At 40.9% G+C, this 144,179-nt stretch overlaps 2 protein-coding genes across 5 annotated transcripts; both read left to right on the top strand.

Annotated features, from left to right (window-relative positions):
* Window positions 1-28,289: 28,289 nt before the first annotated feature.
* Window positions 28,290-123,433, top strand: sema4c (sema domain, immunoglobulin domain (Ig), transmembrane domain (TM) and short cytoplasmic domain, (semaphorin) 4C). Of its 4 annotated transcripts, none has more exons than XM_068310847.1 (17): window positions 28,290-28,895; window positions 54,942-55,051; window positions 71,984-72,196; window positions 90,294-90,448; window positions 98,462-98,524; window positions 100,591-100,689; window positions 100,970-101,066; window positions 101,605-101,724; window positions 103,255-103,406; window positions 105,975-106,150; window positions 108,864-109,008; window positions 109,462-109,675; window positions 115,742-115,857; window positions 117,277-117,434; window positions 117,853-117,938; window positions 118,330-120,832; window positions 121,641-123,433. In XM_068310847.1, exons 3-16 carry the CDS (start codon window positions 72,073-72,075, stop codon window positions 119,223-119,225), a joined length of 2,601 nt encoding a protein of 866 aa, XP_068166948.1. In that variant the 5' UTR covers window positions 28,290-28,895; window positions 54,942-55,051; window positions 71,984-72,072; the 3' UTR covers window positions 119,226-120,832; window positions 121,641-123,433. The 4 variants fall into 4 exon arrangements, with proteins under 4 accessions (XP_068166948.1, XP_068166946.1, XP_068166949.1 ...); XM_068310845.1 differs by having other exon boundaries at window positions 71,981-72,196; XM_068310848.1 differs by having other exon boundaries at window positions 54,942-55,076; window positions 71,981-72,196.
* Window positions 123,434-125,318: 1,885 nt separating this feature from the next.
* Window positions 125,319-141,399, top strand: cdca2 (cell division cycle associated 2). The gene is made up of 15 exons (XM_068311218.1): window positions 125,319-125,543; window positions 126,085-126,268; window positions 127,095-127,231; window positions 128,842-129,007; window positions 129,329-129,483; window positions 129,890-130,036; window positions 131,586-131,718; window positions 132,598-132,929; window positions 133,764-133,815; window positions 133,925-133,999; window positions 134,297-134,451; window positions 137,586-137,648; window positions 137,851-137,922; window positions 139,209-139,374; window positions 139,564-141,399. Exons 2-15 carry the CDS (start codon window positions 126,085-126,087, stop codon window positions 140,460-140,462), a joined length of 2,736 nt encoding a protein of 911 aa, XP_068167319.1. The 5' UTR covers window positions 125,319-125,543; the 3' UTR covers window positions 140,463-141,399.
* The last annotated feature ends 2,780 nt before the right edge of the window (window positions 141,400-144,179 follow it).

The raw sequence follows: 144,179 nt of genomic DNA, 5'->3' as shown, positions 1-144,179 counted from the left end.
GGGCAGGGGCCGGCAATGTGATACAAGAAAAGAAACTGCTAGCTCAGGCCAGGAACCCCAGCGGCTAAAAAGAAAATTCAGGACACTCACATCACTTCAGCAATATCAGTTTACCAAAGAACAGAAACACAAGGATAACGAGAGAGGGGAAAGAAGGAGTGGGAGAGAAAATATTGCCACTAATGCTGGTGGAAACCAAAGTACAGAAACGTCTTTTCCAAATGGCTCCCTGCTGAAACAAAATGAGGGGAAAAAGTCAGCAGGGCCCGTATGGATGTAGCAGAGGTCTGGAGGGATCCAGAATGACACAACCAGGCTTATCCTGAGGGGAAAAAATGACGAGAGTTGTTCTCAAAATCAGCTGTGCAGACATCACGTCTCACCAATGCTGACCAGCAGTGTTCAATTTAAAAAAGAGAAAATGGAATCAGAGGAGAAACTGACTCAGCATGTCTCTTGATACTGCTGAGAGATGATCATTTTTCAAATACTTCTTCATTAATTCTTTAAAGCCAAGGATCGTGGAAGGAAAACGTGTCGAAATGGCAACACATAAGCAAGATGGAAGAAATGTACACATGACAACACTCTACACCCCAACTGCCATGACATGAATTCTACTTTCTCAATCTATTTGGTCGTAGTTTCCATCTGAGCAACGGGTGAAATGTGATTCTTGGATCATCAGTTCACTTTGTAGCTGCAATTAACATTATGGCTTCTTTCAGTTCATCGTTTTGCTTTTACATCATTTGGTTTCACCTTCATCACTCTTGTGAGAGTCAGCAGTCTCTAATAAAACCACTCTTGGTGACCCGTCAGACACCAGACACATATTTCCCTCAGGAGTTGGTGGAGGAAGTTATATTCTCATGTTTGAGGTTTATTGTTACATCCCGCTTCAGAGCGGTGACGTATTGGGATTGTAACTGTTCGTGTGTTTGTCCGTTCATTCGTCCGTTCGTCCGTTAGTATATCCACCAAATATCTTTGCAACCACTGAAGATAGAAAGATGAAACAAAAAAGAGATTACTAAGGGCGGCCAAGGGGGTGAAAATGAGATGATGACCTTGACCTTGGAAAAGTCGAGGTCAAATTTCAACTTTTGTACACTTGGAAACCAGATAAGATAGAAAGACAAGGGAAAAGTCAAGTGTGAGTGAGACCATAGATCAAACCTAGTGCTATGATCTACCTATGCACTAGATTTGATCTATGGTCAAAGCTAGTGCATAGCTTTGACCTACCCTGAAAGGTCAACACTATGCACTAGTCAGGTACTACTTTCAGGGTACCCTGACCTACCCTGGAAGTTGGTCAGGGTAGGTCGCGGGATGTTGCAGTCTCTGACTGCCTTAGTTCTATTTTCATTTTTAAGTTGGAAGATATTTTATACCCATATTTAACTAGGCCTGTTTATTTTTTATTTCTATATCTATTTATGATTTTCTATTTGTACATTCTTGATGGGTTATTTATTAATCTTTCTATTTGGTGTAGTACTACTTTCTATGTGGTGGTGCTTTCTGTGTACTTTTTCTGTGTTTTGTGCACTTAACTGCGCCGTGTGCGACGCAGAAATTAATTTCCTTGATGGAACCTCCTTAAGGGATAAATGAAGTTATACTCTACTCTCTACTCTATTTAGTTTAATATAAGGTTAAGAGGACTAAACTATTGCTCACACTTTTTGAACAAACCAACTATCAAGTGAAAACGGCTAGGCATAGACGTGAAACATACCATAAACACATACCAACACAGCAAAACAGCTTATCCAATGATATTGTTTTCTGGTTTGTCACACTATGGTCAAGACATCAAATTTAGCCAAGTAAAATTAGAATCATAGTTTAAAGACACCTACAGATGGCCCCTGAATGAATTCATTGATTATCAGTCAAGCACACAATTGCATTAACTTTCCCTCCCAAGAGATTCTACAGAAGTAAAATAACAGACTGCTTGTGGTTTTGAGAATAAACAGTCGGTGCATGGTGAAGAGAGGCCTCTGTCAAGTATGACTACGGCTCACTTATAAATTCATTGTTTAAATTCTTAAGTTCACTTGCATTCTTTGGAAAAATTTAAATCTCACTATATTTGAAGTGGTTGTGGCAAATGTTAAGAAACATAGCTCTTACTTTTATTTATCAAACAACAGTGTTTATAGTCATCTGACAAATATTAGAAATGTCAAAAGTTCAGTATTCACTCTGCATTTCAGCCTCCACAACTCCTGAGGGAAATATCTTGCGACATCTGGCATTTGGTCTCTGTAACCATGTGCTGCTTGTTAAATGCAGTGTACAGTAGATTGTCTCCTTTATTTAGTCAATGAAAGTAGACAAAGAATCAACTCAAACAAAGTTTATAGGAAGCAAAACCAACTGCAAGATATAAAACAAGTCGTTGAGCTGAGAAAACTGTACATCCAGGCGGGGTTCACCTTGAGCTGTTAGAAACATCCTCGACATTCAACATATTCAATGAAGATCTGATACAAAAAAATTAGGGATGAGCGAGTACATCACTATCTGTATCTGTATCTGTTCAACAATCTAAATGATCTGTATCCGTATCTGTACTGGTGGTGTACTGAATAGGTGGGGCTTAAACCAGGAGTGGGTGTGGTTTGACTGGGGGTTAAATCGGTGCATTATTTTAAGTCTGAAATTGATATGGATTGATCAGATGTTGCTATATTGTTTATTTTAAAAGTGTCTACAGAAAAGCCTCAAAATTGAGATTCAAATCAATGTTTTTAATCACAATAGTAAAGGAACTATTTACAGAATAGTTTTTTTATGAAATCAGAACATGAAGTGCATTAATGAATACAACGCATGCAATAGGAAATTATGAACTCCAAAGTATGCATGAACAAGAATTGTCATACTCAACACAACATTCTGATGTTTTTCTTCTTTTTGTTTTTCATTTATTTAAATTTTTAGAGCAAGAGAGAGAGAAAGAGAGAGATAGAGAGACTGTGTGTGTGTGTGTGTGTGTGTGTGTGTGTGTGTGTGTGTGTGTGTGTGTGTGTGTGTGTGTGTGTGTGTGTGTGTGTGTGTGCGTGCGTGCGTGCGTGCATGCGTGCGTATGTGTGGTACCATGCGACCCAGAACGTTTGACTTTCTTTTTTTATTGATTACCAATGTAAAGATGTTTTATTTTGAAAAGTGACATCTGTGCGGAATGATGCACAGACAAATGCATTCATCTGTGCATCTTGACAGGTCTCAGTCACATGACAGGTTATCAACCGTTACCCCTAAATTAAGCGCCCACAATGGCGCCAGTGTTCTGGATTACAGTCAAGGCAGATTATCCTGAGATCGCCCAAAAAGTATCAAAAACCCTGCTTCTATTTCCAACCTCCTGTCTTTGTAAAGCAGGATTTTCTGCAGTGACTTTAAAGAAAACCAAACAGCGGAGTAGACCGGACGTCCGGAACACACTTCAGGTGTCATTGTCTCCCTTTACCCCTAGATCAGCGGTCCCCAACCACTAATTCTCATTATTGTAATAATTTTTATTTGATTGACTTGTTCACCCTTTCATTGGAAATGATCAGTATTTCTCCTACGTTGAATGCACTGATTGTAAGACGCTATATTTCAAAATAAACTTGAATCGAGTTTTTAATATAATTATTTCTCACAATTATTTCGTTTATGGAGATGTTGATTATCAATTTATGAAAAAAACCAAACGTTCTTTATTGTCTGTTGATGCCTGCATTTTACATAAAACCACTGCAGATGGTTTATTATTAGACTGCAGCTGTCCTGGCGTCATTAATGGTTATCAAGCAAATGAAGGCTGGTCTATGAAAATATTGTCTTGGATGAAACCGGTCTGTGGCACAACAATGGTTGGGGACCGCTGGTTATGAGGATTCTTCAGCACGAGTATTGACGAGTTTTACTCTTATCATGCTCATACTCGGCAAAAATGCTTTATCCGTACTGGATACTCGTTTGAAACGAGTACCCGGCTCAAAAAAATTGTTGATAATACAGTCAAATATTAGCAGCTTATTTCTGATTTCTGATTAGTTCTGATGGCAGATCTGACACAGGGACTGTTCCACAGCTTTACTCAATTTACTCTTCACAGCTCTTCCTGCAGTTTTATTGCACTCTTTATTGCACCGTTATTCTGTGCCCTGCAAACAAAATAAATCCAGAGAGAGAAAGAGCAATTTTCCAGAGTTAGTCTTGTCTTTCCTTTTCTCTTTCTCTCTGCCTGTAGCCTAATGCCGTACGACGGTCAGGTCGTCATTTCTGCCTCAAGTCTGAAGAATGGCGGTGATAGCTCGTGGAGGACATTAAATATTTACAGCTACATCTTCTTTTCCTCTACGGTCGTCTGGCCTCCTATAGTCTGGACAAACAACCCGCTGGTGGACGCACTGTCACACACACTGTCACATACACACATACAGACACACACACACCAACAACACACATCCACACCCACATACATACACACACACACACACACTCACACAGGGTAAAAGTTAACTTGTAAAGTAGCTTGTACAGTAAACTCGTGCCCACCTGTAAAGCAACCCTTACATAGACAAATGAAAACACACACAACTCATTATTTTAATTTCCAAGCAGAAGATTAGTTCATTTTGTTGATTAAAAACAATCAAAATTCATAACAAGGGTGTTTCGTTTTTGTTGTTTAATTAAATGAGGCTTACATTAAGCCCTCAACATCACTTACAAATCACTTATATTGTATATTACGTTCCTCTTTTGAAACAGGAATCACAAAAATAATGTGAAAGGAAACAACATCTGAAATCTCTTGTTTTTAAATGTTCTCTGTCTTGCTGCTGGTTAGATAAGAATGATACTTCTCCAAAATGTTGAGCACAAATACCCAAAACCAGGTAGAAACTAGCGAAGCAAGATGTCTCCATCCTGCTGATCTGTGACAAAAATTTGACCTAAATATAACATTTCCTGTCCTGTAAATTAAATTAATAATGGTTGGTTGCATTTTGAATGACTAGACATATATATTTATAATTTACCTTATGACAGCATCAGTCCTTACAGTGTGTGACTGTTTCATTCTGAGTCTTTGTATTATTTCGCAAGGCTTGCAAAAAGAAAAATAAATCCAAGTCAGTTACAATAATTTAGCTCTAAAAATGTTTGGCTCATCCAATTTAATTTGACAGCTCATGTAACGAGGAACTATATGAAGAGGAAATAAGTGGAAAGTGTCTCCTGACATCTTTAATGAAGGAACTGACTCGACATCTATTAGGCAGCTGAGAATTTAATCTGTCACAGAAATTCCTGATGAGATTTTCAGTTTCATTTCCCAAAACTCCCCTTCCCAACAGCCAGATGCACGTGTAGGCTGACTGTTTCCAGCACATGTGCTAAGGTAAGCTCACCATTGTCCAGCATACAGGCCTTTCCACCTGAGTTTCATAATGTAACATCCTCTACTCTCAAAATATACAAGTATTTGTTGATAAGTAAACTCTGGATGTCTTTGCCAAAAGACCAAAAAGACACCCAAACATTTAAGCTTTGCGACGGCAGGATGTGCTGCATCTATTAAAATACCCTAACATGCACACAAAGACAACATAAAGAGATCAAAAGTTCGATGGTAGACATCATTCCCTCCCACACAGACACACACACAGACACACACACACACACACACACACACACACACGCACACGCACTCCTGGGCCCACAGCTCCAGTGTCCACATGGTGGCATTGTGCACGGTCACTCAAGCAGGTAATTCAGTGAAAATGAATGAAATGAGATGTAATTATATTCAAGCAGTTACTTGTTGAGCGTGGCTGAATGGGCTGGGAAACATATGCTGCTCCCGGACTCCATTATTGCCGTGCCACTGTGCATTTTACAGTAGCCAGACAGAGGTTAACACTTCACAATTGAATTGTACAACGGCATGTGAGTCAATGTGTCTTTTTCGATTGGCTGGGAGAGGGTGGGTGGCAGAGGAGTGGTTCCACGGGAGTGTGGTGGAGTTAGAGGGGCGGGGTGATTTGAGGGTGGTGAAAAATAAGCCTCTGGCTATCATCACAGGAAATGGCCTTAGACATCCACTTCTCCGTCTCGCTGCCACCCACCCTCATCTCGCTGTCTATCTCTCACACTCCTTCTATCTTTTCTTGTTCATTCAGCCCTACTCTGCCTCTTGAGCTTTCCGTTCCTATCTATCTCCTCCTCCACCCTTCTTTGCCTTTTCCAAGATTCTCATTCATTTTCCATCATCTTTCTGTCTCCACATCTCTCTGCACCCATGATCTTCTTTCGCCTCTCATTTCCCTGTGACTCATGTTCTTCCTCTTCATCTCAAACTTTAGACTTCCATTTTTTCCTTTCCCTGCTCCCTCCACATCTATCTGTTTTAACCTCCCTTTCCTCTTATGTGTTCCCCAGTCTCTTTATCCCCATATGCTCTCCTTCTGTGACTCTATATCTCATGCTCTCCTTCTATCACGCTCTTTTCCCTCTGGTGTACCAGAACAGGTGGAGGAAAGACAGATAAGTCTCAGTATGACACTTTCCCACCACCAACCATCGTTTGCTCTCAGAACCAATGTTACTTGAAACACACATTTGCTTTTATCTTTATGTACACATGGATCACACCATATCTATGTATATATGTGGCGGCTTTACAGTCAAGGGAGATATATCCACCTTCTTTGAACAGTTCTCATAGAGAACGCTCTGTCTAGTCCACTGCAGCAAAGAGGCAAATTCTGGCTGATTTCATCTCACCCTGTCTTGGTAATTTGCATCTCTTTTCTCGGCACCTCTCTTTCTTCCCCTCTTTTCCTCTGGCTTTGCTTCGTGCCATTCATCTCAAGGATAAGGTCGAGCAGAACCGGAGTCAAATCGTTTCGCATATTACCAGCTCCCCGGGGTTCTTGTTTATGCCAGCTCACTCAAGAGCAGATGAGTGAGATTCCAGTAGCTCCTCTGCATTAAACACATCTATGCAGCTCCAGAAGACCCCTGCAAACTTCTACATGCAACAAATGATTATTGTGTACAAAGAATCTTGGAGACATTCACACTTTCAGGCTGTGGTATACATGCAGACTCATGCACACATGCATATTCACACCACGTGCAGAGCAAAGAGACCCAAGCTCACATAACATTTTGAAGTAATACAGCATTTTGCAGATTAATTCTCGGCAAAATACATTTAAATGTATTTACATAAATGAAAGAGATGGAGTTTGACATATGAATTAACAAGTTCATGTCTACATCCACGGCAGCAGAGCATGAAACTATAATTGGAATCGCTGGATGAAAATGCAAAGAAAAATTGTCTATTTTTAGTTTCTTACCACTAATAGGGCAAATGTGAAGCTTAGCCAGAGGGTGATATCACAGACAAAGACCATATTCATTACTAAATGAAAAGCTTTTATTATTTTAGGATATTTCAGGCTCAGTTTATCAGACTCAGCTCAGGGGTGTCAGCTTTGGCTCATCTGTCATCAGTCTAAGCTGTACTTTCTCAGCCCCAGGTGTTGTCAGCTTAAGGTGTACTTCATCAGCTGTAAATGTATCCCAAATCCTAAAACTCAAACTGAATGCCCTCTCTGGCCTCGCATATATTAATACTTATTTCTTCTTGGATAAAGAAGTTATTTTGCTTTCATTTGCCCTATCCAATCACAAAGCATTGACAAATCCATCCTGTCATCATAATGCAGAGAAACAACATTTGTCTCTATGAGGAGCAAATGTGTCAGTTTGTGTGTTCGAATCTTAAAATTGATTTAAACCAGACTGATAAACTGCATCACTCTCAGCCAACACTGCTGTCAGTTTTCATGTAGTTATCTGTGATTGACAACAACATGCTTGTTCTTCATCCCGTCTACAAATCATAGTTGAAGTGTGTGGAAAATGATGCAGCGAACAGTGGCTTCAACGCGCTTGATATCAATGATTTAAGCTACTCTGTATAAAGAAATAATTTGTTAAGAAATACTCTTTCACATATTTGTTCACAGCGGTCTATTAACGTTCCTTTATGAAAAAAATATATTTCAGTTTTTGAGTTTGAAATGCTTTATTGGAATTTGATCAAAAATAACATGTTCTCTGTCTTGCCATAGAAAATAAAACAAAAGATATTTGAAGGAGGCAAAAGGGACAGTGGCACAACACATCAAACACAGATTTGTACACTGTGCAGACAGAGTTGTTAATTCATGTTAGTGTCCTCTCAGTCCAACCAGGGACTTTCCAAGGATAAATAAAACCACACCTCTGGGCTTGCTGTGGTTAATGACAGTGAACTGCTTGAAGCATCCTTCTAACCCATGAGAAGCAAAACTATGAAAAACACATGAAACCACTGTAGAAAATGAAACGTATTGGGAACTGATGAGGAAAAGATTGTGACTGAACAGATTTACATCAGTGATAACAATAGTTACAGTGAAAGACAAACGACACGTTCTGTAAGTTCCTGGTGCATGTATGCTTTTGCATAGAGCTAAGGTATGAATTTGTGCAAACACAACATCACTTCAATCCATCAGGGCAGACTGACCTTGTTACAGTTACGAGTCACATTGCTCACCACACTCCAGTCAGCATTGTGTTCACATGCTCCTCTGTACAACAAGGCCTCAGTGTTGTGGTTCCGTTGGGAGAAGGAGCTCAGAACGTATCCAAAGGGCTGAGACAACAAGGGCTGGTGTTCTCCTGTTGCTGCTCTGCTCCTGGCCCTGTGGTGGGGAGCCATTGATGGAGAGGAGGTTCAAGTTTCAAAAGGGTTTCTTTTTTTCTATCTGACTGGATACAAACATAACGTGCTACGCAGTGTGCACAGTGCGTTTATCATAATATTTCCAACCGGCTCTGAATGTTTCACACAACGACTCATTTGTGTTTCGTGTTAAATCCAGATTGTCAGTGGAGAGCTGCATGTCAGGCATCACTGTCTGATCCTGTGTGTCTGAACTCGTGTATACAAAGTATGAAAATGTGTGTATGAGTTGGGAAAAAGTCACACAGAAGGGTTATGTCATGCAGTCAAAGAACCAGTTCATCTCATTTGTGCTGTGTTACCCAAGTCCCCACTCACAGAACTACAATAGCTGCATGCTTTTTCAAACACCACCACAATGTGCATCCATCACGTGGTGAAACCGGGCCCGGCCAGGGGTGCCAACCATGGGACTTGGAGAGAACCCACGCAGACATGGGGAGAACATACAAACTCCACACAGAGCGGGACTGGAACCCTAAATCGCTTTGCTGTGCAGCGACTGCACTACCCACTGTGCCACCGTGCCGCCCATATAGAAATATTGTTTGGTTGAATTGATTTTGGAACAGATGATTAGAAAGCATTCAACAGATTTGAAAAATGTAAAGAAGGATTAGGAAGGTAAAGAGCAGGGCTAGAAAGAAAAAAAACATCACGGCAATAGCTAACAGTAAAAGTAACTATTTGACCACTATAGAGAAAGATGGGTAAGCTAGTTTTTAGTCAACATTTTGCTGAATTTAGCTCGGCTATTTTTGTAATTATTGTGAAGGAGGAACAAAATGTGCCTTTCAAGGGGCTTGGAGGAGGATTGTTCCCAGCATCGATTACAACAGCTCAACATTAAATTACTATGTCTTGCAGTCTGTTTTTGTCTATCTTGAGTCTGTGTCTGTGTTAAATCTGTAACCTTAATAGTTTTCTACTGCACATGCAATAACAGGTTTATCATAACACATCCAAACAACAACACAGAAGAACAAAACACCCGGATAACCACAATGTTGTTTTATATGTTGTAATTAATAGAAAAATGAAAATGGGATGGTGGATGACACATTTTCATTTAAATGGTTTTAATTTAAATTTAACTTTATTTATATTTTCAACAATCAAAGCTAAAAAAAAGACTACAATTGAAATCATTTTTAAATACTATTTGATTTCTAGGAAACATCTCCCCAACCTCACCAACATTAGGGTCAAACAAGGGGTCATGATCCTAACATTTTGGAAACCCTGTTCTACAGTATGTCCATAATGTAGGTCTGACCTTACATGCTCCTGTTCTTCATGTGACATTGTAGAAATTTGTTAAATACTGTAGAACCATGTATTGAGATCGTGGGCGCAGACATGCTTCTGTAACTATTGATGCTAAGATACAGAAGTTAACTAAGAGTTAACTGAGAGTTTCATAATTTAGCCTAGCAGAAGATGATCCTTATTCAAAGTAACCTTTGGAATTTGTAAATAATATTCAAAACAATTGTCCAATCGCTCAATGTGATGTTTAATGTGAAACTACTTTGGTTCCTTTCATGGAAAAATCATATGGTTATACACGGAAAACACTACAAACGTGTTTGTTTTAACACTAGACTCAAACTGTGGTTTAGAGGGTGAAAACATTGTGTAAGTCATGTTAAAGCTCTGCATGGACTCATCAAAGGTGTGCCAAACCCAGCGTGATGAGTTGCGAATCAAACTGGGCTCCTCGTCGTGCACTTGCTTACATTCTGCTTGCAGCAGATCTGATTTAGGGTCTACTGGTGCAAAGTCCTTTCAAGTATTTGTATTAGACACATACTACCATTGCTAAGAGTATATATTTTTGTGCATCTGTGTTTGTGTGTCTCTAGATAGATAGATAGATAGATAGATAGATAGATAGATAGATAGATAGATAGATAGATAGATAGATAGATAGATAGATAGATAGATAGATAGATAGATAGATAGATAGATAGATAGATAGATAGATAGATAGATAGATAGATAGATAGATAGATAGATAGATAGATAGATAAGCATTGTTGACTGATGGCATCCGACCGCTTACACCTTATTGTTCAGTCAAGCTCTTACTGGATTTGACCCTGGTGTAAACCACTCTGTCCAGCAACTGGGAAGCATTCCGGCTCCTTCTCTGAAGGTTCCTGATGGCATTCTTCTGTGCTCATCAGGGTTTTTCCTTGTGCTCTTCATCCTTGGCGGATCTTGTAAGCCTGCCCGGCTTCCACGTCTGCCTAGTACACCTCTTCATGTCCAAGACTCAACACATCCTCACAGCCATCTGACACCCCAGCACCACCAGCCTTCACCACCAGTAACCCAGAAAATGTTCATCTAGTTAGACCTTTGCCTGTGTCTTATTTTTGTCTCCAGTCTTTGGGCCAGACAGGTCTGGCTTTAAACAATCTGTTATTTCTAGTCATGGATATGACTTACAGTAACTGCAATTAAGTTAAAAAAAAAACACTAAATACTCAAGCAAAGGAGCGTTAAAACACCACACAGGTGTCTTCACTGCATATTTGTACTGATGGATCCTAAATACAATTGATGATATACAATAAAAGAAAAGAAAATGAGAACTGAAATAAAAACTAGGAACATATGCCACTAAGAAAGATTAACAGATGAAATATTTTTGTCGTCTTTGCCAGCAGGTGTTGGCTCGGCTTTCCTGTTTTATTATCCACAGGTCACATATCTGCAGTTTGACCACCAACTTAATGTTGTTCATATGTGCTTTGCTTGGAATTATAATATTTCCACTAGTTCTTGAAGGCAGCATAATTACCGAAATGGTGCTGCCTGGCCCCCCATCCCCCATCAGGCCCTCTCAGGATCTCACTGGGAGGGTTGTTAGAGTGCTGGTTGTGTTTTCTTTGTGTGGCTAGGCTTTGCTATCACATTACTGCTCACATGCTGATGCAGCAGCTCCTGCAGCTCTCCCCACCCCAACCCCACCCCTGCCTTTTTTTCACCGGGCCGCCCTACAGTGGAGTTAAACAAATTAGTATTTCAATTCAGTAATGCCGCATTACAATTTCCAACAGAAAGCAGTCAGTACTTTTGTTACCACCACGTCTAAATATAAGATTAAAGTTGAATTATCCAGGAAACTTGATCCCCCCCATCCCAAACCCCCACCCTTCCAGTTGCCCTGATTAATTTTCACAGAATTAGTCATTGTCGTCTTGCACATCGCACTGAGCGCAGATGAGGAACGGCAGAAAAGTTGGCTTTGCCTGCGGGAAATATTCACTCAAGTTTGATGTTATCAAAGACGAAAATTAAATTGAGTCCCAATTTCAGAGGGTCAGTAGATGCAAACTAACAATTTTATAGCAAGAAAGTGTTGTAAAAGAACTTTTCCGAGGGAGTAATAAGCAAATTAATAGAGTGCACTTTGAAAGGAGTCCAAAAAATGACATTACCTGATATATTAATCATATTCCTCTTTGGCAGGTAAACCTCACTCTCGCAGTTAAAGCAACTCCAACTGTCTCTCTGGTCAAGGTTATATACTCTAACATAATATAAATTATATATATTATACTGTATATATATATTATATTATTATTATATTATGTGTATATATTATAATATATACGCACAATATATTCTCTCGTTAACGTTTGGGAATGTAGGAGATCAGCACTGATGTTAAGATGTCAGAATGTGTTATCAGAGCTCTTCACTACACAATGTGTGGTTGTGAACAGCATTTACATTCAACATTATGATGTCCTCCAGCAGAGACCATATGGGCTGGTATCTCCACAGAAACAGATTATCACATCTCTATGACTCCATTTCCCTACTGGTAGTGGGCTCTGTGAACTGCTATAAGTAACTCTGCCTTTTAGTAGTGCTGAGCGAGTAGTCAGTTCAAGCATGTTTTCATTACAGATAACATACTTGTCAGAAGTACAAATATCATCCCAGTACAATCAGTGTTAACCTCTGTAGTTGTGATGAAGAAGAATCCTCATTAGCTTGCTGACTGAAGTTTATTCTTTCAAACTTATAGAAAACTTACACGTACTTTATTATCCAACATCATGATATAAAATACAACAACTTTAATGCCCAATTCTCAGTCTGATCTGTAAAAAGCTTTGGTAAATCGAGAAACAAAAAACAACTTCCAATAAGTGTTTGGGGTTTTTTTAAATGGGAACCATCTGTGTATCTTGGAAAAAAAACGCAGTCATGTTTCATCTAACATGTGCATTACCAAATGTGCATGTGTAACCGGGCCTTTTTCTGGTTTTCTTTTGTTTTTGTTTTTAGTTTTTTGGGGGTTTTTTGTTTTGCAATATGATATTTTGATATTTCTTGATTAATTTCGGAAAAGAATAATTCAATGATAAAACGAAAAATAATGACTAGACCCTCAAAAATCCTGAGAACATATAGAATATATATTTATTTATTAATTAATTTATATATATATATATATATATATATATATATATATATATATATATATATATATATATATATATATATATATATATATATATATATATATATATATCGAGGGTAATGGGTTCCAGGAACCACACACGATTAACGTATTCCGAGATAGAACAACAAACTATTTATCTTATTATTTATGGTAATTTTAATATTTATGAACTCTCCCCATACTGATATAAAACCACCTTCTATCTGTATCTTTTGTGTCTCACGTGTGTCCGAGACTCACGGAACATAGCACACTTCGGGATGCCATCAGCCAATAGCATGCATGTACTGTATCACGTGACTGCCTAACAAAATCCGCGATGAGGTGAAGTTGCGAATGCACCAGGGCGCATACATATATACTGTGTATATATATACAGTGCGCCCTGTATATGGGACACCTTGTATATCTACATATACAGGGTGTCCCAAAAAATATGTACCCTCTTAAGCAGCTGATAACTAAATTCTTTGTGGGTTTCTTAGCAGATTAAATGCATTGAAGTCAATGATGGCAGCCAGACTACGCTTCAAAGAAAGGAAATTCATTCTAAAATGCTACTGGAAGTATGAAAGTGCAGTTAAAGCTCAAAGACAATACAGGAGGGAGTCCCTTTCTCATGACAAGCACAGACTTTCTTGAACTTCTCTGACATATTCCCAGAATTCTTTCTTCTTTTCTGGTGGTCTTCAGGAACGGTCTTCTTGTGGATGCTGTGAACAGTTCAATCAGCTTCAAACTCATCTCTAATTCTAGTGTTGGTAACTCATGTTGGTGGTTCTTTTTGAAACTCCCTCATAAATTTTATTTGGACTTCAACTGCCTTTTCATACTTCTAGTAGCATTTTAGAATGAATTTCCTTTCTTTGAAATTTATTCTGGCTGCCATCTTTGTTTAATCTAAGAAAAACCCCGGCCATGAACAATTTAGTTATCAGCTTCTAAAAGGTGCATATATTTTTTGGGACACCCTGGATATGTTTTGGTCTATCCCTTAAATGTTCTGATATCCTCCCAAATACAAAGTCAATAATAATCAACCCTTTAATAATCAACCCTTTAAAAAGCACTCACGGAAATACTTCATACTTCATTGCTTCGAAAATTCAATCTTACTTGTGTTTTTGGAGGACCTAATAAACTTTATTTCTATTGCAACTGTTTTCAAAAGCTTTCAGTGTCATGCAGAAAATCAAATTACCAAAAAAAGTAATTTGCTCAATAAAGAGATAAAGCTGTTTCTTTGTACTTCTACTGTAGTGACATAATCAACTGATATTATGTTGGATTTGAGACAAGGACATTTCTTTCTTCATACGCAGACAGAGAAAAACCTTGTTTTATTCTGTATTTTATTAATAACTTGTACAAACACATCCTTTTCACACGATGAAGATAATAGTGGACAGGACATGAAAACCCCCCAGGTGCGGTTCTGAAGCAGAGCCTTACAGAGCCTCAGTCTGAATCTGAAGAACGAATCAGCCCAAGTATTTATTTTTCCTCCCAGCAGAAAAGGCCTTCATTGATGGTTTTGGATATGCTGCCCTTTTGGAGACTTGAAGCGCTTTATCCTGGTCTTTCTTTCATTTTTCCTCTCCTTCCTCCCCTCTCTCTCACCCTAGAGCCATTGGGGGGCTTGTAAAGTCAGCAGCCATACACTGTGCTATAAAAATAATCCAGGTTTCATTGGGATTGCCATGGGAGAGTGACATGGAGGGGGTTAGGGTTAAGTGGCTGTACATCACACTTCACTTCTCTTGCTAGAAAGAACTGCACTATAATACACTGTACTGACATACACACACACACACACACACACACACACACACACACACACACACACACACTGGGACACATAAGACACATATTGGTGATTTCTTGGATATAGACGTGTATGTACTTTTCCGTGAATATGTGTATATGTGAATTAGCATTAGTGAATTAGTGTGGCTATTAACAACATGCTGGTATTTAAACTGCTCCTCTAACAATGGGTCTTTAAGTCTGTAGCCATTGCCCACAGCCCGTCTGCTAATGATCCCACTCCACTCACTTACCCAGCAGGATGGAGACAGTCCACTGGCTCCACGGAGTGCCAGGAAATGCTACATATCCTTAAATCATCCTGTGGAGAACTTTATAAATGCCACATCTTGGTGGAAGCAATCATTTTTGCCTCATATAGGAGCGTCTGATAGAGTTTTCCGGGAACTTGACGAGCTCTGTTTGCAACAGGAGTTATGTCGGGTTGAACCCTTAGAATATCTCAGTCAAGTTGGTTTTGGCTAAAGGTCATCTCATAAATGTGTCTGAGCAAGTTCAAACACAATCCAAGGCCTTTGCAGACCGATACAATCTTGACTGCATGCTGCCAGACCCACATGCAGCACTCAGCTTGAAGGACAAAGGGCTGTGGAAGAAATTGATAGATTAGAAAAGGGCACGGTTAGTAATTTGTCTTGTGTTTTCCCTATCAGAGGCCTTTAGTTGTGCTGTATTGTATTGGACAACATTATAAAGCATGAAAGATTGCCTAGCTTATAGGCATTTATGGCAAGTGTGAGTATTTCGACTGTTTTTCACGTCTGAGTGAGTTGCCCTTTAGGACAGAAAAGATGCCTCAGAAAGACATTCATACATCCAGGCTCCAGAGAATGGACGATGTGGTGTAAGGCAGGGGGCTTTGGCAGAGAGAAAGGGGTTCACTGTCTGTCTGTCATTGTCCAGACGTCTGAGAGGCCACCCGAAGTCGCAGCAGTGGAAAATGCCCTCAGCGGGATGGCCAAGGGTGTGGGAAGTTGAAGCAGCTGACTGCGGAATTCAAACGCCGTCAACTCTTCATATGTGTCTCGTCTCTAATGAGATGAAACTGTAAAATTAGCCCGCTGAAATGGGCGGTAGTTACGGTGGCAGAGGGAGCGCCATGACAGGAGTATTCATCAAGAATTGGATTAAAGCAGATGGCTCTCGGAAGCCTCAAACCAGTGTGATTAGATTGTGTCACTTCTATTCTGATTGAGGGATTATTGCATTAGTAGAAACCGAGGCAGAAGAATACCGACTGAAAACAAGCTCCTTTTGAAAAATAAAGGCACAACCGTAATCCTCTGTTTACTCACTGATGCCTCTACAACACCACTATGCTCAGTGATAAAGAGTACAATTCAATACTGTCTGAGTGATCTGCACATATTGCTTTTATTTAATCCGTAGGTTAGGTACTTTCAGTCCTCTAGGAGTGCCAGCAATGACCTGCTGGTCTGTTTTGGGGTTACCAAGAGCAATACCATCCATCCATTTTGTATACCAGCATCCTCCGCCGTAGCGGATCACAGGGTGCTGCAGCGTATCCCAGCCGACTGGAAGCGTGAGGTGGGGTACACTCTGTGCATGTCGCCAGTGCACCGCGGCAAGAGCAATATAATGCTGTTCATTTCATAGTGATTTTAATCCTCAAATTATACATTTAATTAACATTTGATGGTTGTGATCTATTTTTATTGCTTTTAATCCAGACAGGACAATAACTTGATAAAATTACTTTCAGTAAAAGATTACATTTATATAGCACTTTTCTAGACACTGAAAGTTGCATTTTACAGTGGAACCAATATTCAGTCACCCCTCATTCATTCTTGGTGATGGTTAAGTACATACTGTATGTAGCCACAGCTGTTCTGGGGCAGACTGACGGAAGCATTGCAGCCAATCCGCGCCAATGGCCCCTCCGACCACCATCACAAAAATCACACACACACACACCAGCATTCATTTGCTGGAGGCAAGTAGAGTAATGTGTCTCACCCAAGGACACAACTGTGAATAACTAGGTGGGAGCGGGAATCCAACCGCCAATCCTGTGACCATTAGACGACCAGCTCTACCAACTGAGCCGCTGCCGCCCTCAATTCTACAGATTCCTCAAAAGTGCCAACATTCTCATCACCACCAAAATGTTTCCATAGCGCCAGATCCTATTTCCATGCTCAGCCATTCACTCCTTCTCGACAAAGGAACAATTGGCAACAATTTTGGGTTGTGTCTTGCTCGAGGACACTTCCACATGCAGTGAGAGCGCGGAATAAATCTACAAACCTCCTGATTAGTGAACAACCAACTCCGGCACCTAATAATTGAAAAAGTTGTGCCAGTTCCAACGTAATCTACTAAGGGGCATTCAAGATGAAACCTCTTCTCCTGTAATGTAAGATTCTGGCCTTTAAATGGAAAACACACTACCTTCATTACTTCCATTGCTGGGGCCATAACTCACACCTGCCTAAGCACCTGTATGTCTTTGGAAACTGGATGGTAGAGGTCAATGATGCTTTCTTATTTTTTTGTTAAGCCTGTCTTTATATATATTTGAATGGATCACTTGTGTTGCTAGTTATTTTGTGTTTTTTCAGTGCAAAAATACTTAATCTTATTGATGTTTTTTGGTCAGGTAAAAAACACTTTGCAGTGATTTATTTCTTTTCTGCTTCATTTTCCTTCATAACAAGTTTGATACAAACATCTGTGAATGTGTGGGTTTTCCTGTCATGTGACATGGATATATCAAATAAGTCAGAGGTATTTTGAAGCAAACATCAGCATGCTGAATATCTTTGAAATAGATGGAAGCTGACACATGAAAAAAGAACTCAATGGTTTTTATCAATATATTTTAAAAAACTCAACCGTTGAAAAGCAACTTCAGTCGCAAACCTGTCATCAACAGCACATCAGTAAACCAGAGGATTTATTTTAGATACTGTCTGGAGGAAACACATACATTTTTCCCAGTGTCACACTACTGGTTAGATTTAATGTGTAATGTGAATTTGAGACACGGTGCGGTCTTGTTAAAATCTGATCATGCATTCAATGTTGAATCTTCCCATGGATAAAAAATGCACAGTCACAGAAAAAGATTAGCAACGGTGGAGCTGGCAGAGCTCACTGTATTCAACATTTGCTGTAGCTTTCTCTAAGCATACAAGCACGTGAATGATGTGCATTCATAGCAAAACAACAACAACCCTGAGGCAGAAAATGGCCTTGTAACAAAATGCTTCCATCCAAACAAGGGTTGCTTTAACAGAATCAAGGCATAACCAGCTCCTGATCCTTTGTATCCACCTCAGAGAGCTGTACAGACAAGCTGCCAGTGGGTAATGTCTCTTATATTTGCAATTGTGTTTTTATATGAACAACATTCATCAGACACTGGCAGAAAGGGATGCAGCTGAGGGAAGCTAGACATGCACTGCTGATTATTGTAGTAATTCAGGGACCAGGGCACCTCAGAAGATGGAGAGGGCCACAGAAATACAGGGGTCCCGAGAGCCCCAACCCCCCCTATCAGCAGTTTTTCTGACAAGCTGCTCAGAAATTGTTGAAAACCCACTTTTACAATATCTTGTGGAATTTGATAACCTTATTTAAGACGTAAAATGTGCATGTCGTTATCTCATCGACAAAGAGGTAGATACCACTAGAACAAAAAGCATTAAAAATGAAGGATTATAATACAAGAATAAGAGCCCAAGCAAGCTCCTGGAGAGTCTCTATCACTTCTCGGTTTCTGGTGTCTTTCAACAAATACTTTAATTTTCTTGTCTAGTTGTATGAGCAAAAAAACAACAACAACAACATTCTGATTTTGTAAAGATGAGGAGGTTGGCACTTCTTATTTATAAGGCCGGGCTGATATGAGGACTTTAAACACCCTAACCATGTTCGGAATTGGGGTTCATTACATGCAAAACAAGAATCTCCACTGACTTATTTCCCTTAACCTGAAATGCACACATCCAATATAAAAAGAAATTGTAATAAGTCAGAATAACACTCCACACAATTTCATTAAGATCTGTGCCCCAGAGTGTAATAAATGTATCAACTCTTGTTATTTCTGGAAAAGCAGCAATGTAAACAAAATGACTGACGATGTTGCCGTAGTGATTGGCCTATTACAGCGAGAAGACAACAGAAGAAGAAAAAAGCGTGCATTTACAAAATAGCTGGGAAAATGCCACCAACACTGTGGGTTTGAAATACTGTCAGCTGCCCAAGATGTCCATCTCATTGTTCCTTATTGTTGACAAGGTGATCAGGGTGAAGTCAGACTGATTGTCATGTAATGTGAGCCTGGCTTAAGGTATGCATACTTACACCTGTGTCTTAAAGCTACCTTTTGTTGTTAGTCAGTTATTTAGGTGCCTTTGTTTACAAATGTCTCAATACATGAATAGCTGTGCTCTAGAAAAACATGTCACAATAATAATTTTAGAAAACTATATTATATTATTTGGAGTTATCCACGGAAAATGACACATTGTACACATCAACTTTATTGATTTCTACACTGAAAATCACAAATCCAGTCATAAAGTTGTGAATAATACAGTATATTAAAACCCCAATATTATATCCTCTGTGACAGGATTGGTTTTGCATAATATCAGGCTGGTCGTGTCAGTATAGCAGATCGGTGAAAGTGATATAGTTACTTATTTGCATTTCCTGTGCTATTCACAAAAAAAGCTTTGGACTTAAATAGCTTTTTTTTATCGTAAAAAGAATAATAATGAGATGAAATTGTTTCACTGTTCTACCTTGAGAAAAGCATCAGTTGAATGACATACTTTCCTCAAGCACCGGCTGCCACAGTTACTGAACACAACAAATAATGAACCAATGCCAACAAATTAAACCGTACAAATGTATCAACATTAGTAATGTGAAATCTTGAGGAACATACAGTAGCTTGTTCAGCGCTGTTGTATATTTTCACTATTTTGCCTGAAACATTGGCCCTGTATCAATAAATATGTCGATATTAGCATTGACTTGCGGATCTTGGTTGTCCTGAAACTGTCCGGTTCACTGCTATCCAAACCAGGCCTCCTACAGTCTCCTTCAGGACTGGTGTTTACAACGGTAACTAAAAAATCAGTGTCCATACTGAAATTAATTGCAGCATAAATACAACATTTTTTGGCATGTGTGGTCAATTTGAGTAATGGAGCATCATTTAATGTTTGCTCCAAGGGCAGTTTCCATATCCTCTGGCAAAACTAATTCAGCTGCACCTTCAACCTCTCACTGACACAATTCTCTGGCAGGAATACATGCCCTGCCTCAATATCTGTGTCAGCCAAGAGACATTAAAGCATTAGATGTTAAAGTTGTCATGTCCATAACATCCTCTTCGCTCATACTGAAGAACGCCATTTCTCCCGTCGAACATGCAGCTAATTTGCGAGAGATGTTCTTCTTTGAATGACTAATGCAGACTAAGGCCACACTCTCAGGTTACGCAGCGGTAGACAGCTCACCTCAGTGAAATCCCACACCGCTGTCTCAGAATCTATGACTTCACTGGTTACGAGAAGCTCAACAGACGTATGTGTCTGTGTGTGTGTGTGCAAGCGTGCGTGCAAGCAGCTGCAAGATAGCACTACAGAGGAATTTCATTGAATTGTTCATTCTCAAGTACAAGGGATGAATTTGACAGCAGCCCACTGACACCACACCGTGAAGGAACAATCGAGTGGATGAGATGATACATCTCAACATGATAGAAGACAGGCAGCGAAGTGGGTGGGACTCATTCCATCACATAATATAATGCATGATGTGACACCAATGGCAGGTCTCCAGATTCTGCGTGGATCCATTGATTTATAGACTTTGCGACTTTGTGAAATGAAGTGGAAGAAAGGTTGAAGTGATGGTTCATCTACTAGCTGACCTTTCACCTTGACTTAAGAAATGAAGTGACTTTCCTATTATCTCTTTTATTTATAGAATGCCACATCTTGCCAAAACTTATTATGCTTTTTAGACAGAACAAGTTCAAACCTACTTTACAGAGACCTGGCATCATCCCATAAGAGAGAGAAAGAGAGAGAGAGAGTAAGAAAGAGAGAGAGAGAATAGGAACAACAGAATTTTGTCTTCATCATCATCACCTGCTCCTATCCCCCCATATCAATCTTTGATAAAAGTTTCATATTAATCTACCAATACCTTTTTGAGTAAAATTTATCAGAGTTCACATGAAGTTAAAGAAAATGAAAGGAAAGTCTAAGCATAGCCAGCTCTTCAATCACGTGTCACCAAAGTATGTTGCATACATCATTTATATGTAACATATAGAAATCTTTAAGAAAAAATGGATCCACTAATCAATCTGATCTGATGAAAGACAAGAAAAGTAATTGTAGAGATGGAGATGGAAAATGGAATATATTTCCTCATGAGAGGAATTCCAATTCTGCTTTTGGACACTCCAGGAACCAGTGGAAAAGAAAACCTTTTTCTGACTAATAAGGGGATGATGTTTATGAAGCAGGAAGAGAATTTTTGAAAATGCTCTGATGAAAACTTCTCACTTCCTGTCGCTCTTGAACGAACATACGAGTTGAATGAAACGATTTTCTCTTGAGCAGTAATTTCCGTCCTCCCATCACAGGAAAGAGGGGGCTACTTATGATGTGAGGCACACTTTAATACACTCATCTCAATAGATACTAACCACCAGAGGCAATGAAACATTTGGACCATTTATTTCAGATGAAGACAGGAGATTTCTCCTCTTCGTTCCACAAATGTTTACCCATGAAATTGCAATGAGATGAAATGTGACAGATCAGCACTGGCTGAAAGCGGTTTTCTGTCAAAAAGCTAACGTTGCGTAAAGACCTTCAGATTGATTATGACAACTTCAGTTCTCTGCTGTTTCAGAATCAAACTGTCACTGCTGGGTATTAAAACCATTCATTAATTTGTGTTCCAAACTCTTTACAATCCGGCTGATGATCTAGTATCCTAATTCTGTTATAAGGTCAATCATGCCACTTTAATTGGTCTGATTTCAGTCAAGCAGAAAATATTAAACATCTGTTAGAGAAAGTAATATTTTTTTGGTTGTACTGATCTTAAAAGGAGGCTTTACATTTTGCTCTACAGACTCTCCTGCAAATGAAAACAGATGTGACTACATTAGTACATTTGGATATCCACCCCTGATGGTGGATAAAAAGGTGAATTTCTACATGCTATTAAATCCTCCAGCAGAATCAAAGGTAACACAAGGTAAACCGTTGTGAATAAATGTTTTCTGGCTTTCACCATTCACCAGCATGAATCACAGCCAGTGAACCCAGAGTCTCACAGTGATAGAAGGATCCAAACAGCAAACCAATAAGAGCGATGTACAGAGAGAGAGGCTCGCGGGATGTGACCTGTGCTCTGCTTCGTAATGAGATTTTACTACGCTCTCTCACCACCTGGCCTGCTTTCTACCTTTGTCAGACATGCAGTTTTCCTCTTGTTGTTGTTTATACAGCTTGATGGCTTTGCATTTGAAATTTTTTTGTTTTTTGTCTTTGTCCTGCCTTAAAGCTGCAGCTCTTCAGGGTTTAGTTCCCATCAATACCGGCCAAATCTCTTTCTCTGTTGTAGTCAGGGAAGATTGACCTGAATTGCGAATCACTGGAGTTAATCCCTCCTACATTTACCATATGAAGAGCTGGACTTTCCAAGCCAGCCTCGTTCAGATTGTTCTGGAAGCTAAAAGCCAGGATTAAGCTGCATCCTGCTCGAAGTTGATATCTGCCTGAGAACTGTAGACATTCTATGTGTTAATTTTGAATCACTTAATCAAACTGTGACAGTAAAAACAACACAGAATGAATGGGTGTTAAATTTGAGTGGTTTAAGATACAAGTGTTTCACACGCAGAATCAAAAGAAGAACGGATGAAGTGTCAGAAAGACAAAATGCAAAAAGGTTACACACTAATTCCATCTGTGATGATCTTCCTATATTCCGTGTTGACATGATCGTTCACCATCTTTTTAGTGACTTCTTGACCAATCAGAATTAGTGTCTCTCATTGTCATTTGACCTGAGCTCCTGTGATTTTTTGACTAATTGTGATTATTAGTGTTTTTCACTTTGTGAAGCCTTATGGTACTTTTCGTTTTTATTTCTTGGCTACAAAGTTGTGTAAACTGTAATCAATATCTATATACTTTGAAATTGTCTCTATGCTTTCTTCAAAACAGCTGAAGAATAGAACAGAGAAGATGTATCAGTCACGTGAAGGAGCTGCCCACAACATTCAGGCTAAACGCTGACTAAATCCATCTGTCAATCATCAGCTGCCAACAAGGTCATCCTCCAGATATATAGCCTTAATTCTTACCTTATGATCATGTTAATACTGCACATCAGTGTGTTACCATAGGCATTTATGGACATAATAAAGTGAAAATGAGAATAACAAGTGTATTTATTTAGTTTATTTTTTAGTTTATCTTTCACGCATTTCAGCAGTGCACAGTAAAGGGAAACAAAGAGAGGATTTTGACTTTCAGCCTCCAGTGTTCAGCCTCTTATTTATTAAGAACACATCTGAGATTAAATGAATGATCAGAAAATGTCAACCACAACTGCCCTGTCCACAATAATCATATCCACTCTCAGAGTTCATTTTACCTGAAGAAAGTAGTGCATCCCTGGGATGCACTTGTGTTGCAGGGATGCATGTTATCTGATGCTTGTGTGTCCCTGTCGAAAGAATAAGGACGCACGCTAACAAGAACACTGCGCCCTGTAAGCCTAACTGCTCTTGGTGAGGTCGACAGTAAGTCACCTATATGGAAGACGAAGTGCACCCACTAAAGTAAACTAGGATCTATTGAAGGAACTCATCATCTTAAAATCATCTATTCAGGCTTGTCGTCTTTAAAACACAAATTTGCATCTTTTCACTCTCCCGCATTAATGTCTGCATAAACGCATGCTGCAGGAATATCGTAATTACTCCTGTATCCTTGTCATTGTTTATCGGATGCTGCGAGTGGAAGCTCCGAGCCGCTGACTGTCTGTCAGGAGCTTTCTTTCTCCATCAGCCATTAGTCTATAATTTATGCTTTCACACTCTCAAGGCCTTATGCTCAAAGCAATGGCGCTGCTGCATGCCGAAAAGTTTTCGCTTCCAGTCTGTTGACGACTGTACATCCACTGATAAACAGAAACGCTGACAAATTGACTTCTCCTTCACGCCCACTGCAGGTGTTCAAACAAAAATTTAAAAAAGCAAATTTAAAAAAAGGTGCCAGTTGAGGGATGGTGTGAATTAAACTCCAGTTCTGTTTGGCATGAGATGTGATTTTTAAAGCAGCCAGTGTGTAAATGCCCTCCTGATGGACAATTCAAACACATATTTATGACCAAATAAAGCCCAAAGCACAAGAGTAAAAATAATGGTGGTGCTGTGTCTTGGACAACTTTGATGAAAATTCAGGCATAGCAGAAATAAAGCAATGTCATTCAATCAGCAGCTTGGATTTCAGTGACTTTCACAGGCCTGAATGGACACTTACTTGACAAAGCATTGTGTGAGAGGATAAAACACCATATAAAGATGTTTGGTGTACTAAAACATCTTTTTATTCCAAAGTGGCTACTGAAGCTCACCAGATCAATAACAGATTGAACCTTAGGTCAGGTGTGGAGCACAAGACTGCTTCATCACTTAATACATCAGTTTCATTCAGCTTCATGCCATAATCCTCGCAAAGTATTCTTCATCAAAATCTTTCATTCCAAATTGTTATTGACTGGATTAGACGCTGGAGACAGAAAAGAAAAGGTCAAGGTCTGCTTCATTCTAGTTTAGCAATGCTTTGTTTTAATTTTACATTCCGAGAAGACCTTAATTCACTATATTAAGTCCAGCTCTCTAAAATGAAACCCATATCCTCTGGGTGGTGTCTCTTGGTATGGCCCTGGGCCTTTTCATCACTGAGCTGTTTTTAACCCTGCAGAATGAGAGCCCAGCTCCAAATTGGAGTCCTAAATCCAAACTCATTGAGTCTCAAACTAAATCCAATCTGTGCCAGAGGGACTGCAACCTGATGTGTGCACAGAGATTATGGGTGTTATAATTCAGCTTTGTTTGTTGGGTAATCTGTCTGTGAGGATTTGGGTGACAGTCTTTGCAGTGTTTTCAACAGACAGCATGTAAATTCAGGAGGTGCAGAGAGTTGAGCATCAAGCAGGGGGTGAGAGGTGCCAGACACGTGCTCACAGATGGCAGCGAACCGTTGCTCAAGTGCTTCATGTGATTCAGCCGTAAAAGAAACGACGACAGATCTTCGACAGAGGAAGATAAGAAGGAGACAGCCAGTGTCAGTCCTGGTTTATTGATTTGTGCTCAGGATAACAGGCCCCCTGGCGTCTTAACGCCACATCAATACAACACAGAGACAAAAATAATTTGCGGTTTTTTGTGCTAATCCATGAAGATTATCAGTGTAATATTATCCTTCTGTCTGAACTCCTAATCTCTGGATCATGACCTCATGAGCTGTTTATTTTTTCACGGTTTTGTCCTGTACTGCTTATATCTTGTTTTTCAACTCAAATTTTTCTAAAAATCTTAGTCAAACGAGTTTCTTTGTATCGCTTCACAATCCAGCATCGAGGTCAGCTGGAAAACCTGTCAGCATGCACCGGGTCAGGGTGACACTTGACACTCAGTGTTTCCATTGTTTCCACAGTGATTATGATGTTATGCAGTTATTAAAGGTGAATTCTGCTGATTCTACACATTAAATAGAAAAAAAACAACTTGTAATACCTTTTGAAGTCTGGTGTTTTCAATTCCATTTTAGAGAGTCAGTGTGTGTCTCTGCTGCTTTGATTTACACGTTTTTATCCATTGCTGAACAGTTCTCAAACTGTATGATTGTGTGATACAATTAATGGGGTGTCCTGCAAAGATGGCGATGCACAACTGTGCACAACGTGAGCAATATTCAGCAACTGCACATACAGTCAGTTAAATTTGTAAGTCATATTTAAATTCATACTTGTCACATTTACTTGTCAATTTTAATTTCATTCTGAGACTGCGACAAAGATCACCTACAGGTTATTTTCACATCATCTACTAGACAGTTTCGCTTTACATCAGTGTGTGCTACACATTTTTTCTGACCTGCAAAAAGGTTGGATACCAATTCTGAACATTATTAATGTTAATTCAAAATGCGAGTACTTGCTAATACATGTTAACACTCTGAACTCTGTATATTGTTTGCTTTCAACATAACCCTAAAGTCACACACATGAAGTCACAGTCTATGGAAACCAGGTCTGTTGTGGTCCTAAGAGGTGCTGCTTCATGTAACACAGTAGAAAATCCTAAACATCTGTGCTTGTTTCTAAAACAATGGGGGCACTTCACTTATGGAGAGTTTTTTAAGCCTACGTTTACAAGACAGTATTGGTTTAATCTAAAATAATGTTGAATGTGACCTGAAGTTTACCCAGTTGTCACAAACAAAACTAAAATTTCTGTCACTTTGAATATTTGTGATACTACAGCTGAAATCTTCTTTTCTTTTTTTTTACCTCAGTCTTGTCCGTGCACCTTATTTGCAGTCGTAGAAAAAAGCATCGTATGTTAAGGGAGGAAATCGTATGCTATGAAACTAATCACACTTGGCTCCTCTAACAATTTGTGCATGAAAGGATTCAGCAATTACTATATCTCACTATAATTTGTCTCATTGATGTTTGCTGAGCCGTAGCTCTCACTATTCATTCCATAAAGCTTTTCAGATCCCACATTCTCAGTGATTATCGGATCTCTTAGCTCAGCATTAACAATCCCAATTAACACTGACTGCCCACAAACAACATGTGGCCCCTGGTGCATCTTATTGCAGACAACATTCTGATTACTTTCAGGTCAATGCCATTGCAGAAGATATCGAATGAGACCACAGAGACAGGTAAAACACGCCACAGAAATTCCCATAATGCATTTCTGTTTGATAAACCTAACATAAATGCAGCCTAAATGTCCATTAAGAAACACCAGGAATTCACGGTGATCTTAAACCACTCAGTGCCTGTTGCTCATAGGAGGAAAATTCTATGTTTCCTACAAGCAGGATATAAACTGAGGTTTAATGCAATTACATAGTAATTAGGAATGAGCGAGTACACCACTATCTGTATGTGTATCTGTTCAACCATCTAAATTATCTGTATCCCTATCTGTACTCAGAATGGGCGGGACTTGAACCGGAAGTGGGTGTGGTTTGACTGAAAATGGGTGGGGCTTAAATCAGTACATTATTTTAAGTCTGAAATTGATATGGATTGATCAGAAGTTGTTATATTTATTGTTTATTTCAAAACTATTTACAGAACAGCCTCAAAATTGAGATTCAATTCAATGTTTTTGATCACAAAAGTAAGAGAATTATTTACAAAACAACACTTGAGTAGATGGGAATTGACATGGGGACCTTTATTTGACTCCTTCTTTTGCGGATGATAATTTAAAATATCTGAATTCTTGTATACAGATCCCTGTTATGAGAGGAAATTATCCATCTCTGAAATTTCAGTAGACAAAACACAAAATCAATCAAAACCGGGTAATAAAAAAAATCTGTTACAATTGACCGATGACCTCATCTGAAAAGAGATTAAACTCTACAGAATATCAGGTTAGGGTTTCGTCAGCTCAGTCCAATAATAGGGAAGACAATAATAACATCGGTGCATAAATGTTTTATTGGTCTCCTATGAAACATCTCAGCTTGTTCTCTGCCATAGATCAAACCCGAGGCTACAGATGCGGAGCAGGCGCCTCCTTAAGTGGCTCCTCTGTGAAGAAGAATCAGGCTTTTTTTATATAACATCCACCACCCTCTTATGAAGGCTCATGTGAGTGCCTAGGGGTCAAGACCCCAGGTTGGGCAACACTTTGCCAAAACAGCTCTCCACTTTCCTCACAATGAAACCGTCTTAATAAAGTGGTGTAATGACTGCTGGGGGTGGGGTGGGGGGTGGGGGGGCCAACGCCTGTGTCGGAGCCCTTGTTCGGAGAGGGTAATGGGCGGAGACCTGTTAACGTGCCTTTTTCTTTTTTTTTTAAATCCTCCTTGGTCCCCGTTGTGATGCGTACTGCAGAAGTAGGCTAGGGGCGCACACACGCCGCAGCGCCGCGCACCACACGCACACACACATCGCTGTGGCGCCCGGCGCAGAGACGCAGCGCCACGACCACTCCGGTCAGTCTGTTTGGAGAAACTTCAGCGCAGAGAGGTGGACAGATCTCTCCAGCTCGACCCAGATAGCGGATTAAATGCACGCTTTCTTTTCTCTCTCTCTCTCTCTCTCTCTCTCTCTCTCCATTTTCTCCCCCGTTTTTCCTCCTCCTCCTCCCCTGGTTTCGTGTTACAAAGCCCTGAGAGGCAGTTGCGCTGAGAAACCAGTTCCTCTGTGTAGAAACTGAATGACAGGATCATATGGCTTGATTTTGCTTTATCGTCCCAACATTTAAAAAAAAAAAAAAAAAAAAAGATAGAGACGGAAAGAACCCGAGTGATTTTTTTTTTTTTTAATTGATGACGACGTGGAATGATTTTTGTAAGAATTCAAAAACAAACCCGAGATAACGGACCGAGAGGAGAGGGGGAAACGGATACAGGATCTGTCGGCAAAGAAAGACGGAGAGGAAAACCCAGGACGCGTCGAGTCAGCGCCATCCTTACAAAGAAGGTAAGTTTGTATCCCTTATTTGTCGTAATGGTTAAAACAGAGGTGTGAGGCGGCTGGTGGAAAAGTAGAAGGAGAGAAAAACATCCTTAACCAGAGTCTGTCGCTCTCCAACTGTTGCCTCTAACCCCTTCATTTTTTATTTTTTGGTAAATAGTACGCCTTCATGCGGCGTTCCTTGAACGCATCACCGAGGAGGTTCAGGTTGGATGTTTAATTCTCAATGATGCAACTTTATCTGGCTTTCGCGCAGCGTAAACACAGCGCACTGCGGTCAGGAGTAAGCGATCAACTCCAGGGAAGTCTCCAGCGTATCTCCAGCCTGAAATCTCCACGGTCACCGCCGATCGTGGAAGCTCCAGCCCGTCATTTCAAGTGTTGGAGACTTCTAAACAGTTTGTGCAGGACTGACGTCTGTGCGCCACTTCTGAGGACGGATCTGTTCGTGTGATGTCATCTGCTTGTGATATACCAGCCTGAGGCGCCCTATAATGAACTTTCAGGACCTTTCTGCCCCATAGGGTTTTGTATTTTGTATGACATCATCTGCGTAATATCCCCCCAGGATATTCCTGATTTACTTTCTGGCTTCTTCCTGCTGGCTGCCTGTACACAGAATAGTTCTTTGAGATCTGGTGAAGTAAAAACAAAAGTATGAATGGTTTCAGAGTTCTGCAACCTCCTGCTGAAAACCTATGGAGATTTTAATACTTCATCTCCACAAAGTAATTATAGGTGTAATATGTGACAGCGCTCACACACTTCCAAAAGCAATGAGTCCTTTGAATAACTGCCTCTAATTCCCACTTGCTCCACGGACACTCAAAAATTAAGCTCTCATATTGACAATAATCCACAGACTTGAAATATTACTTTGGAGTGCTTTTCCCCTTATCCCCCCACTGGTTTCCCTCCTTAATGAATTAAGTATTAGCTTCAGTTGAGTGATTGTTGTAATTACTGAGGGGGGAGGGAGGGCCGATGTCCATACTGGACACTGTGCAGAGATTTGTTTTAAAAGGTAGCAGTGGTTTAGGAGGAGGAAGACTGTTAGGAGAGGGGTCTTTTCCTTTTTTTTTTCTTTTACAAGCTGGTTGGTGCCACTGCCAGTTAACCAACAGACAGTCAAGGGGGAGTATGGCCTTTAAAAATAAACGTAAAGCTTTGTGGGGGAGTAGCTGAATGTTTGATTGGAGGAGGTGATGAGGATGACTTGATGTGAGCGTTATCTTCAAACTTTTGTTTTAATATCTGTGTAATTTTCAAACAGGTATTTCCAATTTGTTAGTTGTTGCAGCAAAGATTAATAAAAGTACGTGATTCATCTGCGCTGAGCTGAAGGATGGCATTTGCTGTGTGGAGAGAAGAGGAAAAAGATGAGAAGAGTATGGTACTACCAATATTTACTTTAGTCTCATTTTAATTTGTGAAACCGGCTTCATAGACCTGTGAGAAATGAAACAATCCTTGATATGAAAACACAAAGTAGATTAAACCAGACTGAAGCAGGGAGATGAAAACCGGGTGGGAGTAGAAGCTGTCCTCCTCACATCTGCATCGCTCCATGGAAAAAAAAAAAAGCTTTGGAAATCCAGGTTTTATCCAGGGCAGTTACAACAAAGGCCTACACACACACACGCACGCACGCACACACACACACACACACACACAGTGTAGCGTTCAGCCCCAGATGTTAATGCTTCTATTGAGAGAACCACAGGACTCCTGCCGACTCGATCTCTTCATTGTCTGACAGACAATGGTCTCCACATCCTGATCGTCGACCTCCTTCCCATCTTCCGTCACACACACACCCCCCACACACACACACACACAGACACACACCACAGTCTTACAGACAAAAGACCCCATGCATCATAACCAAACCGCATACTTCAGGATTCATGTGTCCACATTCACATTTCCCATCTAATATTTCAGTGTGGCGTCTGAGGACAAGCAGGACAGATGTGAACTTTTCTTGAAACTTTATTCTCTCACTCGTCGCATGTGTGCATTAATGCAAAATTCTCACTTGCCCTTTGGGTGTTGGGTTATGCAGGCATCCCCTCCGCATTCAGAGTTAGTATCCTGCAGCTAATAATTGCATCCATCTAAATTGAATCTGCCTGTAATTTTTCTCATTGATTGGTTGGACAGCAGGCTCAGAAAATAAAAAAAAGACCATTAAAGCTGCCAAGAATGAAATCTTCTAAGGTTTTACTTTGTCTCTCTTGTGACTGAAAAACCAAAGGTGCTGAACCTATCAGCAAATAAAGAAAGGCTGTACATTTGGAGAGAAAGCTATTTGCTTTGTTTGAATCATTATAAAATAGACTTTGATGAATTTTCTGATTAGTTGTTCAATCAGCTGAACTCCACTGGCTGTTCCAGACACTTTGTGTGTCCGTCTTTATGTATTGCGTGCTCATATGCGACATAAGCACAGTGTGTTTCGACACCACTGGCACAACATTGCATCACGACTGTTACGTTGCCGCTGCACCAGATGTCTCCTGTCCACTTGTTTGTGTGTGGGTGTGTTTAATTGTCATCTCAGTGTCACATGCGTCACATCGGTGAAACAGACACCGTGGACCACATGGAGAGCAGCTGGATGAACGCTAACCTCCCGTGATAACAGGATGATTGTCGAATATGGAACTTAAAAAGCTTTGCATGCACACACACACAAACACACACACACACAAACACACACACACTCACACACACACACACACACAGTTTATTCAGCCTCTGTTCTTGCTATTTAAGCTATGTTTCTGTTAGAGCGTGTGGGTCTGGATTCACTGACAATAACGTATTTTCAATGGTGATCAAGGCTTTTATTGCATCCTCTGCCGAGCATCAGAGATGTGCCAGCTCCCTGCAGGGGGCTCACCCCCCCCCCCCCTCCAAAACTTCCTTTTCATGAAACTAACGATTTAATTTCTACTCTCTCTGCCTTTCTCTTCTGCCTAAACTCTCTTTCACAGCCAGATTTGCTTTTGTTTTGGACGTTGCAAACTGGTCTGCGCTTCATGTTCAGCTGAAAGGAGTCCACGTCTCTGGCTGTGCCCCCTGTGTTCTGATGCTGTGTGAACAGAATCACCCAGCCTGTGTGTCTGTGTGTGTGTGTGTGTGTGTGTGTGTGTGTGTGTGTGTGTGTGTGTGTGTGTGTGTGTGTGTGTGTGAGTGTGTGTGTGTGTGTGTGTGTGTGTGTGTAGATGCGTGTGTGTGTGTGTGTTAAATCTGTGTTTGTGTTGAACAGAGATATGGTTCATGGCAGGCCAGATGCGAGGTCTGGAGAGTAGAAGCAGATGGGTTTTGTGTGTGTGTGTGTGTGTGTGTGTGTGTGTGTGTGTGTGTGTGTGTGTGTGTGTGTGTGTGTGTGTGTGTGTTTGTATGAACCATGGGGGGCGGGACTAGGCAGGACAAGCTAATGTTTAGAGTAGAGGAAGAAGGAAAGGGGCTTGTTTACAAGACCATCACGGTAAATGGGCTTTGGCAGGGTGGAGGGTCAAAGTGATAGAAACCTTCTGCTTTCGTGCCTTCACGTTGTACCAGAATGGCAAAAAATGAAGTATTTATACACATTAGCATGTAATCGTCGTCATCATAGGTGATGATGCATTTCCGTTTTTAGCTTTTGTCGAAGTCAATCTCAGAACCGTGAACTTTGTTCCTTCCTGCCGTGAGGATGTTTCCTCGTGTCCTTTCAAACTTCCTGTGATGTGGTCTTATTTCTTTTTGTCCTTCCTGTAGAGGATGTGTGTCACGGTGCTGTTCCTTTTTTATTTGTTTGTTTTTCTTTTTTGTTGGGGTATGTTTTGTGGGGTTCTTTTTGTTTCACTGACCTTTCTCCCACTCCACCATCTGCTGCTGAAAAGAGAAACCTTCTGTACTAGGAGAACAAACATTGATGATCTCTCAAACTATATTTCTTTTTCCCATTAATTACTCCTGAAGGCCAAAAATAGCTCACCACCCCAACGTATAATAAAACATAAGTGAATGGAGAGGCTCTTTCAGGTCATTAAGAAAAGAGGAGCTAATTAAATAAAAGCATGGGGAAATACTGGAGGTCACTCAATATAACATGATGTACAAAAAAAACTTTATTACCTGACAAGATTCCATGGCCAAATTGTCTGAAGTGGACCACATAAGGATGGTGTAGAGTAAACCCTTTGAGCAATCGCGCTTCAAGATGCCCAGCTTCGTCTCATCGCGGATATTTAGTTGGTAGTCATGTGATATCGTACGCCCATTCTATTGGCTGATAGCATCGGAAGTGCGCTGCGTTCTGAAACTCACAGAACGCAGCGCACTTCTGTGTATTAAAGAAACACTTTAAACTGATTTAAACAATCTGTAAGAGTGTGGGAAAAGGTGATACAGATAGACGGTGGTTTAATATCAGTATGGGGAGGGTATATAAACCATTAAATTACCTTTAAATAATAATATAATAGTTTGGCGCAATATATTGTACTCTATGTATTTCTAGACATTAAGCATTCCGAAATGAACATCTATCTTTCATCTTGCATCCAAAACAGTTTTGTGTGCAAATAGATTATGTGCAACAATATACGCAAAGACTGAGCTGTGTTGCTATCTGCTGCGGTTCTTTTTTAATGTTTTGTGGCATAGAGCTTTGCTGGACAGTATTTGTTTTTTTGTATACTTTCATTTGCTGTGTGTTTCTTTGAACACAACATAAAGCTGCTTCTGCATTGGATTGTGGCTTCTCTTTTTGCTCCGCAAACTGCCACCTTTATGACCTCGTTTCTAATTTTGCTTCATGTGCAGCCCGTTCAATACATCACATGTTCTCTCAGCATGCCGCTGTCGATGTGGATGATGTTCATGGTGTCTCTTCATCGCTCATGCATTTATTTACAGTTTGTTGCGCTCTTTCACTTCTTCCCGGCTTGTTTTTTTACCATAAACATTATGGCAGCTGTAATGCATTGATGTTAAAACGCTACATATGCACTGTAGCAGAAAGTGCATGAGCCGAAGCAGACACACATACGCGCCTTCACACATACGCACATACACAAGATCCAGCCTCATCTCAGTGGTTTTAAGGCCTATTGAGAAGTTTCCATCAGGCAGTGAAGATGGATCCAGCGAGTTTTGGCTTCGGCTGTGATTGCAGTTGTTCCGAGACGAGAGGCTTTCTCTTTTGTAACTTAGTCCTTCCCTTTAAGCTCTCTCTCTCTCTCTTTCTCATCCTCTTTCTCTCACCACTTATGCACAGTATTTTTTCTCTTCCTCCCTCCCAACTTGTTTTGGTCTCTCTCGGAAGTGCGTAATGAGGATATTTTTGCGTTGCCAAAAGTTTTGCACGTAGCACTTATGTAGCTTGACTTAAATTGAATGTACAAGAGCACATTCATCTTATTGTGAATGAAAACCATGTTCATTTAGACTGCTGACTGACTGCTGCCATTGTGAAGGTTCTCTTTCCCTCAAATCAATTGACTAAGTTTGGGTTAGTTTAAATGAAGTGCTATTGGTGTTATTATCGAATATTAACATCCCCCCCTAAATATAGAACAAAAGGAAGTAATAAGTATTCTGTGAATGCCCCCTTCCCCCGCAGGACCAATCAATAAATTAATAAACCCCGAGAAGGGAACAGCTTTTCCAGGAAAGTCAAACTGGTGGAAAATCCAATAGTATGCATGCCAATGTTCCTGGAGGCTAATCTGCAGAGCAAGCATGGCTCAATACACCAGATCTTTTTGCTCTCACAGTGATGAAGTTTCATGTATCATAACTTCTCATTCTGACCCCTAACATTCTCCCTGTCAGGCTGATCGATGCAATTTTTAAAATGTGGACATGGTGACTAGAAGCATCCCCCAAAGCTAATCAGTGTTGTCTGAAACAAATGAAGGAACAGATGGGGGGAATCCGTAGCTCTCTCCAGCATGGTAGGAGCAGTCATGCATTTCTTCAGCATAACCAGCAATTTATCTGTCTTCATGTGACTCACATACTGGGGGATGTCAGAGGAAGCTTGGTGGAGCTGCTTTTGGTGGCTCTGGTAGTCTGCATTATTTATCAGCGGTACAATAAAAGCGGAGGAGAGTCCTGACCTGCTTGTTACCAGATGACCACTGTTGGCCATCTGCTGCCCTCAAGCCACTCTTTATTTTTGTCTGTCAGTTCTCCAATGTGCTGTGCTCTCTTGTGTGCAACTCACTAAATGTAATAAACTGATGATGAACACTTCAGACTCAACAGATTTCCACAGTTACTATCCAAAACTGCATTCAAAATCCACAGTGAAACATAACCCTGTTCGCACATAATAAATTAACAATGCAAACATTAATTAAAGAGGACTGGTAGCTAGTTATATGTGATTTTGGACACCGTCAGGCTGGGTGTATTCACATATTCATGTTAGTTAAATTAGCCGGCAAACACAAAGAATGAATGTCCTCATTTGACTCTCAACTTGCTTCAATGAATTGTCACTGCAGTAGTTTCTTCTTACTGAATCTTATTAGTGTGCAGCTGTGTGCATCTATTTATGGTGTCTCTGCCCATTTCATCACTTTTTTTTTTTAATTGGACATCAGACAGAAATCTTCATCATATTTGATGCCAGTTTCCACTCCTGGTAACTGCTGGGCCAATCTTTCCTCTGGGCTACTTCTTGCACGCCCTCTTCCTCTGTTGTGATTGAAATTTTAAAGCAGGATCAGGAAGATTTAGTCATCTGCTCGGACAAAACCCTTGTCAGCAAGCCTGCTGTGTTTCAGGGGCATTTTTTAAGGTATGAAGTGTTTTCTGAGGCCCCCAATGCGACTGTATGTCGATGTTTGGTCCGACTCAGCAGATGCTTTCTGGCTCAGTCATCCTCGCTTTGTTTCTTTCAACGGAGGGCCACTGGAATTGTCCTATTTATTGTTATTCTAGTTTTGGGGACACGTCAAAGCTGTTTGGACCCAGTGTGAAAGCAGAGATTCCTACGGTTTGCTGTCAGCTGTAACATTTCTATGTTGAGCTCAAAGCCATTGCATATCCAGCTCTTGACTCCTGGTGTTTTCATCCATTGTTTCCTTGATAGTTTCCGGAAATGCATATGAGCCACAAGCAAATGATAACACTCAGAAGAACTGGTTCATAAAGTGGATGTCTGAGACTGTGGGTGTGTTAATAATGATGCAGATCCAGTGGGCAGTAAAGCGGGGGGAGTAGAGGAAAGTAAGCACATACCCTCCTCTTCCCTTTGCTAACCAGAGCATGGTAGTTTGTTTTATGACAGCCGTTTTTTTTTTTTTTTTTTTTGGCATTGTTCTGGTCCAGTAGAGCTCACCCTCCCTACCGTGGGACTGGCCGTTAGTGGGCAGGAAGTGCCGAGAGCATGCAGCATGAACACACACACACACATACACACACAAACACACACACACACACACACACACACACACACACACACACACACACACACACACACACACACACACACACACACACACACACACACACACACACACACACACTTATACAGTATTGCAGACTGCGGCACACACATCCCTTCCCAATCTATCGCCTCACACTCACACAAAAAGTTTTGAAAGTATAATAAAAAGTTCCCCCGCGGCTCACAGGCTGGTAAGCTGCAGCTTATCCGGGAAGGCGGTGCAGCTAGGCTAATGGCCTCTCTCCAGGGTAAGAACTACACAGGGGCCCATGCAGGCTTATCAGCAGGAGGAGGGCCCCTACATGGTTGCTGTTTGAGAGCTCAGTGGCGCAAGCATGTTAGAGTAGCTTACCTGTCATAGTGGTAGGTATTGCTCAATTCTGCCTCAAGTGTTAGTCGAAGATGTTTACCCAGAGTAGCTCCTCTAATTGAAAATTCAAAGTTAACTTACTCTTCTTAATGGAAACTCCGCCTGATCAGATCTGACTGGGCAGTCAGTGCCTTTTATCATCCAAAGATCAATGATATACCAGTCACTTTTTCGTACAAAGCGAGTCCTTCTTCCTAATTCCATGGAACGCTTTTGGCAAATGCTTGATGATGAAGTGACCGACTAATCAGATGACAACTCCAGCATGACTGAACCAATGAGTCACTGCTTCTGTTCTTCATCTAAAGTGATGCAGGAAGTGATACAGAAGCTTCTAACTCTGCTGCAGTCAGGCAGCTCTGTCACTGTGAGTGCATGAAAGATTTGCACCCCTTATCTGTCTTCAATTAAAAGTAAATACAGGCTGCGCAGTGTTTTGCGTGAGTATTCTGAACCTGTTATTTGTTTCTGGTGATGATGTCATCTCCTCACCTGCTCCTCTGCTTAGCACAGACAGATCATGCAGACAACAACAATAACACATGGGGTAAATAATAACCATAGAGGGGGAGATGTCCTAGATACGGACAGATTCTTCATACCAGATGGACACTGATATCAGGCATTATAGCCTATCTAGAATGGGAGCAGTCCAGTACAACTAGTCTCCTACTGGTGATCACTGACCAGATACAATGGTGCAGTCGAGGATTACCCTTTAACAAGTTTAAAGCATGACGCCATCGCATTTTGAATTCAAATGTATTTTTCTGAACAAATACATTTGTTCAGAAATGTATTTTCTGGAATAGTATGTCTGAAAAAGTATTTTCTGAAATACTTCACCTTTTCAAAGGCGTTTCTCTGAACATAGACCTCCTCGTTCGCCAACCACCTGGAGGCCATGAGCAGGTCCAGCATCACCCATGGCCTTCAGCATATTTTTGTCCCCGAGCACCTAGCGAATAGAGGTTTCTGAAATCCCTCCTGTCTGATCAAAAGAAACAGCGCTTGGCTGTTTTTGTGAACTTTGGCACTCCTTTGAACGAAGGAGAGTACAATCCTCAGTGATGTAGTATGCAGATAAGCAGATGATTAAGCTAACACTGCTAATCCAACTATCATGAAGCTGCTTTGTATAATGTAGCTGATGCATTTCCGTCACAGCTGTACAACATAAGAAGAGCACATACACTGTGTGTGTTCTGTGTCTGTGAGTGGGAATGAATGAGATCTCATATTTAGGTACTATATGATTAGAAGATGATAAAATCCCAAGTTGGTCAGTTGTTTCCTTCTGCATTAGCAGACCCCTCATAGTCATTACTCTACTGATTCTTCACACTGTTTGTGTTGTTGGAACTATTTTTCTCATATCCTCTCAACAGTTTATCGAAGCATGTAGCAGTTTACTGCTAACATTGGGATTAACACCTAGTACTAGTATTAGCTGAGGTGTTAACATGGGTACTCATCAGATTAATCCATTCATAACATTTAGCATCTATATATATATATATATATATATATATATATATATATATATATATATATATATATATATATATATATATATGTATATGTACACACACACACACACACACACACAGCATATATATATGTGTGTGTGTGTGTGCGTGTGTGTATACAGTATCTATATATTTAAATATTTACTCAAGTGTGCTTTGTACCTGACTGTTTTAGCAACAGACAAGCGATAAAATAAACATTAACTCGCTGTCCCACTTGTCTGTATTATCACTTTGTTAAAACCCTTCATAGTGGTAATTGTAGACTTTATGTGAAACATGTGGGTTTTAAATAGGTCGAGGCTACCCAGTAACATTGATCTGGATTTCTAGTCTTACCATCTTGAGTCAGCTGGCTGGCTTTCACATGTAGCACAGTAATTACCAATGAAGATACCATTGTTGGACAAGGCGAAACATAAATGAAGTGAATTTAACCTGGGCTCTATAAGGCACATGAAGCCCAATACAGCTCCATCATAAAGGGCATTAAGGGATCTAAACGCGGATATTATTGCGGCATGTTCCACTAAATCATGGTACAGCCTGATAATGTGCTATGCATTGTCCAGGTGTCATGGGAGATTTCGACGGGTGAAAACCGATGCTAAACTATAAATATCAGTGCTATATGAGGTGGGATTTCTCTTAATCCCTCACGTCAAGTATAAATCCAGCTTTATTGTTTCCTTTCCCTGCGTCTGCTCCCACACACTTAATGAAACATCACTGCTAGCCTAGCAGTGCTTGGTAATTAGTGCTAGCTCTGGTTATCACCTCCTTTGCATCACCTCAGTTCCAGCACTCGGATCTCCTTTGAGCCCAGCTGTTGTAGCTGCAGCTGCAGATATAATAGTGCTGTTGTTGAGGTGTTGGTGTGGCTTATGAGAAGGGAGTGCGTGAAAGAGTAAAAGAGAAAGACTGTTTGCCCCCTCACCCGCCCCCACTCTGCTGCAGACTCACCTCTGACCCCTGGCTGGCAGCACTCACCCCCTCTTTCTGCTGCTCTTTTCCAGTCCACCGCTCTCTGGTCTCTGTCTGAAGGGAGAGATGGAAGGAAAAGAAAATGAAAGAAATATGCTCATTTGGATGAGGGAACAATATTATGACAGAAAAGAGATAAAAGTAGAGTGACACAGATATTGGGACGAAAACAAGAGCAAGAGGGAGTAAAAAAAAATTAGAGAAAAGGTTGCCAGGTTTGGTCAGAGGGAGATTTGCCAAAAAAAAAAAAAAGAAGCCAAATAGCCCTGAGAAACCAAGATAAGAACCAACCAGCGGTCAACAATTACACCATCATTTTCCTCGCTTGCTTTCTCTTCCTTCTCTCAGTCCTTCAATCATTCATTTTTTTACATCTTAGTTCTCTCTCATTTTCTTTTCTATTTTCCAATCCCTATTGCTCCCTGTATATTTTTGTAATAGAGCTGTCCACATTCAGCCTGTTCCACAGAGACACACACTGACACACAAAATGCATTATACTCTCTGCCACGTTACACATTCCCACATTTATTCTGAGTATCACTAAAACAACAGTGTTACAGTTTAACACAGATCAACACTGCATTTAACAGTGCTCTATTTCAACACGTTGATATCTTAGTTGATAAAATCTGCATCTGAAGTTGATGCAGTGAAAGGATTTGCAAAAAAATGTCAAAGATTTGGAAAAAATTCCAGGGTTTTGTAAAAAAAGTTCTCTCCAGTTCAGCTGAGGTTAGTATGAGTCTTTTCTCTCTGAGGCTTGACACTCTTGTCCATGCAAAAGTTTTCCTTTGTGCTTTAGTTGCTGCACTGATGTGCAGGGATACATTATAGTATTATTTTTTGCACAACTCCACTACAAAGACCATTCCCTACCATTCAGTTTGTTTGGTGTGAGCAAACCAGGCCTGACATTTAACACAACAGTGTCCACCATTCGTGTAACATATTGCATATCTGACATGCAATGGTTTGTAAAAAACATTAGATTAATTTAACTTCCTTGTCACTTGGTGATTGTTCCTGTCCTCTGAGGTTAAGGAGATTCCAGACCTTAGAATTGCTCTTGTGTGTAAACTGCTAACAGCTACTAGCTGCTATCACATCAGACCTCCATCCCTCCATACTGCCCCACAGTTATACAAATCTCCATTTTGCTGCTCCCCCAGAGGTGGAACCAAACAGAATTACAGCACTACATTTACCTGCAACATCTGGGCAGAATAAAGCCTCTTAAAGGTTTTCCACCAAACTAACATGCAACAACCACAAAAAAAAACCCCAAACAGCCTGTTGATGACTGCTTGCTGAAACCTTAAATTGTCTCCAGCTTAAGCTTTCAGGAACACTCTTTGAGAACTTGAAAATATGAAATAATAATTATAGTTCCTAAATGTATAAAAACATGTGTCATTTTTTCTAACTGTTTGACAAAAATAAGTAAGATACGGCATAGAGCCCAAAGAGTCCACCGGGATTCTTCTTCTAATACTGTCGTATACACAAAAGGCCAGACAGAAGGGCTATGTGTGTTTTCACACATACATTCTCACCTGAGCTAACACTTTCACACATGTATCCATTAGCCTGCTACACACACACACACACACACACACACACACACACACACACACACACACACACACACACACACACACACACACACACACACACACACAAACATGCAACAACACAGCATATGGAACAGTTTACCTCACGGTCTGTTTTATACCTATTAGGTCTTTTTAAGAACACCAGGGAGGAGAGACAGGAAAACTGATTTTTTTTTTTTTTTTGCCTGAGGTTAAGCCATACACACACACACACACACACACACACACACACACACACACACACACACACACACACACACACGCACACACGCACATACACACATACAAACTCTTGAGTTCTGCTTCCATGCATAACAACAAGTAACATGTCTCCATGAGATGTGAAACCGGAGAAGTGTTCAGGTAAGGAAGGACAAGGGAAAAGCAGGAAAAGCTTGCTCTCCCTTTTTAAAATTCATTGTCTCCCCCTCCCCTCCCCCCCATCCCTTCATGTATCCATCCCATCCTCTCATATCTTTGCAGCTGAAAACCTCTGATTTTGCGTAGCAGGATTAAATTCCTCAAATTTCTCTTTCTGTTCCTGTGGGAGAGGCCTGTGCTTTTTAATTAATTGCATCCCGCTTTAACGCAGTGATGTATTGTAATTGTCAGTGTTCGTCTGTTAGTTCGTCTGTCCGTTAGTTCGTCCGTCCGTTTGTTCGTCCGTCCGTTTGTTTGTCCGTCCGTTAGTTCGTCCGTCCATTAGTTCGTCCATCCGTTAGTATGTCCATCAAATATCTTCGCAACCGTTGCAGATAGAAAGATGAAACAAAAAGCACATTACAAATGATGATCTTGACCTTGAGAAAAGTAGGTCAAGGTCAAATTTCAACTTTCGTACGCTCAGGAACCGGATAAGATAGAAAGACGAGGGAGAAGGCCAGTGTGAGTATGACCATAGATCAAAGCTAGTGCTTTAATCTATGAAAGTAGGTCAGAGCACTAGCTTTGATCTTTGACCTACGCAAGTAGGTTAGGTTAAAATTTTGATTTCAGAGGTGTCGCGGGATGTTGCAGTCTGTGACTGCCTTGTGGATTTTGAAGTTAAGTTAGCTGCAGTGTGCATGTGGCAGTGTGTCTCTCTTCCCCAAACAATGAATTGTGTTGGAGGATGTGTGCTTTCTTTATTATTCTTTATCTTTATGTAGTTATCTATAGTCAGAGAAAATGAATAATCAATGTTAAATGTGTAATACGTAATGTGTGATGGACTGTCAATCAGTGAGTCACCACTGTAAAAAATATAGTTTGTGGTGTTATGAAGTGTTGTGTGTTATCTTTAAACTATATATGATATGGTATAATCTTGTGAGAGGTGCCATATATATACTCTCTCTATAAGCATCCTTGCATCTTTGTTGCACATTTTTTTGACATTCTATTTGTTATTCTATTGGCTGACGGCATACGTGCAGCACACTTCCATGAGACACAAAAGTGCTATAAATAGTCGATAAGAGTGTGGGAAAAGGTAATACAGATAGAAGGTGGTTTAATATCAGTATGGGGAGGGTTCATAAACGTTTAAATTACCGTAAATAATAAGATAAATAGATTGCGATCTCGATCGTGGATTCCTCAATCGCGTGTTGGTCCTGGAACACATCAAACGCAAAGATCGAGGGTGCACTGTTTATGAATAAAGTAACGAGCAAATTGTTTTAGTTTACAAAGTGTTGAAGAAAAGCCTACAAGTTGTAACACAACTCATCTAATTAGAGCTGAGGAAGACCATATCATTCCCGTGTGCATTACGAGCCTCTCTTAGCCCCAGGTGTGCATTGAGCTGTAGGTTATGATTTCACAGTATTGATTTAAATCACGGCTCCTTTCTCATTGTGACAGACGCACACGGATGTTGAACTTAGTGCTGTAGCGTTACAGTTGGAATAGATGCAGGCAAACAGAGCCGAGCCGCTGTGATAAATGGTAATCAGGACCTACATGAAGCTTCTCTCAACATAATTACATGCTTCTACACCCCTTCACTTAACCACTTCACCTGTGCTGTGCTGTTTCCTGGATCTAAAAGCTCTCTGCTGCACAAAGAATCTACTGCCTTTGCAGCCGCAGCGCTGAGTGTTTTCATCTGATGCAGACCTATCACAGTTCACAGAATGCTCTAGACAACAACAACAACAACATCAAACTATGTCTGATGATCACTTTTGTTTATTAATGTTCCTGTTAAGATTTACAGCAGCACAAAGTTGTATTCAGGATGATATCAACCTTAAATAATTTGGCATCATATTCACTAGGGGTCCTTCGTGGGAAGCTTGTTGGTGAACCTTTTCCTCTGTGAGTATCAGCCAGTCATAAAAAAATCACAGACAGGAAGTTGTTGCCACTTTAATTTCAGGCTGGTGACAGGTATATGTGTGTGTGTGGGAGCGTGTGTGGGAGCGTGTGTGTGTGTGTGTGTGTGCGTGTGTGTGTGTGTATGTCTTCTCAATACTTCATAATTACAAGTGGCGTCTCTCTACGTGGGTGTGAGCACACTGCTGAGCAGTTCATGTTGGTAATTTCTCTCTTTTTCAGCTGCATGGACACACACGCTTTGTTCCACAGAGCTGCTGTGTTGTTGAACGTCGCCTGTTTTATTTAGCACACAAAACCATCCTCTCCAGGGCCTCGAGTACAAGGACTGTGTCGCTCATCAGCGGGCCATGAGCTGGTGCTGATGGTGGATCTGCTGCATGCTGTCAGTCTCATACCGTCTGTTGCAGTGTGTGTGTGTGTGTGTGTGTGTGTGTGTTTTCTGTTTTTCTTTGTGCTGTTGTCTTTGTTTCTCTGAATAGTCCGTGTGAGTGTTTCTTTGAGTCTGCATCGACAGCAGTTGTTAATGTGCGTCTGTGCCTGTCTGAATCCAAGTTTGTGTTTGTGCCTGCTTCTGTGTGTGTGTGTGTGTGTGTGTGTGTGTGTGTGTATGTGTGTGTGTGTGTGTGTGTGTGTGTGTGTGTGTGTGTGTGAGTGTGTGTGTGTGTGTGTGTGAGTGTGAGTGTGTGGGGGGGGTTGCTTTTGTCTGAGCGCTTTGTGTCTACATCTACTGTAGTCTCATTAATTATATATATACACACCATAATATGTGTGCGTGTGTGTGCGTGTATGTGCATTGTCACAGCTGTATGAGTTTAGTTACAACTTTTATTAGAAACTTTGCTTAACTGATTAAACACACACACACACACACACACACACACACACACACACACACACACACACACACTCACACACACAAACTGACTCACAACGGCAGAGAGGTTTGGGGTAGAGATGTCAGGATGTGTGTGTTTTTGTGTAAAGGGGTACGCTTTATTAAATCATCAACACAGACAAATAGCATCCTGGCACACACTTTCTCACATATACTTGAATGAATATCATGTCTCACACACAAACACACACACACACACACACACACACACACACACACACAGACACGTGCACACACCTCCCCCCATCACCACTACCCACCCACATGGGAGGAAGGCTAGATAGCACCTCTAAACATTTAAGAGACCATTATTTGTTTAAAGTTGTAAAGTAACAAAAATACTCTATTGATTATAAAGAAGTCTGAATCTGTTTCCAGAAACCTCATCTAGCAATGCCTGTTATATTTTAAGATGATACTTATTTGTTCATTGGCTATTTTCTTCTGTCTCTAACAGACAGATGAGCTTATCAGACAAGAGAATCAAATAAAACTGCTTCTTCTGCCATGTAATTATTCTTTTTTTTTTTGTCATAAATTGATATCTTGAGCTTTCCTCACCGGAACCCAGTCTGACCAGCTGTTTCTGCTTGTCTTTATGCTAAGCTATGCAAGTCATAGCTATACAATCAGTGCACAGACTTCAAACAGGTATTAATGTCCTCGTGTATGTTCTCAGAGAAAAGTTAGACAGTTAGTTTGACAAAGAGTTTCAATTCCTTCAAAGAACATCGAGAACATGGAGACGTAGATGTGGAGGCTGAAACAAATAAAGGAACAGAACGTGGAACGAATGAGAGCAGAAGAAGTGTCTGAAATAATAAAAGAGAATCAGAAACAAATGAGATCGTAAACAGGAATAGGTAAGAAGCAAAATACTCCAGATGTGAGAGACGGGACACGGGGCGTGCAACTCTGACTCGTGCTCTGTGACCACAGGCCTCTGCACCTCATTTATTGTTCATCTTAATTTTTATGTCTTTGTACTGCTGTAGTTCTGCACTCCCTGTTTGCCACCCAGACACCCTGCCACGTTTGTATTTCCACTGCAGAAACAAATTGCTCCAGTTTTTTTGGGGTTTTTTGCCTCTTAAAGCACCAGGAAAAAGTCAGTCTGTATTTGACGGGCTTACATGGAATCCTTTAATTGTACCTTACATTAATCGACCAAGTGATGTGGTGGATTTCACTTTTTCCTTTGAAGTAGGTGGACACTAGGACATTCTTTTTTCTTTCAGTGACTAATACTTCATACATTGTGTTAGAAAAAGCAAATAATATGTCTTGAATAATCATGGAACATCCCTTTGTACTCCTGCCCTGGTGTATTTGCATTCTGCTGGTCTGTCCAAACAGTTGGCCCCACCAATGTTTTTTCGTTCCATGCTGATGCAGCTCCAGTAAACCAGAGTGAAGATATTTTCCATCTTAGACTGACTGCTGAGTATTTGATTCAAAGGCTGACAGCATGTGTCTGCCGCCAGCGAGAATGCCATTTATTTGAAAAGCAGGTTTGTTTATGTTGATATTATTCAGTTAATGATGGCCAATGGAGATTTGAAAAAGCCTCTCGGTGACACATCTGCATGTGATGGCTGGTTGGAATAACAAATTATATGTTCTGAGAGCTGATCTTTATCCTTTTGGTCAATGTCGATTTCTTATTTCTGATTATGATGTTGCTGTAATGACTTTTCTCTGGAGCTTTAAGGCTGTCAGCTCTTAAAACCCTACAGTGAAATGTGCTCTGTGCATCAACTAACACACTAAATAATGTATTTATAATGCTTTTATTGAGCGTCACATGATGGTGTAAAAGCGATTAAAGGTTTTCCATCCCAAAGAACTTTGTGCTATTTTCACAAACAACTATGTGGACAATCTGCATCTTCACTCTAAAGATAGCATTTAAAACTCTCTTGTCTCCCATCGATATCCTCGCCGACTCTGACCAACAGGCAAATTCATCCTTACAACATTACAAGGCACTGAATGGCCAACGACTGCATTTGCCAGGTAGCATTACACTTTAACTCTGTTTCTCGCTGTCCATTACTGCACCATTGATTCTTGTTAGGCTCACATTGGAAACGGATAAAATGTAAGTGAGGCGCGGGTTTGAGTGGAGAGTGCGGTCTCATCTCCAGTACGCCTGACAGTTTAAAGCACATGACTCCAGGCTCGCTGTGATCCCATGATGAGGTGATATAACCCTTGTTGGTCATGGTCTCTTGGCTGCCGGTTGTTTACCGTTTAGTGAGCTGCGGAGCAGGAAGAGAAATGCAGATGTCTAGGGGGTTTTTTTTTTCACTTATATTTATGCACATACATCACTCATGCAAGATTAAGTCAGTGAGGGGTTCTCAGTGTTGGTTTTAATACATTTCAGTATAAGTTTCCAGCCCCCTAAGAAAACATGTAACGTAAGATGCACTTAATTCAGCATGGATGACTTAATAAATGCAAACACAGAACCAGCAAATACAACTGAACCAGAGCAGCTCTGACCTAAAGGAAAATGGTTTGTCCGTCTGTTCCAGCGTAGATGACACCAAACTAAAGGAAACAAATTTAGTCTCCATCATTTTCTTTTTTTTTTCCTTTCCTATATGCTATAACTCACATCAGCAACAAAGCAGGCGCCAGGAGTGGCATTGTTCATCTTTACACAGTTAGCATTTATCGTATCTCCACACCAAAAAAAAAAAAAAAATCCCAGAATAAGTCTTTCTTCTCTGAGTTGGAAAACAAAATCACATTTCAACCAGATGCTAATTGTATTCTCACCAGAGTGACATGTGATTTCTCCCTGCTGCTCTGCATTTTTTGAGTAAGATCATGTGCTGCAACTAAAATGTGTTCCTGAACATGAAGTGATTTTTCTTGTCACAGAATGTAGTTTGTCACATCACATAGTTTAATGCATGACTTTGGTAGAATATATTAAAAAGCGTCTCTGTTGCTACAAATTGATACTGATGATCAGACATGCTCTCTTCATGACGTTCTCATTTCTTTGTTTAGCCATACCTCTGCAGTGTTAAACACTTCACGTTACGTAATTCTTTTCCACAAAGAACCTTCTGCAACGAGTAGCATCATGGGAAGAAGTGCATCTTTTACTTGGCAGTAGCAGCAGCAGCAGTTCATTAGAGATAACTCAAAGAAGATGTTGAGCTTGATAATGAAAGAACCACAGGACACTGAAGCAAATAAATATCATGTTAGACAAGTATGATACTGCCATCATACTTCCTCAGGAAGTCGTTGCATTGATTTAAATGAGATCGCTGGCACAGCGGAGGGAGCAGAGGACCCGACAAAAAAAAAATGGCTGTAAAGCTAAAGAGGGAACTTAACTTGAAGGTGATAGTTTCCGTTTCCAGACTGTACTCTGGAGTTACATACTCAAAGCACATGCTTTTTATTCAAGTCACTCATTTAATATAATTTGGACTCTTAAGCCCATTGGGAGGTGCTAAGTATACTTTAAAAAAAATATTTTTTTTTGAGTTTTAGGTGGAACCATCACATCTTTAGATTTGAAGGATGCAGTTAAGGAATTTTGGCATCTGATTATACACCGTAGGGGTTATTTTTCTCATATGTTCCGAGAATATCTATCAAAGAAATAGAGGACGTTTCCAAGGAAATGGTTTACCTTGTTTTATCTGATACCTGGATAAGCAGCGGGAAACAGGATGGATGAATAGAAACAATGCAGTAACTTCCAGGAGTGCTCCTTGTGAAGAAACCCTTGTGCAGTGTTTTGAGGTTTGATCAAACCTTCCTTGATCATATTTTATTCTTTCACCACCTGTAGCAGCACACAAAAAACAGTTGTTAACACAAAGTGATGTTTTCAGTCTGAAAGCTTGCTGCAAACACATAAATATCCTCCAGGCCTGATGCCGTGTCTAGCTCAAGGGCACATCAGCATGTCAAATTGATGGCATGCTGCTGGCCCCAGGTCAGGCCCTAATGTTCCTCCATAAACTCTGCAGAGAACAGCTCCAGTCACACAAATGGAGAGGACAATATATACAGGCAGAGAAATATTGAGGTAGAGAAACACTTGTAGAAATACTAACATGTAGTTATGGGATTCAAATTTTAAACTTTCTTTGCTCATCTCGCCTCCCCCCTCTTTTTAAAAAAAAATCTCTCTCTCTCTCTCTGTGTCTCTCTCTCTCAGACACACACACACACACACACACACACACACACACACACACACACACACACACACACACACATTTATCCTCCACCCTAGATGTATCTTGAGGAGAGTCATCCCTCTCCTCTCCTCTCCTGTCAATGTGAATAAATGAGCCGGGGCATGTTTCTCGGTCTGTGCCTGTATCGGTGTGCGGGGCAAATGTCCGTCATCACTGTCCAGCCTTCCCAAAAAGTACACACACACACACACGCACGCACGCACGCACGCACGCACGCACGCACACACACACACACACACACACCTGTTCTGTGCTGTTACCCTCTGACAGATCACTGACATGCTGTCTCTAGGCCATCCCTCTCTCTCTCTTTTTCTGTGTGTATGTGTGTGTGCGTTTGTGTGTGTGCGTTTGTGTGTGTGTGTGATTACAGACAACTCCCCTACTGTGTCTGTCTGGCAACTGCCATTTCTCAAGGAGCTAAGTTGAAGGGGCTGTGCACTGTAGCTGGAGGGAGTGTGCAGAGAGGATGGAGGGGGGATATAAAGAGGATGGAGAGAGGGTGTGGACAGGAGGGAGGAGGTGAAAATAAGACGGAGGGAGGTGTAGAGAGGATGGATGGAAGTATATAGAGGATAGGGAGGTATAGATGATAGAAGGAGGTGTAGTAAGGATGGAGGGAGTGTAGAGAGGATGGGGAGGTACAGACAGGATGGAAAGAGGTGTGGAGAGGATGGAGGGAGTGTTTGTTTTCTGAGGGTTTATTAATAAAGATGACCTCAGCGCTGCTCAGAGGGCACGTCTGTTCTTTCCTTCCATCCTTCTCTGTGCCTCTGACTCTGATCAAACCATCATTATTTTGTGAAGAAGAATTCCATTTTTATGTATTCATACATAAATTTCACCGCCTTCTCTCATCTTCTCTCTTTCCACCTTGTTGTTTCGTGGCAAGTTTGTCGCACCGTGTTTGTGTGGACTCGTACTGCATGTGTGCGGCGTATTCAGACTAATCCGTATGTGGGTGGAACAAGGATAATCCTACTTGATATAAGTCCTTTGTGTCTCGGCGTCCGCGGATGTGATTATGTGCTTCATTACGTCGGACCGAGCAGGTCGAGTCCACTTCCTGCGTCTGTGCAGACGTCAAGTGTGTGTGTCAGGAACCACAGATGTCCTCACAAAGATGACCACTTCACTTCAAAGTCAAGACATTTCCTCCTTCGACAAAGATGACTTGGTTCACGGTTAAAGGGTGGACTCCACATGTTTCCATTTTCTGTCCATGTGGCCATCTTGATCTGTTTGATCTGTGTTTTCCTGCAAAAATATAAAAAAAACTGGCATTATGCATCATTGATCAGGTTGCTCAGGTTGTTTGTTGTTTTTGTTTTTTTCTTTCCATCTCTCTTACATCATGTGCTTCCTGCGTCGACCTCTTGTAGCTGGATAGTTTGAACAGAACGGATCCAAAGTAGAAGCATTTATCTTCATGTCCCGGCGTTGTCCTACATAGATCATGTGGGAACGAACAGTACGTGTTTGTAATTGGGGTGAGGTGAACCTTTAAAGACACTATTAGGATTAACAAAGTAAGACAAGGTCCATAAACAGGAGTCAGGTGACAATAAAGTGGGGGGAGTGGGAAGTGATGTCATTTGTTTAGCAGTCGCTCTCCCCTCTGTAAACCAGTCCCCCCCAGGGCTGATGCTGCAGCCTGAGTGGACAGCCAGCCAGGTGATGGGCCACCAGGGGTTCAGCTGTTACCATGGAGGGGGAGGGATTCTCAGTTTGCCCCGTGCGCCTCTTTGTGATGAGCACAGAGGCCTTTGGGGAGAGGGTCGTCCTGCTGCTCCAGAGCCACATAATGAGATGATCCATGGCCTTCCTGCTGCTTCTATCACCTACACACACACAAACACACACACACACACACACACACACACACACACACACACACACACACACACACACACACATACAGATGCACATGCAGGGGCAGGTGCAAGTATGCACAAATTAAGTTTGACAAACATATAAAACCCAGTGGATATGGGCCTATGGTGCACGCACACACACACAAACACACACACACACACACACACTCACACACACACACACACACACACACACACACACACACACACACACACACACACACACACACACACACACACACACACACACACACAGTACTGTACTTACTTAATGTGAGGTAGATCTCTCTGCATTGTCCTGCACCCATGAACAATTCCTTGACTCTGCTATCTTATCTGCAGCTGACCCTCATACAGTTCTATTTGCTGTCCAGATAGCATAAGGGAGAGGACATGATACCCCTGATACTGGTGGAACCCAAAGACAAGAAGAATCATACTGTTGTTGACCCCAGTCTATAAAATGATAGGCAGAATATGACTTTGCTTTCATTCTGAGGTTGACTGCTCCCCTTCCCAGTTAAATGGTATCAAATTATAAATATATATTTTTTAAATAGCAAAGTTCATAGAATACTATTAATGGATGCTATTTCTATTTCATCAGCATCCAAAGAGAAGGTATGTATGGTATTCATGGATATTCGTGATGAACTTCATTACTTTTGCAGACATTGCATTAACAAAAGATGGAAGCTTAAGTGAGAGCAAGAAAGAAATGGATCAGAGACGTTTTTGTGTGTTTATCCACCCACGACAAGTTAATCAAAATATCAAAGCACCAACGTTTTTTTCATTATGCGTGAAGCTGTCTGGCCTTCATCAGGTCATGTAGGTGTTGCAGAGGTTTTATTATAAGGAAGGAACTTTTTTGGCTTTCTCTTTAATGAGAGAAAACTGAGACTTGGGCCAACTCAGTGCCACCTCCTCATAGACATATGGACATGTATCGACAACATGCACACAAATACCTCTTGATGCATGAGCTGACATGTGGATATAAGACAAATATGAATTTCCTGTACTTCTTTCTCGGTTTAGTTCACACAACAGAGGTTGTTCAATAGACTCCTGTGTCAGGATAATAATCACAGCCTCTTCGGCTCAACCGATATCTGTTCCATAATTTCCATAGGACCCAAGAAATCAGAGGATGGAAGTGGTAAACTCCCACTTCACTGAAAACATCACAAAAACAATCGTTCCGTATCAAGAGCTACAAATGCAGAGTTTTTGTCACAGCACAGACAGAATAATACGTCAGACACACTTGTTCACATCACTAAAGGGGTTTTCTGAGAGTGGGCTCGGTGGTAATTCTGGATTTCACTGTTTTATCTCAGCTAACTTACAACCGAAATATGAGATTCGCAACCGGGGTAAACAAAGTGTGATTTCCCAACTGAAGCCAAAATGTTCTCAGAGTCCTCCGGGTACCGTGTAGAGGGGTACACAAAAGTCCAGTTTTCGTCCGTGGAGGTAAAGATGGTTGAGCATTCAGATGGACAGCAGCACTGGAGGCTTTGGTCGCAGTCAAATTAGGCTACCTCTATGACAGTTCATGACATGCAAGTCATGCTTTATTGATTATAGTTAGGTTATGCTTTATAGATAATATTATTACTAAAGCTCTATCGATAACATGTTGACCTCTTCTGAGGTTGTCAGTTTTTTAATGGAAAGAAAGCTCACCATCAGTGCAGCAGAACCAGAATTACTTCTTCTTATACCACTTATATTGCAGACAGGACTGCACAGATTGTTTGAGGTCACTTCTTTGTATCAAATGCCAACCAACAGCACTCAAGCTTAAAATAAGTGTTCAGAAATATCTCTGTGTTGAATTATTGACAAGTCCATGCTGCGTATGTCTCAAACCGTATAATAAAAGGTATAGAAACACAGAGTGGACGATATTTCACACACAGGCCGAAGCATGAAGAAGACAAATGGAAACGTGTCCTCTGTATATCAGTCATTTCTATGGCACACTGGGTAATCGATGCCTCAGTTGAAAATGGATTGACGACCCTCATGAGATATATCAGTGGGAATTGACTTTGTCCTGCCTCTGTGCCGATAATGGTCTCGGCAAATGGCGTCCATCTCTAATTTTAGCTTGTAAATCACAGCCCACGAATAATGGACTGCACTTAAAGGGGTCAGAGTTCATTACTAAATCACTCAGGAGGACAAAGATGGCAAAGTTAAGCTTTGCAGCTCATTCTTTTCCCTAAAACTCTGAGGGGTGGCAGCGGCGGGTGATGTTGGAAGTGTGGGCGGATTCATGAAGGGGTTTGGACGTCTGACCTTGGCCAGATGTCCACCAAGATGGAGGGTGTGTAAATGTGTGTGTGTGTCATCAGCCAGGAGAGTGCTCGGCTCTAATAGTGACTGGCAGTCATTTTGTCGGTCTTTATTGCCTCATGCCTCTTCCAGTTCTGCCGCTGATTAGAGCTGCCATACACACACAAACACACACACATGCACACACTTCTTGGAGACAAACCCGCATGTTTTTGGCACACGCTCAAAGCTCTGGCCTTGCATGTGATTATCGTCCTATTGCATTGTCTAGCGCAGCGATCAAAGAGAACAAAATTGTGCTCTTGTCAAGACAGATTGGAGGAAACAACGGATATATCATCACTACGGTTTTTCCTGCTCATCAGGGTGCTGTCGCTTTACACAATGTCAAATTAAGAACAACGCAATTAAAAGCCTTGGTCATCACAATAAGGCCTGATAGGGAAGGCAATACATGGCACCTGAATTCAAATTCCAAATGGACATATTCATTCTGCTGTGCTGACACAGGGGAATAAAATACACCCAGCCACGTGTGCACACACATACACACACGCACACTCGTGCATTTAGAACGAGGAAGAAGGCGATTAGCTTCGAAAGCACAGGTTTAACGTGTTAGTCAGAGCTGATTCACAAGCACCTGGCTGGTTTCCACCACAGCTTCACACTCACACACACAGTCAGCGCCCCGGAGGAATGTCAGAGTGCCTGTTGGTGCGTTCGCACGTGCGCGGAACCTTGCAAAGTTTTTAGCTGCTGTATTCTCTGGATAAAGCGGATGGAAAGCTGAGGTTTGGATGACTTACTCATTCAGGAAAAATCCACCAGAGATGGCTAGTATTCTGCTGGGCTGTCACACAATCGTGTGTGTGTGTGTGTGTGTGTGTGTGTGTTCGTTTACAAGGTCATCCAGCTCTAAAGGTGACCTCACCAGTGGCCCCAGTAGCAGCGGCATACAGCTTTTCATTTTGCAGACACACCAGTCCCAGGAGGACACTCACTAAGGGGTTAAATACTCTACCAGAAGTAGTTAACACAATCCACACACACTCGCTTCAATACGTTGGACACATCCTCAAGGTTTTTCATTAAGTGTAAACTTGCTTCTCAGCACAGTTAATTAAATTAACTCAATTTCAGAATGTTTTGCCAAATAGAATTTCAGATTTTTATGCAACCTGTTTTGTTTTTGTTTTTGTTTTTATTTTCCTGAAACTACAAGAAGCTGGTTTATCATAGGGTGATCACTTCCTGTGGAGACATATTTCCACATCCAAGTGAAAATCAAGAGGGATTTTTAATTTGACTTATTTAGTATTAACAGGATGCATTTCTTTGTTTGATGCATGTGTCTCCATTACACACGTGCACAAAGCTCAGACTTAATGCTGAAAAGCAGTGTCCGATTCACAGAAACGTGGCAAGACTTGGCAAGATTTCTGAGTTCCTTTTTTTGGAAAAGGGTTTTGTGATCAGTCAATAAAACCTGATGAAGATCACAGCTACTCCGGTCGATAGTGAGCACAGAATCTGCATGGTGAGTAGCTTCACTTCCAGAGTCTGGTTTAGTGACAGCAGTGAATGATGGGGAGGTTCCCACGTTAGCTTTGTATGCTCACTTTGTGCAACAAACCGTGTAACACACAGCCTGTAACTGATGTCCACACACTCGAGTAGTTTGTCATGTGATCTGTAAAGTGAACTCCAGGGTGTGATGAATGTGAGGCCTGAGGGTTCAGGTGTGGGAATATCTGTGGGTTTTGGTGTAATGTGTATCTTATCAGAACAGCAGTTAAACTTCCAAAATTAAAATAAATCTGTGCACTTATTACCCTCATGTTCATTGGAATAAACTTTGCTGCATGAATTTATACCATTGACTAAGAACAAGCTTCCTCTATAATGGAGATGCAACGTTTAATCAATGTTTAATCATCAACTATTCAATGACCTTTCTCTATCTATTCTGTTACGCAATATTATTCTGGATATTACAAACGGGTCATAATACAGTTTGTAATATTCAGTTGTGATTTTCAGGTGAGACTGGATATTACAAACTGTATTTTGAACAGGGTGGGGGTATTGCAGTGAAGTTTTAAATTGCAATTTGTATTGCAATGCTGTAAAATTCTTGAATTAACATTATATGGATAGGAAAATGTGGAAAAATAAAGCAGTATGACTCCAGGTAGTGAACAGAAGTTCATGGCTACTTGACATGTTAGAGTTGAATCACATTGTGGTGTGATGAGCCCTGTTATATTTTTATATGTGTGCATGATTGTGTACAGACACATACGTGAATGTGTCTGTATACGAAAATGTGAGACAGTTTTGCTCGTCTATCAAAGCAGCATGGTTAATCCCACTTGAATTTAAGTGTGTAGACACACTTAAACACAAACCATTGTCATCACCATCACTTATTACCCCTGACTCCTTCTCCTTTCTCATTTAGGTCAATGTGACCTTCATCTGAGTCGAGTGTCTCCATTCAGCACAACCAGAGAAACTAAAGGAGATTGAGAAGAAAGAACACAGACGCGTGAGGGAGGAGAACAAGGCCAAGTAAGAGAGTGAAAACACAACAAAGGTGGAGCAAAAAAACACAGCAGCATCTTTTCTGGCTCCTCTCAACCATCCCTTTGCCAACAGTATGGGTGCGAAGTAAATGGGAGGGAATGACAGGATAGAATGGAGGAGGAATTGAAGGGGGCATTTAAATTTCCCTGAGAATCAAAAGAAATATAGTGCAAATGAAGAAGGAAAGAAGAAATATGTGAGGAGGAGGAGGAGGAGGAGGGTTCCCTTTGTGAAAATAGGATGTGAAAATTACAGGCATTTTCAGGTACCGCTAAAAAGAAATTATTCTGAAGTGAGAGAAGGAGGAGAGTGATGAAAGAGCTGGAAGATAAGAACAAGCAAACAGAATGAAAAAGGAGAATAAAGGGTGTTAAATTAGGCCAGAGAAAAGAAGAGAGGAGACATGTATGGATTGCAGCTCTGCAAATATTAAAGTGAAGGCGAAAGTGCTGGCTTTTCAGTTCAGCTTCACCCTAAAGGAATTTTGTGATGTGTTTTTAGCTTGATCTTTATTGTCATTTTTGTCATCATAATTAAACCTTTTGGATGGAAAATACAAGAAAGCCAGAAAAGAGCAATTGATGAAAATGTTCTTTTTTTTTTACCTCATGTGAAGGTGGAGAGTAGTCATCCACTAATCAGAGCATCAGCGGTTCAACCCAGGCCCCCCCTTTAGTCTAATGATGAAGTGTCCTCTAGCACTTGTTGCCTCCTTGAATCAGTGTCTGAATATTTATGATTCCTGATGAGCAGGTGGCGTCTTACATGTAGCTTCTGCCACCAAACTATGACTGTGTGAATGGATGAATGATGGCTCATACAGTTCTTCATGTAAAACTCCGTATTAAGATAAATACAGCCTGTTTAACATTTAAGTAGCTGCCCCGCCCCTGGTTTTGTATCTCATGTTACAAACATTTTTTCCCTCAACCTCCTGATTGGCTGGTTGGTGGGTTTGCTTTCAGCCCGACTGGAAGATTTGTAGATTATTCTTAAAATAAATGGGAAAAAAAACAAAAAACAACCTGATTGCAAATATAAACCAAAGCAGAGCCTCGCTTTAAATCACACATCCTTCTCTAACATTCGCTAACATTTTTTAGATAACACGTTTAAGTCACTTAATTTAAAAAACCGCAGCATCATTAGTGATGACCCGTAGTGTCCTCTGTTGGCCTGGCAACCTCAGTTTAATTACCCAACTCACAAGACTGTTAATTCAATTCAACATTTTTCGCCCTAGTTTCAAACTGAACATCTATCTTTTCTCGAGGGATTCTGTGGCTCAGGAGGTAGTCGACCACTTATCAGAAAATTATTCGATCTCTTCATGCCCAAGAGTCCTTGAGCAAGGTAGTGAATTCAAATTGCTCCCAGTCGCTGTTTCATCTACAGTATGTTTTGAGTGTTTTTATCACTCCTGATGAACAGATGACAACTTGCATGGTAGCCTCTGCCACCACCGGGTGAATGTATGAGTGATCAGACAGACCAGACTATGTAAAGACATTAAACATAAATTTTTCTGCAATGGATATTCCCAAATCAACTTTCTGGCAAGAAAAGCTTCAAAATTCCACTCATACACAAATACTAAATGGCTTTTTAGAATTTATAATATTAATTTTTTAACTAGTTATATAGCAGTTCTAGGGTTTCTCTTGTTTGTTATACATTCCCCAGTCATCTATATTCAACACTGATCAGACAGCAGTGTCAGTCAAAAAGCTAAATAGGGTTATTGTAAAAATATGAATAATATAGTATCATCATTTATTGGGTCTTGAGAAAAGTTAAACTATCACAACTCATTATATTTATTGAATTACCATCTTTTGAAACCTTAAAAAAAAATTAATTAGTATTTAATAAAAACACTTTAGCCAATTCCATTTGTAAGGGTTTTAGGAGTACATGTTCGATAAACACAAACAGATGATGGACATACATCAAACAGTCACAAGAACATCTCCAATGACAACAGTGACCGAGCCTCACACACATATAGACACACAAATATCTGTGGCGTTAAAAAAAAAAAAAAAACCCTCAAGAAACATTCATCCACGATACAACTTCTTCTTGCAAGTCTACATCACTCTTGTTCTTTCTGTCACAATACACTTATCCCTCTTTCTTGTTAATAATTCCAGATACGTCCCCCTCTCTACGTCTCCCTCTGCCTGGGCCTCTCTCAGTGTATGTTTATCTCTGGGAGAATATTAGTTGCCGATCATATATAGCTTCCTCTGACAGGGAGCCATTGTAGGGAAAGGGGAAGTGATGGAGATGTGACAGTGATAGAAAAGAGGTAGAGAAAGTGATAGAGGGAGGAAGAGGAGAGGGAAAGGAAAGTGAGATGAAGGTGGAGGTGATATGCATCAAAACATCTTGACAGGTGTCAGGTATGTATTTATAAATGTACTCCACTTTTATGTGTGGCCCCAACCATACCATATAACTATGCAAAGTGTGTGTGTGTGTGTGTGTGTGTGTGTGTGTGTGTGTGTGTGTGCGTGCTTGCGTGTGTGTGTGTGTGTGTGTGTGTGTGTGTGTGTGTGTGTGTGTGTGTGTGTGTGTGTGTGTGTGTGTGTGTGTGTGTGTGTGTGCCAGAGAGCAGCAGGCCTTTTGTTAGGACACACCTTTGTTCCTCATCACTTTACTTGTTGTAAATATATTTTGTTTAGTCTAGCAACCCAACTTTTGTTCTTCTAGTGTTTTAAATAGTACTTAATGATAACATTTCTGCCATGTTTCTGTGGTTTCCTGATAAATAGAATATAATACAACAGAATGTTTTCATGAACCACATTTTCATAGCCATTCCCCTGTTAATTTGATCACTTTCAAGCTGTCAGGAAACACTTCCTGCAATGCACGACTTCCTTCTTGACAGTACCTCAGAAGACAAACCGTAAGGCTCCTTCTTAAACGACCCCCCAACACACACACACACACACACACACACACACACACACACACACACACACACACACACACACTGCCTCCCCACCCACATCTATTGCATTTGCATGTCCTCACGGAGGGTCCGCCACATTAAGTGTCATCCCAAACCAATTACCCTGCAGTGGAAGAGGGCTATAAAACCCTCCCACAGTAATTCTCCACCGATGCTGATTTACCGTCCATGTTTTGTGTTTCACATGGAGTACGCTGCAAACAAATCTTTGTTCTGTACAGCCGTTCGGCTGAGATATACAATTAATGTCATCTCAGATATTAACAAGCCTTAAATCTACATTGTGTTCAACAAGACATCTCAAGTAGTATCGAAAATGTTAAATGGTATGTGTTTAGTGACTGATTTAAAAAGAGAAGAGGCTGTCTGAGAGCATGTTTCCTGCTCTTCACCTTAATGGTGCCTCATTGAACTGTGTGTGGCTACAGTTCTCTGCATGACGCTGTGGTGAGGGTCCGCTTGAAGTCTCTTCTCGTACGCTTTGAAGGTTGTGTAACACGTGTTGTCACCATGCCCAACCCAAAAACATTTCAGCCTTCAACCCATCCGAATTAAACATTAAATAAAATTATAAATTGAAATTATAAGATTAATGAATGGTTTGTAAAGCATCTCTTTGCCCATAAGTCCGCTGGGATAGGCTCCAGCAACCTCTGTGACCCACGAAAGCAGAAGAAGCATCAAGGCAACTGAATGACTGAATTAATGAATGGTGCTATTTATCCTGCTCATAATTTATTTTTGATGATTAATATTTATTATTCATTCATAATTAATTACAATTCTATAATTTTACAGATAAGTCACTAAATTATTCCAGTTCTGTCAAAATCCTGTTCATCATATACAACTCTGCAGCATGGTTGCGCACTAAGGAGCCATTTGTAATGGTTTATCCTTAAATGGCAAATGTTTGTTGCATTTTGGGCATGTTTCCATGACAACAACATTTCTGGGCATTGAAAACCAAACATATTTGGTTTCATGGTGTAAATAGAGTTTTAAACCACTGTGCAAATATCTGTGTGCGAGGATCATTTTCTGAAAGTTGTTGTATGAACACAACAGTTCTTTAAAAGCCAATGAAAAACAGCTTCGCTTTTGTGTTAACAGAATGCAAACATCTTTATCATCCAAAATATTTGTAATCCTGGTCTTTCCTGCAAGAATTAAATGTGAACCAACTGTTGCAAATATTATTGACTTTCAGTATGTCAAACAGTAAAAAAAAAAAAAAAAAAGATTGGAATAAATATAAAGAAAGAAAATTGGACTGATGAGCATTACACATTGTAATGATGGTATTAGTGCTGTGGTAATTTTGCATTATGTTGAAAAGCTTTTAGGAACATTAATCACATTAGTCCTTAATTGAGTAGGAAAGACTTGTCTTCCAAAATTACAATATATTATCTCTGTCGCAGTAAATGTGAAAAAGGCCTCAGCTGTCAACAAGGATACAGACCCACACACAGTGTATGTACACACAAGCAGATGTACACACATAAACACACACACACACACAGGTTCCCCTCCATCTGATTTGATGAGGTGAACGACTGTGAACCTGTCACGTCTCGCATGCCTCCATCCTCTCTCTCCACCCGGTGTCTCGATCGATCCCAGCTCGTCTTCCTGTAAACCTGGACCCTTTTTTTCTCCACCACTCAACCCCCCTACCTCCTATCTTCCTCTTCCCTCATCATTGTTATTGATCGGCCTGTGTGTTCGACAAAGTAGAGAGCACGCAGCTGTTAATGTAAAGTCAGGCTGAAGAGCACTGCTCAGGGTTTGAGTATCACCTTTCTCTTCTAATGGGCCCAATCAGGCCCTAATAGAGCCTCGGTCAGACCATCGAGACGCGTTCTCCTCGCTCCGCTCAGTTTTCGCTCGTGCTCCCTTCTCTTTAAACAATGTCTCCACAGTCTGTCGGCCAGGTGCACTTTCATCTGATGACCGTTTCGTTAACTGATCCGATCGCTGTCGTTGGCAGATTTTTTTTTATATATACTTGTAGTCATCTAGGGAAGGATTTTGCTTCTGCTGACTCTGCACACTCTTCTTTAGAAATGTCCTACTGTGCATTTTTCACAGTAATGTACATTCATTCCTGGGAGCTGCCCAGTATAACCACAGTCTGCTAGTTTTGGCCACTGGGAAATGCCTGCCGAGTACCAGAATCTGAAGTCTTTCATTGACTTTTCTGAGCCACTGAGCACATTTAATCTATCTGGGTTAAGTGCCTTGCTCAAGGGCATTTTTATTGTTTCTAGTTGTTCGCTCAGTGGAAAGCGTTTCTCCCTGTTTTGCTTTACAGCAGCTGCATGCCTTCCAGGCATTTAAAATGACCGGTCGTCACGTACTTATAAAAAGGTCAAAGAAAGCTAATGTTAACCCTCCAATATTTTAATGTGACATGAAAGCACTCTGTATAGTCACTCCACCTTCATGTGGTTTTTCATGTCAACCATCAACAGGGAGCACAAAGGCTGCATGCACAGCTTGGAGACATATGCTGCTTTTGGCCAGTGTGTATCCTCCCCATGAACCACGCGCAGCTGATTGCTCACAGGTTTTACAACAAATCTAAAAAGGTACACCAAAATGACAGCTGGGGCTGATGCTCACACCAGCAATTTCATCGACAAGGATTTCCAGGGTTTCTTCTTCCTTCTCTGCTTTCAGAAACAGCAGAACAGATTTCAGTGAAAAGTCAAATTTAATTGCATGACATTATACGCAAACATATACACAACAAGGTTTAAAAATGACAGTAGTTATGAGAAACGTCCATCTTAAAAAGAGATTCCCTGTAAGTCTGATTTGATTTTTTTTATATATATATTCAACTACTATTTAGTATCTTTTGCTGAATTCGGCTAAAATAAACAGTTTCTCATCATTTCCAAATTTAGTTTGATATCTGGAATCATCTCATGACCCCACCATCGGTGTCACAACCTCTGGAGTTACACAGGAAATCGGTCTGAGAACAGAAAATATGCAAATACTCACTTAGTAACCCCTTTTCCGTTGATTTTTATTCCAAATACGCTCTGATAACTTCTATTTCTATTAAAATCTGATTGACAGGTTTATAGCCTTAAAGCAGTAATGAACAAAATACAGCTTACTAACAATGTGTATTATCATAGCATAACAATAACTCATTCCGTGTTTATTGGATGCTTATTTTTTTTGTTAGACGCTCTGGAAAAATTTGAACCAGTATGACACGGAGTGACCCTGAGCTTAGGAATCCGACAACAGAGCCTCAGATACGCAACATGGGATGAACATGAGCACACACTGAGAGAAATGTTTGACATTCAGCTAAATCTAAATGCTAATACAGGAGGCGAGTGAAAGAAGGGGGCTTAATATGCTGGAAGCAAGTGATGTAGCAGCAAAAATGCAAAGCTTTATATGGGGCATGCAGGATGGGTGCCAATGGCCCACCATAATGTTAGAGATAGGTTGTGGTAGGTTTGGATAACATTTAACAATTAAATGCCTTCCAAGTACCACAATGCTACTTGGGAAGGTGTAAAAATAAATGTCTGGAAAGTACATGTCTCAATGATAAACTTCAGCCCACAGAGTCGCTCTAATCCTTAACACTTAGAACTCTTAGAACGGTCTATAGTTACTTTTGTCTCTCCCTTCAGCTCAGGTTTTCCTGTATCGGCTGTCATAGATCGTGTAACTCTCTCCCTTTCCCATCCCCCCCAACACTGAGGTTTAGAGGCTGTTTCTAGTCCAGCTAGGTGTAACCTTTCTGCCCCGTGGCACCTCACTGGGATCCAGGGCCAGAAGGCTCAACGTGAACTCCTGAACTCTCCCCGAATGAAACGTTCAAAGACGAGGACTGTGGAGAGGGTGAAGGACAGGAGGAGTGGGAGGGAGAGCGAAAGAGCGCCATCGGACAATTAGCCTCCCTGGGAGCATAGTGGGCGGCCTCCCCTAGAATTCACTGTTTCTGAGACTGGAGAGAAACCACAGCGAGAGAGGGAGATGCGTGCACGTGGGTGTGAGTGTGTGTCATGGTGTTTTAATTCTCGCGGCCAGCGGTTGTTGTTGTTCAGAAATGAGACGGTGCAACGGGCGCCTGCAGGCGTCAATATGACCATTTCTCTTATTCAGAGCTGATTACGGCGCTAAATCGTACAGCAGTGACTACTTTTTAATGAGCTTTGAAATACAGCAGAGAAAGTTTGTCAGCTTTTCTGTTTGTTTGAATTTGGCTGGCGGGGGAAAAGAGCATATTTGCCTGAGTGATTTTATTAGTGCGCTGGTGTGCGAGGAGCAGATTGTGTGCATCTGTAGCTGAGCTTATGATGTGAGAAATCATTTCTCCTGTGTTTTGTCTGCAGTGTATGTGTTGTCTGCTCTGTCCATACTTGTGTGTGGACATACTGTTGTGTATGTGTGTGTGTGTGTGTTGGCGTGAGGGGCGTACATGTTTGTTCATTACCTCTGCCAAGGAGATTTAGGAAGTTTCTTTTTGGTTTGTTTGACTGATAGCAAGATTACACAAAAACTACTTGACATATTATCTTGGAACTTGGTAGGGTTGAGAAAATGACTCGGTTCTCGAAATGTGTTCAGTTTCTCAAGGTTGCAAATGTTTTTGGATCAGTTATGCCTGAAATGCTTAACATATTAATGCTCAGTTATAATCCATTTATAAAAACCAAAACATTTCGAGCTCTATGTCCGTCGATGCTCACGTACTTCCGTGTGATTTTTTACATTGATGTCAATACATCCACATGAGGGCAGAGATGAGTGAAGCATTACGACAACAACAAACTGTAATGGTAGGAGGAGGTTGTGACAATGTACCGAGTAAATACAAAACAGGAAAAGCTGTGGTCATGATGTATTTTGCTGTGATCCATAAGGTCATTGAATTATTTTCTTTTTCGTTGTGTCTGCTTCACTCTCTTTAACCATTTGTGGTGTTTCAGATCAGTTTGTCTCTACAGAGCAAAAGTCTCTGTAGAGAAGAAGAAGAAGCTGTGGAGAACATATGTAGCCTCCAAGTGGTCTCCTATTAAATAATACATTTCCACAAAAACAGGCTGCTCTTCAGCGATCCATTGCCTTGAGCAAGGCTGATTGACCCGTGACCTACATGGTGCTCATGGACTTGGTCAGACCACTATCCCCCAGCATCCCCCTGGTCTTCATGCTGGCAGTCAGGTTGACACGTACCATTTCTCTGCACTTGTGCGTGCTCATCCAAAACGAAGTACAGCTATTTATTAATTCTGAAATTTAGTGCCAAACAGTCAATCTCATCCAAAACCTGTCTCGGTTTCTAGTTCCTCAGGAGGATAGCAGCCATTTCTTTCCACTTAGACACAGTTATATTACCCGGTGGTTGCATTTTCCGAGATACATGTCACAATGTTAAGTTGAGCAGTTTAAAACTACGTTTTACATTATTTCATATATTTTATCCAGATGCAAACTTTCTGTATGAATAGCAAATTAATTTGTATGTTCATTTTCTCCTTTTATTGATTTTTATTTATGCTTGAATTTCAATGCTGTAGTGAGAGGTTAGAATTATAACCATGGACATCCTCGGAACTAGGCTGACAAGCATTCATTAGAATAATCTATTAAGTTCAAACTTTTTTTTTTAATCAAAACTCAAAACTTTCAGATTTATATGGAGTTGGTTTTCAGCTCTTTTCAGACTTTCGTGGTTGCAAAGGGATTTCATAGCTTCAGTCAGACACCCCTTGAAATATTGATGATATAGCTATCGTGATGGTAAACAGTAGTCTAATTACACAACCAGCAGATGCAATGGAACATTAGCATTTGTTTGGAGCTGTATTTTCCTCCGACTGCCTCCACCTTATTAATGCAAGTATGGTATTCTCATTTGGTATTGTCCTTTAAAGCTCTTCCGCTGTGTTTACCAGGAAGTGATCATAAACAATCTTCAATATGTGGCGTAAAATCTGGCTCCATCAGGGCCGTGTTGGTGAGATGCTGTCCGATAAGAAGGAGCTTGGTCTGTCCCACGTCGCCTCACCTGGACATCCTTTTCTATCACTTCCTCTGTTCTGAGCAGGTGTTTGGCCGGGAGTCGGAGTCCTAATCATATCCATTTCTTCTGTAATCAGCTGTAGCCCCTGGCACTGATGGAATAGATCAAAGCATGATCAAAGTGTTATAGAGGGCCACGCCTGACCAGCAATGACACGGACAAGTTGGCGAAGGGGGGTAGAGGTTGTGGGCAGGCAAGCAAGAGTTATAGCAGGGATGAAAGGGAAGATGGAGATGGGGGTCTGCAGAATCTCTCTGGGGGAGACACATGAAAGAGCAGCGTGCTGAGGGGGGGCAGCCGGGAGGTGGAGATGTTACACTACAAGCCCTCATGGGAGTTTTATTTTTTTTCTGGCATTCAAGCGAGTGGAAATTAAATGCTGGTCCTCAGTTCCACTTCAATTTAAGGTAATTAGGCTGGGAAATGAATTCCAATCCCAATGTGAGAAGAATGACAACGGCGTTAAATTAATGCAGTTAGATTGCTGTCCTGCTGCAGGTGAGTAAATAATTAATTGTGAGAATCGCTTCCTCAGGTGCATGAGCAGAGAAGGGTGGCTCACATTATAATGGGCACAGTTTCAAAGACATTTTATGCTTACATGATGTTAGATGTTCCAGAAGGCCGCCACGGCAACAACGTTCACAAATGGCTCACATTCATTCCCCCCACGTTAACACACATTCAGACAATATATGCAGTTGATCAAACCCTCTTTGATTATCAGTCTTTCATCTGTTCCAACTCAACATGAACACAGCACAGTCTGCCAGCCCACCACCACCGACACACAGTCATGCTCATACATCCCTTAATGCTAACAGGGTTTATATATGACATTCCACCTAATGCTATCACACAGATGCAGACTCGCTCATGCAGGATATTGCTGGTATGTGTGTGCGCATGCGTGTGTGTGTGTTTGTGTGTGTGTGCGTGCGCCAATCACTTTGCATTCTAAAAGCAGTGCATCATGTTTGGTGAAATTCTTGTGTCTCATTGCTGCACGGGGAAAATCTTCTCAGTTCAATGAAGAGCTGTGTTTTTCAGGCCCTTTGCGCATATGGCTCTGCAGCACAGTATGAATAAGTGAAAAGAAATAGCCAAAAAAAATTTAATTTAATCCTTGTTGGCTAAGCTCAGATTCCACTACTCTTCAGTTTTTCAGGGAGGTTTGGGACTACTTTTTCAAATCTTAACTGATTTTTGTGCAGGACTAGAACCCAGAGTCCAGACATCTCTTCTTTGATGCATCGCCACGATGGTAGCGACCACATATTTTAGTCACACTTGGATTTGAATTACCGTGACAGCTTTGTAAGAATTTTTACGAAGGCTGATTTCTGATCAAAACGTGTCAGCTGTGGAAAAAAAATAAGAAAAAAAAATCACTGGAATTATCATGATATATTTTCTCTCGGTGATCCCTAGTGTTTTCATGGTCTCCTCAGCAACATTTTTTTTATCCTTCTGTATATGTTTGCATACTAAAAGGAAACTGAACTCGGGTCAAAAACTTGGCAATGCAAAAAAAAATGTGTGGGAAATAAATCTGATTCAAATAAGATTCAAAAGCTGAACCAGGTCTCCACTGACTCGCTGTTTTCTCACTGGTATCACCGCCTTTATGATGGAGGTTCTCTCCACGGTCAAGTGAAAAAATTTACCAGTCCAGTGACATAATCCAAATCTATTTTATATTTTCTACAAAGGTTGTTTTCATTTTTCTGCAGTTTGCTGTTTCACAATATATACTGAGGCTCATTTTCATAACATCCTTCTCGGAAATTGATTTGCATCAGAATTATTCTTGCATGTCTACAGATATTCTCACTCATTTTAAAAGCATGCCATGTTATTTTAGCTCTGTGAGGCTGCACTGCACAGCTGTGCTCTGAGCTAAATGCTCATATCAGCATGCTAAAACGCTCACAACGGCATGCTTATGTGCAGTTTAGCAGGTATAATGTTAACCATGATTACGTTCTTAGTTTAGCATGTTAATTACAGTTTTAATATATGCTAATTAGCATCAAAAAACAAATTTTAGTTTTGGCTTATGGGAATGATAATATTTTTTCAAAGCAAAAATATTGGTGGACTTAAAAGCTGCTGAAAGAAATGTGACATTTTGTCAGATGTCCATTTTAGATTTTTATTTGTTATTTAAGCTTTAGTTGAGATGTATTTCCTTTTACATCAACAGTCTTTTTTGGGCAATAAACCAGTGTTGACAAGCAGTAGTCCCAATGTCAATGCTCTATGCCCTAGCAGTGCTCCATCTTTGCACCATTATGATTTCAAAGCTGAGAGGACATAAATGTCTCATCTCTCCGCGCACAACGTGTGAAATTGTTCGATCCAACTTGTTCTATTTATTCAAAGCAGCGTTTGTGTGTGTGAGAGACAATTTGCATTTGTTCCTATTTGTGTGTGTGTGTGTGTGTGTGTGTGTGTTTTTAAAGTCCCCCCCTACCACTAAAAGGTGAAGGGAAAGGGGAGGGGTTACAGGAAGGAAGGAAGGAAGGAAGAGAGCTTACGGTAGCCGCTGTGTTTGGTTTGCAGAGAGGCGAGCGGGTTGATGAAGGGTGGGAGCTGCCCTTTAGTTCAGAAGTTTGTGTGTGTGTGTGTGTGTGTGTGTGTGTGTGTGTGTGTGCGTGTGTGTGTGGGGGGGGGGGGGCAGTTACGGGTTACTGGACGTTAGGTCTGTCCCAGTGAGATAGTCAGAGTGGAGGGCAGTGGGTGCAGAACCTGACTGTGTCACCTACAGCATGGTCAGAGTTCGGGGTTAAAAGTCAAACAATGCCTGGAAGGACCAGCAATCAGAAGGGGCCGCACCACCGGTCAGGGTGTGTCAGGAAAGGAGAGGTGGAGTGAATGAAGAGCAGGAAGAAAACAATGGAAAACATGGATGTAGTGTAGGCTGAATGGGATCCGAAACACTTCTCTTTCCCGTTTTCATTGACGTTGGTGCTCCTCCATGAAATGACCCTGCTTTTCGTCTCCCCACAGGGGCTCATCTTGCCTCTGACAAGAACACACACACACACACACACACACACACACACACACACACACACACACACACACACACACACACACACACACACACACACATTCAGGCTTAAAATCCACACATAACGCAAATCGACAAGCAGTCAAAACATACACAGGAGCTCAGCAATCTAATCAGAACATGTGGCCTATTTCTCCATGTTTTAATGAGCTCTCCATTGTGGAGTGCTGACTGATATTATTAGGCTGCCGTGTCTCAGCTCATTAGCTGAAGCAGCCTCAACAACAACACCAGCTACTAATAGATGAATTAATAACGCCTGCAGAGTTATGTGACACCGCAGGACCTTAAAGAGGCTGCGGTGAGAGACGGAGCAAGTGATTTAATTTGGTCACCAGGGTAGGGTGAGGCTGAATCTCACTCCTTATGGCACAGCGAGGGATCATAAGAGTGGGTTTGACAGAAAGAAAAAGAAAAATTCATCAAAGACTGACTGCAGCCACCTCCCCTGACATTCATGAAGTTCCCAGCAGACGTGACTTTGACATTCTCAATGCTATTTTAGCACCAGAGCGGTGTGAGGCAAGGTAGACAAGAAAACAATACCGCAGCTCACTTATATGTTCCAGTCGGATTGATTGCCTTATAGTTAAAGCTTTAATTTTCGAGCTGCTATAGTGCACTACCAATGTAATTACATCAAATTTAACTAAACAGGCCTATTTATACTAAGTATTAAAAATGTATATAGAGCCTCCCGTGTGTCCTATTTCATACAGATTTGTACACATTTTCATGGAGTTTGGAGACAAATGGAACAATATGTTGCCACGGAAATGGTTCAGGGCTGTGCAGCTACATTTCAAGCAAGGCAAGTACCGGTAATGAAGGTTGCTAAATTTTCAACCTCCTTGTGCACTCCTCACTACTTGTGGATGAAACGAGGCCAAAGAAAGAAAGGAAAATACACATGGACGCACATGGGAATTGTCAGATGCACCATTTACAAACCTTGTATCTATTTTCATACTTACATTCAAACCTCGGTTTTCGAACGCTTCTGTTCTCAACCAAAAACGACCAGAAAATCCGAGAATTTTACGTCTCTTGAGCAAACTGAAAGAAGCCGAGCGTACCTGAACGCGACTCACTCGGGAGACGAGCGAACTGGAATGTCCAGGATGCTTCCTCCGTAGCGCATTCGTGTTCAAAGTTCGATAGGATATCTTTTATTAAAATAAAACACCGTGTCTATTTCTACCCCTTTTTATTTATGGTAAACACTATACAGTGCAGTTTATGGTGTAAAATAGTAAAAAAACAACTTAGAAAAATTTTTTTTAGACTTGGAACGGATTAAAATTATTTACATTGATTATAATGGGAAAAATACTTTCGGATTTCGAACAACTCACTTTTCGAACAGCCTTCTGGAACGGATTATGTTGGAAAACCGAGGGTTGACTGTACTGTTATTTAAATCATTCATACAGCTTTCTGAACATTTGCTATGGTCTGGCTAGTTAGGTAGTATATCAAGGTGTTAAACTTTTAAAATGTGGGTTGTTGTCAAAGAGAAATTTGCTTGAACGCTTATAATTTAAGTAAAAAATTCTGAGTATTTTCACATTATAAAGAAAAAATACACAGATAGAATGATGTGATTATAGTCATATGGAAACAGGAATGTAAAAAAAAAAGATCCTTGCATTACATCCTGATTTCATGCAGTGTATTCATCAGGTCTTGCCTCGGTGCTATCAGCAGTGGATGTAAGACGGGTCCACACCCTACAGTGATCACACACAATGGCTCTGCTGTTGAGCCATAAATCTTGTTTTCTACAAGAAAAACTAACAAGGATACAGAAAACACGCCTGTTTTCAACACCCTGAAAGCCTCACCTTTGCCTCAACCAGTTTTTGTTCGAGCTGTTATCAAAGTCTGTCCCATAATGCACTGGGGTTAAAAGGGAATGTCCTCTAGTTTGCAGTGGAAGTTATGTACTGATTTTGAACACTTGGGCTGATCTTTTGTAATGGCTTTGAAATATTATTGACAAATTGAAGAAGTAAAGAAGGAAAAAGGTCACAAACATTAAAAGGATGTGAGTGAAGTGTACAATTAGACCTCCTCATCGTCATCCTCCTGGAGTGTTTGCTCTCTGCCTCTCCACTTACTCTAACCTTCACGATAACTTTGCATGTTACCTCTTAGCACACAGATGAAAACTGTCGAAGGAGGACAAAATGAAAAATTTCAACTCTAATCTAATATCTCAAGAGGTTTTTTTTTTTTTTTTCAACCCTTCATCCCGCTATCCATCTTAATCTGAATGTCGGCTCACTCATGCGTTGGCTGGAGAGGCCTCCAGCATCGATCCAATAAAGCTGGTAGTTGGCAAGTTCGAAGAGCTTTCACCCAAACCGGGTGTTTAAGCACGCTCATTTAACAGCACATCGCTATGATCTGCTCTGGAGTGGAGGATGGCATGAGAGTGGGGGGATGGGGGGGCGTTCGATTTCTTTTTTTCCACCCGCCCTCAGCCTCTCCTTATTTTCCTCTCAAAACGTAATCAATAACGGTCACATTGGTTGGACTGTGGGTACACAAACACACACACACACAACTCGAAATCTCAATTACCTCCCCCCTGCCACTCCACAAAGACCAAAATCTTTATTCAACATCCACATGTGGGACCGGATGAGGGAGAGACAGAAAGAGATATAACACGGTACATCGTCTATTTGTGTTTGGTTAGAGCGTTTCATCAATCGGCAATTCCCTTCTCCAATGAGTACGCATCATGAAAGCCTCATTTCACTGCCAGATATGCAGCATTTGGTGCCGAGGGTTTGTTTTGATAATTAGACTTGGTTTAGTGAGCTGACATGCAGTAGATGTAATATAGGGTCTGTAAACCTTAAAAGCATCTTTATCACCATTCCCAGTGATAATTAGCAAGGCAGACATGGTGGATTTGATGATCTTCCTACATTCAGACATCTCTCAAATTCTAGTTGACAGTCAAACCTTGTTGCCAGAATTACTTTCAATATCTGGAAAAACAAGCTGTGATGCTTTTTCGTTCGATTCCTTTTTGTATAAAGTATCAGGGATGTGGCAAGAAAGGGTCAATAATGACAAACGTGCTGAAGCGTCATAGACTGTAGACTCTCTAAGGCCGCACTGAGCGAAAAAAATGGTTTTTAGCATTTTGGAGATTGGAAGATTAAAGTCAAAATGTAAAAATAAAGTTAAAATATTACCATAATAAGTATGTAAGAAAAATATCTTAAGATCATAAAGTCAAACTGCCACCAGTTTCCACAATTTTCGTCAGATCTGTCTGCTTCTTTCTTTGGAACATGCTCAGCTTCTTTGAAATCTTTCAAAGTCCTGATATTTGAAATAGTGGGGCCTTGATGTACTGAAAATGTTATCATTTTTAACCTTAACTTATAAAATATGTGCTTAAATGCTGCCTTGAAAGATGCTCCACATTCCTCACTTTGATGCCACCAACAGTCCTCTGATGCTTCAACTTTAATGTGTAGCAGAGAAGTTCAATAATATTAATGTGACATTTTTTCTTGTAAAATTATGACTTAGGAGATGGTGGCACAGCGGGTAGCGCTGTTGCCTCATGGCAAGAAGGCTCCAGGCTCCATTCTTTTCTGTGTATTTTCTCCCTTTGTCTGGGTTCCCTCTGGAAAATATGTAACTTGGTCACAGTAAAAATTATCCATAGGTGTGAGTGTGAACGTGAATGCTTGTCTGTCTTTTGAATGGCCTTGTAATGCGCTGGTGACACGTCCAGGGTGTATCCCACCTCTCACATGTAGTCAGCAGGGATAGACTCCAGCAACACCCACAACCAATTATGATGGTCTCCTCTTCAAAATGATGAAATAATTAAAGAATTACAACTTTGTAATATTTCAATCTTTATATTTCTCCATCATACTATTCAGAATGTTTTTTTATTTTATTTTATATGTCTTTCTTTGACCCGCTCGACACCATTGAACATAATGGATTGTCGGCACCAGTCCACTGATGATACTGGACAAAAAGAACAAGATCAGTCCTAACAGAAAAAAGAGGATTTCATTTGAAAGTTACTTAGAGCGTTTATGCTCATTACAAATTACAGTGCGTCATAAGGTTTAAGGTCTTCATGAGCATACAAAAACACATTTAAAAAATTTTTTTTTGTATTTCTTATTATTTGTGTATGTAAGATGTTCTTCTCTCTGAGGGGCACCGGTTTCACCTGCACCCGTCGTTTCGTGCAGTTATCAACCTGCGATGTCAGTCTGTGATGGATATTTGACATGTTCATTACGTATAAGCCAATCCGTTTACAGCACAGTGCTATTGGATTGTCCTTGCCTCGACATTCATTTCCCAACACATTGGCATTTGAATGCTTTGCCAGCGCCAATTAGCTTTGATAACTCAGCACCAGTTTAATATACTTCTGCTGAATTGTCTTGACGCGAGTGCGGTGATAAGCTGTTTTTTGCTTGGAGATAACTGGATTACCGCTCAGAGTGAGCGGGGGAACAGGGAGGGACTATCCTGCATCAACCCTCCCGGCCAAAAGTCATTAAAACGTTTGATTTGTTTTTGTTGGCAGACACACATGTTCAAACACACACACTGATGACATCATGTCTTTTTTGACTTTAATGATTTGTATAACTCATTTCTGTTTTACATTATCGTGCATTTTGATGACTGTGTTCAGTTGTAAATCCTGCTGTGACAAAACAGTTTCTGATAAATAATCAGACCAATAAAGTGAACTGCTGCTTCAAGCTGATGTGTTTGTCTTTATCTCAGCAGGCTGCCAGAGTCCAGGCTGCTCTCTCTCTCCTGTTGCTCTGATCAACCGATTCGTCTTTCGATCCATCACTCAACGCCAGTTCCGGCGAATGGGAGCTGACATGGGAGGCGTGGTAGGGGTGAAGGTGTTGCTCCTGGTGTTTTTGGTGAGATGGGACAAGTCTCTGGGTCTCAACTGGAACCCAGTACCACGCAAGACAGTCCGGTACCAAGGTGAGTGCGCAGGGCTGATACTGCGAAGTAAAAAAAAAAGCGTCTAGCTAATCCCACCATGCAGGTGACCAACATTTTATCATTTAGCTGAGGGTTTTTTTATGTGGATCTAGTTGGTAAAAACAATTAACTCGAAGAATTAAAGTTTACGGCATGAGTCATCACAAATATTTTAACATCTTTAGAGACAGATTTGTGTAGTTTGTATACAGTAAACAACTGCCACAAGGACACCTCATTGGAAATTCTATTTTTTCTTTATGTCTATAAAGAACTGTTCCCTGTGACATCTAATTCCATGAACTTGCTGACTGAGTGATTACTCAGCAAACTATAGCTGTGGCAGCCACTAACGTGCCAGCCAGCTGGGAATGCGGCGGGTCTCATCCCTCTTTGACCTTTGTTTTCACCTTTCTGGACCAGGATCCCCAAAAAGCTTGTTAGCTCGGGATAACCGACTCATACAGTTTATTTACACATGTATTACACTGTATAAAGTGTATTATGTTTACATTAGATACTGCATTTTCAAATTTAGTACAGACTTGCTATGAGGGTGGATTTTAAAATTGATTTTATAGGCTTAGAACTGAAAGGCCCTGGATTATTTTATTATTTTATCTGGTCAGAAATCTCATACAAAACCAATAATACAAAAAAAAATATTCTAGTGCAGTAATCAGGTAGGATTTTCCATTATATCACAGGTGGATGATTTCTGATTCTAGTCTAAACGGTGACATCGACACTCAAAAAAACAATACATCAGTATAATCCCAGCGCTCAACTGTATTTGCTCTCTTTATCTCAGCCTTCCTCCGCAGCCAGGCACAGTTTTCTTCACTGAACAATACCAATTGTTGCAAACTGAGACATAGTCTTTTAATCCCTCAAAGGAGAAGTGCTACATTCTCTCTCCTGGGGATTAGGGTGAATACTATAAAGAGAGGGGAAAATATGGGAAAGAAAGCTATATTCTCTCACCTCTCTATAGCACCTATTCCACCTTTCATCCCATATCTTTCTCTCCTTTCCCCTTTCCTCCTTTTTTTTTTATCCCTCCCTCCCCTGCTTTGCTTTTGTACGCCGCAGATCAACGCATGAACCCAAAATAATCTTATGGCTTTTTCACAAAGAGCTCCGATTTCAGCCTCTCTTGAGGAGAATGGTGCTCGCGGTGGCAGCAGCGGTGGTGGAGTGTGAGGATATTTCAAAAAGCCCCTTTCTACAACCCCTATCTCAAACACCACCGGCTCGCCACCCATCCCCTATCCCCCACTCTCCTCATCCTTCCTCTCATGCCTCTGTGCTATATCCGTCACGGGTGTCGTAGCAGGATGTGAGGACAGGATGGGGGGGAGAAACAATCGATTGTGCATCAATACTTTCTGCTGAATTTCAGTCATGCGACCAAGTCAGTGTTGGTGGAAAACAGCTCTGATCTCTTTTACACTTTGACCAGAACATGTTTGTGGTAAAGACATACCAGACAGGCAAACAGGGACAGCGAACGCAAGGTTGTACATGACACAAGTTGTGCAGTACACTTCCATAGGATAAGAAGCATTTACAGATATTAAAGACAATGTTCTTCCCTCCTAATAGACCCTCACATAGTTTGATATGGCCTCTAAAATAGAAACTTCCTCATGAATCAAGAAAAGAGTCCAATCACGCCAAAATTATACCTGAGTGGAGTGCAGCAATAGAGTGCAGAAAGATTCTTGATGGAAATTTTGCATCAGGAACAAGTTGTTTTATCCGTTTACAAATTGTTCTACTTGTGCAGAAGAAAAATAAGATTTTCAGCCTCGATCCCAGGTTAAATGACTTATATGGATGAGTTCTTGATGCAGTCCTGGGGAGGAGATTGGAGGAACGAAATGGAAAAACAAAGCTGCAGAAGGGGAGGGGGGAAGGAGGGGGAGACATGGGAAGAGAGAGTATACTCTGAAGAGTATATAGAGTGGAAAAAGCATGAGAGAGGGGGGGGGAGGGAGGGAGAGAGACGGGTGAGAGTCACAGAGAAATACTGACAGAAAAGAGAAAAAGAAACCAGTAACTGCCTTAAAAGGACAGGATTTAGCTTCAAATAACAACAGGAAGAAAACACACACACACACACACACACACACACACACACACACACACACGTACACACACAGATACTGCTGGACATTCACCCTGTGTTTGCATGATGGCATCTGCATTAGACACAAAGCTTCTAAACTAACATGTACATGTGTGTGTAACTGTGTGTCTGCCTATCTAATCCCTCTCTGTTTATTTGTGTGTGTGTGTGTGTGTGTGTGTGTGTGTGTGTGTGTGTGTGTGTGTGTGTGTGTGTGTGTGTGTGTGTGTGTGTGTGTGTGTGAGTGTGTATGTGAGTGCGCACACTGCTTAGGACGGCAGTCTGAGGGATTTGCACTTCTGCAAATCAGAAGTGCAGGAAGGAAGTGTGCGCGCGAGTGAGTGTGTGCGTGTGTGCGTGTGTGTGTGCACGTGTGTGTCTGTGTGTGCGAGAGAGAGAGAGCGAGAGAGAGAGAGGGGGAGAGAGAGAGAGAGAGAGAGAGAGAGAGAGAGGAAAAGGAAAAGGGAGAGGGAGAGGGTGGTGGTGGGTTATGTCGGGGCAGAGATGGTCTAAGAGATATATTTACCCCACCCTCCACCCTCACCAGGCAATTACATGAAGTTTGCAGAGGAAGAAACACAAACATCCTCTGTGTTTGTGTTTGAGTGTCTGTGTGTGTGTGTGTGTGTGTGTGTGTGTGTGTGTGTGTGTGTGTGTGTGTGTGTGTGTGTGTGTGTGTGTGTGTGTGTGTGTGTGTGTGTGTGTGTGTGCTTTCGTACGTGCATGAGTATGTGTGTGTGTATCTTCTTCTTGTACGTTCTTAATATAAGGTGTGTGTGTGTGTGTGTGTGTGTGTGTGTGTGTGTGTGTGTGTGTGTGTGTCTTCTTGTATGTTCTTTACGTGAGGTTCTGGTGTGTGTGTGGTTGTTCACATTCACAGTGTTGTCTCCTGATGACACGTTTATGTTGGTATGAGTGGCTTTAATAGAGCTGATGATGATGACTGCTCAAAAATCTATTTTTAATTATTAACCACTGAAACAGTGCACACATTTTGATTTCTTTCACTCTTTGTTTAGTTTATTATATTTTTTTACTTTAATATTGTACAAATTTGCAATTCCCCTCCTCTTATGTGGGCAAAAGTTAATAATATTATAATAATACCCTCCAAAAAAGCTGTTCTGTTCTTTATTTTCTGTATCTTCTGAGCGAGTTTGCCAAACTTCATGGGTCCATAAGTCCTAATAAGTCTCTCTCATGGGGAATAAACTGTGTTGTGGACATTTTTTATTCAGAAATCTGTGGATTTCCCCATCCAGGTTGAGGGAGTCACTGCCTCAAAGAGGACGTTTAAGCATCTTGGATTGATGAATGGATGGAGGGATGAATGGATGGATATTTTTTCTTTTCTGGGTACTTTCTTCACATAAAGTTAGACACAGTGAGCTTTTCCTTTAAAGAGGAACGGATTTTACCTCTTCTGCCATTGTGTCTGACCTCAAGACTTTTTTTCCCCCATTCTTACCGGATTGGTCACATTTTACTTTGAATGTCTATTATGTTGCTTTAAACTCGCCTCATCCCCCCCTAACCTCTGTGAACCACTGAAAACACATCAGCTGATAACGCTGCTGCTTTCTGCTGCTCCTTGCTGTCTTTGTTATGTCCCTTTTTTCTGTTTTCCCTATAGTGTTCCTACATCCACACACATTTGTGCACACACAGTCGCACATTCAGTCCATAATGTTGAAGGCCAGTAAGCCAAGACCACAACAAACCACAGCAGCTGTGGTTAAAGAAAGCCACCAAGTAAGAAAGAAAGAACAGAAGGAGGGGAACTGAAGAGAACAAGAGAAAAAAGAGGCCTCAGAAACTTGATATTTGGCTTGAAACTGTTTTGCTTTGATGCAGCAAATGAGCCCTGCATTTTTATTTTTTTTAAAAAGCCAAAGCAAATATGTGCCTCTTGACTTAAAAAAAGAAAGCTAGAATGAGAGATGGTGGCAGAAAGAAGCACATAGCAGAGGACGAGTAGAAAAGGGCCAGCCTTCTGACCTCTAGAAACCTCAAGCCCTCTCTCAGGCTTTCTCTTTTTTCCCCTCGTTCTTTCTCCTTTCCTGCCGTATCTCCCCAAAGCCTCCAATTACAGTAATGAGTAGTTGAGAGCGAGGCAGGAGAGGAGGCAGATCGAGGTTGTGCGTGACTGGGAGGATAGATGAGTGAAGAAGTAGGATGGGATGGAAGAAAGATTCATCACTGCTTTTTTATCTGCTGAGTGTCACTCATCCTCTGACCCTGTGCTGATTTGTCAGAGAAGATTAACAGCAGGACCAGATGTCAGGACCCGGAGGGCTCTCTGTTGTCCTACACACTGTGTGAGAGCTGAAGTGGGCATATGGATTCAAATGAAAATGACACTCAAGGGCTGTTCTTGTTCAAAGCATCTTCTTGTTTTCGGAGTACCGCGTTTAAATAGATTTACCACTATTGACATCTTCTTCTTTTCCTTTCGGCTTTTCCCTTCAGGGGTCGCCACAGTGAATCAATTTCCTCCATCTAGCCCTGTCCTTTGAATCCTCTTCTCTCACACCAGCTACCTTCATGTCCTCTTTCACTACATCCATAAACCTCCTCTTTGGTCTTCCTCTAGGCCTCCTGCCTGGCAGTTCAAAACTCAGCATCCTTCTACCAATATATTCACTATCTCTCCTCTGGACATGTCCAAACCATCTCAGTCTGGCCTCTCTGACTTTATCTCTAAAACCTCTAACATGTGCTGTCCCTCTGATGTACTCATTCCTGATCCTATCCTTCCTGGTCACTCCCAAAGAGAACCTCAGAATCTTCATCTCTGCTACCTCCAGCTCTGTCTCCTGTCTTTTCCTCAGTGACACTGTCTCTAGACCAAACAACATTGCTGGTCTCACCACAGTTTTGTACACCTTTCCTTTCATTTTAGCTGAAACTCTTCTATCACACATCACACCTGACACTTTCCTCCACCCGTTCCATCCTGCCTGGAAACGCTTCTTCACCTCTTTTCCACACTCTCCATTGCTCTGGACTGTTGACCCTAAGTACTTAGAATCCTCCACCTTCTTGATCTCTTCTCCCTGTAACCTCACTCTTCCACTTGGGTCCCTCTCATTCACACACATGTACTCTGTCTTACTGCGGCTAACCTTCATTCCTATCCTTTTCAGGACAAACCTCCACCTCTCTAGCTTCTCCTCCACCTGTTCCCTGCTCTCACTACAGATCACAATGTCATCTGCAAACATCATAGTCCATGGAGATTCCTGTCTAACCTCGTCTGTCAGCCTGTCCATCACCATAGCAACAAGAAGGGGCTCAGAGCTGATCCCTGATGCAGTCCCACCTCCACCTTGAACTCCTCTGTCACACCTACAGCACACCTCACCACAGTCTTACAGTCCTCATACATGTCCTGCACCGCTCTAACATACTTCTCTGCCACTCCAGACTTCCTCATACAATTCCACAGTTCCTCTCTGGATACCCTGTCATAAGCTTTCTCCAGACCTACAAAAACACAATGCAGCTCCCTCTGGCCTTCTCTGTACTTCTCTATCAACATCCTCAAAGCAAATACAGCATCTGTAGTACACTTTTTTGGCATGAAACCATACTGCTGCTCACAAATGCCCTTAGTCTAGCTTCCACTACTCTCTCCCATAACTTCATTGTATGGCTCATCAGCTTTATTCCTCTGTAGTTGCCACAACTCTGCACATCTCCCTTGTTCTTAAAAATGGGCACCAGCACACTTCTCCTCCATTCCTCAGGCATCTTCTCACTATCTAAGATCTTGTTGAACAACCCAGTCAGAAACTCTACTGCCTCCTCTCCTAGACACTTCCAAACCTCTACAGGTATATCATCAGGACCAACTGCCTTTCCACTCTTCATCCTCTTCAGTGCCCTCCTCACTTCATCCTGACTAATCTTTGCTACATCCTGGTCCACAACAGTCACCTCTTCTAGTCTTTGTTCTCTCTCATTTTCCACGTTCATCAACTCTTCAAAGTACTCTTTCCATCTTCCCATCACACTACTGGCACCTGTCAATACACTTCCATCCCTATCCTTAATCACCCTAACCTGCTGCACGTCCTTCCCATCTCTATCTATCTGTCTTGCCAACCAGTGTAGATCAGTCTCTCCCTCCTTACTGTCCAACCTGGCATACAAGTCATCATAAGCTTCTTGTTTGGCCTTTGCTACCTCTACCTTCACCTTACGCTGCATCTCCCTGTACTCCTGTCTACTCTCCTCAGTCCTCTCAGTGTCCCACTTCCTCTTGGCTAACCTCTGTCTCTGTATACACTCCTCATTCCACCACCAAGTCTCCTTATCTACTTTCCTTCCAGATGACACACCAAGTACTCTCCTACCTGTCTCCCTGATCACATTAGCTGTAGTTGTCCAGTCATCTGGAAGCACCTCCTGACCACCCAGAGCCTGTCTTAACTCCTTCCTAAAAGTCATGCAACACTCTTCCTTTTTCAGCTTCCACCATTTCGTCTTCTGCTCTGCCTTTGCCGTCTTGATCTTCCTCACCACCAGAGTCATCCTACACACCACCATCCTATGCTGTTTGGCTACACTCTCACCTACCACTACTTTGCAGTCACTGATCTCCTTCAGGTTACACCGTCTACACAAGATGTAGTCTACCTGTGTGCTCCTACCGCCACTCTTATAGGTCACTCTATGTTCCTGCCTCTTCTGGAAGAAAGTATTCACTACAGCCATTTCCATCCTTTTTGCAAAGTCAACTACCATCTGTCCTTCTGCGTTCCTCTCCTGGATACCAAACCTGCCCATCACATCCTCATCACCTCTGTTTCCTGCACCAACATGTCCATTGAAGTCTGCTCCAATGACAACTCTCTCACTTCTAGGCATGCTCTGCATCACTCATCAAAGTCCGACCAGAATTTCTCCTTCTCCTCCAGCTCACATCCTACCTGTGGAGCATACCCACTAACAACATTGAACATCACACCTTCTATTTCTAGCTTCAGACTCATCACTCTATCCGACACTCTTTTAATCTCCAGGACATTCCTAACAAACTCCTTCTTCAAGATAACTCCTACTCCATTTCTCTTCCTATCTACACCATGATAGAACAACTTGAACCCTGCTCCTAAACTTCTAGCCTTGCTACCTTTCCACCTGGTCTCCTGTACACACAGTATGTCTACCTTCCTTCTCTGCATCATGTCAACCAACTCTCTACCTTTTCCTGCCATAGTTCCAACATTCAACGTCCCTACTCTTAGTCCTATACTCTTGGTGTTCCTCTTCTCTTTCTTCGAGCGAACGCACTTTCCTCCTCTTCTTCTTCGACCAACAGTAATCCAATTTCCACCGGCGCCCTGTAGGTCAACAGCGCCGATGGCGGTCGTTGTTAACCCGGGCCTCGACCGATCCGGTATGGAAGTCATAGGTTTGATTCGCATCTTTGTTTTGGCAAAAGTTTTACGCCGGATGCCCTTCCTGACGCAACCCTCTGTATTTATCCGGGCTTGGGACCGGCACAATAAGACACTGGCTTGTGTCCTCTTGCGGCTACATTATTTACCACTATTGACATCATTGACACAAAAAGGGAACATTTCACATTGAAGCCCAAGAGGCTTCTCATGCCTCACGTTGTAAATTGAAATGAAAACACTTCCTTCTGACACCTGGCATCATAAATATAAATGGTTTAGCACAATTTTAGGTGTGATCAATTCACATGCAGGTTAATTGGCTTTAAGCCCCGCCCCCATACACCCCAAAAAAATAATAATATAGAAATAATGATTTCTGCATCCTTTATTTTCACTAGTAAAATAGAAATCATTTATTTAACATTATTTCCTAACAGCATGAAGGTTCGGGGTTTGATTCCTGTGTGGTCAATCAATGTGCTGGCGTCTTGTCTGGGGTATACCCTGCCTTTCACCTGTAATCAACTGAGCTAGGCTCCAGCAGGACATGAGACTCACAAGGTGAATTGCCATCGTCTTGTCTACTAGAAGATGAGTGGTTGTTATTTCCTGAGTGATGCATTTTGCTTGATATTTGCTATAAAACTTATTTGACGCTACAGAGAACAGAATGTAGACAGAAATGACAATCAACAACAGTTGCAGAAGTCAAATAATTGTCTTAACATTAAATATTTGCTGCTTCATGCATCATAAATTTCCAAATACAAAAATACGAATTCAAAATATGTGGGTCTGAAAAAAGCAAGCAATTTGATGATGTTATTACTTGGTTGAGCTTCAAATTAGACCTTATTTAATAATTATTTGATCATTTAATTGAGCTCTTTGCATTTCATTTCTGACATCAACAGGAGGGTAAAATATTTAAATGTGTGAAGTAACATTAAATAAGCAGGTAGTTGATGATGAAGTTCATTCATCTTCAAAAACCTGCTTCATCCGCCGTCGTGGGGAGCTGGAGCCTATCCCAGCTGACTGGGGGCCTGAGGCAGGGTACACTCTGGGCGCGATGCCAGTGCACTAATATATCACACGTAAACAGACAACCACGCTGCACACACTCACACCTTTGGGATATTTGGCATCATCGATTAACCTGAAGCGCATGTTTTTGGAGGTGGGAGGAAGCCGGAAAACCCGAAGGGAACCCACGCAGACACGGGGAGAACATGCAAAGTCTGCACAGATTGGGACGCGGGACCCGGAACCGCCTTGCTGCGCGGTGACAATGCTACCATCGTACCCCCCACAAAAGAGATGTGTTTTTGGCAAGGATCTGATTTACATCTCACTGTTTTTAATGCGATCCATTTAAACACGGTTCTACACGGTTCTAGTTTTCATGTCAGGCTAGTAGCTAGTAATGCAATCTGTAAATAACAACACCAAAGAATAGAGAGGGTAGAACTTCATTCTACTCTCTCTATTCTTATAAAGTATCAGTAGTGATTCTACATTGGAGAACTGACAAAGAACACATCCAGACAATCTAATTATGGTTTTTCATTGTTATTGCAACCAAAATAGTGTGCATAGAACCTCGAGAACCTTAATAGGTATATTCAAAGCATATACCTATTAAGGGTACATGCTTCTATCTTCACTGTATCACTATGTTGCCCTTTCCATAGCCAATCAGAAGTGTGTATTTTCCCGCCCTGAAAACAATATTGTCATGCGTGTCCAAAATGCAACACACTTTTTAACATTTTATGGTGCAGCGGGTTGTTGTGTTACTGACCCCTCAGCCAGATTTCCTGGCTGAGGAAATCAAATTGGTTTATCCAAACCCGCATTAGCAAACTAAAATTTAAGGATATTGTTCTGACTTACAAGTTTTTACTCGAGCAACATTTTTCTTTTGTGATTTTCTCTGCATTTTCTGGCATATAAATCATTCAGTTAGTTCAATTCCAATTTTTTTTTAGTAATGCTATACTGTACCCATTCAGCTCCACAGGCTCCCTTTCCTCCCTTTGTGTGTCTGTGTGTGTCATTACCGCAACATCGCAGTGAAAGGCCTGGCTTCCCAGCTGGTGCTTACTGCTGTACCAGTCATACCATGAAGGTGGTACTTCAGGAATCAACAAGCTCTTGATTTGTTCTGCTTGTTGCAGATTGCAAGGGACGACCCCCCCCCCCTCCGCCATCATCATCTGCCTTTACGCGAAACCACTGGGCTCACTTTTTTTTCCATTGCTGTGATAATCCGCTTTACTGTGTTCTCTCTTCCTGCTTTCCCATTCCTCCATCTCTTCGTCCAAAACTCTGTCGACTCACTTGCTCTTTTTCAATCACTGCTTGTTGAAAATAAGAAAGCTGTGTAGAAAACACAAATGAAGACAAAGGTTCACATTAACACATGCAGAAACTAGTAGATTAAATAATGCATTATTCTTCATTTTGTATTGATTTATTGACAGTGAGAAATGAAGCATGAATTTCCTTTGTTGCATTCTGAATAGTCTTGCACTGATTTATGTAAATAATAAATATTACGTCAGCAATTGGCAAAATGTGTTTTTGCAGATCGAGTTAGTAAAAGCGTATTTATCTTTCCTTTCTTGTCTCTCTGTTTCTGCTCTCATTCTGTCTCACACCTGATTCTCCAGTGAACTTGTCGTCTTTTCCTGCAGACGAGGCTTCAGCGTACACGTGGGAATCGGCGCAGCGCTGTGTTGTTTTTCTTTCAAAGAGGGTACCTGCTCAGACAGAGGTTTTTGATGATGCTCCATGCTCATGCTCAGTTATCTGCCTGTCTGTGTGGGCGCTGCACAACGTCTCCTGCTCCTCTGTCTGTCTGCGTCTGCCTCTCTCAGTCGGTGTCTGTCGCTACTTCAAAGCTCTCCCCAAAATAGGCCTTTAATTATAGTTTGGTGTGTGAGTGGCTCCGTGGTTAGAAGCTATAAGGAGAGGCTGAATGTATTTATAACAGACAGGGAGAGGGAGGCTGGAGCTCAGCTGGATGGCTGATGGAAGCAGATTACAGAGGAAAGGCCTGGATGGAGAACTTTCCAGCTGGACTTGAAGCAACAGGCGCTCCCTCCCTCCACAAGTATGATGACCAACGCTGACAGAACTGAAAAACGACATGTACTCAGATATTGTACTTTGCACACGTCCAATTTTAGGGTACTTCATTGCATACTGTAAGCTTGAGCATCACTGGATTACATATTGCTTTAACTTGGTACGGTTGTCGTCACAAATCATAAATGTTTGAGATTATATAGATTCATTCATCCACAAGAGGGCAGTGAAGAGTCATAAGTTTCAACAGCACTAAAAATAATGAGGTTGAGCAGATTGTGGAGACGTTCCTAGCAAATTAAAAAGAGTTTGTCAGTGGGGGTATTAATGCATCAGTACCTGTGCACAGAGACATTTTTTTCACTTTTTCTCCTTTATAGTCTTCCGACACATTTGCAGTACCTTACTGACATCGAGTCAACTCTACCTCCAGAGTTCTGCGGTGGCATTATTCATAAGCACAAATACCGCTGTAGATTACAGGTGGAAGGCTGTGTCTGTCAAGATGTGCACTTTTAACACTGGGCATAAAGGGGCTTTTAGAATCAGCTATACATATGTACATGAATTTTGCCTTAATGTTTATTTTGGTGCCAATAATTCTTTGCTTTTATGGAAGCAAACTTGTAAAGGACTTTTAAGATTTTGTTTTGATACAATGCATGTCTGAAGCTGCTGCGAGGTTACCAATATTATTAATATGGGTTTTTTTTATACAGTTTTATTAAGTTGAAACAAATTTAAAATGTTACAGTAATCTTGCTGCTGTCGGTCATAGCCTGCTTCTTGTCTTTGTGTTGAGATACCAAGGCTGCACATGGTGTATTTGAATATTTCTTTAAGTCAAACAACCTTTTAGACCCTTATTAAATGGCTTCCTGCAAGTAGGAATAAAATGAATTAAATATAACAACCTTCATAACTTTTAGTGACTTAGATGAATTGTGCAGCTCTAATATTGCTTGTGACAGATACTTTGAGGTGTCCCTTATATTTACCATATTCCACAACTACACATTTAATTAGACAGGTGGTAACCTCATCTTGTTTTCTTTCAGTCTTCCAGCCAGTCTCCAACTTCTCTTAATGCTGATAATAACAGCGCAGCATCATCCACTCACACATTCAGATGCAGATGCCTGTCATGCTTTCTTTTTTTCTATTTCTTACTTTATCGCCGTTTCACATGTGTCAGAAGACAAAAGGACACTCAGCATATGACAAGTTGTTTCAGGGATTCCTGATCATTCTGGCGGTACTGACCTGAGTCACACTCTGAGTTGTTTGTCTTTTGTACTCTCCCTTTCAACACTGGATTTCTATTTTTGCCCTTTTGTTTGTATTTCTACCATCATCTGTTCATCTCATTATGCCTGCCCTCATCTCTGCCCTCAGTTTTTATTTGTACTCATTTATTTATATTCTCTCTTTTTTTTCCTGCTCTCCACAAGCCGTTGTCTCCAAGCATCAAAGACCTTATAATTTACCCCAAACCGCCTTTAAATACACACACACACACACACACACACACACACACACACACACACACACACACACACACACACACACACACACACACACACACACACACACACCAGAGCCTTTAAATGATGGAATGGTCCCAGTTCTAGTTTTAAAATGTCTGACAGAGGATAAATAAAGAGCTGATTCTTGTGCACATGGTGTTAAGACAAGACTCGCTCTGCTGTGTAACTGTGAGCACAGCATAAAGTTAGCTCCTTTTTGGCACTTGAACTTTGTATCCAACTTTCCACAGCTACAATAACATCCAAGACTTTTCTTGTACCTACAGATGATGTTGATTTAAGTTTGAGCTCAACCACAGAAAGCACACACACACACACACTGCTTCTCATGCTCATAAATAGTGACAGACCTCAGGTGTGGATAACCCTGCAGCAGGTAACCTCAGGACTGCCACGGTGTGGTCACCATGGTAACTGCATCCACCCGCATCACCTTTTAATGACAGGAACGCTGATAACTTCAAACAGGCAAAACGAGTCACTGAGCAGGTACCCGACCCAGTGTGTGTGTGTGTGTGTGTGTGTGTGTGTGTGTGTGTGTGTGTGTGTGTGTGTGTGTGTGTGTGTGTGTGTGTGTGTGTGTGTGTGTGTGTGTGTGTGTGTGTGTGTGAGTGTGTGTGTGTGTCAGCAGCTCTGGACTTTTTTTGGCCAGCTGTGTGGAACACAGCAGATGTGCTCAGTTCTCCCTTGAGGATGCCGCCACACTCCCTTTCTCTCCTTCTCTCTCTTTTTCTGCCTCTCCCATTCCCTTTCTCTCCCTTCACTCACTCCCATCGAGCTCTCATCCATACAGAACCTCCAATATTTTTCATGTGCTGCTCTTCAAATAATAAGCCAAATTCAGCTCTAATCCTCTCCTTTACTTTGGATATGTATTCCTTCCTTCTGTCTTCCCTCTGTCTCTCTGTGCTCCGACAGGACGTCGCCTTTCTGGCTTTCCTTATGTCCCACTGCTAGCTACATCCATGGCCAGAGGCTTTTTTTATGCTTTTGAGCTGTCTGTCCATTTTCCTGGACACATTATTTTGAGGAAAATTTAATTTCAACTCGCAAAGACACATCCACTTGGAATCAACAAAAGAACTGATTGGATTTTTGTCACTGTGACCTCACAGAACATACTTTTGGCAGTAAAGCAAACTTTTATGATTTGAATTAAGACAATATCTCAAAAACATTGAATTCTCAAAGTAAAGTCTTCTAAAGGCTGGCGGGCGAGGTGTTCTTGGGGTGAGAGTGAGTTTACACAACCAAACAAACTGAATCATGCCGTTCCTTCCCAGAGAATGTGGTCTGCAGCGTGAGGCTGTAAAATCTGCCAGTTTACACCAATACAACTGGGCGAGATTGTTGCATCATTTCTAAAGCAATGAGCCAATGCTGTTCTGCAGTATTTCTGTGTGATACAGCCTGCTTTCGTTGGAACAAGACATCAGAGAAACCTTCTATAAAAGTTTTACCAACGTAGCATTTACTCTGCGAACGCAGTATTTCCTTCCTCAGTATTCCCTTTTGAAAGCACTAATTCTGATGATAGCTGTTTCACCACAGTGGTTACAAATTTTACAAAAGGGATATTCCATTATCAGCCTTCAGGTAAAAGCAGATAAGCTACCATCCAGACACTCAAAAAACCAGACTCCCGCAAAATTACAAGCTGAGTCACGACAGCATCAGCTTGACTGTGTGGGTGGCGAGTGGGAATTTACTCTTTGGTTACTTCCTGCACCCATGCCTGGGGCAGCAAACGCTCCCAGGGTAACCTCTGGGAGAAGGTCAAACTTTTTTTTTCAATCTGCAGTGGAGTAACAATTTATCCCCACGCACAGGGCTCACTCTGAGTTAAAAGCTTTATTATTTAAAAAGCAATTTAGATGAATTATTATACCATAGGTCTATCCTGTGGGATAACCTCAGCAGTAGTAAGCGTTTTGGCAGTTTCAGTGTTAGGACCAAAAGAAAGAAAAACAGGGCCCAAATATACAACTCTGGAAACAACCGTTGTCTGCCAAAATCATAGTGTTTACTGAAATCGGTTTGTACACAGAGGAACCAACAAAAAAAAACAGCAGCCCGAAATTCACAGACGAAAAGCAATGTTCAGGACAGGTGAGATCACAAGAAGTAACAACACAAAGCAGAACATGAGGGGAGAAAAGACTAGATTAAATATAATAAGAACCCCAAATGCAAAGGCAATCTCAGTGGTGTGCAATGAAAAAGGAAAAACCTAAAATTCAAGAAAAATAGACAGAATTTGAGGAAAAAATAGTTTAATAATAGTGATATTATCTGTCCACGCAGAGAGACAATTTAACTTGTCAAGAAATTCAAGCAAAAAGTTGGTTCAGGGCAGAAATAATAAGTAGTCGATAAAAATAAAAAAAATTAAATGACTTTAAAAACAAGGTACCGTAATTACTCTCATTTTTGCAGGTACATACAGGACAGATAGCAGTGTGATCACATGTAGAGCCAAGAGTCTGGAAGAGGAGAGGTTAGCGATGAGGCGACTGCAAATAGAAGCAACTCAGAATAAAAACACAACGTTCCTGCTGTCTCCTTGCTAGGAGCTTTTGTTTTCCACTGCAACAACCAGTAAGAATATATCCAAAATTACCTAATTAAAGTCTGAATGCGAAACTATTGCGTCCATAAATAGCTTTTCAATTCACACCGCTCTGCTGTTCCCCTGTAAAGTGAGATACAACAACATTTGAGCTAGTTTTTTGTTGATTTTAACGTCACCTTTGGATTAAAATGCATGGTTTTGGCTCGCATTCAGTTGAAAGGAATGTTGTTTTTTCTGTGAAAATAAGAAGCACTTTATGTGCGGCGTTGCATAGAAAGGGATCACCTTGCGTTTGATGTAATAAAAACAAAATCTCCCAAGAACTAAAAAAACTAAAACTGACTTTCATGCCTGCGAAAAACACTTCAATGACATCAAAAAAGTCTTAACACTCAACACCTGGAGCTTTCAGTAACAAGCCTCGCTCTTTTGTACCTGGGCTTTTCTTTTTGATTGGTTGTTGGGTTTTTGTAGTTTTTTTTTGTTTTTTTTTCTTTTTGCACACAAACACACACATTCATCCAGCACAGCTTTTTCCATGTGTATAAGTCTATTTAGTCCCAACTAGGCCACAGTGTCTCATGAGCAGTTAGTCACACCATAAATCATACCAGTTCCTGCTGTTTCCCTCGCCGGATCTCGGCTGTTATTTTCAGTCAGGAAAACGGCAAAAGAAGTGAAAATATTCATGCTGTCAAAACCAAAAAAAAAAGACGAAGTATTCTTATTCAATTTATGTGATCGCATTATGTGCGATGTAGGCTGCCGTTGCCTCGCGTTTTGCACACATTCTATCAGCCGAGATAAAGTAGGCAAGGAGGAGAGAGGGAGAACAAGGTGACACTACAAGCAACAAGAGTGTGGATAATGAAAACTAAACACCATCCTTTCTCTTGTTCTTCCTGTCTCCGTCTTGCTTTCTCATCTGCTCTGCACCAGTAGTTTGTTTGTATGCTAGTCAGGGGATTTGGATGCTATGTGTGTGTGTGTGTGCGTGTATGTGTGTGTGTGTGTGTGTTTGAGTGAACAGCAAAAGAGTGGGTGCATCTTTTTGAAATTTTGATGAAAAAAAAAAGCTAGCTCTAGTTTTTCAACAAACCCCTCAGACAGGACCGTGTGCAAAGAACATTTTATGATTCTCTCATCATCTTTTTTGGAGATTGTTTGTCTTGAATGGGAAACAACCTAAAAATGTTGAGAAGCCCTTAACCAAAGACGAGCCGGGATGGGGGGGGACACATTGATGCAGCTATTTGATTATGAATGGGTTTACAAGGAGCCTGATGTTCTGTTAATACTTCAATCAGTAGAAAAGAAGTCATTGAGGCCTTCTATTTAAATGTGATTCGTATATTCAGTTCAGATAATGAATAATCTAATCACACCTGCAGATTTACTTCCATTATTTGTGTGCATTTATAAGCTCTGCATTCTGTCCACGTTGTCACTCAGATCTCGTTTTCCATTTGCAATAGCGCCTCTAGGTCCAACTCTAAATCCCTGTATTGTTGTGTGTAGGTGCTGTGTCTAGCCTAGATTAAGCCGCTCTTCTTAATGCTGCAGTGCTGAATATATGAGTCTTTTAACAATCCTTAGTCGAAAAGCTGCATTCAATTGAGGCAAACACAATTTAAGTTGTTTTCTCAAACAAGGTTAGCTGATTTTCTCAATTTGGGAATGACCGGTCTTAATGGTATTTGTATTGAACAAGTGCATGAATGCATCTGCCTCAATAACAAACCTCACTTTTTAAAGTGGCTTTAAAGGACTGGCTGATTGAAGCTGTTGTTCCTTTTATAGGTGAAAAGTTCTTGATTCTGCAGATTTTTAAAGGTTCACAACCGTCTCCATAAAGTCTAAATAACGGTGACCTCATCTGCATTCAGCACCATACTACTCAGAAAAATACTAATACTATCTTCAAGCTGCCATTGGACGCTGAGCTATTAGCTGTTCTGGGTGCCTCATAAAATAAGATGTTGTGGGACTTACTGCTGTCTCATTCTGTTTTGTTTACTCCCTTAGCTTTGTTAGATGAACTTCCACTTTATCTCACTTCTGACGTGCAGATCTGGGCGTTACCAGAGTAGCCCCCCAGTTTCTAAACTAAATACAGAGTTTGCAAAAGTTTTGGTCCAGGCTTCAGGGACAATTAACAGATCCTAAAGCTAGATGTTGTGGTGAGTTTCTATAAACTCATTAGAACCAAATTATGCATTTTTAAGGAAAAATAGATCTTTTTCGTATCTTCTGTTGTGTTTTTTTCTTAGTTTTGCTGTTTGATTTAAAGTAAGTGTTCTGTAAATGGACTCTGTCATGCCAGTGGATTGCTTTGAATGCATGTCAATCAGTTTCCAATTAAAATTAATAGCAGCACGGTTTGTTGTTTATCAGCGAGATGTGAGAACCTTGCAAATTCTAACAATTTCACCAGCAAAACTAACAATGTTATTAACAGTGCATTTTAATTTCTTATTATAAACCTGATACAACAAATCGAAGTAGACATGCTCGATTTTTCAAAATTCAGTACTGTATTCCTTTTGATTCATGCTCCTTTTAATTTAAACAAATGAACACTGTTTCTCACACTACAATGTTTATTCTTACTTCTGGTTCTGTGGCTGCCAAAGGCTTCATTCGCCAACCAGCTGCTTACTTTGTTTATCAGCCATGCAGTCCTGGACAGGTGGTGTGCAATGGGTTTTTCGGAGCATTTTATTGAACAGCTGCCCATGTCTTGAAACAAAATTGATGACAAATGAACAGATACAGTGTTTTGAGTCATCATGCCAAAACAATCAGATGAAAGTCCGTATAAAATGTTCCCTCGACTCAAAGGGATCTCAGGTGGTTCATGTTGGATTTGTCCCCTCAGGCGAGTTTTCACGCATCACCTCTACTGTTTATAAAGAAATGCTCTGGTATTGGTAGATTGGGGCAGGTTTAAGGATTAAATGGAGGTAGAAACTATAAGTAATGAATTGAAATCAATAGATTACGTGGCTTCAGGTTTTAAATTGCAGGACTCGATAGGCCGGTTTCTGAAAGTTGTGTAAAACAAGTGACCCATTCCAAACGAGAAGCAAAAATGTGGGTGAGATGACCCACACAGAGTATTAGCACAATGAATGGCATTAAGCTAAAGGTGGTGGTGAGTGGGCGAGGCATGTTGGTGTGAATAACTGAGACATAAATGCATCTCCACAAGAGAAGTGTGAAATGTTCTTCTCAGCTTCCATTCGGTCATCTGTCAAAGGGGCCGATGGTTAGAAAAAGATCAGCTGTTGTGTCGTTTTGTGTTGTCGGTGATGTAATAATGATACATTTGTGTGTTTTCCTCCAGATGTGTTGGACAGCATGGCGAGATTTAGCGTTCAGGGAGTATTCAACTACAGCATGCTGACCCTGTCTGACCACGAGAGGGTTTTGTACATCGGAGCACGGGAAGCGTTGTTTGCCCTGGACCCCAACGATATCAGCAGACAACTACGACCACAGGTAACACACATACACATAAATACATGTACTTACACACACACAGCTTTCTGCTTTTGTTAAGTTTTTGATATAATTTTGAGGTGAGGTCCCAATTATCCATAAATCCATAACTGACCAACATTAATTAACAGAATGCTGGTGGATTTGTGGGCAAAATCCTCTTCCTTGTAAGAAAAGAGGACATTGGTATGTGTTAATTTCTAGAAGTAAATGAAAGTAATTCTTTTAGACGTTTTAGCTCCAATTACTGACATTCAGTTAATACTCAACTAGAGCCCACTTGAGTTGAATCACAGCTGATTTTGGCACAATGGAGTGAATTGGAAGTAAACAGGCTGTATTTATAATGGCTGTGGATGGACCCCCTGCTCAGGAGATGTACTGTGTGTTTCCTAAGGTAACAAAATCATTTCCTAGTTTCAGGTGATTATACACTAATGGAAACATAATTATGAATATTATATTCCGTTTCCGCCTTTAAATCCCCTTAAATCCTACACACTGGACCTTTACAGGGATTAAAAATTTACAAAAGTTCAATATAATAAATGAGGGATTTTCAGGAAAAAAAAAAAATTACATTCAGACCATTGTCTGGCTAACAGCCTCAGCGCACACCCACACTTTCTGAAATGTTCTTGTAAAAAATTCAACAAATTAAATGATAACTTATAAGATGTAATATCGTAGCGCTCCGTGATGGACAGTCCAAGAACAAAAAAGCACTATCTCTTCTACGCGGGCTGATGCCTGCACACTGCCAAGACAAACACGTTTTCAAATACTCCATTTAAATACAGCATATTCAATTATGATATTAAATGTGATATAGTTATTATATGAAAGCTCAAATATTACAGACGTTCAGCTTGGTTAAGCAGGAAAGGAAAATAATTATAAAACAATCTCTGCCACACATCGTTGCTGCTGCTATCTCCCAACAGCACTCATTTCTTTTTCTTGTGCACATTTTAGACATTTGGACATTTGAGAAAGCCTGGCAACTAATCATAGGGCCAAATAATGTCAAAATAACGTTAAGTGCATCACACTACCTGTTTAGTATTTTATGGGTCTGGCCTGTGCTTCCTTTATTAAATCTTCAGGCCTTGTAGAAGCTAATAATGTGTGAACTGCCAAGCAATTGAATACCTTCTCAAAATCTATTAAAGTGTCCTCCTTGAAGGGTCACAAATATAACACAATGTTTAATTGCCGCTGTCAGCAAAGAGCTCCCCATTAAGGCTTTTTTTTTTTCTTTACTGAAAATAGCCTTACTTAAGGCTTGACCCACAAACATTAGGTCTCTGAAAGACAAATCTAAAATGTTCAAGCAGAGAAAATCATTTATAGAGCTGATGAACTGACAAAATGCAGTGAATTGTTATCATGCAAGTCAAAATTGAATACAGCTCTTTATTAAATTAGCACAGAATGTAAAGATATGTGATATACTTACATGTAATGTACTTCATTTTGAGGACATTAATACAAGACGTGCTCTTTATAAATTTTTGCCTCCAATACAAAATACATTTTCCAGTGTTACGAGGGTTAATGCAGAGCTAAAATGTAATGCAGCATTAGGGTGATGAATATTACATGTCCTGGCTTAATGATGAAAGTTAGTTTCACTTAGCTAGTTGAAAAGACTGCAGCTTATTGTTTATAGCCATCAGCTGCTAGCTCTCAGCAAAATTAAACCAGCCTTTTAATGATCTAATGGAGGGTTTAAAGGAAGAGGAAGAAGATTCGCTTTTATTTACTCTCTGATTTGAATTATTAATATTTATTATTTGTGTGTTATTGTGTAACATTGAATTGTTCCTGATATAATCTGATAAGGTTTTACTGAATTCACCCAATAAATAAAACCTCATAACTTAAAAAAAAAAACATCAACATTAATGCTCTCTGTTCTAGATGGTACAGATACAGATTCCTTATGTCTTCTGCATTCATTCCAAACTGGCACATTTACCAGGATTTGTAGGTACATATGAAATGAACAAAAAGGAGCAATAACATCAGACGCGAATGAGGGCAATGTAGCTCAAACATCGTGCATCCTTACCTGCTTTTGCCGTTTTCAATTTACTAACTGATTTGTTACTGTCGACACTTACTTCACTGTCATCCCACTGTTTTTTCCATGTCAACGCATCAGGACAGATTGATGCTTCATGGTCAGACGTAGCTGTGGTAGCATAAATGGAGCTTAGGTCAGCAAAGGAATTTTTACAGGTTTTTTCAGATCAGATTTTTTTCAGAAATTTACCAATTAATTAGTTGTTATTTAGTGTTTTCTCCAACACTAAATGTGAGCTAGTTGGAAGTTATCAAGACCTTTTGTTGTTTTAAGCAACATTTCAATGAGCTCTAACCACCAGTGAATGTATGGCACCGACTCGTTTTCAGTAATTAATTATTTAAATATTGAAGTCATTCATTCGATTTTTGTTCTTGTATTAATTTGTGCATGCTAATACAAGAACAAAAACCGAATGAATTTGTGCATGCTCACAAGCCAGTGTCTTATTGTGCCGGTCCCAAGCCTGGATAAATGCAGAGGGTTGTGTCAGGAAGGGCATTTGGCGTAAAACTTTTGCCAAAACAAAGATGCGGATCAAACCTATGACTTCCATACCGGATCAGTCGAGGCCCGGGTTAACAACGACCGCCATCGGCGCTGTTGACCTACAGGGCACCGGTGGAAATTGGACTACTGTAGGTTGAAGAAGGAGAGGAGGAAAGTGTATTCGCATGAAGAGAGACAAGAGGAACACCAAGAGTATAGGACTAAGAGTAGGGACTTTGAATGTTGGAACTATGGCAGGAAAAGGTAGAGAGTTGGTTGACATGATGCAGAGGAGGAAGGTAGACATACTGTGTGTCCAGAAGACCAGGTGGAAAGGTAGCAAGGATAGAAGTTTAGGAGCAGGGTTCAAGTTGTTCTATCATGGTGTAGATGGGAAGAGAAATGGAGTAGGAGTTATCTTGAAGGAGGAGTTTGTCAGGAATGTCCTGGAGGTACGGAAGCCTATTGACAGGTGCCAGTAGTGTGATGGGAAGATGGAAAGAGTACATTGAAGAGTTGATGAACGTGGAAAATGAGAGAGAACAAAGACTAGAAGAGGTGACTGTTGTGGACCAGGATGTAGCAAATATTAGTCAGGATGAAATGAGGAGGGCACTGAAGAGGATGAAGAGTGGAAAGGCAGTCGGTCCTGATGATATACCTGTAGAGGTATGGAAGTGTCTAGGAGAGGAGGCGGTAGAGTTTCTGACTGGGTTGTTAAACAGGATCGTAGATAGTGAGAAGATACCTGAGGAATAGAGGAGAAGTGTGCTGGTGCCCATTTTTAAGAAAAAGGGAGATGTGCAGAGTTATGGCAACTACAGAGGAATAAAGCTGATGAGCCATACAATGAAGTTATGGGAGAGAGTAGTGGAAGCTAGACTAAGGGCATTTGTGAGCAGCAGTATGGTTTCATGCCAAAAAAGAGTACTACAGATGCAGTATTTGCTTTGAGGATGTTGATAGAGAAGTACAGAGAAGGCCAGAGGGAGCTGCAATGTGTTTTTGTAGATCTGGAGAAAGCTAATGACAGGGTGCCCAGAGAGGAACTGTGGAATTGTATGAGGAAGTCTGGAGTGGCAGAGAAGTATGTTAGAGCAGTGCAGGACATGTATGAGGATTGTAAGACTGTGGTGAGGTGTGCTGTAGGTGTGACAGGGGAGTTCAAGGTGGAGGTGGGACTGCATCAGGGATCAGCTCTGGGCCCCTTATTGTTGCTATGGTGATGGACAGGCTGACAGACGAGGTTAGACAGGAATCTCCATGGACTATGATGTTTGCAGATGACATTGTGATCTGTAGTGAGAGCAGGGAACAGGTGGAGGAGAAGCTAGAGAGGTGGAGGTTTGTCCTGGAAAGGATAGGAATGAAGGTTAGCCGCAGTAAGACAGAGTACATGTGTGTGAATGAGAGGGACCCAAGTGGAAGAGTGAGGTTACAGGGAGAAGAGATCAAGAAGGTGGAGGATTCTAAGTACTTAGGGTCAACAGTCCAGAGCAATGGAGAGTGTGGAAAAGAGGTGAAGAAGCGTGTCCAGGCAGGATGGAACGGGTGGAGGAAAGTGTCAGGTGTGATGTGTGATAGAAGAGTTTCAGCTAAAATGAAAGGAAAGGTGTACAAAACTGTGGTGAGACCAGCGATGTTGTTTGGTCTAGAGACAGTGTCACTGAAGAAAAGACAGGAGACAGAGCTGGAGGTAGCAGAAATGAAGATGCTGAGGTTCTCTTTGGGAGTGACCAGGAAGGATAGGATCAGGAATGAGTACATCAGAGGGACAGCACATGTTAGAGGTTTGGAGATAAAGTCAGAGAGGCCAGACTGAGATGGTTTGGACATGTCCAGAGGAGATATAGTGAATATATTGGTAGAAGGATGTTGAGTTTTGAACTGCCAGGCAGGAGGCCTAGAGGAAGACCAAAGAGGAGGTTTATGGATGTAATGAGGGAGGACATGAGGGTAGTTGGTGTGAGAGAAGAGGATGCAACGGACATGGTTGGAGGCAGTTGATTCACTGTGGCGACCCCTGAAGGGAAAAGCCGAGGAAGGAAAAGAAGATTAATTTGTGCATGCTTTTTTTTTTTTTTTTGCAGAAGTCTAGGGCAAACCTGTGTAACAAAAACAGACGCTAACACAGCTTCAAAGACTCAGTCTGGGTTAACTTTCTCCCTCAATAATTGGTTCATATTGGAATCAATACAATTACGGCAGTTCAATGATTGCGTAGTGAGCACTCTGCAGCAGCTTGGCAATTGTTATCTGATTTATCGCAGTAATGAGAAGTTATTACACACCTACACACACACGCACACACACACGCACACACACACGCACACACGCACGCACACACACATATATGTATATCACAGGCACAAGTTGTTTGACTGAGGGTTATGAGTGTTACAGTAATGATAAGACCACTTGTTGTCCGCCTCCAGTGAGCAATGTACAGAGAAAGAGCCAACACAAAGAAATGACTGCACATCCCGTCTGTCACTATCTGCCCATGATTCTCCCACTCCTCCCTCTTCCTTCCTGCTATTTCTCCTCTCTTTTCTTCACTGCTGCTCGCTGTCTTCTTCCATTGCTTCCTGTGTCTATTCGGACTTTCTTTTAGGGATGTTCTTTATCTGAAATCCTCCCTCTTACATTATCATTTATTCCATGAAACGTCACTGATACAATTTTTACAAAATGTAAGTCACATTGCGGGCAGCACTGTGATCAGTTTATAGGGTTGTGCTGAGCTTTTTTTCTTGCTGTAGGTTGGATAAAGCGACATAAGACGATTATAATGAATGAAAGACTGAATGAATGAATGAATGAATAAATAAATAATTCACCTTGCACCAACATTTATAAGATTTTACAATGTTGCACATATTCAAAAATCTGTGGCATGTGCACTATATTAAAGTTTCTGGCATTTAGAATAAGTTAAGATCCAGCTATCTGTCCATGCATTTTCTTGTAGATGAGAGGATTGTAATTGCTGCTTATTCCCCAAGCAGGTCAGGGGTCTGCTGGAGCCTTTCTCGACTGGCTATAATTAATTATCTTATTGGCTAATGGTCAAGGCAGACTACATTTTTATGTATGCCTGTTTTATATAATCCTTCATTTTAATGTGTGTCTCTGATAGAAATTTTAAAGAGATGCACAGATGTACAACATCACAAACACAGGAGACTGAACTTTTATGATCTCACTCACAAGCATTTGAACCTCACTCGACTTGTTGGCAGCGTTGTATCTGAATGTATTCTTAATATGTAAGCACAAAAAATTAAGAATTATTGAAACTATTGACTGTCTATTGGTTGTAAATACCAAAAATAAATGCTCTCTACCATGATCACCGTGAGATACTATTAACAAAGTTAATTTCTACAATTTATTTGCTACACAAAATCCCTAAAGTGTATCAAAACAGAGACCAGGGAGTTGAGATGTAATTTTGATGTGAGGCAGAGGACATTTATTCTAGCAGATGTGTCTTTACAGACTATGATTCATTAACTGTAGAGCAGCTAGTAGTTGATTTACTGCTGCCTGATATTTTTGCACATTGCCTTATTTGTTGGGAGCAAACAAATAGTGAATCTCCAGGGTTATATAATGAAGTAGAGAGCGCCTTGTGACTAATGATAATCTCTTGGGAACAAATTAGAGGTAGTAATAAACTGCTGGTGTTGCTATGGTTGATCTTATCTTAAAAAAATGCCTTAGTGCAATAGTTAAAAACACAGATGAGACAGGTAATAATTCACAGCCACAGATTCTAATCATTAATTCAGTTAATAAATCTTAACCATTATTACGGCGACCTTGGAAATTCTATGAGAATTAAATGTCAGCTTTCTGTGGTCAGTGTGAAGTTGTTGTTTTTTTAAGTTTATTGTGGTGCCTTGTCAGTGAAATATAATTATATTGCAGATTAATTATCGGCCCCTTTTGCTCAGAGTGTGTGTTACACACACCAAGACTAGTCCGTGCTGGCTCTATTCCTGCCTATTGCACCTTGCAGCATATATTTCCCCTCACCCACATTATTCCTGGGTCCCTTTTCATCTGTCCTCAATAATAAAGGTATAAGAAGACAAAAAATGTAATTGAAAAAAATTTTTCATTGAAGAATTGTAAATGAGCTAAAGAGAAAAGTCAGTACAGCAGAGTTAGCTTAAGTGTAGTCTATTGCCTGTTGGTGTTGATTTCAATCCAGCCGTGTAAATCTGCATTTACTGCCGCAGCTTTCTGCCTATAATGGTCAACGCAATTATTACTAATGGTGTGGAAACTTCTCAGTAAACACACTTCAAATTTAGGACCTGAGTCCATACAGCCAAGGTTCAGCCATGTGCATCGTAGTCATTAAAAAAGCAGCTACTGTGTATTATTTGAAAGCATTTTTTAAAGGAAGTAGGGACATAAAGTGAGGAAGAATGTCCACATTTTTGAATTTGCTTCTCCCTACATGCTCTAATAGAGCATTGTGGATGAGTGCAATGGAGTAGTGCTTTATGCAAGTACACAATGGTGCTCTTTCTAACCAATCTTAGATCCTTTAAACAGTGTTATAATCATAAGGGAACCATGCTGCAGTGAGGACCTCGTGCTTTCTACCTACCAGTAAAAGCACTTTTGATGCGGTCCACTCAAACACACTGCTGCCAAGGTCGGAATTTTCCCTGCAACACATGGATGGCTCACTTTATGTCCCATACAACCAAATGAACTCTGTCTCATATTTTATGTATTTTACATATATTTATATTTGTTCCGTATTGTAATTCTTGTTGTAATTCTTGTTGTTGTTTGCCTGTTGGGTGGATAAAAATGCAGCTTCTTTTATTGTGTGACTAATGCATTCAGATCAAGTTCTTTTTCTTTCCCTCTCCTAAAAGGTACCATTGTCCATCTGTACCTACATTCGTAGCTCAATACAACTTGCCTTTGTCCTTTCTTTTCTTTTTTACATGGTCTCTTGCTTCCCCTAAAATGTGTTCATCACATAATTGATTCCTTTTTTTTACATTTTTTACAATTTTATTCATAATATAATGACTTTCAGGTCCGGCTGCTCATATTCATTATTAGAGGTTATGTTTCTATTCACATCAGCACAAATAGTTTTCCTTTGGGGGGGGGGGTGGAGGGATCTGTGTCCTTGGACAAAAATTTTCTTGCATAGTATTGAAATATGCTTGTAAAATGTTAATGTGGTTGTTGCCATAGTTTCAACAGCTAGTGGACAAAAGTGCAGACACTCCAGACAACTATCAGAATGATAATAAGGAAAGATTTTCATATGATGCCGCGTGGTTATTTTTCTCTGGTTTATGACCAGTAATGAAAATGATGTGTTTTCAGAACGTATTTGAAATGGTCCAAAGGCGAACATCTTGCCCACATCAAACCTGTCTGTGTCTTTTCTGCAGATTGAATGGCCTGCCCCACAGGACAAGAAGAGAGAATGTGTTGCCAAGGGGAAGAACAACCAGGTAAAGGGGGAATTCAGCTGACAAGGGTCAGAGTTGTTGGGGTTTCCTGTCATGCTCACTGGTGTCACAGCAGTATTTTTAAGAGAGTGATTTACTTTACTGAGCTGCGTTTTGTCAAGTCAGTGTTGGATCTCAAACTGAAAGCTTTCCAGTCATTACATTAACACACAGTGCATTTCCCAAACAGAGTTTGGATCAGCAAGTTTTACTCTGATTCAATTCAGCTGTGAAAAATGCTGAACCTTAGGCTACATTCTTTCCCGTTAAATACAGTAGAACACTGACGAAGAAATGCACTTTTACTGCTTGATAATTACCTTTCAGTAATTAACACTCAACAAATTATTTAGTGATTTTTTTTTTCTCTTTTCAGTCAGTCCTATAAATAATGAACTGCAGAGTTCCTACATATTGTTGGTTACTTTGTGCATCATGCGTTGAGCAGCAGAGCTTTAAATTTGGTTTTAGTTTAACGTAATAAAAGTGCACGTTGGTAAAATCCATAATTCCTTTTTGCTAAGAATCAGCATTGAAGCAGTTATGATATTTTGTTGCAAATCACAGCATACAGTTGTGTAGCATATAGACTGGAGAGTGTGGTTACCAGGTAACCAGGCACTGTCCACAAAACACTGTTGAAAAAAACTGTAGCTTCAATATCCACTCTGTTCGTCACTGAGTTTTTACCAAGTCATTTAGCACATTTGTAAACACAGCTTGTGAATTGGTCCCAGTTTTGCACTTTAGACTCAACAAGAGAGAGAGAGAGAGAGAGAGAGAGAGATGTTGCTCACTGCTAAGGCTGCATAATGTACGTTTGCACTAAGTCTCATTTAGTATTTTATAGAAACACACAGCTTTAGAAAATGGAGCTAAAACTTATTGCAGAAGAGTAACTTTGGAAAGTGAAAGCTAAACACTTCACATGGGTGCAATAGTTGTAAAAATACTTTAACTGAAATGGACTTCAAAGGAAAAACACAAGAAATGAGTCTACAAGGAGCTTCATAAACATGTTAGTATTTTCATACAGATATTAAAACTTAATATGCATTCAGAATTCACTCTGAAGGTCAGTGCTTTGGGGTCTGACCTTTGGGGTCTGTGTGATGCCCCCTAATTTGAATAGTTTTGTATGAAATTTAGTGATTAAAAATGAAATAATTATTATTCTGTATAACAGTAATGAAAACATATGCTTATATATGCTGTAAATAGTAGGAATTGGCGTACTCTGCAGGAACGGCCATATGGTGTTTGGACTGCCTGTCCTTATATTTAATGATTCGTCGCTTTATGTGATTGTGTAGTCAGGGGGCTTGAAAGCGACCCGTCTGCCAGACAGATCTCCTCCTGATTATCCACACTGATTGCAGGAGCTGTAACAATGAATTTTAAAGCCATCATTTTCCTTGTATTACAGCCATGAGATACGGATATTATTTTCCTGCTGCAAAGGCAACATCACTGAATTATTCATCCCTCTAGCATCATGTGTAAGCATCTGATTCCAATTTCATTCAGAGAGCTTTTTTTGTTCGCCGCAGTTTAGATTAAACGCCATTTTCCCTAAAACACTGAATATATTATACTGTTAATTACACACATTATTTCAGGGCATTGCCTTTTTGTTCATTTTAAAGGCTATTTAGATAATGTGGTGTCATCACCGCAACATCTGTTAAGTAATGTCCTCAATGGGATATGGAGCACTTGTATAGCTGTGTTTAATTTCTCCAACATCACAAACAGAACTAAAAACACATAAAAACACTAAGGTGAAGTACTGCAAGGCTGCAGATTTTTGCAGAGTCTTTAAAAAAATGAAAAATTGCACCAATTGTTTCAGTGGTCATCTTATTTCATACATTAGAAATAAAAAGACAATATCAGTGAATATGATATATTAGCAATGTTACTGGTATATTTCAGGTAAATGGGGATTTAACAGAAGTCACATTGAAGCGTTTGAATCTCAGAGGATGTTTGCACGCTGGCAGACTTCACGGTCGAACAGGCTGATAGCTCCTTTAACCGTATTCTAATTCCTCCTTTCTCCTTCACAGACCGAGTGCTTCAACTACATCCGATTCCTGCAGAACTACAACCACACACACCTCTACACCTGCGGCACCTACGCATTCCAGCCAAAGTGCACCCTTGTGGTACGTGTGCTTTTGCGTGTACGTATGTGTTAGGGTAAGTAGGTGTGTGTGCATGTGTGTGTGTGTGCGTGCGTGCATGTGTGTGTTTGTGTGCGTGTGTGTGTTTGGATGTGACGCTGATGAGACTGGACAACATGGCGAAGGGCATCGCTATGGTTCTTCAAATGGACAGACACAGCTTGCAGCTGTGTCATGTAAGTCATTACGCGTTGTAAGTCAGAATACACACTCACCAGGAGCCACCTGTGTTCTCCCTCTGTTCTTGTGTGTCTGCTCGCAGAACGCGGATTATTTCACCCTCAACACTGCCGCCCTGGACGATGGCAAGGGTAAATGCCCTTATGACCCTGCCAAAGGACATACTGGCCTGATAGTGGGTGAGTGAAAGTTTGCTTTTGTGTCAGTATGAACTCATACTAGATATACTTGTTTGCAAGTACTGCATTTACTAACCTTTTTAAGAAATGACAAAACACAAGTTTTAAAATGCTCAAGTTTCTGAACAGTTGTAAACGATAATTTAAGGATAATTCTAAACTGAAAAATTCATGATTGGCCATTAACATATCAACGCCCAGCAGAGAGTTTGCTCCTTTGTATTTGCGACATTCAAGTGAACAGCACCAGGTTTTTACAGCTCTAGCCGAACCATAAAATGTCCATCATATTTCTACAAACCGCAGCATTTCCCATCTGTTTTGCAGCCATACGAGTGCACTGGGACTCCAGAAGTCCAATTCAACTTTGCATGCTACATTCACTTCATCATGAACAGCCCCTCTGAGTCTTCAGGCACCCATTTTTTCCATCTATTTTGTGTTTCCCAGCTGAGCCACTGACCTTCTCTCATTGTGAGCCCGGACAATTGTGGCTGAAAAATAAAATTAAACCAAGCCTTGCATTTCGTTTCTGCAGATAAGGAGTTATACTCGGCAACTCTCAACAACTTCCTGGGTACAGAGCCAGTCATTCTGAGGAACCTGGGCCAGCAGCACTACAGCATGAAGAGCGAATATTTACCTGCTTGGCTCAACGGTAAGTAAGGAAGTTGATATGATAAAGGGAATGAATAAGAAACACAAGGCAGGGACAGAGGGATAGAAAATAACATCAAACTTTTTTAATAGTCTTTTATCCATACTGATATATTTATTTGGCTGTTTTTTGAAAAAAGTTTCACAGTACCCATTTCTATGTCTCTTGAAAACACAAACAGATTAGCTAATCAACCTTATGGTGGAAAAAATGAATGAAAATAGACGAAGCAATTAAAAAATAGTTTTGTTTATGAGCAAGCAACACCAAGATTCTGAGTTGATGCTTGAGAAAAATACAAACAATTAGAAGAAAAACAAGGAAGTCAGAGACATCCCGTGACATCCATGAATCCAAAATTTTACCCTGACCTACTTTCATAGATAAAAGCAGCAGTTTTGATCTATGGTCTCACTCACACTGGCCTTTTCCCTCGTCATTCTATCTTATCCGGTACCTGAGTGTACAAAAGATGAAATTTGCAAAGGATGCAAAGATATTTGGTGGACGAACGAGCGAACGAACGAACACAGGAACGCTGACAATTACAATACATCATCGCTTTAAAGCGGGATGTAATAAGTATTCAAATAAGACTTTCATAAAAGAATAATAAGAGCCAGAAACATGCAAAGAACAAGAGAACAAGGAATGACTTGCAGGAAATGAAGCACAGGAGTGTTCTCCGCAACAGCGATGGATCATTATCTTTTTTGGGGCAGGAAATGGGGAAAAGAGTGAGTCACTTGGAGAGAAATTAAAGGGAGAGAAGAGGATGAAGTCACGGTAGGAAAATGGGTGATGAAAGAGTAGACATTAGGAGTGGTGATGAAAAGATAGAGGGAGAGGTGAGGGGAATGAAGAATGGAGCCAGAGGAAGGAAGGACATACAGATGAGGTTTGGACCCATGTGTCCGTTTATTATTCATAGTGACACAGAGCTTTTATTAAAAGATAGAGTAAGACCAATGAAGCCCGCCTCACCTTAATTTAAGCAGTTTCTGCCAGCTTATTAACGTTTGATTGGATAGTTTCTATGAATTATGGCTTAAAATTGTACTTTGGAGGTTTTCCCACAAAAAAAAGAGTCTGTCCTCCCAAAACATTGTATCCTTGTGATTTATTAAAGTACTTTTGCATAAAAACATTTAAATTTTAATCCCCCGGCAGCCCGAGTCAAAAAATGTCTTCAAAAAAAACAAAAAACCCCACACCATTCACAACATAATGAGGACTGGATATGGAGAGAATGTGACCAAAAAGGGGAAAGATGGGAGGAAGTGAGAAACACAAAATGGACTGCTAATAGGGAGCGCTGGAGAGACAGAGAGCGAGAAATGACTGAGGGAGAGATAAGAGGGAAGGGTGATGATAAAGAATGGAGAGCTGAGAACAGGCGGGGGGGGGGAACGAGATTGAGGTGTCAAGCGTGTGCGTGTTTGTGTGTGTGTGCGTGCGTGTGTTTGCGTGTGTGTGTGGGAGACGGAGAGAGAAAATACACACCATTCTACTCTTTTGTGTTGTGCACAGAGCCTGACTTCGTGGGTTCGGCTCTGGTGAGGGAGAGCAGTGGCAGCAAAGAGGGAGACGATGACAAGATCTACTTCTTCTTCAGCGAGCGAGCGCTGGAGCTGGACTGTGACACCGAGCTCACGGTTGCCAGGGTGGCCCGAGTCTGTAAAGTAATTCTGAAGTCCATGCACAAAGATGGAGAACAGATTCACCTGGATATATCCCAAAACTGACTTATTGTTACTGGGTGTAATGATTGTGTGGAGCTTTATGAATGACAAACCTGAGGGAGCTAATTTTTTTAATTAAATTATTTTATTTTTTATGAATGAAAATAAATAAATAAATAAAAAGAGCTGGATGACAAACCTGAGGGAGTTAATTGAAGCACTAATCAAACTGTAAAGTGGCTGTAATAGTGCGCAGGGACAGATTTGTAACCAAAAAACAAGTTTTGACTGTAAAATCATGGTTTCATGCGAGCCCAGCTTGTAATCGGCTGTTTCCTGTTTGCTCCAGCTGCTTTGACAGCTGCTCGAGAGCATTTACCGTACAAAATGTGACGCACTAGTTGAAAACAGTTTTTGACTCACAGGTTTTCAACAAGAGATGCTTTTGTAAGTTGGCAACCAGTAGAGCTGTTTACAGCTATATTTCAGGTACAGTATAACGCTGATAAATCACTCTCGCAATGGCCTCGCGTTACTTACATAGCAGAGTGAACAGAATGACATTTTATTTTTACGTTCCAACAACTCTTGTTCTGCTGTAAATTGGATTCTCTTGCCAGGGAAACAAACTGCCAAAAGGAGAGGACACAGAATTCTGTGTAGCTAAAACAGGAAGTTTTGCTTAAACATGGACAAACAGGGGGTTTAAAACATTAGAACCGTTCTTTTTTTTTCTTTTTTTTTAATCTCGCAGTCTCCATTGATCGAATCGTGATTCAAGTCTGAAACAGCAATCGTTTAAAATGCCCTACTTGCATACGGCAGCGTAGTACAAATATATTAAGCACTGGTTTGTTAACAATGTGTTATATGAAGTCAATTACATTGTCATCGAGCTATTTTGTAATTAATGCATTCATTTGTTTAATTAAGGACCCTGTTAGTATAATTGATTGGGTTTGAGATACTGCAGTGATTAAGGCCAGATAAGAGAGATGCTTGTTGTTGAAGTGAAAAATCTATCTGTGAGTCTCTGAATTGCAATTCTTTTCATTTTGTACAATTTTGGTGATATTTTAAATACAGTGCGCATTTGCACATCAACAATTGCAACTCCACCTCATCGCGGATTTTTAGCAGGCAGTCACGCGATACCGTACGCGCATTCTATTGGCTGACGGCATCCCTAAGTGCGCTCCATTCCGTCAGTCTCAGACTTTCGTGAGACACAAAAGTGCTTTAAACAGTCGATAAGAGTGGGAAAATGTAATACAGATAGAAGGTGGTTTAATATCAGTATGGGAAGGGTTCATAAAAGCTTAAATTACCATAAATAATAAGATAAATAGATCGCGATCTCGATCGCGGATTCCTCAATCACGTGTGGTTCCTGGAACGCATTAACCGCAAAGACCAAGGGAACACTGTAATACAACTGAGACTTAGTGTCCTGTTCCACATGCAACAGCGAGATATGAGCAAGATTTGAGCTGAAAAACACAGACAGATTGTGAGCACTCTGAGGAGATGTGTGCCTTTAACTGGAAAATATATCATACGCTGTTTTATGGAAGTGCACTTTAACGTCTTCACTGTGATGAACAATAAAGCTCTATGAATGAAATTGGAAGCAGATGCTTACACGTGATGTGTACCAGCGCAGTGATTAATTAAGGTGATTGTGCCGATAGTCGTATTGCAGGAGAAGCTGAAAGTCTCACCGCCGTATTATGAGCATTTGCATTTTTTAAATTCCTTTTTTTACAGCTTCTGTAGTCACTGAGTATAATAAGATTGAGAGGTAGCAGACATTTTTCTACCGAGCCCACAGCGTACACCATAAAGAGATTGCTCATCAATATACCTGCAAATTATTATTTTAATCTTTATCATGGATGCCAAACACCATGCATGTACAGGGACACTATTTGGAACCCGTGACGTGAAACAACACGCAACGTAAGCAGCAGCAGACGCATAACAGGGCGAGAATTTGAGCAGAAAAAAGAGGTTCTGACCTCTTCAAGCTGGTTCCATCTCACTCATGTGTGATGTGTGTGTCATATGGAGGTAGAGCCAGCAGTAATGTGTGTATGCGGATCGTAAACGGTTTCCAAACTGCTGTTATGACTTGACATAATAATATCTCCTCACTGGGTTTAAACTGAGGGATGAAGTGACAGCAGAACTGAAATGAAACCAGTCTGTGAGGATCAAAGGCTACACACAGTTCACACACCCAGACTGACAATGAGCTCCAATGCAAATGAACTGATACTATTACAGACACTGATATCATTGCACACAGTAGATATGTCTTCTCACTGACTTGTTATTCAAGTCGAGTTTGAAGCCTTGCTTTCTTCATTTGTTAGGCTGCATTTCTTATTTTTACCTTTATTTTATTTTATTTTTATTAGTATTTCTTATTTAAATTCTATCTGTAATTTATTATTTTAAGTATCTGTCTTGGTCAACTTTTTGTTGGTAATAAATCTGCTTCAACTTGACGTGACTCGTAATATATTATACTATTATCAGCCATTAATGAGACCTCTCCTCTCTCAGGGGGATTTGGGTGGTACGAGGACCCTCCAGAAGAAGTGGACCACCTTCCAAAAGGCCCGACTAGAATGCTCCCTCCCCGAGCGCCATGTCTCCTTCAACAACCTGAGGGCCGTCTTCACTCTGCCAGGCCAGGACTGGCGGGGAACCACCTTCTACGGCATCTTCCACGCCCAGTGGTGAGTCGTCGCAAGCATTGTCATGTATCAGAGATTTATCGCAGATAAATGTGAGTTAATTAATACATGTGCCATCTGTGGGCTGGGTGAGACTCCACATCACTTTGCCAGCATGTCAGATGCTCAGCTTCTTATTAAAATCGCAGGTCAGCCAGTCACTCTGATAAGACAGCTCTATTTATCCAATGATGTGTTCACTTATGCATAACAAGCTTTCACTGACTGGCCCGTGAGTTTATGTGAGTAATTTATTTCTTTTAGTGGTGGTTATAGGTCACCTTGTTGTACCTGCTTTCACTGATTCTTTCAACTACTAGAAACAAAAACAAGGTGAAAACACTATTTTCATAAGAAATAAAACATTGCGTTGTCAGTTATACAGCGTTACCCGACAGAAACACCTGATGAAAACAACCCATTGAATAAAGGCAAAACAAGAATTATGTCTGCACTGTAAAGATTTTTTATTTATTTTTTCTTTTGTTTACATTTAAATCTTAATTAAATAAGTTTTTAAAAATCAACACCAATTAATTCAGATGAAATAAATAAGTTTTATGACCTTGTGCATTATCACATGCACTTTCAATGTTATGACCCACAACTTTATATATTCTTAGGAACAAATATTCATCATTCATCATTTTTCAATTTTATAAGCCAAAGGCTTTTTGTTGGCCTGATCAGACTCCAAAAGAGATAGAAAGAAACTCTATTGGTGACTGTTGGTCAAAATAAGTTTTTCTTGTATTGCCTTGTTTTTTTCTGATGTTACCAACCAGATAATGTGACAGTCAGTTCACACAGAGTATCTAGAGGGGTGTTTACAATACCAATGTGGTTCTGATAAGGGATTGTGACTTTATTATTACATGTCATTTATTTAACCAGGTGAAATTGCCATTGACATCAGAAATATCTTTTCCACTAATGAACTGGTCAAGACAGCCCCGTAGAAATGAGGACACCAGTGAGCCGACCCTGCAGTTAAACATAATACTCTAGAAATGAATAATTGCAAGGCAATCATGGACTAGTCCAATTTTAAAAGCAATCACTTTGACCAATAGTCCTTTTTCTAAATCCTTCATAGACCTAAATCTCCCCAATAATGAGTTCTAACAGCTCTAGGTATTCCTGATGATCATTCCTGGAAGAAGGACCAGCAGCTCTATGTAATTGTGTTCTGACTAACATATTCTAATATATAGCTGTAATGTGTTACTTAATTAAAATAAAGACTAAGGAGAGAGGGCAGAAGGTTTCCTGTGACAGTGATGTTACAGACACCACACTTTTTGTATTCTTTAGTATATAATATCAAATAAAAAAGTGAACCAGTTTTCAAAACTTCCAGCTTTATGTATTCATCCAGAACCTCCAACAACCCCACCCTGTCTCGGTGTGACTCACTGGGAATTCCTTAAAGCTTCTTGGCTTCGATAGAGATAACATTAAGATAATTGGACATTATGTAAATGATCATTTGGAATGCAAAACCCTAATCTCCGCGAATGGACTAGCTTTTTAACTGGCTAAGACATCAGTGCTGTCCTTTGGCTTTAACATTCACCTTATAAAATCTGTGGCAGTGCTGCAAGTTAACACACCGTACCAAACTGGAAAAGCACTCCGTTAATGGACACAGACTATTCCTTCTTTTTGCACCATTTATAAATTGAAAATTTTAGCACATTCAGTTTAAGGCTGACTTTGCAAGACATTGCAAGGGGAACTTTCATTTCATACTTCCAGCATACCTCCAGTACAGTACATTGTGCTGCTAAAGAGCCAATCTGAACTTGAATTTTTATTCATTAGGGTGAAATATTTGATTTGTCTCGAAGAAGAAGAAATGTACTTTAATAATCCGCTTGGGGAAATTAGATTTTCCATTCATGGTCTATATGTGTTTCACACGCATACAGTATATATATTTCTGTACAGGCCCGGACACACACACAAGGGGCCTGTCGGCATGCGATATATAGTGAGAGGTAGAGTGGGGAGGTGAACTGGCACCTCCCACTGTCAGTTCACACTCCCAATTTTTTCCCCCCGACATGTCAGTGTTTCATCTTGAGGGATATCGTAAAAAAAAAAAAAAGATGTTTTTATTCCAGTGAATGTGATGTGATTTAATGGGTCATGCATCAATATCAATTTCAATCCCTCTTTGTGGAGTTAGAAAATCCGACACCATTGATGTTCGCATTAAATGAACTGATTGATTCCAGTGGCCTATCAAAGAAGGAATTGCTTGAACATCAATTTCATCACTCTGCTTTACCACAGAAAGAGCGGTGATGTGTCACATGTAATCATTTCAGCTCCCTCAGAAACGGATGGTTTATGTGGACTAAATGTTTTCTCTAAATATTTACTCCACTGTGAATGCACAGAAAATAATGGTTGCATACACATCTGCTATCCATGTTAAGTCTTGTGTAGATGATGATGATAGATACAGATAGATGTCACACGGGACCAGTAGTTCACAAAGTTTGGAAAGTTTGGACTGTTTTAAGTTGCTATATTTCCCCATATTCTGTTTTGTACACTTTATATTTGTACATGTTTGTCTGGTTTTACAAAAGTCAGAAGTTATTTGCTGTTGAGGAGACACATTTTCCAAAAGTAGATGGCAGGCAATTTATCTGCTGATGTTTATTGCATCGCATCACTGATCTGCTGCCTTGCCCCCATGTTTCAGGGGGGACGTGGACGTGTCGGCGGTGTGCCAGTACCAGATCGGTGATGTGAAGAAGGTGTTCGAAGGATCCTACAAAGAGTACAGGGAGGCATCCCAGAGGTGGGGACGCTACACCGGTGCTTTCCCTGTCCCACGGCCTGGATCGGTAAGACACTAAGAGCCACAGACTGGCAAAAATTTATTCTATGTTTCTGCTTTTTATCAGCCACACCAACTGTGGAGAGATGATTGGGCAAAGGAGGTTCGTGACAGAGAAAGAGAAGGAAGTAAAAAGCAATGTTTCGGGTATTATTGCTCGGGAAATTGAAAAGTTTACAACTCTTAAGAACCAAAACACTATGAAAGGAACGATGCTGGGTGAAATGACAGAAAGCAGAGGAAAGGCAGTGATGACAGGCGGAAGTAAGAGTGAGAGACGGAGAGGACGAGAGTGGAGTCATCTAAAAACCACCTTGCCCTGCCAACCCGTGCCAGCTGCAGCTAAATACTTTCCTCCTCCTTCTCCTTCTCGGCCATCTCATACTTCCCTTCATCTTCTCCTCCACTTCTTTCCTCTTTTCCATTTCCCATCCATTTCCCTCCATCCTCTGTGCTGCAGTGTATCACTAACTCAGACCGGGAGAGTGGCTACAACAGCTCTTTGCAGCTGCCTGATGCCACACTCAACTTTGCCAAGAAGCATCCGCTGATGGAGGACAAAGCACTGGCTCGCCCCCTGTTGCTCACCAAAGGTGTCAACTTCACAAGACTGGCAGTGGATCGGGTTAACGCCCTGGACCAGAGAGCGTACAACATGCTCTTCATTGGCACAGGTACAACTTGCATTTAACCTTGGTTAACAATAGAAAAATAGTATGGATACAAAATAAACTTTCCTCGGTGAACTTCAATGCCTGTTTTTGTAATATTTGTCCGGTACGAGGCATAAGTCTGGATGTTGTGCTACAGAAAGTGCATTTGGTTTATTTCCACCCGGCTGAGCTGAGTATTTCACATTTTGGTGCATGGAGTATGACCGTATTCTCACAGTCATCTCTGTACTCTCTTACTCTCCTGAGAATTCTCTGAATTTGCAACTTTCCAACTCCAAAATGCTGAGCCAGTCTTTGAACTCCAGTGCATTCTTCCTCGTGTGGATGAAGAGCATCAATGGTCTCAATCAGTGTCAATGTCCTCCTCTCCACTTTTGCTTCTTCAATTAATATTCTGTTTTCTTACTTTATGATCGCTATTCATATGCATTCCCAGGCCTAGAGAAACTATTAAGATCATAACATGTAAAGTGGTCAGCAGTAAAGGTGTATGACATTTGGAATACAGCAAGAAACCTGCAAGAAACCTTTAAGTTTTCAGCAATATAACTGCATAAAGGATCAGTGTTTTGGTCCCTACATTAAAACATCTTGCCCAGCATGTTTTTGATGGTTTCATATTTCATCACACCTGATGAAACATTTGACTTGGAAGCCCAGGTGTGTCATAAGCAGCACTGGGTTTAAACTTTTCTCTTGAACTTTCATTTATATTTTTAAAAAAAAGTTCCAGTCGTGCAGGTTTTGATTTCCTTCAGACACTGAAGAAAATATTTTTTTCTGGCATATATAAGCTTTGGAGTCATCTACATAAAAATGGAAAGACATGCCTTTTTTTTATATATCAACCCTAATGGGAGATGAAAAAGTATTCAAAGAATATCCCAGGAACAGAACCATGAGGGACTCCAATAGGGAGCCAGTCAATGGATGAAGCACTGTGACCTAGGCTTCCAGTGAAACTTCTCCCTGGCAGACAAGGCCTGTGTGTGTGTGTGTGTGTGTGTGTGTGTGTGTGTGTGTGTGTGTGTGTGTGTGTGTGTGTGTGTGTGTGTGTGTGTGTGTGTGTGTGTGTGTGTGTGTGTGTGTGTGTGTGTGTGTGTGCGTGTGCGCGTGCGCGTGCGCGTGTGTGTGCGTCCGTGCATGTTTCTGTGTGTGTGTGCATGGCTGTACTTACATAGCTGTGTTTCTTGCTGACCAGATTAGATACTGTTGCATGTTTGCTGTTTGGACTTCTGTGTAATATTTGTCCTGCACCTCCTTTGGCAGAGACTTCCACTATGGACAGAAAGCAACACACTGTTAGTCATAACACAACCACACACTGACAGGCTGTCTAATGCTGACATGAGCAGAAACACATGAACAAACACTAATGAATCCACCCTGACAATAAAGGTTCATTTATGCTTAAACATGCAGATGAATGCACACAGAGCCTTCCATCCAAACTCAGTCTTCATTTTGTTGATATTTGTTCATACATTTTAAAGTATATGCAAAAGTGTTTGAAGTTTCTGGATAAGAGTAGCAGCATTTGTGATGTAGCTCATGAAATAAAATGCAGAAGAAATGAGATGGCATTGCAAATTTGAGTGGTCTCAAAGATCCAGAATTCAAACTCTGTTACCTTCGGTCCCAGAAATACATACACACTCCCTCGGCGCTGGGAGGATTGAAGTCGATAAATGGCCTTTGGTCCTTCAAGAACATCCATGAATGCATTTAGAGGCTTCTAGATGTATGGATAGTTGTGATTCTGATTCTTCACATGACACCTTAAACACATGAGAGCTCAGTTTAACACAGTGTAGAGAGAAGCCAAATGATGCACAACGTGTGTCAGATTTAACCTTGTCTGTGCTGTGGTTGATATTAATATTCACAAGTGATCCGACTCCTGATTCACGCAGAGATGTTTGCAGTGAATGACACACACATGAAATTGAACAAATGAATAGAAGATTGTGATTAAATCATGATTCCAAATTAGAAATAGAAAAAAGTTTATTAAGGATGACTGGTGTACAAAGGAATTCCTTGGAGGATCCGCAACATAAATGTTAGTTAAATACACATTAGACGGTGGAAACAAAGTGTGAGACTTTCAATTACCGCAATCATTCATGTGAGTGTCACTTACAGAATTCCAACACTGTCCATGATGTGTTGCTGATTAGGGTTAGGGTTAGGGATCCCCACCACTGGGATATGTGAAGTCTGAATGTACAAACAGAACAGGTGATTAAACTATCTGCAAAGATGTCACAGGTCCACAACAGGACAGGGTTACCTCTCCTCAGAATTTACACTTGGAAAAAGAAAATTCACTTCAAGAACATGGATTGATGGATGGATGGATGGATGGATGGATGAACCTACTGTTTGTGGAGCAGCAGCAGAAAAAATTGTCAACAATTGGTGCAGTTAGGGTTTTTGAGGGAGGCCAGTAACCCTCCAGGGGCTGTGGAAGAGCAGCAGGAGGCTGGTGATCAGTCACTTCTGCTGGGAAGGTCTCTCTAAGCCACTGATCCAGCATGTTGTGTTGTTCCAGGGCAGGAGGGTTACTGATGGCCACTGATGTTGGGTCACCCACTGTAAAACGCTCATACATCATGTTCTGAGGTAGAGTGTGACATCCACTGTTCCCTGCTCCAACATTTGGTTGGCTGCGTCTGATATACCGAACTGAGAACCTTCTCCATCCTGCCTCTTAGCTGTTCCAGGAGCAGTGTGGAGCATAGGAGGTGAAGGAAAGAGTGTATCATTAGGTTGTCCAGAGGAGTTAACTGTCTGCATTGGATTTGTGGTAGAAACTGCAGAAATTCTTCAGTCACTTTGACCAAATACCAGTAATACGCAAAGATACAAAAGTTGGCTCATTCGGGAATATTTTGTACATTCCATTACATTTATATGACACCTACAGTTAAATCGTGTTTGGACTTTACAAATAAAAGATGTCATTGGTTAAGAAAGAATGGCTCAGGTGGACAGAAAGTTCTAATTCTAATTATGTTTGTTACATGTAAAAGACTTTGACTTGATTATTGAAGCACTCAGATGTTCTGGTTGTAGCATTGATCTAATGTATAAAAGATGGATATGTGGAGGGGCACATTTATTATAATGTTGTTTATATATTACAATTATTAACAGATGATAATTATACTACATCAGGACAGGCTGAACTGAGAAGGATTTGTCACAATGTTTAGTTCAAACCAACTTTCTGAATGTTTTCACTAATGACAAATAACTGAAACATAATGAGTTCTCTGTAACACATCAGCTGTAACCATATTTCTCAAAATTAAGACAAAAGTCTTGACATATTCCAATTTATGTGTGATAAATATAAATTATATGAAAGTTTAACTGAAGTAAATTAGGAGGAAAAGTTAACTTGGTTTACAAATTGTACATCAGTAGCACAAGAGTACCTGTAATTACTTACTGTACTGGTTGCGAGTTGGTTGACATCAACAATTTTTTTAACTTCCTTTGCCATGATTGTTTATTTCAATGTTTCGAATGTGTTGGTCATATAAAAGTGAAATATGCAGGTTTGCAATCAATTAGTTTTCCTTCTAAATTTGCTCTTATCATTTAGTATTAATGCAAAAATACCATGCTGTAATATCCTACAGTTTGTTAGGGCTTTATGGGCTTTATCTTGCATTGCAAAATATGACAAGTTCCTGTTATTTATATTTTATGAAGTGATGTTGTCTATGCAGAAGGACAGTAGCGGTACATCCTAGTTAAACCGTCTTTCTTCAACTCCCCGACTGTGTGTGTGTGTGTGTGTGTGTGTGTGTGTGTGTGTGTGTGTGTGTGTGTGTGTGTGTGTGTGTGTGTGTGTGTGTGTGTGTGTGTGTGTGTGTGTGTGTGTGTCCAGGGGAGTTTCATACATTATTTGTTGAAGACATGAGAGCTTGCAGGCTGTGGCAGCAGACAGGGACAGTTGCTGGTATTAGCTATGGTGGTACAAAACATCATGCCATCTGGCTGGACTTCAGCTGGGTTTCAAATAAGCATTTAATTTGCATGCTGAGATCCATCTCCATGCATCAAAGGAAACATCTACATATGCATGACTTAATTAATATCTCCAGTCAGTAGCCATCGGGCACATAGGCAGGTGTCTGTTGGCATTTATCTGGAGTCGACCTGCATTCCCACAGCCTCAATCTTGAATAACAGAGATTTGACAGTGGATTCTAAGGAATGGGAATTTAAATGCAGCGCCTCTCATGAATGAAGGGAGACTCAACTACTTACCATTCAGAGCACTGCAGCAGCAGCAGAGTGACTGTGGCAGGGCTTCTCTGCTGGCAACCAGGGATGGACACATGCAGTGGACACACCAACACACACATGGTCACACACGAGTAACACAAATTGATATGCACACAGATAGACATGCTCACACTCTCGGAGCCAAGAGCAGTCATCCCCTCTTGTCGTGCTTCACAGCACAAACTCAACAGGCCCCTTGGCAAACACGTGCTCGTGGTGCCAATTGGGCTGCAGGCTTGATTAGCTATTAGCTGCAGCATAGCGACAACCGATGTGAGAAGAGAGAGGGAGCGCTTGTCGAGACCATTTTTCAGAAAAAGAAGGGTATGGGATTGAGGGATTAGCCAGTGCCTGTCCCTGCTGCCGCAAGAGGCAAGTATAATGATATGCCTACTGCCTGCTGTACGTGTGTGTGTGTGTGTGTGTGTGTGTGTGGGTGGGTGGGTGTGTGTGTGTGTTTGTGTGTGTCCATGCATGTGTGCATGCTTGTAAGCGTGTGTGTGTGTGTGTGTGTGTGTGTGTGTGTGTGTGTGTGTGTGTGTGTGTGTGTGTGTGTGTGTGTGTGTGTGTGTGTGTGTAAGCATGCATTTATTTATTTCTCTAAATCCTCCTGTTGGCTACTGGTTTAGTTTTTCGTATTATCCATGACAGCCACTTCATAAGAAGGGCCACACATGAAAAGCACCTGTCAGCATGGAGTACTATTCCGTGCAGACACAGACACACACACACACACACACATACGCATACGGACATGGACACACACACACACACACACACACACACTAATATCAAGGTCACCCCACAAGCTGTGCCTTTCATCACTAGAGATTTAACATCGTCCACAATGTCCTGAAGGAGCACAGGAACTCCTCTTCATCTTCCTCCACCATCAGCTTTCCACACACGACTAAAAAATGTCTTCAGATATTGCTGATAATGTCACTCAAAGTCTTAAAAGGCCAATATCAGCATCTGTGCTCTTTTACAATCACATGTAGTTAGAATAACTTATTTCTGGACTGCACACAGCTCACTAATTCGTGTTATTTTCTGGCAGGAGATGTGCTCATTTTTTTGTCTCGGCTGCAGAATAGAGTAAAATTTTTGTGCAGCTGCCACTCACATTTCACAATTTGAAATTATTGAAAGTTGCTGTAGCTACTGCATAAATTACAGTACAGATACTGAATCTATATGGCTGTGTTCTAGTTCCATGTTTGTTTGTTTTTGCTATTTGCAGTTTGTCTTTGTCATGACTCAAGTGAAGCACCTTATATAGTATGAATGTTATAATGTGTTTCAGTGTTCAATCAAAATGTAGCATTTAACTGTAGAAGAATCATTTTAGGTTACTTTCTTTGGCATCATATGGCACAGCATGAATTAACAGCAACGGAAGTTGTAGATGCTACGTATATGGTGATTTTTAAACTGTGTTTCATTATTCTGAAAAAGTATCGTGGCCTCGAAATATCATGTTTGTATAAATCTAACTAGTATTCCATCCGAAGTGTATTATATTAATATTTAAATAAATAACAGTGCAGTTCTCAGTACATCTTGAAGTATTTGTCAGTGATATTTATGAGCTGCTCTGCTGTCAGGTTGGTGATTATTACCTAGCTTCGCTTTGGAAGGAATGTGTTTCAATGTGTTTTCACACATTCCACGAAAAAAATACACGCCATTTATCGAAAGCTTTATACAAAAGTGTTTAAGTGAGCTGAATCCTTTCCCCCTTCTTTTTCTTGTTTACGACAGGAGAAGGCTGGTTGCAAAGGGTGTTGATTCTGGGCTCTGAGACACACGTGATAGAGGAGATCCAACTGTTCGAGACGGCCCAGCCGGTGGACAGCCTGACCATCTCCCACTCCAAGGTAAAGGGAAAAAGGAAGCTGTTTTGATAAATTTGTTTTTCCAGAAAATATGGCACAAGGAATTGAATTCTCAGCGTGGGAAAAGGGTTGTTTTTCTCATGAGGGGTTTGCGAAAAATATGGTATTACCACCAGGGTTAGCTTGAATTGGGCTGCCTGTTTAACAGAAAGGCTACATTTCATTTGAGGATATGACTTTCAAAAAAATGGATGTTTAACACATTGAAAAGACTTAATTTAAAGATTACATACATGTAGTTGTGACCATTCTGACCAGGAGACGCAATGGCGTTGAAATCTTGATTGCTGCATTTTCAGGATATTTTAAGAAACTGTTGGATCCCCCTTCTTTTCTAATAACAAAAGGTCATGGAGGGAAAGGAGTTGAAGTCACTATTATACCCCAGTCAAACTTCTCTTGATGCATTTCTGTTTAGAGTATGTTCAGATACCAAACTCAGTTCAACAAATTGCAACAGAAGGCATTTTAATAAGAAGAAAGTACTTTGTTGTGTTTGGATTTCCAGCTGCTCCCTCTCAGCCTTCTGCATATTTTCATCACAAACTCTTCACTGTATGTTTTCTGTTTTGTTTGGTTTTTGTTTTTTCGAGAGATGAGAAAATGTAATGGTCTCTCAGGGGAAACATTTTTCAAAGTTTCTTTGTTGTTTTGGTAATCTCCTGTCTTAGTCATCTAGCATAGTTCTGTACTTCTTCTGGTCATGTCCTTCGAAAGTACATTTTTTTTGGTTCCATTTGCTTGCTTCACTGTTGCATCATTTGTTCTTTGTTACTCAGCGATAAGGACAGGACTCTGTCTTCCACTGAACTCTTTTAGTCAGGCACTTATAATCATAGATCCATAAACGACATTCAGACAGCCAGCACAGTGTTGTCAGCCTGGTGCAACTCACCAGACCTTTTTTTTCCCCCTGCCTTTGTCGCCTCATGAATCCAAAACCCTCTTCACAATAACAGTAATTATAGTCCGTCACTGCAGCTCGGATTTAAACCTCTGCTCCCGTTGTTTTTCTCTGTGCCCCTGTTCTGTCAGCTGATCTGTGTGTTGACACCCTGTTGTCCTCGTGGCTTTTGAACGGCATGTCTACCAATCACTGCAGTTTTGACAGGTTGCTCCCAGCCTACTGCTTATCTCATTAATGTTGGCTTAGACACGACCAGACATTTTATAACAGCTTTTGTGAAAACAGCACAACCCAGATTGGATTGGACGAGGGTCGGGGGGGTAAATGTTATTGTAATTGAGAGTGATTATCCCATTATCTACTCTAACCTCTAACTGAGTGCCTCTCCCTCTCTCCCTCTGTCTATCTTCCTCCTTTGTCTACATCTCTCTCTGCTTTCTGTCTCCGGATGATGGCTGGACCTGTTCTTTGTCTTCCTCTCTGTGTGTCTGTAGAAGTATGTGTACATCGGCTCTCGCTCGGAGGTTCTCCAGCTGCCTCTGGCCAACTGCAGCCGCTATCAGTCCCAACCAGACTGTCTGCTCGCCCGGGACCCATACTGTGCGTGGGACAGCGAGGGTCGGGCATGCGTCCGCATCGACCTCCACCGCGGGTGAGACTTGTACCTGTGTTTACCCTTGCACTCATTCTATATACAGTGGATTCAGTGTTGGTATTTTTAGGTTTTGTATTGAGAAACTTCTGATTGTAGTTTTGGAAAAGACTCTCAAGGTGCTTTGGTTATTTTCTGCCTCTTAAGTTTCCTATAAACATATTTTGGTAGATATAAGCAGTCAGAGGAATAAAGTCACAGGTTTTACGAACTTTCACAAACTGTTTTGTAAAACTTGTAAAACTATCCATCTTTAAATGCTGTGGGAACAAACAGACCAAACAGCCATCTATTCATGAATCAGTTTCTCATAAATGGTTATTTAGTCTTGTCGTTTGTTACAGAAAAGATTGTATATGGGATAAGAAACAAATATTCAACTTCTTCGCTGCTGTTTACCCTTTCTTTTCCCCTCAAGGTCCACCTCATCTCTGTCACAGGACCTCATGCTGGAAAGATTCAGCCGGGGAAAGTTTGATAAACCCATCTCCATTCCCAGCCCCGGTGAGTATGAAGGGACACCACAGTAGTGGCCCCTTGTGGGAATTGATTGAAAGTACAAGAGAAAGTCAAGCAAAGGGAATGAGGTTTGCAGCTGAACTAAATATCCATTTTCTTGTAGTCAAGACGATCACACGCATTTCTGCCAGACCCTATCCCAGCTGGCAACAAGCAAAAGGCAGGGTACACCCCGGATAAGACACCAGCTAATCACGGGGAGCAGCTGTACTAGTTGAATAAATTTGGACTGAGCTGAATAGATTGAATTAAGTAGAGAGCTTGGCAGCATTACAAAAAGAATTGGAATTATTATGGATGATTCCCTAAACCCCCTCTTATTTCTAATCCACCCTGTATCTCCTCCTCTTCCTCCTCTCCTTCTGTTCTTCTGCAGAACACTCCCGTCTGAGGAACATAACAGTGGTGGTGGGGTCTGACATGGTGTTGCCTTGCCAGTTGGTGTCCAACTTGGCTCAATCGTGCTGGGTTCTCAACGACCGTGAGCTCCAGCTGGGTGACCCAGAGGCGGGAGGCCCTCGCTTCGACCAAACGCTCAAAGCGCTCGTCATCCCCGAAGCAGGCCCGATGCAAGCTGGACGATATATCTGTTACTCTGAGGAGCAAGGGGTGAAGTTCCAGACTGAGCGATACCAGGTGGCTGTAGTGGCCAGCGCCCCAGTATTTATGGAGGCTCGGGCTCCGGACAGCAGCATGGGACTCTTCTGGGTGCTGGTCATCACTCTTGGAGCTGCGTGCCTGCTGCTCCTTGTTGCAGCTCTATATCTTCGCAGGAGGCTGAAGTTGGCTTTGGGGAAGGGAGCCGACATGAAGCCTCTTGAGAGCACTCTAGTCTACCCCATTACCCTGCCCAAGGAGCCACCCACCTTTGTGCCCAGCAAGATGCCCAGTGATGAGGACCGTTTCTGGGAGACAGGTGCCAACTACTACTACTCTGACGGCTCGCTGAAGATCGTTCCCGGCCACGCCATGGGGCCCAGCAGTGTCAGCAGCACGGCGTCACCCAGCGCCATACCCGGCCAGCCCATCCACTCCCCCAGCCGTCTCAGTCTCACTAACATCCGAGGCTCTGGTAGCAACGGGTACATCCGCCTTAATCTGAGCACAGCAGGGGAGGAGAGGGCTAGCGGTGCTGGCGCTGGGGGTGGCGGGCTCGGAGGCCTTGGCATGGGTGGGAACGACTACTCCAGCCCCTTCAAGGAAGAGCTCAGGCGCACCTTGCAGCAGAGGAGTGTGCTACCTGATGCCAACCCCGAGGAGTCGTCTGTCTAGGCCCGTCCTCCTCTGTCTCCATTCATATAAGTTGGAAAAACAAAACAACCAACCTACCTCCCTCCTTTTGAGGATGCCTGCTCTCTCTTTCAGTGACATGCGATCAATTCCCTATGCTCTCTCTCTCACTCTGCCAATGCCTGCTTGGCTCACTAGAAACTAATAGCACACAGCATGTTAAATATACACACTCGTCAACCGTGTTTGCCAAAATGCACTCCTGATATTTTTGTGATTTGGGCAACATGCATTCATGATTGTGGCATTTTCTTCTTCCACTGTGCAATTGCCACATGTGTATATTGTGTATTTAAAAGGCTACACGCAGAGAAAACCTCAGAATTCAAACGAATGGCATCAGGTGTGAGCTGAAGACTACGTTTCTGCCGAGTGAACCAAGAGAGGCTTGCAGCCACTGTGCTGAAACAAGATGACAAACAAGGAATGCAGCTAAAGCATAAACATGAACGGATTCCATGTCATTCTGTTCCTTTGAGACTTTTTCGGCTTAATGCACTTAAATATTGGAAGCGCGTCTTCCCATTTTGTATTTGTGAGCCAAGAGTGTGAGAGCAGAGTAACAAGACTAATTAATCTAGAAGCAAGACGACAATCATGTCCCCGTAGAAGGCGCTCTACGTGGGGTAAAGAGGAGAAGAGAGCGAGGGGCAGACAAAGAGAGAGGAAATTAAATGGAAAATGAAGTGAATTGGAGCGAAAGACACAAGGGGCTTTTTGAATGAAGGACAATCTCTCAAACTTTCTCTGCTCAATTTGTATTTATTTCCCTATGTTGTATTTATCCCTGGAGAAAATCTACAGTCCCTTCAATTTTAATTTGTTGTGATGGATTGTTTGAATTAAGATACAGTATGTCTTGTTGTTTATCTATGACTCATGAACTACATCAGTGTTCAAACCAATGTCAAGTGACTGAAGGCTCCTCTCTGTGAACAACAAAGCGAGGACACTTACATCTAATCGCTCATCCTTGCATGGTGACCTTCAAATGCACCTTCTATTCCAGTAAACCATCACTGCACTCCAAATGACATTTAGTAGGGTCACGGTGTGCAACAGATGTGCGTTCAGTTTCCCTTTCGGACTTTTGTTCGTAACTTCATAGCAAAAAAAATGGCTATTTTAATTCAGATTTTAGCAGTGAAACAATAACTGCTCACTTTAATTCCAAATTGAAGTTGATATGAAGACATTCGGCATGGAGAATGTAGTTGAATCCTCACTGTCGCGACCGCTGTGGATGTCTCTGTAAGTGCTTTATATCTGTGTTTGGTGAGGGTGATAACTCGCACTGCCAAAAAGGATACCACCCCTCCCACACACACTTACGCACTTGTGGTTCCCTGAGCACCAATGCTTCTGGACTATAATGTGTATGTGGTGCATCCCAAAGCCCCCTGACAACCCCTCACTCTTACCGACGCCCAGAGACTGATCCAGGGCTACTGTGGACTCAAACAGAGGAAGAACACTGTAGAACAAGAACACTCGCAGTGTTGATGAAGAATGAATGGCCGACAGACTGACATGCTGTTGTGTGATGAACTGCTGGTGTCAGGCAAGGAGCAGCCGTGAACCAGAGAAAGGTATTCTTCCACTTCATTAAATTCATGCAAACATATGGACGTAAAGTCTTAAATGAGCTTAAGTCTTAAATGATTTCCAAATGAAGTTTTTTGGGCTGCTCAGCATAATATTAATAAGTATTTTGTTTATGCACCTTATCTTTTCTGGTTCATCTTATCACCAAGGGGAGTAATTCAGCATTTTGGGGAATACAGTCATGTACCTTTCTGCTGAGACTTAGATTTAAAGATCGATATCACTCTTATCTCTGTTACGTGTGAAGCTGCTGTAAGGCGGTTACCTAAACTAGCATTGAAACTGAAAACAATGAGAAACAAAGGTAAAACAAAAAACTACCTGTAATTAATTTACATACTGAAGCAAAATATTGAACAAAAATTTCAAAAAAATTTCAAAAAATGTAGTCTTTATTGTTATCTAAAGCTAAGCTAACTGTCTAAATAAATAAATAAATTATTTATTAATACCCATAGGGATATTTTTTTTTCCACCCTTAATATTTGAGAAGCGGGCAGCTCTCACGTGGGGCATACCATGAGCGACTTGTACGTGGACGATGCCTTGCTCAAGGGAGGTGAACTGGCACCTCCCACCGCCCACTGATACATACATTAGGCTGCTGTCCACCTCTTCTTCCCGAGACATTCACCTAATACATTATCGGGTTAGATACTCCAAAAAACTGTTTTTCAAGACTGGAAAATGTTCTAGCATTCAGAACTTCTTTTGTCAACACCACAAAAATGTTCATACATTGTCATTCTAGTTCTAAATTATTGTGTCCTTTCTCTGTGTTTCTTCCATCAGGAGTGACTTTTGTTTTTTGGAACATGTCTGTCGGGACCAGAGCAACACAGTCAGAATGAAGGAGAGGACAAAATCACCTTGTTTTCTCCTGAGTGCTAAGAGAGATGTAGAATATCAAAACGATCCCAAGGTTGAAGAGGTATTCAGCCATCAGCACTCCATCCTCGTGTTGCATGATCCTCTGCAAGTGGACTGTACGTCTTTGATATGATCATCATTGTACAAGTGCATCATTTTGATCGATTTCTGGACTTTTACATACAGACACTAATATTGTGGGACACTAATGCTCTCTGAAAAAAAAAGTATGTCTGATTTTATGGTTCAACGGTTGTAACAGAATTTATGGCTGCGTTTCAACATGTTTACTTTTTCTGTGCCTCTTCACCTTTTGGATAAGCCAAAGTAGACTGCAGTTGCTTTTATTCTTGTTAAAATACTTAAATTGATTTGATTTGATTTGATTCCAAATCAATATTTGAGTCTCAGCAGTCCGTCCACTTTTGCTACACTGTGCTGATATCTGCAGCCTTTCTGCATATTTTATCTGCAGCTAAGTTGTCCCTCAAGTAAAATGCAAAAATGGCTTGAGGCTGAAGGGCTTCTTGTCTGTGTTTTCTTAATATGTCAGTATTGATCTGCTGGACCCAGTTCTTTAAGGCTTCTCTTGATGAAAAGCTGAATAATGTACCAAAATTAAAGTCATTATAGTATATCTAGGACCATACTCACATGGCAGTCATTTTCTTCTGAATAATGTCCAAAATGGGAAACTCTGATGCTGGAACATTGACTGGGAATGCTAGGAATCTGATAAATCATTCACATTTCACTTCTTCTTGATTGATCAGACACTGACAATCTGTAAGGAAACCTTATAATGTATCAAAATTCAACTTTTCATGTTCTGTTAACTAGAACGTTATATCCCCACTGCTTTAACATCTAGAATCAATATGTCCAAGATGTTTGTTTTTGTTTTGTCCAGATGTGATATTTCATAATAACTTATTCTTATCATATATTGTTAAAACACAGAGTATTGGGAAGTCTAGGATGGTTGAAAGCTAATGTTAACTGTTATCTACTCGTAGTCAATGACTAGTTGTTGTTTTTTCATTTGAAATACGACTCAATGATCAGGAGTGATTAGAGGAATGAGAATGAATATCAGATTTCCTGCATCTATGAGATTTTACTCAGCAGTGTGACATTTGTGACTCCAGCAGTGAGTGGAAAATGGCTGCTGTGTGAATCAGATTTTTCTTTTCGACCCTACAAACCAAATGTGTATGTTGATGCAAAGCAGAATAGTGATGGAATGTTTGCCCTTTGCAAAATGAAATTCCCCTGAAGCAGAAAGCTAAAACATATCAGCGCTTACACTGGTACTTGGTTAAGTCTTAATATATTTCCTTTTTACCTTTAGGATTTTCTTTTAATGTAAAATATCGCAGACACAGAAAAGATAAAAGATTACAGGTCTCAAGCTTAAAAAAAAATGCATGTATGACGTAGTTTGTGCATTTTTCTTCAGTTCTTTTTTCTTCTCTCAAAAATGTTTTTGCTCATGATCTTCTCCCTCCACACAAGGCTTTAAGTTTGCTGTTTGTTTGCATTGTTATTTGAATTATTCTATCACTTCAATTTTATTTTGCCCCATATTTGCTTATCTGTTAATGATCTTTTGTTTTTTTAAGTATGTTAAGTAACTTATTTCACTTGTAAAAACATGTTGATATTTATTATCATTGTACATATGTCCTTATTTTTTATATGTGTATATATACACAAATAAAAATAGAGATATAGTTGAGGTGTGTGAGTCTGTTTCTGAAAAAAGGAGTTTTACGTGTAAATTAGTAATAGTCTGGTTATAATATTTGTAGAATATTTTCTGTGGCTTTGAAAGGGGTTTGTTAACTCAAACAAGATAAAAACGATGTTAAAGTGATGCCAAAATTTAATTCATCAGTCTAGATACATAACACAAACTGGAGGCAGTGCATTTATGTTTGCTGAGGTGGAGGCTCATTACAAGAATTGTTGGCTCCAGTGTTTTCCACCACTTCACTCACATAGGACCAAAAACTATGTGTGCCCTCTGTCTTTTCTGGACTGCTTCTCTAACATATACTTAGGAGGTTGTTGGAAGTGGTTTGACCCAGGTTCCCCTGCTGCCTCCTGTATGTTAGCAGGCTTATGATTCAAGTGGAGGCTGGTACAGTGAGCTGTGTCCAGACTGACTAACAGTAACGCAAATTTCCAAACAAGTCAAGTCCGCTATAAATGTACTTTAATGTAGCCAGCAGCTACAGTGAAGTGCTATGAGTGCGAAATGGACAATCCAAACCTGTACAAGAGGTAAAGGGCAGTTAAACACATTTCACTTCACTTAACGTAGTAGCGAGTCTTTTGTTTTGAAAACTGGCCATTCTAGTTTCTGAAGACTTTTTAAAATGGAAAACATATTGTTTTGGACAACTCATATACTGTACATGTAGGGTTATTTCAACTGAGACTATCTGGAATTTTTCACCCTGAGAAGAACAACAGCATTCATCAACTTCCACAACATTACCTGCATGCTGTGAACAGAAGAAGCCGCATACTTCATGTGGTCGACAGTTCCATCTGCATCAAGAGGCCTGAAGTTGTATCTGATGTCAGTGTGCTCAGCACCACAGTCTCTAGACCTCTCAAGGGAGAAACTTTGTGTTTGTTTGCACCTGGAGTTGCAGGAGCAGAACGCCGTGCACCGTGAAAAGGAACACAGTAAAGACAGTAAAACAGTACAACTAGTGGTTTGTTACATTATTAATATATACTTATTTGTTGTCTGTGTAGGTTCTCATTTATCCAGGTCATAGTTATCCAAAGTTGTTCAAGTCCATCCACTGGAGTTTTTTAAAGTCCAGTGGATTAACTTAAACAGCTATCGATATGTATTTGTTCATTGTCTTTGCAATTCATTTTGCCTTATGTTTGTGGTTATTTGGCTTACAAGCAGCTGAGAAAAAGGCTTGGCACAACCTGACAATTAAAAAGGGAAATAAAAGGAAGTGAATGACACAGTTTCCCCATTGCTCCCTTAACCCACATCCCGTTGTGAGTTAAAATAAATAAATACAAAGTCAGGCAATAAAATCTCCAGTGAGAGTGTGCTGACAACTGAGAGACAAGGAGTTTTAATTCTGAGCATTAGGCACACCATCCACAGCTGTTTGGGTAAAAGACTTTGAACAGATGGGACCATACATATATTTTGCATCAAAATTATCAATTTTGCTGAGCTATATCATTTCAAATTTATGGGGAACAAAATGTAAGGCACACGATCTCATATCAACTAATTTAAACATGAAGATATGAATTCAGTACAAATATGTCTATAATCATCCAATTATACTGTATACTGTACAAACAAAAATTAAATATTTAAATTAGAAGCCCTTCTCTCTCCTGACGCTAACGGATCACGTGATATCTTGACTCTCTCGCTATTGGCCAATTCGTATTAAATAAGGTCCGGTCTTTTTCAAACGCTGCGAAAATGCGGAAGTTAGTTCCTCAGTGCGAAATGTTTTGCCCTTTTTTTGTTGTTGGTGTTTTTATAATTTTGGGAACTTTTTAATTTTTAATGGGAATAAGTAATAAATTGTCTTTGCCTAAATTTATTGCAAAATTTTGTTCGTTACCGTTTCTGACTTTTGCGGAGGGATCCATAGGTGGCATGGTCTGCATAGGAGCGAATTTTGAATCGTCGTGTTGTGCGTCGTCGTCTGGGTTTCACAGGGATAAATACAGAAATACATGTCAATGTTACTTTGACGCAATAATCTGTACGCGGTTTTTATACATGTACTTCTAATAGTACACAATATTATATTACAATTTTATAAGGTGAGTATATTGACGTCGCTCCATTATCTTCTAAAAGTCCCGTTGTTGATTGATGTGGGCTAATGTTAACCTGTGGGGTCATATGCTTTTCATGACAAACAAGAGTTAGCATAATTTTTCTGACTATAATAACGTGCTGTTCCTTGGCAGACGTCTGGGTTTACTGCTGCCAAAAGATGTACTTCATTAAATTAAAAACACTTTTATTATGACACATGCAGGACGTCCGGAATGAATGCTAACCAAACTTGATACGGTACAGTAATGTGTTTCCATAGCATCGTATTTGCTAGCATCCTTTTATCGTGAATGCAAAATTGTCTGCTCGTTCACTTAATTACGAAGTTCTCGATATGTTAAAATTTGAATTAATATTTTTTAATGCTATAGCTGACAAATGTACCGTTTTTTTAACAGTATGTGAAGAACAAACAAGTGACTACACGTGTGTTTTCATGAAGGACTATTGCCATGCTATGGTTTTGCTTGTTGTCAAACTACTGTATTAACCTGTGTATAAACCTCTCCATGTTCTGTGCAGATGGAGAGGAATGATGCTGGTACCGTGGGAGACCAGAGGGAAGAAATGCCATCCTGTTTGGAAGAGGCTGTTCCTCGTATATCTCATAACGCCTCAGCCCCACTGAATTTCTCTGAGCTCACACCTTCTCAGTTTGGCATCTCTATCCAAAGTTTTGCCCCAGCACCAATGTCAAACCCAAAAGGTGAGAGTAGTTTTGCTGGTGTTGCATTGACATTACCTGCTATAGACGTAAGTGCTTATCTTTTGAAGACCTGTAAAAGAAATATTGTTAATATCTTCTTCTTTCCGCTTGTCCCTTCAGGGGTCGCCACAGCGAATCAATTGCCTCCATCTAAACCTGTCCTTTGCATCCTCTTCTCTCACACCAACTACCTTCATGTCCTCTTTCACTACATCCATAAACCTCCTCTTTGGTCTTCCTCTAGGCCTCCTGCCTGGCAGTTCAAAACTCAGCATCCTTCTACCAATATATTCACTATCTCTCCTCTGGACATGTCCAAACCATCTCAGTCTGGCCTCTCTGACTTTATCTCCTAAACCTCTAACATGTGCTGTCCCTCTGATGTACTCATTCCTGATCCTATCCTTCCTGGTCACTCCCAAAGAGAACCTCAGCATCTTCATCTCTGCTACCTCCAGCTCTGTCTCCTGTCTTTTCTTCAGTGACACTGTCTCTAGACCAAACAAGATCGCTGGTCTCACCACAGTTTTGTACACCTTTCCTTTCATTTTAGCTGAAACTCTTCTATCACACATCACACCTGACACTCTCCTCCACCCGTTCCATCCTGCCTGTACACACTTCTTCACCTCTATTCCAGACTCTCCATTGCTCTGGACTGTTGACCCTAAGTACTTAGGGTACCCTAATATTGTTAATATATGGTTTGACAATGTGTTAGTCACATACTAAATGTGTGAACATGTAAAAACAAAAAGAAATTTGTAACTTCCTGCATGTGGCACCAGTCACACATTATTAAAGTGATATACTATCCTTCCCTTAGATAGGTCTCGTCTAGCACAAATAAAAGCCAGGCGGAGGTCCACCATTGGTGTCCGAGGCTCCCCAGAGACAAATTCCCTCATCCGGTTCATGGCAAAAGAGAGAATGAAGACCCCACCAACCTTACAAACACCAGAGGTAAGCTCCTTCTCTTCATACAGTTTAGAAACCTTTAGTTGCTTTAAGGTTGTTGTGGAATGTTAGGCATTATTTGTATTATGTTTGTATCTCTGATGTATACAACAGTCATGTAAAAACACTCATTTTGCTGTATTATAGCTACTGTATGTGACTGTTCACTATTTTTTTAAAGATCCCATATGATGCTTTTTTCAATTAATGTCATTCAGCTGACAGATGTACAACTACATTGTATTTGAAATGTCTTGCCCCAGAGTGATCCGTGGTCCTCAATATCTTTGACTGAATATTGATAAAATCACTTCCGCCACCAGAAACTCTGAGGGAACTGAGAGTCACACCCCATTAACAATCTCCACCCCCCTCCCCACTCTGAGGTGTGTGTGTGTGTGTGTGTGTGTGTGTGTGTGTGTGTGTGTGTGTGTGTGTGTGTGTGTGTGTGTGTGTGATAGCAATGTAAATTAAGCTCTCACATGAATTTGGCGATGTAGATGTCTATGAGATATAGTGGGCTGGAAGAATTATGTTATATAAGTGCTGTTGAATTACAGCTAAGTACAACACATAAATATACAGTAAGTTTGCATGAAAATACAGTTGTTGACAAAGGAAGTGGAGACAAAAGATCTAGTTCTAGACAATGACATAATCGGGCTCTTGTTTTTACAGCATATGCTCAAAAAAGAAGATTGTATGAACATCCTTTCCTTTTTTTTATCCTTAGTACATTTCAAGGAAAGTTTTTTGTTTGTTTGGAAATATTACATAGTCAATTCCTCAGTGGAAAACATTTGTATTGCTTTTAAGATACCCTAACTTTCTTTGGTTTCTCAGTAATTTAAATGCAAACATGAAAAACTACAGAGGATGCTCTAAATATACTGCTCAGAACGAGCAAACACCAGCTATACGTTGCTTCTTCACAACAGTGAGAAAAAAATCCATATTGTCAAAGCCTGGCCTCAGAGTGCAAATTATCATTGATTTCTGATGCTGTTAAAAGTTTATGTACATCAGCATTCTTGACAGGTATGAGGTAGCAACAGAAGGCTTTCATATACAATGCGTAGAAAAACAGCTTCTTCTTTTTCTTGCGTGCAAAAACAACAATGCACAAAAAAAACATTTTTAAGTAGTGTGGATCAGAGAGGTTTTTGTGTTTATTGTTGAACATCCAATAATACCAGTTTAAATCTTTTTGCTACAATGCTGAAATGCTCACAGACAAGGACAGGACTGAAGTTTTGATTTTACTGACTCTTATGGAATCCAAACGGAAACAACTGAAACACATGTTACCTTTACTATTTCTTTGTTTAAATATTGTTACAAACACAGGATTTGGGACCTCTAAATGGAGGAAAGTTTGTGCTTGAAAGAAAGTACTCTTTTGCCCTTGTTTGAATGGTAATGACAGGATATTCTGAAGCGTTAGAATTAAGGTGACTTGCCCATCAGATGTTTCACAGTTCACCAAAGTGTAATATAGAAAGTAAGTGAAAAATATGCTGCCTCTCCATAATACCACTTCAGTGATTTCAGAAGTCTATGACCTGTCAAGCTGCATGACTGAGAAGATACGTTCTTTCTACTTTCTGAAACCTCAGCTTGTCAGAGGGAGTGCCTTCCTTCCTCGGGTCCCCTCCACACTGAGGCAAAAGATGGCCTCCTTCCAGGACTTGATGAATGTGGAAGAAAATGAGGCCTGTGATTCAACGCCAATGCAGTACAGCAACACTGGAGGAAAAATCAAGACAAGAGATTATCTGTCTGGTGAGAGTGCCTCATTGCCACAGGATTAATGGTGCCATTTCTCAATGAGGATCTGTGTCAGTAGGATTTCTTTATGGTAGCTGGGAGCACCGCTCAAGAGCAATGGATTAATGCATTTTCACAGCATAAGGCTAATTCTGACATCACAGGACTGGTGTCTTCACAGCTCGGCCCCACTTATTAAATTGTTTGAGATGCTTATGGCTGAAGTTAGACTTCATCTCCACTACTTTGAAAGTTTTTTGCTTTTATTAGCATTTTTTGCTATTATTTTAATATCATTTGATATTGGAGTCCCATTGGTTTTTGTACATGTATTAGATAGGAAGAGCCATTATGGAGGGAAAGAGAACTGCTCATCGCCGGTGACACCCACACCCAACAAGAGGAGGCCCCTGCCCCCCCTCGAAACCTGCCAGTTGGAGATTAGAGAGACCAGTACTCCTATCCTCCAGTTCACTTTGAAGGAACAAGAGGTACACTCATGCTAACTGTACCCTTACTAAATAATTCAACTAAAAGCTTTTACCTCTCTGTACTTTGCTTGCATTGACTCTGCTGATAGTTTAAACTCATCAGTGATTAGTAAGTCTCAGTGTTATACAAGACTTTGGCTGCAACTATCCAGAGAGAAAAACAAGCTCTAGAGTGCATTAAGTTTCATGTAACTGCTGAATAGTTTGGTTTCTAAACTCTGAGATTCTAGTTGTATCTTAAAAGTGCAATATCAAGTTGTATGACTTCAGAATTATTCTGTGCACAAAAACAGCAGTTCAATGATTTTGTATCACAAGCTAAGGGTTGTAACATGTATCCATGCCAATGTTTTTGCTTTTGTGCAGCAGAATGAATGCAGTGTTTATTCTGTCATCATATCCACAGGAGGACAAAGAGCCTGTGAAACAGTTTGTGACACAAGGACCACTGCCATCTAGAGAAACTGTGGAAGAAGCCCAACCTATGCTTATGTCACCACCGTTTCACACTGACCCCGAGCTCCAAGCTGGTTCTCCTTCGACAAACCAAGAGGTCAGTTCTTCATCCCAATAGCAACACACAGATGCTCACACAGAGGTCAGACGTGACTCACAAAGAAACAAGTGACTGAAACCATAAGTGTTGTTGTACACTATTTTTGCAATTGTTTCCTGCAGATTTAAGCATATCCTGAGTAAACTCAGGTCAGTGGCTAGTTAAATTACAGCTGTTTACGATATGCTTACCTCAGCAACTCTGCAATGTCCAAATGACTGCTTATAGATACACTTACTTGCCTCTTTGGCTCTTTAATAACCTTGTCTAATAACTTATTTGAAGGATGGTCATTTGAAGGATGACATTTGAGGAAATAGTGTCAGGAAAATAGACAATTTTATCAGATTTAACTTGAGTGCATTAGTATTGGCTGAATTTGTGCAGAGGTTTTCATGAAACCAACATTTGAAATCCAATTTGACTGTTTAAGAATGCGGTCGACTTCTTCTGTCATGTAGCCAATAGAAATCCTTTGTCCCACACATTATGTTCACAGTATGTGTTCATTCAGTGTGCACAGAGAGGAAGGGTAATTTACTTATGTCTGAATTACAACGATCATAGAGATCATCTTGTCTACAAGTGGGATAACTGGCTGGATAAGGGGGAGAGCAGATCAGAGATTTGGGTGAAGCTGGTTGTCTTCATCATAGCTCTATGGTGGAGCCAGGAGCTTCATCTTTTGCAGAGACGCAAATGAACAGTTATTAACATTTGCATTCCCATAATGATATAAATGGCCAAAGCAAGACCTCTGAGTATTCATTTTATGAATCTGTGTAGTTTTCTTGTCACTAATGGAGATACTATTTCATCAAGTCTTATAAAAAGGGTTTGGGCAAGAAATGCAAACAATTATGGAAAAAAAATCATGAATCTTAGTAACTCTTCTTTTATTCAGTCAGCATAACTCGACAGAAAAATAGTTGAAAATTAACAGCATGTCAAAACTCATTAAGTTTGGCCCACTTAAGCATTTAAATGGTCTTTTGACAGTTTGTAAATAATATACAATAAATGTTTACTACTCTTGTGTATGTGACACGTATAAATTGTACTTTGCATGGAAAATTGATTTGATTAAAGGAGCAGGATTTGTAGCCCGTTTTGAATAAGCCAATTGTGGTAGACTTTTAATACATGCAGGACTGAAGTTGATGTGGATAAAAAAATGCTGATCGTGCTGTTTGAAATGCAGTATCCGTACTCCTTTCAGTCATGTGACAGTGATAAATCCTTTAAAAATTATTAATGTGTTATTATTCAGTTATCTTTTACCAAAACATCCTCTGGACCTCAGAATAGCTAATTGCTGTCAATGACTGGCGTAGGGAAAAGGTCTGTCCAGGATGTCTGCTGTCCTCACACTCTATCCGCTGGCTATCTTGGAAGCCAGAGTTTAGATCAATGTCAGATAATAGCCAGTGGGTTTTGAGATTAAAATTCAATAGATTGCTATAGCATTCTCTCTAATTTAGCGGCCAGTTCTGCTGAGTCCCTTTAATTCCAGTCTCGGAGGTTCTGAATTATTCTTTCATCACAGGACAGTGTCTTTGAACTCCAAAGCCCCAGAAAACAGCTACCTGGTGATGATTCTGCAGCTGCACCACCATTCAGGCTTGAATCTTCCCTCCCCATTCACTTTGTCCCAGCTCTGCTGGAGATGAAGGACACAGGTAGGAGACACAGAAGCCTTTTATCCTGCTTTAACCTGTCTTTGAAGCTTCTCCTATCAAGCTGCACCTGATGTTTAGTGTTCAGTTGACAGACATGGAGAATGTCAGAGTTATAAAAAGGATATAAATTTTTAGTTGCAGTACATCATCTTAGTTTTCTGTGTTTGAGAAATAGGTGTGTGTTTGACCAACAAAGCAAGTGTTAAAGCTCTGCGTGAATAGTCGGTGTTTGTATCGATTAGTAGACCAATATGGGATGACACTGGTAAAGATCAGCATTCATCCAACTGAGCGGCAATTCTCCCAATACCAAAATATCAGTCACGTCAAATAAAGAAGAGGTCTGCTTTTGTATGTTTATTAATTAATAGATTAGTTATCCTTTCATTTGCAATTATACATTTTAATTAGAATGAAAAGTATTTAGGAAACATTTGATCTACGTTGATTAAACTTGCAGATTCACTGACATTGAAAATACCAAAGTAATGACCAAATTCTAATGAAATAATGTTTCATTCATTCATTCATCTTCGACACGCTGATTTTCTTCACCTTTCTGACATGATGCTTGGCCTCGTATTGTGGTTCCATGTCACAGCTGCATGTAGTTTATTATTACTTTCATCAAACCACGATTAAATGTCATTCACTCTGCTTGATATTTGACAGTGACTGAAATTAGTCCCTTTTACTGCCCTAACATTGTCAGTTTTCCAAAATGTGACATCAAAACAGGACAAAATGAAAGGCAAGTGAGAAAGTACTCCATTGTCTATTTTAGTCTTGATCTGTGTTTCAAGAGCTTTGAATGATCAGGTAACTTTTGCTGTGTTAATTCCTTTTTTATACCCATTCAGTGTCTTACTGTATTTTCAGAGGAGAATGCTTCCACTTCAGAGTCAACAGATAAAAACAAAAAGAAGAGTGTGCGCTTTGGATGTCCGCTGTCTCCTGAGTTCTTCGATAAGGACCTGCCCCCTAGCACACCGTTACAGAGGGGGGGTATGCCTGCCCGGGCAGCCACACCAGGTGGGAGCGTACTGCTCCGTTCAGTGCTCAAGACTCCACAGAGGACTGAATCCCAATCGCCAGAAGTTCATCCAGACCTCAGCAGCATCATTGATTACGGTGCCTCTCCGACATTTTTGATGCCTAGCACTAGCAGAATACAGTCTGAGAGAGAAGACGACGAAGAGACTGTTGAGAAGGTAGAAACTGTTCTGGTGATGGTAGCATGGTTTCTCTGCAGGACTGTACATGTTGTTATATTTTGTTTTTGCTTTGCTCTTTCTTCGTTTACCAGGTAGATCTAGCTACACGTTATGATCTGTTCGTATTCCAACTTATTTTGTGGCCTAAGTTTTCCTTGAAGGACAGGGAACCCACACTGTGTTCTTCATGACTGCCAGGAAAGGGTTTTTGGTCATCTTTTATTTCCTTTCCTCTCTGAACGGACTCCTGCTAGCAATAATTGACTCTCCTCATCACCAACACAACGACGGGGGTTCAAACTTGAAGCATTGATAGTTTCTCCAGCTGAGAAAGTTGATTCTTGAAGAATTTGTGTTGCTGTAATCACCTGATCGGACATACTGGTTCTTTAAGACCCTGGAACACCAAACTGTAGTTGAAACTGCATTTGGCTTGAGGGGTTTAGCATGGTGTTACTGTGATGTACTGTGCGCCCTCGTGCATCAACGCTCGTGACTTCATCTCATTACGCATTTTTGGTAGGTAGTCACGTGAAGTGTGCTACGTTCTCTGAGTGAGTCTCAGACTCCACACAAAAGTGCTTTAAACAGTCGATAAGAGTGTGGGAAAAGGTAATACACTTAGAAAGTGGTTTAATATCATTATGGGGAGCGTTCATAAACGTTTAAATTACCGTAAATAATGAGATAAATAGTTTGTCATTCTTTCGCGGAATTTGTGAATCGCGTGTGGTTCCCGGAACACATTACCTGTGAAGAACGAGGCCACACTGTATTATTGACAAGAACCAGGCTCTGACCTGCTGTCTGCTCTTCATCTTCTGATCCCAGATTGCTTTCCCTTCGATGGAAGAGATTGACTCTGTGGTCACATGTGATACAGGTTGGTTATCATATTTTATGCACTGTAGGTTATGTATTTATTAATGTGTCATCAGTAGAATACAGTCTAGCTGTTTTTAATGACAACTCTCCGTCCATGGATTTTTCAGAAAACGCATGGAACCCTCAGCCTTTGAATTTAGACACTGCCTTCAATGAGGAGTCCCTTTCTCTCACTATACCAGGTAAAGTCCTGTCATACATCCACGCTTGATCCTTTCTTTGTCATTGAACTTCATGTCTTCAGCTCTGCTGTTTTTTCCTGTCGACTTTCAAGCTATAATACTAAATAGATTGAAGAGAAATCCAGGATGCTTATTCTGAGTCAGCTTAAGAAATCAAACTGCTTGCAGCCTAAAAGTACCGAACATGTTAAACCACTGCTTACAAGCATCAAAGAAATGACAGGGCCTTATTTGGTATGATCCAGCTGTGAGACATCTTCTCTGTTACCTAATCACAGTCACTACTTTTACCTACAGATAACAAGTGTGAGACAGATCTGAACAGAGCTGAAGCTCTTACTGTACCCTCCGTGTCTGTGGCAGAACCCAACACAACCTCTCCGACGGGTGAACTGGGATCCACGTCAGAGGAGAATCAACCTGAAGGCCAACCAACAACCCACAGACAGAAGGTCTGCAACCGTTAGTTTTTCTGTTCAAAATGTCTTACATCTTTATGGTGAATGCAAAGATTTGTCTTTGTTGGACTTTGTTAATGATTATTTCGTTAACAGAGTATTCTGCTGATTACCATATTTTCCGCACTATAAGGCGCACCTAAAGGCCTAAAATTTTCTCATAACCCCCTAGTGCGCCTTATAATCCGGTGCGTCTTATATATGGATTAATATTCATATTAATATTGGTTAAAAACATGATCGCTGAAAAAAAGCCGGCAGTCTGGCCGCCAGTCATGCCGCACTCTGCCACCAGAGGAGCCCCCTCACAAGGCACTCGGGCCCACGCCCCCTAACAACGGTAGTCAAGGGGTGTCACCGAAGTCCCGTCTCTGAGCTGCTCTCAGACGGTAGAGCAGACTGTAGGAGCACCGGTGATTACGTAGCCAAACATAAGGAACTTGCAACAATTCTATTAATAAAGTTTGACTGACTGATCTCAGTATTTCCTAACTATTTGGCACCGGAAATAACCCACTTTAAACTTAATTGGTCTTAAAAATGCCATTGTGCTGTCGTCTGGAATCTGGTGACGGTCCATTCTATTAGTCTGTGGAAACAAAAGGAGAAACTGGCATAAAGGTGAATGAAAGACCCTCAAAGCTGAACTTCCAGCCTTTTCTGAAATTTGAAGAGCAGATTCACTGCTAGACAAAGGTGCAAACGGTGCTGCAATTGATTTACAAATGTAGTTGATGGCTCTGGGCGGGCGGCGGAGGGGCACATTCGGGCTTGTGTATTCTGTCTGCAGCGACGTGCGGTGAGATTCACGGCGGTGAGACACCGGCACCTTATAGCTAGAGTAGCTAGAGTGTGCGTTCTTAATTTCCCTTCAGGGATCAAACCAGTATATAAAATTTAAATTAAATTAAATTATAATCCGGTGCGCCTTATATATGAAATAAATTATAAAACAAACAAATTATTGAGGGTGCGCCTTATAGTCCAGTGCGCCTAATAGTGCAGAAAATACTGTACTCAGATTTTTCTATTTTAAAATCCTGTTCACTAAAACTACAAGTTGACCATTTATATGGACAAACATGTTGATGACACAGAAGTGTGACATTCAACAGTGCTGAGATTGATACGTTTTGCTGAGCCTCAAATGAGACAGATGTTAGGATCAGATGGAATGTTTTAAAATTAACAATTACATTACCTGGTCTACACACTTAACACTACATTTCACCTCAAGGATGTTATAAGAGCTAACAAGACCCTCTACATTTCCCTTTTATCTTTTGTTCGCTGCTTACAATAAATCAGCAAAGTTAGTTCTCGCTGCAGTTCTGACTAACAATATGCATTATGAAAAAGACTGTCTAAAAGTCAATAAGTGATTAAAGCAAATGGATTAAATAACATCTCTCGACATCCAAATGACTGAATGAAGTCAACATAGACCTGGACATAGACCTGCTGCTTTTTTTGTAAACTGCAGTATTTTACGGGTCATTTCAGACCTTTGCCTTTGAAGCTTTGCGTGTTTTGGTACTCAGACTGATGTGTATTACAGTGTGATGAGCTGTTGGTCTGGATGGTATCGTCTCAGTGCAATTATGTTGAACGAGTCACTTGGAAAATTTTCAGAATTAAGTGTGTTTGCAAACCTTTTGTATAGTGATGGGAGCATGCTTGTCTGTGTTTGTTTGGCTGATGTAAATCCTTTCCTGTTGATTTGTTCCAGCAGCTCTCCTGTGTGACAAAGATAGATTATCTTTGGAGTTACATCCAAATAATCTTTAGCCCTTTTAGAAAGACTAAAACACATAACTGTTGATAAAAAGAACAATTCCTTAAATACAAACCAGCTTCATGAGACGTGTGTCATGCTGTCATTTTAGCTGTAACCTCAATCCAAACACTGTTGCCTATCTGGTCAGCAGCCCAGACAGGATATAAAAGTCCAAACTGCGTTCCCCTTCCCCCACAGTAAACTGCTGTTTCAGGTGTCAACCACATTTGCGAATTAATTGTAGCATGCCAGGCACCTTTGGCTAGCAGTGACTTGGCTCTTGAAATTTGAGAAAAGGCTGCGGAGTCGTGAATGCAATCCCTTTAGTGCAGCTCAATCTAGTGGATGCATAACGCAACCACAGCCACTACAGTAGTTTCTATTCTACGCGCCTTATAATGCAGTGTGCCCTATTCTTGTGAAAACAGTTTTTAAATAGGTCATTCATTGAATGTGCGTTTTATAATCCAGTGTCCCTCATAGTGCAGAAAATACTGTGATCGTGAAGGAATATCTCTTAAAGAGCAGTAGTACATATACCGAAGAGTGCGGAAGCCAGTGGGTTCAGCAGCTGTAGGCATCCTTTCAACATGCTGAATACATGTAGCTCAACTGAGCTCATCATTCAGTCTATGTCTGTGTACTGATGAAGGGTCGCCCTCCTGCTGTCAATCTCAACTGAATTTATTTGCCGTATCTGATTGGTGCCTTTTAGCATCCGACTGCTTCTTAAATGACCTGCTGTCTGGACTGTTTTGTGAATCGCTGTGAGGGAAGTCTGGGTTAGTGTGTGTCCATTATAATAATAATAATAATAATAATTCGGGGATCAAACCAGTATATTAAATTAAATTAAATGTCAGACTATTTGCAATCTTTAATCTGTAATCTGTGACTCGGGGACATCATGTCTGTCCACCATCATGATATATACTTAATAGTGTTTCCATACATTCAGAACAAACATACCAGCTTCAGCTCTACCAGCAGTCGTATTGATTTTATGACATGTCACATGCTAATATTAATGTCTCCTTGTGTCTGATCTACTTCCTGTTGACTGGGTGCTTTCTGCTGATAGGCTGTGATACACAATGAGCAGTGTTTTGTGGTGGTTGGTTTGTTTGACTTACTTATGGAAGTACTTTAAATCATGTCCACGGTGCTGTGCATTATTCGTAATCATCTCTATGAAACACTGTTGCTGTGTATCGTTCTGGATCAAGTAATCACATGACTAGAGGAACTGACCTCTTGGAATTGTTTTTTTTATTTACCATCCTCTATGCATGTCGATACTGAAACATTTCCATTTCGTACACCCAAAACTTTAAAATGTCTTGTTTTACAGCGAGGACCAGGAAGTCAATCCACCACTGAGGCTCCAGCTCGCTCCAGCAATCGAAAAAGAAAGGTCTGCACTCAGCTCCATCTCACTTGTAGAAACCTCTTTTTACTAAATGCGTGTGTGTTTATATTTCAGGGTCATAATGTGTTCCCATCAAATCAACTGTTTAATTTCAGTATGTAAGATCCTAATTGTGTCCCATGATGGTCCCTCTGTGTGTGTTAGACAGTCTATATGCTGTATCCTCACACCAACTCTGTTCTCCCAGTTGCCAGAGGAGTACGTACCTTCTAAGAGGCCTGCTCGCTCTGCTGCCAAGTCAGCCTCCAGCAAGATAAAGGTGGGAGAGTGTGTGTGTTTGATTTCTCTTTACACTACTTCACTGAGAGATCAGCAGAGATTTCTGTCACAGAAGCAGTAATGGAGCTGATAGCTGCACAATCGAACTACGACTTACTTTGGCTGAGCTGCAGATATTATATGTGCGTTTATAAGCCTCATATAAACCAGCAAGATTTATCATTGTCAGTGAAGGATTATAAATATTGGGAATTCCATTCTGAAATCACAAAATTGAGCTAAGATGTGGGTGTGAGAGGAGAAACGGCACGGCTATCACACCTAATGGTAAAAGGCTTTCTTTATACTGTATGCTTTTGATTTTTATCAATAGATTTTTCAGTCAGTAAATATATTTCAGGTCTGTCGCTCTGTCATGAACCATCCCAGCCCCTCGGTTTTTTTGAAGCAGTTTCTGTCTATGGAGTCAAAACTTAATATGGTGAAGTTCAGTATTTATGCTCCACATATCTGGAGCTGACTTTCAGAGAACTGCAGGTCTGCTACTATTCAGTTCTTTCAATCAAAGCTGGAAACCCTTCCAGTCTCTATGTCCTGTTTAACCAATTATTCCCTCTGCTATTGCACAGCAGTGACTTTAACCGTTTGATTTTCTGATACCTTTCATTTCATATTTAGACCTTTTTATCTCAATCATTTTAAGCTATTTTATTATGTTGAAGTACTTCTTTGAAGCACATTGAATTGCCTTGAGTTCCACAAATATTGACCTAAATTGAATTAACTAATAGATCGTTTCCGTAGCAGCCAGAATAACATGATATAGGAGGTATTTGTTAAGATGTTCGTAAATCCATTCTCATCAGTTTCAACTGGTCTGTGATGCAATAAACTGTTTTAGCATCTGGTTTGGTGCCCTCGTGAGTATTCCAGCCACAACTTAAAATAAACTAGTGTGCCAGCATTCATCATAATAAAGGAAAGTGTCATCCGGTGCAACAGTTTGCCTAATTAATGTGTTTGAATAGTTTTGGGAATAATGGAGCTCAGTGGCACAGAGAATTCAGACGTGTCAGGCTGTGGATACACACATAATAATTGTTAATAGGCCACATTTATTATTGCTGTTATTGTTTTCATGCAGACAAGACCAATACAGAATATCAATAGACTTACCCTTAAAAGTCATTGTGCTATTCATCAGTCAGTGGAGTATTGATTAGTTGAACAGAAAAGGATCGCTCTGGTTTAGAAGTGGATTCTGACCAACCAAAGACCGATTTCTCTCTCCAAACTGATCTAACTGTGCAGATTGTCTTTTCCCAGATAATGTCCACAGCAAAACGCAGATGGAACAAGGATGTGGATCGTTCTCTGTATAGCACACGGTCCTATGCCTCCAGGAACCCCGCGCTGAGTCCCATCACAGAGAGTCTGTCCTTCATCAGCCAATCTCCAGCAGCACAGCACGGCCCCTCTACAAGCTACACAGGTAATACATGCAGCTCCTAGCTGTTCAGTCTCAGCTGGTTAGATACTTTCTTTTCATTGCGGGTGGAGAAATGTTTGAATCTGATTTTTTTTTTCTTAAATGCAGTTGTTTTTAGAGATCTTAGATGACAGCAGTAATGAGTAGAAATGAATATTGCTGAGATTGTTTTGTCTTCACGTCTCCCATCAGCCTCAAATTGTGAGATCAATTTGAACCCTGAGATGATTAACACTGCAACAAACATCTTCAATCGGCCTTCATTGGACTCCAACACACTTTTAAACTCCAGTAAAGGAAGCAACGCAGGCAAGAGCGGGATGCAGTCGGGGCCACAGGTAGGAGGACTGGAAAGAAGGAAGGTCAGTGTGGCCGAGAGCATCCTGCTCAGAAAGGAGACTCTGGACCAGACGGGAGGAGAAAAGGAGGATCACTGTGAAAACCAAATCAATACTAGCCTTGAAGCATCAAGGGAAACCCCTCTGACTCAACCTCTACTTGAACAGGGGGGAAGTGACACTAACCCTAACATCCATACTTCTGCTGATCCTAACAGCACAGACTTTGATAGAAACTCAGAATGTCCCAGCAGTTTGGATGTGCCACCGTCTGATGCTGGCACCACTGTAGGGCTGCCCTCAGAGCCAGCACAGAGAAATACCAAGGAAGACAGATACTTGGTCCATCAGGAGCAGGGGATTCAGGCAGAGGTCCTGCATATGAACCATGGAGAGAAGGAACAGGAGGTGGAAGCAGCTAGTCAGCATGAACCCATCCCGTCGACCTCTGGAACCCAGGAAAGCGGAGTAGCAGCCGGTTTGGAACTCGCCCCTTGGCAGGCTGACTTTAATTTTGAGGATGTGTTCAAACCTGTCCCCACTAGAGGGCAGCGCTCAGTTCGCCGTAGCCTGAGGAACCAGCGCAACGCGGGTCTCAGCTGCAGCAGCAGTGCAGGCTTGGCCTGGCTGCCTCAAACCTCCCCTGTCCACAGCAAAGAGGCCCGAAGGAAGACCAGAGGCAAACGACTCAGCTCAGCTCCACCCGCCTCACTGTCACTCCCCGAGGAGACACACGACTTGACAAATGAATGAACTCAGATTAATGGGGGATGACTAATGAATTCGTTACACTTTCAGACATGCGTGCCCTGTTTTCCTAAATCTAAATGCCATGATCAGCTGAACTGATTTTAATATCGGCTAGCATGTAGATGCTTTTGTTCCTTGTGAATTATTAGAGCTGACCGGTAATTTGTAGTGAGTTTCTCTCCGCTAACCAAGCCAGTCGATACACTGAGAGCCCAGTCATCTCCGCTGACCACCTATTAATCAATATCCAATCACAGCGCATCCTCAGTCTCACTTTCCAAAGTCACTGAATTGAGAATGTCCAAGTCAATATCTCCTTTTTGTGTATAGATGTAGATGGCTGCACTGCGTCCACCATCTGTCAGACAAGGCAGGGGTGGTTGGAATATTGAGTAGTGATGGAAGCAGAAACTGTGGCTTGAATTTTGAAATCAGATTAACTGGCTCTGATAATTCTGTTTATTGTTGAAATGTATTTTAAATTTTTTTATAGTGTGCAAACTGTTAATTTGAGTGTAAAATTGCAGCTCTCTCTCATTTTACAGGATTGCTTAGTAATGCCCAGTGTGTCTGATACATGGCATCACATTAAAAATAAGCTGATGAGTTCTCTTCAGTTTCTGTTTTGGTTGCATGTTAAGACAAGAAATTAGATTAAATTGTGTTCATTTAACCAGATGATTGAGGCTCATTTGGAATTCATCCAGATAATAAAAACAGCCACTTTCTTCACAAACAGGATGTTCTGTCTATTGCGATGAGTTCACAACGAAGTGCTGCAGCTTTCCTTTTGCATGATCAAGGACCCTTCTGCATCACCTAAATGCATCACAACAATATACCTTTTGGATTTCAACAAACCCAAATATCTGGTCATAAAGTGACCTCCAACCCCAGATTCCTCCAGTAAGATATACAAATCAGCTCCTCCTTTCTGTCTCCATCCGTATATCAAAGAGGAATGGAGTGAGCAGTAACAAATTGAGTTTCAAATTCAGTTCGCATAGGAAAATTGGCTCCCCGAATGATGCATGACTGTAATCTATCCATCACTGGGTAATTGACTCAGCTTTTACATCAAGTCAGAGTCACTTGGCTGAAGGACACCAGAGTATTCTAAATCCGAACCTGTGCCAAGGTCTATTCTATATCCCACTGGAAGACAAATGGACAGAATTATGTGGACACCAGTATGGGTCTGGATTGATGTGGCAGCTCTGTGTTGCCATCTAGCGGTGGACCTGAAGAGCTGCAGTCCATCTACTCAAGACAAATTGACAGACTGATAATGTCAAAGGGGAAACTTATGTGCGAGACCTTCATTTGTGCTCGTGTTTTATTTGGTCTCCCCTGCATTGTTGGTGTCTTTCTTTTCCCTTACAGCATTCTGGGCGCATGTGATGACTGTTTCCCTGTCTGGTTTTTACACCTCTAACTGGGGGCATCTTTGTGTTGCTGTTTTATTGTGTGAGGGCCAAACTGCTGCACCTCTACAAATGGGGGGTGTGGAGCCGAACCCCCTGTCCCTGGCAGACATGCGTAGTAAAGACAGCTTAACACAAGAACAATGGGGTCCTTTGACCAAAACGACGCCCCCAAGACATGTGGCCTCCTATCTCCGTGGCAACCCCCCATGGGACAGAGAAAGGGCTGACAGCTGGAGAGGAGGACTCACAAAAATGGAGTCCATTTCTTTCCACTGAAGTCCCCCCCTGCTCTATATCTTTCCGTCTTCCTCCTGTCCTCCTCTGCTCATATGAATGTGGGTCACAGCTCCATGGGATTGACCTTCTTCACCACTTGTAGAGAATCTAATTCCTCCGGGGCAGAAAAGAAGAAGGTGTGAGAGAAATCCCAGTAAATCAATCTTTGCGGGGCTCTTGTTGATGTCTGTATTAAGAGTGTTGATCTCATCGATAAATATTGGGCTGAGCAACAAGATTTCACACTCACCGTACTCTTGATTTTACGCCTCGTTTTAAAACGGATGAGCAGTTTCTGTGGAAGACAAAGAGGTGTAGTCGGTCATTTGTGCCTCCAGATTTAGAGACTTTGGTCTTGCAATTAGTCAATTAGTAGCTGAATGGTATTAAGTTGTCCCACAGCCTCAGCCCATTCTCTACTGGAAGCTGTGGGCCCTCTATTATTGATGCTCAGGGGAGCACTCTAAGCGCCACACAGCTCTTCTACGGTGCTAAAGGCAGCAGCAGGAGGACGGCAAAAAAACAAAGGCAGGACAACAACAAGAGGCCCCCCCGGCTTCTCTTTTGGGTCTCGGTGGCTGTCTGCATGCTACAGCTGCTGGCTCGGTCCTGTTCTAACAGCTGTCCCTGCATGCCACTCCACACCTCCAGCGTGTGAAGGAGTTTCACTCGCTCTAAAACTATTTTAGGTATTGTTTGTTATGTGTTAGATAAGAAGGGTTTTCTTTGAACTATTTTCAAAGGCAGATTCCTGATTTACAGATTATTTTAAAGTGTCATTCAATTAAATGTTAGAAATTGAAGGTGCAGTTGAGTTCCCTACTTACATTATTCAATTATTTATTAAGAAAAATGCGTATGCTTTTCGTGACAGTCAATCTGTGCAAAAGTTGGCTTCATGGACGTTTTCATTGGCCACAACACGAGATATTTCCACCATAAACTTGGTGCAGAGACTCAGACTAGTTCATAGAAATAGAGGAAATGATGTTTGAAACTCCAAAATTGTCTTGGAAAATTGTCCCTTGCTTTGAGCATTAAAAAATAAAACCTCCCAAACTCAAATTGTGATGGACAAAAACAAAAGGGTAACAAAAGCTGCTAGTTTTAGTTACTGTATCCCTATCCATGATAGGGATACAGTTGAATGGATCTGATCAGAGAATAAATCAGATTAAAAGAAAACCCCAACCAATGTCTGAGAAAAAAGTGTTTCATCTTCTGTTGTGTCATCGCTATTGTTTGTCCAATCTGTGGAGCTCAGATGGAGGCGCGACTGACTTCCAAACCTTACTCCCTCATGTTGGCTGTCATTTCCTCTCGTGTGTTTTAAGTAGCTTCTCACGCAGCAGCTTTTATAAAGTGATGTCACTTTCTCCAGGACTCTACAGAAAGACAGGATTGTGTCCGGGAGCAACAGCTTGTACAGTCAGTTGTGGTTCACAGTATTACATCATTTGTTTGCATACTGATCTATATTCGATTTGGACAGTTTGAACTGACAACCTCTAGAAGATTCGTTCATCTATAAGTCCATGAGTATAAATGTACGACAGCATCTGTCTGTAAACAAACCGCCACGGACGTCCACAGGTCTGAGCTTGACTTTTCTTCACATGTGTTTGCAGATCAGCAGAATTCGCGTCTGCTTCCATGTTAACTGTCCTTGACTACATTTTGTCATACGGATAAAATACACTAAGATTTGCAGGAATTTATTGGGAAGGTTTTGTGGTGCTTCAAAGGAATTGATTTTACTCCTCGGTGGAAGTGGGAGGGGAACCTTTCATGCTGCCTGATAAAATCCTGAAAGCAAAATCAAGAGAGAACTATCTTTTTCTAAAACATATTCCCTGCATATCAGAGAAGACAGATTTTGAAAGAAAGTTTGGAGCTGTAGCTACAGAAACCATGATGATTTAATTTCTCCTATTTGCAGCTAATTCCTTCTTTTCTCCTGTAATTTTTCCTATTATATGCACTCAGAATCTACTGATATTACACTCCATCAGAATTG

The sequence above is a fragment of the Antennarius striatus genome, chromosome 3 (assembly GCF_040054535.1).
Source record: "Antennarius striatus isolate MH-2024 chromosome 3, ASM4005453v1, whole genome shotgun sequence".
Classification (NCBI taxonomy): domain Eukaryota; kingdom Metazoa; phylum Chordata; class Actinopteri; order Lophiiformes; family Antennariidae; genus Antennarius; species Antennarius striatus.
The sequence above is the reverse complement of the archived record's forward strand: the minus strand, read 5'-3'. Positions and strand labels throughout refer to the sequence as shown.

What these genes read in the sequence shown, in the direction of transcription:
- sema4c (XM_068310847.1), top strand. Translation starts at nt 72,073, where the DNA reads ATGGGAGCTGACATGGGAGGCGTGGTAGGGGTGAAGGTGTTGCTCCTG. An exon ending in CAAGACAGTCCGGTACCAAG is followed by an intron (nt 72,197 to 90,293) that starts GTGAGTGCGCAG and finishes GTTTTCCTCCAG; the next exon opens with ATGTGTTGGACAGCATGGCG. An exon ending in AGCCAAAGTGCACCCTTGTG is followed by an intron (nt 100,690 to 100,969) that starts GTACGTGTGCTT and finishes GTCTGCTCGCAG; the next exon opens with AACGCGGATTATTTCACCCT.
- cdca2 (XM_068311218.1), top strand. Translation starts at nt 126,085, where the DNA reads ATGGAGAGGAATGATGCTGGTACCGTGGGAGACCAGAGGGAAGAAATG. An exon ending in TCACTTTGAAGGAACAAGAG is followed by an intron (nt 129,484 to 129,889) that starts GTACACTCATGC and finishes TCATATCCACAG; the next exon opens with GAGGACAAAGAGCCTGTGAA. An exon ending in CCCCTCTACAAGCTACACAG is followed by an intron (nt 139,375 to 139,563) that starts GTAATACATGCA and finishes GTCTCCCATCAG; the next exon opens with CCTCAAATTGTGAGATCAAT.